This window comes from Melopsittacus undulatus, chromosome Z (genome assembly GCF_012275295.1).
Source record: "Melopsittacus undulatus isolate bMelUnd1 chromosome Z, bMelUnd1.mat.Z, whole genome shotgun sequence".
Classification (NCBI taxonomy): Eukaryota; Metazoa; Chordata; class Aves; order Psittaciformes; family Psittaculidae; genus Melopsittacus; species Melopsittacus undulatus.
The window spans coordinates 22,792,795-22,917,038 of record NC_047557.1 but is presented as its reverse complement, the minus strand read 5'-3'; the positions used below and the strand labels follow the sequence as shown (position 1 = coordinate 22,917,038).

The window sequence follows — 124,244 nt, the reverse complement described above, 5'->3', positions numbered from 1 at the left end:
CAGCCTGGAAGAGAGCTAACCCCTCCCCTTCCGAGCAGCTTCCAGTCACCTCCCCGAGCAGGATGTGCTGTGGTATGGAATACCTCCCTGACTAGCCCAGACCAGGCGCCCTATCTCTCCCTCCTCCCTGGCAGACCATGAGGTACTGCTGAACCCATGACATTATCCACCCCTTATTCCATACCATTCACATCATGCTCAGATCCCACATTTTCAATATACCATCATATAGATATATATATACATCTGCATACACCCAGACAGAGAGAAAGAAATCATTTCTTAATACATGGACCAATCCCTATAATGCTATTGAGTCCATTTGTTCCTTGATGTTAGGTTTGTAATAGTCTTTTGTAGCAGGAGAGTCTGTGTGCAGTGCTGGATTGTTGCCTGCTGATGTTGATCATTCCTTTACTGCAGAACTCATCTGGTTCTATCAAAGGTCATTCTCTGTTGGAACGATGGTTAGAGGGAAGTCAGGGCCAGTCGCTGGTGACCTGAAGACATCTAGCTGATGGACTATAAAAATATTACACAGCAAGCAACAACGTATAATTAAGTTCATTGGCTCTTTTCCCCTAAAATCAAATCCCCTTCAGGTATACATCGGACTTCCCCATCTTCCTGCATTACCCAACAAGTATATCTGGGTCCTTGAGCAAAAGCAATCCCACAAGTGGGTTTGCCTTGGCCTGAAACAGGAGTAACCCAGACTGTCTTCCCTAGCAAATTCCTCATGTGTACTACAGGAACCTTGTCCCCCTCTACAATATGTAAAAGTTCTGACTGGGCTGGGCCAGCCCTGTTAGCAGATCCTCTGGTGTTGACCAACCAGGTGGCTTTTGGTAAATGTGTATCCCAATGCTTGAAAGTTCCCCCACCCATTGCTCTCAGTGTAGTTTTTAACAGCCCATTGTACCGTTCAATTTTCCCAGAGGCTGGTGCATGGTAGGGGATGTGATATACCCACTCAATGCCATGTTCTTTGGCCCAAGTGCCTATAAGGTTGTTCCATAAATGAGTCCCATTGTCTGACTCAATTCTCTCTGGGGTGCCATGTCGTCACAAATCTGTTTCTCAAGGCCCAGGATAGTGTTCCTGGCAGTGGTGTGGGGCACAGCATATGTTTCCAGCCATCCTGTGGTTGTTTCCAGCACAGTAAGCACATAGCGCTTGCCTTGGCGGGTTGGGAGGAGTGTGATATAGTCAATTTGCCAGGCCTCCCCATATTTATACTTCAGCCATCGTCCTCCATACCAAAGAGGTTTTAACCGTTTAGCTTGTTTAATTGCAGCACATGTCTCACACTCATGAATAACCTGGGCGATAGTGTCCACTGTTAAGTCCACCCCTCGATCACGAGCCCATTTGTACGTTGCGTCTCTGCCCTGATGGCCTGAAGTGTCATGGGCCCACCGGGCCAAAAATAATTTGCCTTTATGTTGCCAATCTAAGTCCATCTGAGCTACTTCAATCTTAGCAGCTTTATCCACTTGTTGGTTATTGTGGTGTTCCTCAGTGGCCTGACTCTTAGGTATGTGGGCATCTACATGGCGTACTCTCACCACCAGCTTCTGCACCTGGGCAGTGATATCTTGCCATAATGCAGTGGCCCACATGGGTTTACCTCTGTGTTGCCAGTTGCTCTGCTTCCATTGCTGCAACCACCCCCACAGGGCATTTGCCACCATCCATGAGTCAGTATAGAGTACTGGCCACCTTTCTCGCTCAGCAATGTCCAGCGCCAGCTGGATGGCTTTCACCTTGGCAAACTGACTCGATTCACCCTCTCCTTCAGCAGTTTCAGCAACTTGTCACTGAGGACTCCATACAGCTGCCTTCCATCTCTGATGCTTTCCCACAATACGGCAGGACCCATCAGTGAACAAGGCATACTGCTTTTCACTTTCTGACAATTTATTATATGGTGGTGCCTCTTTGGCACACATCACATCCTCCTCTGGTGACATTCCAAAATCTTTGCCCTCTGGCCAGTCCATGATGACTTCTAGAATGCCTGGACGACTGGGATTTCCTATCCGAGCTCCTTGTGTAATTAGTGCAGCCCATTTACTCCAAGTAGCATCAGTTGTATGATGTGTAGAGGAGACCCTGCCTTTGAACATCCAGCCCAGCACTGGCAAGCGGGGTGCCAAAAGGAGCTGTGCATCAGTGCCAATCACCTCCGAAGGAGCTCGAACCCCTTCATAAGCTGCCAATATCTCTTTCTCCGTTGGGGTATAGCTGGCCTCCGAGCCTTTGTGTCCCCGACTCCAAAAACCAAGGGGTCGACCTCGAGTCTCCCCTGGAGTTTTCTGCCAGAGGCTCCAGGTAGGACCATTCTCCCCAGCTGCAGTGTACAGTACATTTTCACATCTGGACCGGTCCGGACTGGTCCAAAGGCCACTGCCTGAACTATCTCGCGTTTAATTTGCTCGAAGGCTTGTTGTTGCTCAGGACCCCATTTGAAATCATTCTTTTTCCGGGTCACATGATAGAGAGGGCTTACGACTGAACTGTAATTTGGAATGTGCATTCTCCAGAACCCCACAGCACCTAAGAAAGCTTGTGTTTCTTTCTTATCAGTTGGTGGAGACATTGCTGTTATCTTATTGATTACTTCTGTAGGGATATGTCTACGTCCATCTTGCCATTTTATTCCCAAAAATTGAATTTCCCGTGCAGGTCCCTTGACTTTATTCCGTTTTATGGCAAAACCAGCTTTCAGCAGGATTTGGATTATTTCCCTCCCTTTCTCAAAGACTTCTTCTGCTGTATCACCCCACACAATAATGTCATTGATGTATTGCAAGTGTTCTGGAGATTGCCCCTGTTCCAGTGCAGTCTGGATCAGTCCGTGGCAGATGGTGGGGCTGTGTTTCCACCCCTGGGGCAGTCGGTTCCAAGTGAACTGGACACCCTTCCAAGTAAAAGCGAACTGTGGCCTGCACTCTGCTGACAAAGGAATTGAGAAAAATGCATTGGCAATATCAATATCAATCGTGGCATACCACTTGGCTGCCTTTGACTCTAATTCATACTGCAGCTCTAACATGTCCGGCACGGCAGCACTCAATGGTGGTGTGACTTCATTCAGGCCACGATAGTCTACTGTTAGTCTCCACTTTCCGTTAGACTTTCGCACTGGCCATATGGGGCTATTAAAGGGTGAGCGGGTCCTGCTGATCACTCCCTGCCTCTCCAGTCTACGGATCAGATTATGGATGGGAATCAGGGAGTCTCGATTGGTGCGATATTGCCGCTGGTGCACTGCTGTGGTCGCAATTGGCACTTGTTGTTCTTCGACTTTCAGCAACCCCACAACAGAAGGATCCTCTGAGAGACCAGGCAAGGTGGACAGCTGCTCAATTTCCTCAGTCTCCAAAGCAGCAATACCAAAAGCCCACTGGTACCCTTTTGGGTCTTTGAAGAACCCTCTCCTGAGGTAGTCCATGCCGAGGATGCGTGGAGCCTCTGGACCAGTCACAATGGGGTGCTTCTGCCATTTCTTCTCTGTCAGGCTAATTTCTGCCTCCAGTACAGTCAGCTCTTGGGACCCTCCTGTCACTCCAGAAATACAGATGGGTTCCACCCCTTGACAGTTCGATGGCATCAGGGTACACTGTGCACCGGTATCAACTAGAGCCTTATACTTCTGTGGGACTGATGTGCCAGGCCATTTGATCCACACAGTCCAGTAAATACGATTGTCCCCTACCTCCACCTGGCTGGAGGCAGGGCCCCTCTAATAGTCATCATCATCACAATCTTGGACACCTAAGTTGTGTTGAAAGGGATTATTCTTCTTTATCACAGGAGCTGGAGTAAAATCAGCTCTTCCGCTCCATCTGGGAACCTGTTCACCAGAGACTGAAGCTGCAGCTCTCATGGGATGATCAGTCTTGGCCCTTGCTCCTCTCTTCAATTCACCCACATGTTCCTCCAAGGCTGAAGTAGGTTTTCCATCCCACTTCGTCATGTCTTCTCCATGATCCCGCAGGCAAAACCATAGGGTGGCCCGTGGTGTGCATCTTATATATTTTATCTCTCGAACAATAGGACGCCTTTTGTTAATAGCTGAAACGAGTGTTGGCACACATGAGGAGCTGGATAAATCAGACAGATCATCCCTCAACTGTTTGAGATCATGAGACAGTTTTTCCACAGCTGAGATGATGGAAGGGGTAAGATTGTCTTCGAATTCTCGGAGTTTATGAACCATTTCATCCACTGTTAGTGGTGCTATGTCATTCCAGGTTACCGTTGCCAATGGATGGGCATATGACGGTGCGTTACATGTAAGTTTTCGCCACATGGGTCGTGTGCATTCAACTTCATCTGGGTCTATGCGTACATTCCCATTATTTGGCTTGGTGTGATAGATCATCTCTATGATAGCTGATTCCCTCAGGGACTGGATGCCTTTGTCTATAGTAGTCCACTTGGCCGAACGACTCATAACATCATCCTTGTATGGGAACCTTTCTTTCACAGCTGCCAAAAGCCGCCTCCAAAGACTGAGGGACGTTTTCTCTCTTGCAATTGCTTTGTCAATTCCCCCTTCTCTAGCAAGTGATCCCAGCTGCTTGGCTTCTGTACCTGCTAGTTCGTGACCATCGGCCCCATTATCCCAACATCGGAGCAACCAGGTGATGATGTGCTCCCCTGATTGACGGGTGAAATCTTTTCGCATATTCCGCAGCTCAGTTGAGGTCCGAGATTGAGAAGTCACCTCTTCTTCTTCGTCGTGTGATGATGACCCCTGATCAGATACTAGACCAGGTAGTGGATGCATAGTTTCTTCATCCTGCCTCTTCCTTCTTGCCTCCTTTCTGGTTTTTCTCTTGTGTACAGGAGCAACCGATATTGGTACGAATTGGTCCTCTAGTTCAGCTGCAGTGATTATCACTGTAGTTTGAGTAGCAACTGTACTTGTTGCTGGGGTAGCTGCACTGTCTGTCGCAGTCGAGGGTTGAATAGCCGCTGTACTCGTTACTGGGGTAGCTGCACTGTCTGTCACAGCTGAAGTTTGGGTAGCAACTGTACTTGTTACTGGGGATGGTGTAGCTGCTGTACTTGGAGTTGGAACAGCTGCGCTGACTTCTGTGTTGCTCTCAGATCCAGGGACATTTTTTTCCTTTTGAAGGTGTTGGCTAGTGTCGATCAAGGCCCTATAGGCATAGGCCAAGCCCCAGCACGTTGCCATAATTTGTCCATCTCTGGTATGGCCAGGACGACAACACACCTCATTTAGGTGTTTTACTAATTCTTCCAGATTTTGCACTTGTTTGGGAGTAAAATTCCAAAGTACTGGAGGGGCCCACTGACCTAGATGCTTGCCCATACTATCCCACACACCCTGCCACTCATGACTGTCCAGCCTCTGGGAAGATCTCCTGGTCCTCCTATTTCGTCATTTAACCCCAATACAGGACCAGACCTGACTCCGCTTAACTCTTGAAATCAGATGAAATAACTGTGGGCAAAACACACTCTGTATGCGTGCTACTATGGTGACCCCCATCACAATCACCATACAAGTCTCAACAGTATTAAAAGGCCATTCAAAAACTTCAAAACCCTCAAATGATGTTGTAGACCATCTGGAGAGAACACTGGGAGGATAGCAGAATGTCTCCTTCACAGGTTGACCACCCGAGGAGAAAAAAGATGTGAAATTGCTAAGCACTTCTATTATATACGTCCCAAAATATAAAGTTGGTGACCATACCGGGAGCATAAACCAGATCAGTTTCATGATCAATGCTTCTGTTGTATTACAAGTCATTAACATAAAGAAAAACGAGATAAGAAACTTAGCCCAAATCCCATGATTGATAAACACGAACACAGCTGATATATACATGGAAAGTAATTGGTAAAATCCTGAAACCGTGAGATCAAGAGAAAAAACTGTGAGAGCCAATAAATCAGCATTGTGACAAATTACTATAAATCCTGACAGATTTGTTGTTATCTCGTGGGTTCATGCCCCACGTTGGGTGCCAAAAACTGTTGTGGTTTAAAACCCCACCTCAGTCTCCCGCAGTACCACACACTCCTTTGTTCCTCCCCCCCCCCCACCTTCCCACTCCCGGAGGGATGGGGAGGAGAACCGGAGGAATACAACTCCCACGGATTGAGATAAAACCAATCCAGCAATTAAGGTATAACACAAATCACTGCTGCTACCACTAATAAATCAATGTTAGAGGAAATAAACAAAGAGAGAGAATACGATACCACCTGCCACCACGAGGCCAGCCTGGAAAAGAGCTAACCCCTCCCCTCCTGGCCAGCTTCCAGTCCCCTCCCCGAGCAGGACGTGCTGTGGTATGGAATACCTCCCCGACTAGCCCAGACCAGGCGCCCTATCTCTCCCTCCTCCCTGGCAGAGCATGAGCTACTGCTGAACCCATGACAGACCCCACCTGCAGTCCTGCATCCAGCACAAGGAGGGACGTGAACCTGCTTGAGCAAGTCCAGAGGAGGCCATGCAAGTGCTCAGGGAGCTGGAGCACCTCTTTGATGAAGACGGGCTGAGAGCTGGGCTTGCTCAGCTTGGAGAAGAGTCCAGGGAGATTTTAGAGAAGCTTCCAGTGCCTAGAGGATGCCTACAATAAATCTGGAGAGGGATCTTTTACAAGGGCACGCAGGGACAGGACCATGGGGAATGGTTTTAACTGGAAATGGGCAGATTTAGATTAGATCTTAGGCAGAAGTTCTTCCCTGTGAGGGTGCTGAGGCACCGGCAGAGGTTGCCCAGAGAAGCTGTGGCTGCTCCACCCCTAGCAGTGTTCAAGGCCAGGTTGGACAGGACTTGGAGCAATCTGGTCTGGTGGAAGGAGTCCCTGTCCATTGGGTTGAAACTGGATGAGCTTTAATTTCCCTTCCATCCCAAACTGTTCTGTGATTTATTACCACAGCTTGAAAATGCTGCCAAATATCAGCTATATGCAAGTAACAAAAATTGAGTAAAGGAAGATTTTGAGAAAGATTAAGGTTTTTTTATTGTGTTTTTGTTCTATTTATTATTTTTGGTATTGTTTTTTAAATTCTTTTGAGATACATGGTTCTTTTGGTTTTGGCTAGGTATTTTTTTGTTTCTTAGTCGCTAAGAAACCCTTGGTATAGGGCTACATTTTGGATTTGTGCTGGAAACAGTGTGGATAATGCAGGGACGTTTTCGTTATTGCTGAGCAGGTTACACAGAGCCAAGGCCTTTTCTGCTTCTGACACCACCCCACCAGCAAGTAGGCTGTGATGCAGAGGGGACACAGCCAGGACAGCTGGCCCCAACTGACCCAAGGGATATCCCACATAGTGTGGAATTGTGCTCAGCATATAAAACTGGGGCAGAAGATGTGGGAAGACGTTCAGAGTGATGGTGTTCATCTTCCCAAATAACCAACATATATTGGAGTCTTACTTTTCTGTGGATGACTGAACACCTGCCTGCCCATGGGAAGTGGTGAATGAATTCCTTGTTTTGCTTTGCTTGTGTGTGAGTGGCTTCTGCCTTACCTATTCAACTGTCTTTATTTCAGCCCATGAGTTCTCTCCCTTTTACCCTTCTAATCCTCTTCCGCCATTCTACCAGGGGAAGGCAGCGAGTGAGCAGGTGGGTGGGACTTAAGTTGCTGGCTGGGGTTAAACCCATGTCATAAGGAAAACTTACTGAAATGGTGTCCGTGATCATGATGAAATATGGCTTCAATTACACAGATTGTGAGAAATCATATAATCACATAGAACTGGCCAAGATAAATTCAGACACTATAGCCAATAGTCAACTTCTAGCCAAATTTTCTATACTTCAGCCAAGAATTCATCAGTGCTGCAGGACCACAGCTAGCATATTGCATTGAACTGACAAGCGCCAATTGACATGGGGCCCAATGCTCCAGGGTTATCAGGGCTGTTACCTGTTGTGGTTAGAGTCAGTTTTCTGTGCGGAGGAAGAACGAACCCAAGTGATACTGATATGCCAGAAACACATACGCAAGGAAAAAAGACTAAAAAGTTTGTGTTACTATTTTGTCAGGTGGTTTCCAGGAATACTGGATGTAATCCTGCATTCACCTCTCCTGGGAAATCCTGTGCCTGGATCTTCACTTTCTTTACCACACAACCCTTACGCATCTCGTCAGAGTGCTCTCATTTTAACATTGCTCCTTGACATGGTCACCCCTCTCTGCTATCGAAACTACTCAGTTTGCAGCAGATGAAGACCACTCGTCTCTTTAGGAGAGAAGCCACTGGCTGCCCTGGCTGATTTCACTGCAAGACTGGGTTATTCACAGGATATTTTGCTTAACCCAGTCTTGCAATGACCTGGAGCAGACAAACTGCTGGCCACTGAGATGCTCAGAGCCAGAGACACAAGTAACTGTCTCTGTATATTCATAAAGTACTGAGGCATACAGAAACTAAAGAAGAATAAAATAGTGTTATGGAGAATTTCTGAGAGCTTGAATAAGTCAATTACACACAGCTTTAAAGAGCATTAGTTTATTATCTATTCTCCATGTGTTAGCTCAGAAACAGTCTAATGATGTACAAAAATTTGGAATGTTGAATAAATGCTAATCAATAAAAACATTTTGTAGCTGTTGATAAGGGAGTATTTCTAAGCAAAACCCAAATAATCATAAAGGTTTGATTCTGTGTGTTGCTTATTGCTATGTTTGTGTTCATAGAATGCTTTCAAGTATATACACACTTTTTAAGTCCAGTCCAAAACAGAAACTAAAAAATATTTACATAATAAATATGTGGGAGACTTCATCTTTTCATTGTATCAGTTGAACTGATTCTTTAATGAACTATATTAAGAATAGAAACAATGAATAGTTTGCCTCAACTCACTGCCATGCTGAGTAACTTAGCCTGCTGATAGATTTTATTCTATTCAAAATGTAGTTTAAGATGTATTCAAAGTGAAAAGTGATGATATTGTCTCTCCTCCTGATGAATCCTGGTGGACTAGTTCAGGAGATGCCTTTCTCCCACTCTCGCAAAATCACCTAGTTTGACATGTGTTCACACACAGACACTCAAGGAACAAACACATTTCAATCCACTGAAAACTCCAACATTTACTGAGTAAAATCATCATAATCCATGTTTTATTAGATGCTTAATTTGCTAATTTACTGAAGACAAGCTTTGGCCAAGTATTTCCACAAGAAGTACTAAACTTCCTGCTATAAATCTCTACTTCTATAGTTCTACCACAGCCAAACAATTTTTGGTAGAATTTTCCTGTGATACATAAATTTGAAAATTAAGTGACACAAGAACATTTAAAACTTCTGTTACCATTAAAGCAAAATACAATACAGTATAATTCCTCAGTGATATATTTAAATGTACTGCAAAATGTATACAAAGTCAGTCCAAGATCAGTAAAGAATCAGTTCTGCTTTTTGGACTTTTCCCTTCTCAAAGATACAGGTTATGAAGAAGACCAAGGTAATTTAGGACTTGTCTGTATGCATTCCCTTTAAAAGGTAGTGTGTGATAAAAATAACATGATTAAAAGTAATGAACATGTGATGGGAATATTTTGCATTTTCAATAAAAAAATAGAAACTAAACAACAAGAAAACACATCTTAGAAGGGGAACACTGAGGCCTGCCATTATATAGCTATGTTTCTCATTCTTTTCTTTGAAGGTTAATAGCACACAGAAAATAAGTGAATTTTATCAAAATACAGCACATTTCTGCTAATATATCAAAAAAATCATTTTTCTATGTAAATATTACTGAAAATCAACTAAAAAGAATTAAAATATACAAAGAGTTGTTAAAGGGTTTCAATTAAAATTATTAGAACTATACACAGTACAATAAGCAATAGTTAACATCCTTGAAAGAAGTGCAATAATATTGAGTTCACTTGTTTATAAAGTACTGCCTGTTTATTACCACTAGCTATGTAAAATCCCCCTCTCTTCCAGCTCATTGTAGAGGCTGGTGTTTTTGCTAGCTGTATTAAAAGCATTTACTTTTGTACACATGGGCTGAAAAAAAAATCAATTTATACTTGTCTCAAACTACCAACTTATAGGTAAGCAAAAATGAACTGCAATAACTGAATATTGCTCCAATGGCAGGCTAATCATTAGCCATGATTAAAAACAGTTATTGGTCTTCTATGGCACTTTTCCCTGGTCCATAACAACCGCGTATTAATTATCACTGCACATTATGCAGTTTTTATTCAATTAAAAAGGAGAAAGAGAAAAATAAAGTTAATGTTTCTGGTAAACAAAATTAACAAAAGCATAATTGAATATTTTATACAATAATAAGGAACAAAGGCAGCCTGTGGTAAATCACTATTAGATTAATATAGTTAGAAACCCTTTAATGACTCTGAAGTGTCTAGTTCACATTTAATGTTACCTGTATGAACAGCCCTTTAAGAAACATCATTACGAACTGGTTGGTTGTAAGTACACCCTCCCCCTCTGCTCTCCATCTCACCACAGCAATTCTCCATCACTGTTCAAAAGTTTCACAAACTTGCTTTGGTTACCTAGCTCCATGCGTATGGTTTCCTTTTTGATTAACAAGGCAATGCAAAGGCCAAACAAAACTGAGATGTCTTTTGTAACCTTTCTACACCATTTACTTTGTGTGTTTTTAAATATATACTACAGGCAACAACCTTAAAAACTGGCCATTTCAGTTTCATTTTTAAAATCGGTAAGTTTAAAATGGAGTACTTTTTACCAAGATAAAAATGTCACCATTTGCACAAAATTGGGATTTCCACAGCAGAGAAAAACTGCTGGGCTCATTTCCACAGTACAGTTGAAAAAATTACGTATGCAAGAAAACCCAACTAAACATGAATTACATGGCAAATGAATATTCAATGACTACATTAAGAACAAATCCTGTAAAATATCACAAGTTTGTAGTTACAGTCTTCCTAGAAAACACCTTAAGCTTTTATTGCATTTTCTATTGGTAGACGTACACTCCAGAGCTAAACACTTTGTCTTCTTTCCTGATGCCAGATTTAGATAGCAGATAGATAGTTGTTTCACCTGACCTTTATCCTGTCCAACCAGCACCACCTTCCATCTACCCATTCATCCATACAATGTGCACATAGCAAAGCCAACATTTTATATCCCCATTTCATATCTAAATAAGTGGTTTCAGCATAACACATTAATATCTAGTAAATAAAAATAAAGGCAATAAACAGCTACAGGACAGACAGCCCTGCCATCCATCCATTGGCTACAACTGAGGCTTTGCAAAGCCTTGCACAAAGTTTAGTAATGTGTATGAATTATCCAAAAATAAACCTACCATCTGTACAAAAAAACAACACAGGTTTGTTCTTGGAGGTGTGATCCTTAGATTGCTGTAATGCTTAAAAACAAGTTTAATCACCATATGCATTTCCAAAATGATTTCCTGTATGTTCCATACAGTGGTATGCCCTCCCTTAACCACAAGTTCGTATCTCCTGTACAAATTTTGATCGTAATTATCGTAATTCTTTTTGAGCTCCTTTCATGTATAAAAATAGGCAAAATACTCAGTTTCTCATAAGTCCTTCAATGTATCCTGCTGGCTTTTCCCCTACATCCACAGTACTTATACAGAAACTTCTCGCACAATGATGAGTTCCACTGCATTCTGAAAAGTCTTTAGCAAAGATACTGCTTGTCCATGATCAATATTGATGAAGCTGTATCCATTAGCCTAAAAAGAAATAGAATCATAGAATAGTTAGGGTTGGAAAGGACCTTAAGATCATCTAGTTCCAATCCCCCTGCCATGGGCAGTGACAGTCTCTTATGCCATGTTAGTGAAACATGTCATGTTTTATGTTTTTATTTAAGGTTTTAAATAACCAAATTCTACAGTAATGCAGACAACAAAACACTGCATCTTTGCAGATTATGTCATCGATGTGTCTTGAACATGTACCTGTATGGTACAAGAAATTAAACTACCGTGTTAGCTCTTGAGGAATTTTGCCTAATAAGTATTTCAAATAACCAAAAGAGAAAACACAGAAATCTAAGTCATCAGTCTTAATACAGCCACACACACACACAAAAAAAAGCAAATTATACATCCTAGTTTAAATATCAGAATAGTAGAAATGGCATTAGTGATAAATTAAAACTGTTGAAGCCTTTAACAAAAACTAGTAATTGCATTGAGAGCCATTTTAGGGTGTGAGACGTCCTGAGGTCACCCCAAGCTTGAATATACCTATGACTCTAAACAACATTGTCATTCCTGGGACAAGTTTGGATTGGCAAACAAAGACACACCTAGGTGGACTACAAAAGAGAGGGAAAACATGGCTATAGTTCAACTTCTCAGGTTGTACTACTGAAAACTCATGTTCAGTCTGGGTGATAAAATCTTGCAGAACAACAGATTTGTACCGTTTAAACTTACTGCTTCCAGCTGTGCATCCAACCTTTCACCCTGAGCTACTGCCCCTCATATGGTGACAGAGGGAACTGGTCGCATGTTCTGCACCTTAACTGTGTGATTTTGGAGCTCCGGCTCCTTATCCCATCACTGAACACTTGCTGTTGTTCAGCTACCAGTTGAACCATTTGTTGTAAACGCAGTGTTTTTGATATCTGTCTAGGGTTGTTGACAAAGATTTTTACACACAGACTGTTCAGACACCAAAAGTGGCAATAACCCTTCCAAATCATCACTGGTACAGAATGTCCTAACATGCTGGTGTTCAAACACATTATTCGGAACACTGCGTATGAATGACCACGAGTTAAATAACTGAATGATAGTAAAGCCTAATGAAATGCCCACATTCCATCTTGAAAAGCAGCATTAGGCCTGTTTTCTGTCTTTAAAAGGATGAAAAATGTTCAGAGTTTGAAAAAAATGATCCAATTGATTAATGATTCAGCCTGTATCACCTATCCTAATGTTAGATGGAATAAAATTAAGAGCATCATCCCCGAATGTAAGAATGCTTCTGGAAAAGATAACGGTAATCTATCTGAAAATTGAACATTCTCCTCTTAGAAAAGGTGCAAACCACAGCTCAATTCGTATATTACATAGGCTAGTTGATTAAATTACTACAGTACCTGAATTATTTTATCTCCAGGCTGCAATAACTTTGATGCTGGTCCTTCTGGTTGTACTCTGGTTACAAATATACCCTTGAAAAACAGAGGTAGAAAATATTTTTGACAACTTATTTCATGAATAGTAGGATAGCATGAAACAGATGCAATTAAAAACATTTTTTTCCATTTTCCATCCTAAAAGAATAAAATACTATTCTACAGGTCTACCAGATTTTGACAGCCTTTCTTTTCTGATGTTAAATCCAGGAGAATTGCCTTTAAAGGAGTACAGAAGAGCAAATTCTGATCTGCCTTTGTTTAATTTAGCAGATGTATACATCAAGATTATCAACCACCAGATATATGGATGTAGGCTAAATCATGTTCTGTTTTAAGAGGCTTCCTAATTGTAAATTCCATAATCCAGTATGCCAAATCTGTTGACTGATATCTGGAACTGTGTAAAGACCACTCAGCTAAAATAAACCTCTGTATTGACATGTGACCATTTTAGTCACCTACCACTTTTATTTTCCATATCATTTGTCCCCAGTTTTCTACCATCCTGTCCTGGATTTTAGTGGTTTGGGGAATACGTAACTTCTCGCCCCCCCTTTTTTTTTGCTAAACATTAGAAAGATTATTATTAATCAGAATGATTTTGAGATGCATTAGTATAAAATACTCACATCATCTTCAGGTCTGAATGGATTCCCTCTTCCACCAACTCCTCCTGATATGCTAAATCCAAGTTCTGGGTCCTTGTCAATTCTCACTCGAATCTAAGTAGTTACAAACGAAGTTAGATGCTAACTTGCTGAAAATCTGCATTCAAAACTACTGTAACAAAATTATTACTAAGGAATTCAGGAGAACAAAAGTTTTTTTAAAAAAACTTAGAAAAAAGCCTTTATGACAGTTCAAGAAAATCTTATATATCATAATACTAATTCAGAACAAGACTCCAATACAACTGCATCAGGTATCATTGTACATAAGCTTTACTCCAGTACCACTATTATTATAATCATAGTTCATGTAGGCTTTAAATTCAGAGATATTTTTGATATTATGTAAATAAATTTAATGCCCCCAGCAAATATACATTCTTATGAAAGAATGTTCCTTTTATTTCATTGCTACCTCTAGCTGAACTTTACAAATCAAGCCTCGCTCCTTCTTTCACTCTAAGTTCTATGTAGCCAATATTATCTCTCCTTTCTGTTGCCAGAATGGTTGACTAGAAAACATTCTACACAAGTAGTGCACATTCTCATTCTAGAAAAGAATAAAAACATACTTTTCAGTATTTTCCTCAAAACCCCAAAACAATACAATGTTCTTCTGTCCAAGAACAGAAAGTAGGTTGACCACAATGAAAGAGATGCTATATTGTAAAAGAATTTATTACCCACATCTGCTTATGATACATAAAACTGATAATTATCAGGCATGCATCAGATGCTCACAGTTTTCTTATCCTGGCTTTGGCCTATAGAGGAACATTTCTACATATGCAGGGTTTTGAACCTTTCTGGGTAGCAATGAAGAGATGCAAAGTACTCTAAATTGTACTGCTACTTTGAATTTTCTCAGTTCCTAGATAAACAATGAGTTGGTGATCAATAAACGTAGTTGAGAAATTAATTTCTAGCTCAGTAAAAAGATTCAACTTTAAGATTCTGGTATATTCTGTTAAAAAATCTGTTGCATTTCTCTCAAAACATCTACAGAAAAAGTAAAAAGAGCTCAAAACTAGAAGGAGTGTACGATTTCAGCGGTGTAACTGCACTGACATAAAATTCTGTCTTCTGGTGAAGATAAATTTCTGTACGATATCTGTCACCATCTACAGAGAAATGGTAATAAACAAAATCAATCTAACAATTCACTGCCATTGACACGGAGATGCTATACCATCAAGTTAGATTTTATTTTATTACCTCTTGCTTTGCCAACTCATGGCTTTGTCTGGGAGAACACTGGGACTGAGAATAGGGAGGTTGGTGGGCAACTTTCAACATCAGATAATCAATTAACTGCTCTCTAGATGGATGTCTTGCTACTGATGATTGAGGAGGGAGATGATGGACTTGGCTGTAGTTTGCCTGAGATCTCTGAGGCTGGCACATTTGTCCATTTGTCAAAGGTACCTGAATAAAACATGAATACTCAATGTCACACATTTTATAAGTAGCAATCCTCATTTCCTCCTTTATTACTTAAATACTTCTCATACTACTGTTCTAAATCATGTACTATTATACTAAATTTTCTTTATAGTCATCAGCTCTGGCCTCCTGATAACAAATCTGAAAATCAAAAGCTTAGAGTGCTAATCTAACTAGAACAGACTAGAGAGCCTCTGCTTTTTAGCACTTGTTTCATTGTGCTTACCCAGCCATTATTTTCTAGCAGTGCAACTGACAGTATTGACACTTGATTGATATCATTATAGTTTGCACTTTTACAGCATTAAACTCAGATTTTGTAACAGTTCCCTGAAGATCATACAGAAAATAAAAATCCCACACAGAAATTATATGCTTTCCAAACTTTTTTTGGTGATCACTTCACAAGAAACCCTTTTGAGCAAATTCACATACAAGTTCAAGATCTTAGCATCAAAAATTTAATGATATTTGTAATAAACATTACTCTTTTGTTAATACATCTGTCACTGATTTGATAGGTATAATAATGACAAACAGCAGTAAGGTACACAACTGTTAAGACGCAGTGCATTCAAAACACATCACTAGGAATGATGCCAGATGTTTCTTATTGAAGCCTCAGTTACTGTTCAGTTCTGCAGCTCTGTGCTGAGATGGACAGCCTTTTTCCTCCTTGCCCATATGCCTTGTGCTCTTACCCAGCCTAAGCAGTTACTTGTGTCTGTATGACTCCCACATTCCAAAAATGCTACAGGCTTGAGTTACAGGTATTTTGTGACTGCCACCATTATCCCATTAATTATAACATACAAGGATATTAAAATGTTCTCCCTCCTCTCAATAAATATTATAAAACCTGAAGTGTACAAATGTCAACCCTTAACCATGTTATGTGAATGGACATGTCAGAATCTTTACATGATTTTCTACTGCCTTTTCTGAAAATGTAAAGCGTGACAGGAAAACTATTTTGTTGCACTGTACACAGAGATTACATAGGCAACACCTATGCAAATTCCCCATATCCAGTGCCTGCAGAAATGCAACTGAAATTACTGAAGTTATAAAAGGGGAATCAATTGCTGCATTGTAATAATTTACAAGCATTCATTTAGTTTCATGGTAATAAGTTCTGCCTCCACAGATGGTCCTCAGAGATCAATACAGAATGTCTCCTAAAAACTAGTTTATCATCATAATTTCATCACGACAGATTTCAGTTTTGTTCTTTAAAAGGTTTAATTGGTTTCAGATTGCTATCCTGAAATGATCTGCCACATTCGGACTTTTACTTGCAATTATGTCTTTGGCTGCACATTTCTTCTTTCGAAGATCCTGCTGAAGGAAAATGAGAACTGTCTCCCTTTGCATAGTTAACTATTTTGTCTTCCAAAAAGAGGATGCTATTTCATTTATGCCACCTTTTACATGGGTATCACATTCTAAAGTTGCTCCAGTTCTAACCATCCCAGCATGTTTCTACTATCAACAAAAAAATATATTCTTACAAATAATAATAAATATATCCCATCCATGGTGTCATGTAGATTGTTACCTGCACAGCTATTTTCTTCATGCTGTCCGGAGGAACATCTTTGAGACTAAGTGTAGCAGATGAGTAATTCTGCTGTCCTGAAATGAATACCTCATCCTGGCATTGGTCTCCTGGAGTAGAAGCCTGGGGATGCTTTAAGCAGAATGAAATAGTAAAGGTGGTTGTCTTTATATAATCAAAACAAATAAACAAAAAATCTCATAAGAAGCCCAGAATAAAACATTTTAAGGCCTTTATCATTATTTTTCTTAAGTAGTACACTGCTTATGTAGAAAATCTTATTAGCCAAGACACCACACACATAAAATATTGATGGATATTTACAAAAACTAGCAACTGTAGAGGTGCCTTTGATCACCAATAAACTGATAAGAAAAAATCAACAAATGCTAAGAAGTGCCTCTTCAGGAATTAATATCCTTAAAAGAAGTCTTCTGTTGACTTTATGCTATTCACTATGGATACTATAACATCACTAAGGATGCTTGGCGTTAGAGTAATTCCCTCTTATTTTCTTATAAACTAAAATATTAATTTTCTTGAATGCCTACAGTATCTTACAGTACAGTTTATATCATCAGAATTTGTTTTGGGGAGGAAAAAGCATAACAGGATTTTGTTCAAGCCTTTATCAATCTAGGTTAAATTCAGAATTATAGTCTCTTGTTCACATGTGTACTATGAAACCAGACAGTTTCACGTATGTTTATCCATCTATGAAAGCCAATTAGAAAACTCAACTTCATGACACTAAATTGTGTCTTGCAATAAGTTTAATGAATATGAAATAAAGGCAAAGTATCTGATTTAATGCCTATAAAAAAATCCAGCACATAACTTATATTTCCTTTATTCAAAGCACTGTCCATATGTAAAATGATAACTTAGTTATCAATTTAAGGACACCTCTCATAGTTTATTCTTTCCCCATTTATATATTGCAATAGCCTCCTGAAGGTACTCACTCGAACAATGTGCACACCAGAACATCTTCCGTCTGCAACACTCAAGGCAACACTACCCTGGCTGCCATGCAGATCCCTAGAGCTGCCATAGTGAAAGCTGCTAACTGCAGCATAATTGGAATTAAAGGACCTAGACAGCATGCTCTGAATAAAGAGGGGACAGATTTAACACAGTGATTAGTGCAGCATGCATAAACCACAAGACATGTTATACATAGACTAATACAAACATATTCCATTGTCATGCAAGATAAAAACCATGCAAGAACAGTACCACTGTGATGTACAAAAGATAACTCAGTGACCCCTATTTACCTTTATTTACTGTAAGTCAGCATGCAACCATCAGTTAACATGCAGAATTACATGTAAATAAAGTCATTCAAATGTTCAGGTGTCTGGAACAACAATAGATATGCACAGCTTATCAAAATTTCTAGGTTGTTAAATTTGCAACATGTTGTAGGAAGAGAAGCTGGCAGTCAAGATAAACAACTGTGGAAAACCATTTAATTACCAGTTATTACCGTGTCTCATTTTTTCTGGTACAGTACAAATAAGAATTTACACAGAGACAGAGATTTGACTGACTGGGTTTTCTTGTTATTGCAATGCTGTCAATGTCTGCAATGCATCCAGTAACACTTCATTCAAGACTGCGAATGAGCCTCATTTAAAGAAAAAGAGGCTCGAAGGAAACCTTGGAGTCCACCCCTGTGCCACTGTAGGCAATCAAACAGGTAACAAGAACTCAAGAACAGAAGTGATAGTGGTTTCTTCATTACCTTGCAAACCTGACCTCTGCAATATTGGCAAGGGTAATAGAAAGAAAGCAGTACACATTACCATCTTTCTACCATGGACTTTTGTAGTTGTAAGAATAAAACAAAATAAAGAGACAGCACAAAAGAAGAAAAGGAAAATCCTGCATGTGCCACCTGACAAATGAAGCAAAGAATCAAAACATACCAAATTCAAAGGGTTTTTTTTCTAAGTTTTTGATTTTTCTTAGTTAAAAAAGGAAGTTCAAAATACATATAATTTGACTGAGATACTGCAACAACTCTTATATTTTGGTGTTTGTTGACTACATGTATTAATCTAATTTTGAAAATAGTCACTATTCCTCAGGCAGACATTTGCTCTTTCATACTAGATTTATATTGTGAAACTAAAACCAGTTTAATAATCAAAGTCATATGCCTCTGCATATTCATATTCCCCCGATACTCTTGTAGCACAGTAATTGGAAACTCCCTTGGAAAAGAACAGTATTTACTGACAATAACAACCTTTTCCAAGGCTCTTGGATAACCTCTCAATGGCATAGTGAGCTTACTGGCATAGTGAGCTTTCTTACTCCATACTCCAGTCCTACTATCTACCCTGTTCGCTCATCAATGGATTTTTTTAAAGCTTCCAGACAAGTTTCCAGAGGCTTTCCCCTTCTTGGTAAAGCACTTAGCATTCAAGTATTACTTTACTAATCATTCAGTCTAAGCTTAACTGCTCCTCTGTGTTTCAGGCCAAACACCCAGATGAACTGCCAAAGCCTTAGCTCCGTAGCCCCTCAAAGTGTGGTCTTACAATTCTTATCAAACAGTCTCTAATAATTAGCCAGGTGATCTTCTTCCCCCATTCGTATCGTCAACTCCCTGACACTTCCTTACAGGAAGGCTCCTCCTCTCAAAAGCTCCTATATCTCTGCATCTACTCTAAGTAGCATAAAGAGAAATAAAAATAGAAGGAATGTATGATGAGACTAGAAAGCTATCTTCTCAAAGTGTCTGTAGCAAACTACCTTACTATAAAGATCCTCAGATCCAGTAGATTCATTATTCTCTTAGAAGGACCCAAACAGATGGTCAATAAATGGTAACAGCCTAAATCCAGATTGGTATTTACAATCCAAGGTAGATATGCAATAGGAGGTACAACTTTCCTAAAATTTCTAGAGGCGTGAACTTGTCCATCAGGAATCAAAATTTCAGTTACCTCAGTTTAGTGAGCTTCAAGGTGATTACATAGCCTGAGAGTTGTTTTATTCGAGGCATAATGAAAGCATAATGGCATAAAAAGTTATAATTCAAGTATTTGAGGCTCAAGAAAACTCATTTCAATTACTCTAAAATGATCCACACTGACTGATACACATGCCATATTTCACTACATTTTTGTGAAAGCTAAGTTTTCTAGAAATTGGTTTTTCAAACACAAAGAGTGAAATAAAAGCTACAATACATCAAAAAAAAGTCTATGTACAAAGCCACATTAGCATGGAAATCAGGATTTGTAGTCAAAATCAGCCTCTAATGGAATCAGTTTAGGTGCAGGCAGCTGGTAGCATAGTTTTGGGGCTGGTTTACATTCTTTTTGAATGCTAAGAGTGAGAACATATTTTCCATTTTGCATCTTATACGAGAATTAACAATTTCAGATTTCAAAAGGGTGTTTTTTTGTGAATTGAAGTACCTTAATGCATTTATTTAGGTGCAAGAAAAAAAATCAATTGCCATCTAAAGGTGGATGTAAGTTGTCTTTTTAGACTGTATTAGATCTTCATAAATTCCTTCACCTTCTATCTTCACCTTGACTTTTTTTAAGATTCTTTAGAAAAAAATTGTTCAAACTATTCTGGAACACTTGAAATGCCTAAATTAATACTTTAAGCCTTTTAGAATAAAAGCATCCAAGCTAAAAAAACAAACAAACAAACAAAACAAAAAAAAAATCAAAACCAAAAAACCCACCAAAAAAACCCACCAAAAAACGCACCAAAAACCCACCAGATTTTGTTTGAAATACGATAGAATTCTAGCAAGATACCAGTTTATCCTGAAGAACTTAAATGAAACTATTCTTCAATCACAAGAGGAGAAAAAAGGGCATGAATTTAGGTCTCTGACCCTGCAAAAAATGTATCTTCAGTAAGTGACAGCATTCCTATTGCAGAGTTACAGATGGTAAATCACATATAATTTAAATTCTACTACCATAAAACATTTGCAGAATTAGAACATTTATTGTTTGCATTTCAAATGCACAAGAATTTTATTCTTTTTAAAGTGTGATGTATTGACTTCTGAACTCCACAAAACACCATTATAACACATTGATGATTCAGCAGTCATTTCAAAATGGAGCAAAAGAATAAAACTAAAATAAAATTTTTAAACTAATGGCTACTGAATGAATATCACTGTAAAAATATTCTTCAGAATATGATCTTATTAACACCTAAGCACTCAATTTTATGTGTGCAGACTCACTGAAGTTACTTTCTTTGACATGTAGAAGCAAGCTTAGCTTGGAGAAAATCTGAGGCCGTATCAATTAAAGTATCTTCATGTTAGGTATGTAGTGTAAAAAATGAATTAACTAAAAACTTTCGCACTTTGATTAAAACGGCAATTCTATATCAATACTGAAACACTTGGGACATTTTTCTTTTAATAAGGCACTGTACGCTAACAACTCAGAATAAAACCACCTACTCTGATTTCTGAATTGGAAAGGAGGAATCAAACTTTATGAGTTCTCTGAAAGCTCTTTCATGTCAGATAAACAGTAGTTAAAGCAAATAAACAGAAGATGGAGGAATTCCAGATGAAATTAGAATTGAAAGCAAACACGCACCTGATGAACTCCCAAGAGATCCACAACAAAAAAAAGAAAATATACTTATGTAAGGAAAGGACAAATTCAGACCCAGTAACTGTTCCTGCCTACTCAGCACACAGAAATAAAACAGATATTTGCAGATAACTGTTGCAGATGGTTATTTTTGCAATTTATGAATGAGAAATTCCTCTACCACACTTAAATGTGTGTGACATTGGTGTTCCTACATAGGCAGTATTTTAGTTTAAATTCCTAAATGAAAACTTTCAACAAAACCACTTTAAAAGATTATTGCAACATGTCTGGCAGTAAATTGACAAGTCACACTCAAAAAGAAAAAAAAAATATACTGAGAAATATTACTATTCTTCAAAACTCACCAGCACTAAATTTATGAGGTTGGTGGTAGGGCAGAATTGGCTGCATCCTCTCCAACTGCTCACATGTATAACCACTAGAGAGCAGCCTGACATCTAAATATGCTCTTTATCCCATAATAAAATACGATGTGCATCAGGTAATCATATTGTTTTCCCTGAATATATGCAAAATTCCTATTTACAAATGGTGTCATCAACTGTCTTCGCCTTCCCTCAACCAGGTGGACAATTTCAGCTGGTTGGTGTGTTTGTGCCCCGTTATAGCTTGTCGAAGGGATTACAAATGCTGGCAATCCATTGTTACTAATTTTTGCTGGATTTCAAACTACCCTGTACCTCTCTTAATGTAAGTTAAACTCCTGAAAGCTTTTTTTCCCCCAATACTTATATCAGATAAAAATTCCAAGAACTAGCTTCTCCAACAAGCCAGCAATTTATTTAAGTAGGTTCATACCCCCTCTCCAATTATGAAATTTTATAAAAAACCGAATAAACGAGTACTTCAGGAGCTTAGCAAAAAAGAAAACAAACCCCCAAATAAACCCACAACAAAACCAACCCCACAAAACCCACTATACCTTCTTTCCTAATAAGCACAAGATAGAAATAACAGACATGATTAAGTTCAGTAAGAGAGTCAGAAAAGTTCCAGCAAAGGTAATAGTATTAACTCATATTGTTGTGTATGACCATAAGCAAGAAGGTACGTATTAAATATTCATCAAAAGGCTTAATTTTGTATACCTGTTTTTTATCAGTGTTGTGTCTTGTGCTTTAAAAAAAGAAATACCATTTTAAATCCATGAAAGCTTTGTCAAAGCAATTTCCAGTAAATGTTTCTTAAATGAGGTCTGTAATTGAACTTAAATGCTTGTTCCTTAAATGAGTTCTGTAATTACTGAAAAGTTTTTCAGACTTCAAAACATTTCAGAAGTCTGTTTTACAGATAAAGGCCCCCTGTACAGCTAATTTTTAATTACAAACAGAAACAGTGAAACCATTATTTTAAAAGAACAAAGAAATATCCAGTAAATTCCTAGATTTTCCACATTATCATATTTGCCAGCTGCCATATAGAATGATATCTGCATTTTTCACAGTTTGGATTTTTAAGTCAGTCATTTCCCAGATATTATATACCCTTTCACTTTTAAACCCAGAAATAAGTCTCAGATTACTAAGTAAAAGCTACTTTAAAATGCTTCAAAGACAGAACAAAAGAAACACACCCCTACAAAAGAGACTAACATCTGTTAAATCTTAGATGCACAGCTAAGATCTCAATAGCAGCTATTCCGTATCACTCTAGTAAGAAACCAAAATTAAGGTTTACATATAAAGCATGATAGAAAGTATGGATAAATATACTGGAATCAAGTCAGGCAATTTCATTTCAGTAAAGGTGACTATGCTTCTATAGTACCTGAATGGTCATCATTAATGTATTAAACATTGTTCCGAACATATCAAATGTAGATGATACAAGAACTAGCTACAGACAAACTGCATTAGCAGTGCACTGAGGTTTCATGTCCCTCTGCATTCAGGGATCGATGGGATTTTTGCCTGTCATTTTATGTAAAGTTTGATATCTGCATCCAGGAGAATGGAAGGTCAGAGAATGCACCTTTTGTGAGGGCTGGAAGATGATGAACTTTGTGACACCCTTGTGGGACAAAGGGCCCACACACAACAGCACAATGCTGTGAAAGCCTTAAAATTTATGTTGTACTGACTCAGGATCAGGAGAACAGGTGCAGCTCCTTTAAAAAACAAACAAAATCCATACCTTTCTTTCACCAGAAGTCACACAACTTAAACCAAAAGCAAATCTATCCCTCCAAATACTTGGATTTCCAAAGAAAAATTATAGTTTAAAGTAATTTTTCCAACCATCTCCAATTAAATTTCTTTAGTTGAAAAGAAAATCCATCTAGCTGGCATAATCAAAATGTATTTTGGTTGCTTTACTCACTTCCCCTCCAAGGAAACTGGATCAGGCTAATGACATACTACCCATTATTTAATGATGTTATTTTAAACAACTTTAGCTGGACAGCATAGATTTCACTCTTCCAGACTCTACTCCAATTCTTATATATATGATTGTTCAGCTTTATATATCAGCTTAAATTCTTGATAGCATTTACAGTACATAAATAATCCTGTTCATCATCTCTAGTTATATCAATACCTCCTGTGATATCCTGAAATGAACAAGATTTTTATGTGTTCTCATCTCACAGCAATAAATATTCATTCAACAATCTGTCAGATACCCAGCTTCAAAAGACAACTGGCTTGGAGGCAAATACATGTTAATTATGGCTTTTGAATTCTTCAGCAATTGAAGCTGTAAACCTGTACTTCCAAATAAAATTTACCGATTTTTTTCTCTGTTCTTAAAGAGAAGAAGTAGGGGAGGAAAGACAGAACAGAAAGATCAAGAAGTGTAAGGGAATACTCTAGTATAATATAAATATAATGCTAAAGTAAAAATTACCTGACCTAGAAGACCTGGCCTTGCAATCCAGGAGGTCAATGTGACATTATTTAATGTATACTAAAGTAATTGGGCTAAGCTGGCAAGTATGAAGTAAAAGCAGTAGGGATTTTTTTCCTTCAGGGGAAAAGTTCATTTACAGTCTACTGTTTGTTTAGTTTCATCACAAACACCTTTATCCTTTTCAAGGTAGTGGCAGATGTACCTTTGCACTGGTAATTAAAAGCAGTTCAAAACAAAGTATTTTATTTATTCCATACACAGGTAGCAGACAAGTAGAAAAGTTTTAAAACTGTTCTTACCTTTTCTAGCTTTTTAGCCTCAATATGTCGCAGCACCTGTTCCCTCCAGTCATGAGGGACTTTGCTTTTCCCTGGAGGGTCTAATAAAGAGTGCTCTGAGTTAACCCTTGGGTTTGATCTCTTTGATGGGCTAGTCCGTGAATAATTGAAGTCACTAACTGACATAGTTCTTTCTGGTATTTCATTCACTGATGGCCTAGCACTCTGCGGTCGGGGCACATTTGGACCATCAATGCTGTATGTCCTAGCAGAAAGAGGTCTCTGTTGCCCAGACATTAATGGTGGAGCTCTTCCCATTGAATGCAAATCTCTGTATGTTAAATAGTCCCCTTCAGGAACCTGTGGCCTCCTTGAAGGTACAATATCCCCAACATTTATAGAAGCTGTTGAAGACACACTGCTTTGCCTTTGAAGAGTGTGTCTGGTTGCTCCTGGGAGCAGTCTGTCATTTGGTGGAATAGCCCACATATCTATGTGTCTCCCAGCCATCCGTTGATGAGTATTATACACAGTGCTGGCTCGGACATTGTTATGATTTGAGAAATTCATATTGGCAGAATGCTTAACATAGCTAGGAGTTTCTGTACTGTCAGACCTAAGGGGACGTGAAGGAGGTAAGCTGCCTTGTTCTACTTGGGTGTTTTGTTTCTGGGGCCACAAGGTGTCTTTTGCTGTTGCACTGCTACTGTACTGAATATTATACTGGGGAGCACAGAACATCTGTGTACCACTTGCCGCTGATCCTCTCACTACATTAGCACCTTCAGGATTGTGATTTGAGTCGAACTTGAACACAGTTTTTGTAGAAGATACTAAATCAGATGATGATGATGACCCAGGAAAAACCTGCAAAGGCTGATCATAGAGAAGTGTAGCAGATTTACTTCGGACTATGTTTTTTCCATCTGCACTATCAGGTGCTGATTTTACCACTGAGTTTGGCTGTTGAGATACATCCTCATTGACAATATTGTATATTTTCATACCACCAGTGTCCATACTAGTGATGCTATGAGATTTCATCACAGGACCACTTCTCTGTGGGGACAAATCTTCAGTGCTCCTTGCAACAGACAGCTCAGCAGAATCGCCATCAACTGTAGTGCTTCTTGTTAGTTTGTCTTTACTGGGAGACTGTACTGCTTCCTCAGGATGTCCATTTACTTTATTCATAGGATACTTATTTTCATTTTCCAAGCGCTCACTTTCTTCTTTTGTGTTGTTATTCAAAAAGCCCTTTACTGAAACAACTTCCTGTGTTTGCAACTTCTCTACAGGAACTGGCACTGCCTCTTCACTAGCCAGTTTATTGATATTCATGTTTATTTGGTCTAATTTGTGAGACTCCTCCGTAGGAGTGCTCAAATCAACACCTTTTCCTATCAGACCTAATCTTTCTTCAATGCTTAATTCATATTCAGACAAATTTGTAACCTTCTCTTGCACATTTATTTTTTCTTCTACTGTAATCCTCAATTCACCTGCATTTTGTAGAAGATTATTCAAATTTTCATCTTCTCGCCTGGAAGAAAGGATGACTTTTAAAAGAAACCCCCAAAAAACCCAACATATTTAAGAACTGTTTTTGAAAAAATAATCAATAGCATGCAACACAGCCTTAATGTGCACACAAAAGAGCACAAAGACCAATATACAACCTGATTTAAGATATGCTATCTTACCATTACAGAAATACAATATACAGAAGGCTCACTTTGTAAATGCTTTTGACATCTAATTTCACAAGTTTGTTTAAAGTAACAGGAATTATTAAAGACAGTTTGAAACTGTCAAAAACTAGAGAGTAAAAATATATTTTTTTAATCAAATACTTACAAGTTCCAAGACAATTTTAGAGATATAGCTTCTTTTTACTGATTTTTTTTTAAAGGGCACCTTCTAAATAAAATTTCATGAAGACTACCAACCTGTAAGTCCATTCCTTGGTTTTGAAAAGCATTTTATAATTACATTAGTAAGTAAATTGATCTTCAAATTTACGCAAATAAAAACTAGTTTTTTAAATGGTGTAAAAAAAAAATTGCAGGGATAATGAATTATAAGTATGAAATTATTATACCTTATTAGTAAAAGAGCTAGGAACTATGCCTTGTACACTAAAATTAGCCTCTGATTTTTACTGCCTTTTGTCCTTTTTTCTTAAAAACAAACCAAAAACAAAACCACAAAAAATCCCAAATCAAAAATAAAAACCTCCAGAACAAAAACAAAACAAAAAAAAACTCCACATCAAAATAAAAAACAGCAATCCCAAGAACTATTATTTAACCATATTTTAAAACATTAAAATTTTAATTATTTAATGAATGATAAATAAATTTATTTAAAAAATTAACAACTGCCATCCAGAGGGACCTTGACACACTTGTGAGGTGGGCTGATGCCAACCTCATGAAGTTGAACCATGACAAGTGCAAGATCTTACACCTGGGTCAGAGCAATCCCAGGCACAGCTACAGGTTGGGCAGAGAAGAGATTCAGAGCAGCCCTAGAGAGAAGGACTTGGGGGTGTTGGTTGCTGAGAAAATAAATATGAGCCGGCTGCAGTGTGCGCTCACAGCCCAGAAAGCCAACCATATCCTGGGCTGCATCAAAAGGAGTGAGACCAGCAGGTCGAAGGTGATCCTGCCCCTCTACTCTGCTCTCATGAGACCTCACTTGGAGTATTGTGTGCAGTTCTGGGGTCCTCAACATAAAAAGGACATGGAACTGTTGGAACAAGTCCAGAGGAGGGCCATAAGGATGATCAGGGGACCGGAGCACCTTTCATATGAAGACAGGCTGAGAAAGTTGGGGCTGTTCAGCCTGGAGAAGAAAAGGCTGCTTGGAGACCTCATAGCAGCCTTCCAGTATCTGAAGGGGGTCTATAAGGATGCTGGTGAGGGACTCTTCATTAGGGACTGCAGTGACAGGACAAGAGGTAACGGGTTAAAACTTGAACAGGGGATGTTTAGATTAGATACAAGGAAGAAGCTATTTACTGTTAGGGTGGTGAGGCATTGGAATGGGCTGCCCAGGGAAGCTGAGTAGGTTCCATCCCTGGCAGAGTTCAAGGCCAGGTTGGACAGAGCCTTGGGTGACATGGTTTAGTGTGAGGTGTCCCTGCCCATGGAGGGGCGTTGGAACTATATGATCCTTTCCAACCCTAACTATTCTATGATCCTATGAAATAGCATGAAAGATTAAGTAACATTTTTCTATTATATTTGCTCAGTGGTATACAGTGTCTTACAAACCTGATCTTGGATAAAACAGCAGCATGTGTTTCTTTGTCTGGAGAACAGAGAGAAATATCTTGGCTACTATCAGTATTTAAGGAAACAGAATCAGACATTCGAGAAGGAGAAGAACAGTTGCTGTTATTCTGATTGCTATTGTGGGTAGCTTCATCTGATAAGGAGTCAGCATCTTTTGAATCATCTGAAAAAAAAATTGCCAATTTAGGTACAGACACATACATCTTTTTAATAGCCATTTAATTTGTGCATATTACAGAATCTAGAAACTCTCACTCTTCATTAATTCTCACTAAATTTAGGAAACTAAAATGTAAGCTAACTCCTTTGAAAACATCATTTAAGCTTACAAAAGACTGTTGGCAATAGTTCTTAGTTCTTAAATATTGGCTCAATGTAAACAGCCCTCATCTGTTAATTAAATTTAACTTGTTGCTTTATTCCAAGTTTCCTTGGCATAACCTAGTGCTACATTATGTAATATTTCCCCCAAATAATTTTAAAATCATATTTTTGTTTTTGCAATGATTCTGATATTTTGTATTACATGAGTCTATTAGCCACTATGAAATGGACTGCTTAATTTGCAGGATTTTGAAAATATGGAGATTTACTACTTATGACAAATCATTGTTAAATAGCAGTTTATTAGACCAAGAACTCTGAAAAGACCTAGATCACTGGATAAGTTCTGTGTAACTTCATAAATTGAAAAAAAAAGGAAACAAAAGCTTTGTTCTGCAGAGCTGGAATTCAATGCATCCTAACTGAGCTTTGCAGATCACTTAGAATAACATTTTCAGATTTACGCCTGTGCACATTGATCCTCATCCAATGTATGCACACACAATGTATACTACAGTCATATAAAAATAATTTCTCTGTGGGACTTCAACTCATCCATTATTTTCATGCAGGTGTACAAATACATTTAAATTTTTACTTTAAGACAATTACAAGTGCCAAAATCATGATTTTGTGAAACAAATGTCTATCTCCAGAGACAAGAAAGAGTTCTGACTTCCTACTGCAGTCAGGCATAAAAACCCAAAGACAGCATTGATAAACACCAATCTTTTCATCTCCATGTTATCCTTAGCAGACTGTTCCTGCTACCTTTGTGTGGTTCTCTTTCATCCCCACTAAGTCTTACCTAATGGCCAGAAAAGTCTTTTGTCCTGGGAAGTACTGAACTAGGATATCACATGAAGCAAAATAGTTTGTTCTCCAACTTTAAATTGTGTTTTATCTGACTTCGAGGTAATTCCTTACTGTTAAGGAAATGGTTACCCAGACTGGAATTAGCTTTCAGAGAATACAGAACTTAGGTAATGAAAATAATGTTCTGAAATTCCCTGTTAGACAGAAAATAGAGTGAAGTGACTCTGGAGTTGCCACAGCAGAAGTTTCTTAAAACTTGGGAAGAGAGCACAGCTTCTCTGAGAAAGTTAAATAACCAATATTGCTGCCTAAAGCACCAATAATCCACAATATCTGAAGGAGGGGTAAATTTGGAACATTTCCAAGGTAAATATCACTTTCTGACGTCCTTAAGCATATAAAGACCATGTTCAAGCTAACAATTCCTAAAACATACCATCTCCTTTCCCCCTTTGTTTTTAAACCGTTGATGAGAATCAAGAAAATTAGGATATCAACACAACTTGCTCCATGACACGTTCATGTATAAGATACTGATTTTTTCTGCTTTCATTACTTAACTAGAGAATTTATCATCTTTCTTCTAAAACATGCAAATCAAATCTGATTTTACATTATTATTTGAAAAAGCTAGCCATTTTGAGTCAAGTAATTATCAGAACCACACGACACTTTAATTCCTTTTTTTGGTATCTAACCTTTTTTATTATTGCCAAGAGTTACTACTTTTGGTTGGTTTATGGAGGTTTCTATCAGTGGTGGTCGCATTTCTGCCATTTTCATCTCTTCATCAGAGGATAGTTCTTCTGACTCCTGCTAAAGGAAAAATAGTTTTATTCTGTGCATTTTAAATAACTGCTTAAAGGTTAAGTGAATGCTACCCAAACTATCACTCACTGAACAATGAAGTGGAAAAAATAAACAAGCAACATAACATGGGCATAACGTAAAAACTGGGTAGTGCATTTATAGTGCCAGTCAACTGAATTTAGTCTTATTTGCCACTGAATTATCTTTAAGAAGTGGCACATGTGGACTTGCATTGCTGCTGATGAAATCAGTGAGAATGACACTCAAATTGGTAAGTTCAGCTGCAAAAAACTATTTGGAGCCAGCAGATGCAGCCTCTGTTCCACCACTAAAGATAACATCCAGCTGAGTTCAAGTCAGAAAGCTATCAAGGAACCAGCTGGGTATTCTTTTCAGAAAAGAGCTCAAACTGAAACAGCTATAGAGTAGCATTACCAAGACACTGTTAGGAATGGAGAGGTATGCTGTGGGAAAAAACTGAATGAGCTTGTCTTGCCAAGAGTAAGTGTAGCTTGGGTTTATATTTTGAAATTTACACTGGGGTGAATTCCAAAAGAAAAAGAAGTTATTAAACTTCAAGAACAATGGCAGAGGAATAAAGCAATGCTGAATACACTTAAGCTAGAAATCACTAGTTTCTAACCATAAAATGGAGCTCAGGGCACTGATGAAACTTACTTAACAAAGCTATTACAAGAGCAGCCATATAACTAATGCAGTATCCTACTGCTGGTCCTGTATTCTTACCATCTTTTTCAAAAAAACAATCTTTTCTAGTGATATTTTGAAGGAAAAACACCCTTCCTTCTCTAAACTAGAAATTTCTTTCTAGCAAACATGCTTCCCATTATAAATGTTTTAAAATCCATATTGCAGATTGCAAAAGTGGTCTGTTTTCAGAACATTTAATGTGTGGAACCTAATGCAGCACCATCCTTCCCATGATATAAATATGTGGCCAGTTCTTTGAACTGCAGGAAGGAAAAACCTAGCTAAGATGTAGCAAACAAGCTATGATAGTCTTCATTAAAAATTAAATGAAAAAATCCACCTATTTTTCTCTGCAATTGGAACAGACAACCTCTTCATTGGCTCTACCACATCCTTTTCTATGTGACATACAACAAGTGTAATCAGTGTTGAAATGAAAAACTTAACACACATGGAAAGTTTAAACATGTGGATTCAAAAGCAACAGAGTTACCAGGTGGTCATTACACAGACATAAGGAATTCAGTATCCCTGATGGACTATACACACGGCTGCCTCACCAGCCAGCTACAAAAAATTGTTGTCACTAATGTTAGAGAATTAATACGATTTTCTGAAATTATGCTTCAAAACTGAAGAAAAAAGTCAAAACCAGTATTTTCAGAATGTATGTAGAATTAGAAACATGCTACTGTGGAAATACTCAGCAACAACTGCTTGTCACTAAGTCTCTTCAGCACAAGTGTGACATATGCTTGTTCTACTGCTTACACAACACAGGCAGAAATAAACTGCTTGCAAAACTGAAAAAAACCTTCTACAGGTTGTGACTGGCAACTGATTAAGTAACAAGTTCCAAGATCTGTCATAACTGAGACACTCTAAATAAACGGATACATGGTGTTTGTGAGACAGATGCAGAAATCTTAATTTTAAAGACTAAATAATTCTTCATCAGAGGTAAATAGGTTAATTTATCAATATTGATACATATTGACATATATCATTATGTCATGAACATATTCATGACTGTTGACTAATAAACACAGAGGAATATATATTTTTAAACCCACCTTTCACTTTTAATTTGAAATGAATGTGCATATTCACTTGGTTTTGATTGCTCCCATTAATCAGATATTTTTTCATTCCAGTGACAAAATAAGTTATTTTAGAAGAACTGATAATCAAGCAAACCCTGGAAAATTGTGTAAAATCTTAGTATGAGTCTTTTCACAGTTCAATACTTGGGTAAAATTTTAAATGAGTTTGCTTTATTCTTCTTTAAATCCAGGTGTCTTTCAATATGAACTTTTTATTAGCTCTTTCAACTTCTAATTAATATACTTAATAAAATATAATCTGAAGTGAGAAAAATATTGCACTGCAATCCACCTGTATCTACAGCACTTACAGAGGGCAATTTTCTGCTATTGTCAACATAAATTTTCATCTTCCAGAGTATTCAGTACAACACCAGCACAATTCTTTGACTGCTATAATGTTATCACAATGCCATACCTCAAGCGTGTCTTCATGGTTGACAATTGTTTTTGTGTTCTGCGAGGTTTTAACAAGTGCAGTCATCTGTGAATTTGCAGTGCTGTGCTCAGCTTCTGGTTCAGTAAGCTTCTGCACAGAGCTTGCTGCTGAATATTGCTTTCTCTCATCTGCTTTGTTCTTTATTGAAGCAATTTCTGAAGTCTACAGGATTAAGAATATTAGCAGAAAAAACATCCTGAAAGCTTTTCAATAACATGTTAGAGTTAACAGTATATATTTTTGGAATATGGAATGGCAAATCATGAGCTTTGAATCTACAAAGCATGAAATGCACCAGGTATGAAATGATGAGGAATCTCTGCAGATCACTGAGGTGCAGTCCCTACCCTCTGTAAATCAGTTTGACTTTCTTCCTTTGTTAGGGTCAATATGTATCATTAAACTTCTTGTCATATAAAAAGACCAAGAATAGGTACAATGATAACACCAATGACAGAACCAAACAATAGTCCTATCACCTATCGTGCTACATCAACCTGTTAGAAACTTCTGACTCCTGTGCCAACTTGCTATGATTGCCTTCCCAACTTAAAATGCAAAACCTCCAGTTATAAAGGCAGCAGTTAAGATCCTCATAGATTATCCTGAATTTCACTGTGAAGTCTGATAGAGAACCTGAGAATGACAAAGATGTCATCCTCCAGAAAGTGAAGAAGCCAGCTCCTTAACACATCCATAGTTTGATTTGCCTGAAAATCAATTATCTTTCCTTGCTCTTATGGTCAGGAAAATTGCTACTGCAAACCAGACATTTATCACAGACATTGTTAGTGAAGAGGCAAGTTCTGTTCTTTAATCTGACATTTTTTCTTGCTAAGTGTTAGTAAGGAGGGAGAGAGACGTAACAAGAATCAATGACACTCTAGATCTTTGAAGTTCTTTGCAAAGACAGAGAAGAATATTATCCCTAACCTTTACCCCCACATCCTTTACAGAAACTGTCTGGCCTTCTCGTTTTGACTCCTTGGCAGTATCCTCAGAAGATTCTTCATCCTTTAGCCTATGCACAATTGTCTGGACTGTTTTCACCATGTTCTTCAGTTCATCAGGATATGGAGTTGGATATCTCTTCAGGTTGCCTTCCTGTACAGAAAAAATTAATAATGTTTTACATTTAATCAAATGTCATAATTAAAACATCAGCTTTAAAACAGAAAATGAATTTGGACAAAACACTGAGCAGTCTAGGATCTCCACTTTGCTGTTTGAGTCTACCTGCACTGATGCAGACTTAAGTTTATTACACTTAGCAAGGCTAAAAATCACTATTTTTTTCCCCTCAAAAAAAAGTGTCAATTGATTTCAAGCAGGAATAATTATTTAAATTATTGTCATTTATTTAAACCAGGTAGTCTCCTCGTTATGCCCTATCTTGCCTTAGATCACCTGAGAGTATTTCCCTTGTGCTCCACTTTAAATGATCTGACCAAAAAAACCCAACAATCCAAACCAAAAAAACTCAAACCAAACCCATGGTGTTTCACCCTGATAGATACTCTGAACAATTGATTTCTTCAGCAGAGCAAATTCCACACCCAAAGTAAGTGATGGGATTTGTGGGTGGGAATAGTAAGAGGGAGGGAAGCACCAACTATTCAAAAATAAATTCAATACTAACCCGAGGTGGAGCCTCTCTCTCATCTTTGTCTTCATCACACTCAAATGCCACCTGAGCACGCTGTTTCCGCTGTTCCTCCCACAGAGACGGATTGAAACTTTCATTATCAGATATGAACATAACTAAAAGAAAAAAAGACTCTCATAAGAATAGGATACATAATGCAAAATAAAAATCTTCTTTCTCTTTTTCTTGAATAGTATTGGTGTGCTTTTGTATGCATTCCTCAAAGATAAGAGACTAGCAGCATCACTAATTGAAGATTAGCTGCATGGCCACTGCTTTATGAACTTCGCTGTATTTTCATAAGAGTAAAATCCCTCCCGTGAAGTAAAAAAGCATACACACAACTGTTCACTAGTATCAACACTCACACCTGAAAATTTTGGGCAGAACTCTCCTGCAAAGTATTTTTATTCCTATATATGTATAAACATGAAAATATTTATTTGCATATATAACAATGTAAATTATATAGATGTATACAGCCTGGCTTCCGTGATGTGGTCTAATTAAGCACAAAAGAATGTTCATGTGATTTCATTTGATTTAAAAATTAAGAATGACTTAGTAAAAAATTTTGCATTATTACTGATCGTTAAAAAATTCTAAGGCATCTAAAACTTCCGTAAACATGATTTTGCAGAAGTTATACAAATGAGAGAAAACGTATAAAGCACTTCTTGCTTAATTTTACAAGAGATAAAAATTCTTTTGCATAACCACTGTCTCTTATTCTAGCATGCCTCCATGATTTGTGTTACACCAGCTAGGTTCTATTTTAGCATGCCAAACAGTCTAGCACATCTGCCACCACCACCACCCCAGTAGATGTATAACCTTCCCTAGTAATGCCAAGACTGTTAATATTAACTTCTATTCATGAAATAAAAAAAAATACATAATTACAGGGCTCATCAAATGCACTGGAATATTTGTTACTCTGTGTTTATTGAGTAAACTTAAAATTTTAACACATCTGAAAGTACTGAACTTGATCCTGAAATTAAAATCTGAATTTAAAAAATGCTGTCTACTGAACTTTAAAATTTCTGCTTGGAATGACCATCACAGAGGCAGTAATCTGTCAAAGTAAGATGAATAAGTAGACCATCCCTTGCCTATAGAAAGAAATCCTGGCACTTGGATAAAAAAAAGTCCAGATGGAGAGAATGCTTTCAGGAACAACTGCGAGCTTCACTGAATCTCAAAATGATTTTATAATTCTCACATTCTATCACAGGTATTGCAGATGCATTACCTGTGTTTTACTGCATAAGGCAGTAAAAGTGATGTGCCATTTACTGCTTTTACTAAGATTTTTCATTACGCTTTTCTCAGTGTACTAGACACTTGTGCCATAGAGTAGCAAATGTTGCCACTAGTCAGTTTTTAATTATTTCCATGGATGTGTGCCTCCCCCCATCCAGTTCTGTCGAAGCAGCACAAGCTTTTTCCTTTTGCCTGTGAAGTGAAAGTGAAGAAATAAAGAGATTTGTCTTCCTCAGGAAATTTGGAGAGGGACTTTTTACAACAGCAGGTAGTGGCAGGACCATGGGAATAGTTTAAAGCTGAAACTGGATAAATTTAGATTAGGTATTAGGAAAAAATTCTTCACTGTGAGGGTGCTGAGGTACTGGCACAGGTTGCCCAGAGAAGCTGTGGCTGCCCCATCCCTGGCACTGCTCACGGCAAGGTTGAGTGGGGCTTTGGGCAACCTATTGTAGCGGAAGATGTTCCTGCCCATGGCAGTTTACTTCAAAATTGTATTTAAGTGCTATCTAGTAAAAATCATATTATCTAGACAGTCTTCCCATTATTATTTTCAAAAGTGAGCATTCTGACAGGGTACTTGAGAGATTCTTACCATCCTCGGTCCTTGGTTGCTGGGGGAACATGTAATTAGTAAGCACCGTTTTCTGTGTGTCAGGGTCAGCTTCCTTTTGAAGAGGGATAAGTGGTTTAGACTAGGAAGAAAATGAAAGAAGAATATCTTAGGAGAATATAACAGAAAAGTAAATATGATTTACATATCACAGAGCATGCCTCCCCTATTACTTTGAAGACCTTGTATTAAACCATTTCTCCTCTGAGTAATTTTCACAATATGAAGTTATTAACATGTCTGTCTTTGATGACTGGCTTTGAGAAGTGAAACTCCATAACAGCTTTAAGACAAAAGCAATCATTGGATTTTTAAAATTAAACCAGTTTCTTGCTAGGACATATTACTATCCTGAAGCAGGTAGATCTCGAATAGAAAGACATATTTAGCCATTTAAAGCTGCAATCATACAAACAGAAAAATTTTTACTCAGTTTTTCATATTAACACAAGGGCAGGGGATTCTTGAAATTACTGTATTAGTAGAAGTACCTTCCACTCTAAGGCTGGTGGATTTCTGGCAGCCCTGCACACCTTAATACTGTTCCAGAAATCAACATACAGAGAACTTCAATAGACAGCAAAAATACAAGGCATAATACAAGTGCATGAATTACTGTTTAACAGTTTACAACTGAGTCACAGAGTTCAAAGGTGTGGCAAGACACCTAGCTCAACAAAAGGCATGATGAGCTTCCCCAGTGATGTAACTGTGGAAGAAATAGCATGCTACACATCCAAGTACTAGCTTATCAAGCACAAACTCACCTATGTAAACAAGCCTTAGAAAAACAAAACTGAAAAAACCCTGGTATCTCTACATTTTATCTTCTAATGTAACGGAACTTTGCTGGAAGTATGTAAGTCTCCAAAGACAGGTAGGATGAGTGGTTTTTATTTTAGGAGAATGGACTTAGTAATGTCAAGGAATTATTGATGCAAAGACACAATATCAGGTCTCATTATTTAACAGATGGCTCTGTACTTGTCAATTCCACTAGTAATAAAGTCAACAATCATCCATTTTTAACTTTAAAATAGTTACCTGATTGTCTGATAGCCACATAGCAGTGAGTTGCTGCAGTTTAGTAAAGGTAAATGGCAAATTCTTCAGTCTATAAATTACAACAAGAATTTACATAAGTACATCTATCAATACTGTTAAGACCGCTAAAAATCAATCCTGAATGAGAATGTAGAAATGTTCAAAAAGTACATTTACAGATGCAGCTAAATTAATAACTATTGACAGTTGAAAAGCAACAGAATTTAATTTATCTTCAAAGCTATATCTGGAATTAATAATTCAATGTAATCGCATGTCTATTAAGAAAGAAGTGCTACATCCAAAAACTGATTTTTTTTTCCTCAAGATGTATGTGTGGGAAAGTAAACTGGATAATGGGAGCTATGCCATTAATGTATAAATCAAGCTATAGATGAAATACGTAGAAGCTGGATTGGCAGAACAGCAGGGAGAGCTCAGTTAGACTTTTCCAATCTATTTCAGTTCTACACACTGGTGAATCAAAAGAAAGAAATGTTTTGTCCATTTTTAATGACCAGCTGTAATAATACACATCTGTCTCTTCACAGAACCATAGAATGGTTTGGGTTGGAAGGGACCTTAAAGATTACCCAGGTCCAATCTCCCTGTCACGGACAGAGATATCTTCTATTAAACCAGGTTGCCTAAACCCCATTAAACCTGGCCTTGAACACTGCCAAGAATGGGACAGCCACAGTTTCTCTGGGCAACCTGTGCCAGTGTCTCATCACCCTCATAGTGAAGAATTTCTTCCTAATATCTCATCTAAATCTACCCTCTTTCAACTTAAAGCCACACCCCCTTGGTCTATCACTAGATGAGCTCTCCAGCTTTCCTGTATCCCCCCATCTTTAAGTACTGGAAGCTGCTCTAAGGTCTCCCTGGAGCCTTCTTTTCTCCAGGCTGAACAACCAACCCCAGCTCTCTCAGCCTGTCTCCACAGGAGAGGTGTTCCAGCCCTCTGATCACTTCAACAGGTCAAAATCTTGTGTTGTGGGCATAAGAGCTGGATGCAGGTGTGGTCTCCTGAGGGCAGAGTAGAGGGGCCTGACTGCCTCCCTTAGCCTGCTGGTCAAGCTTCTTTTGATGCAGACCAGGACATCATTAGTTTTCTGGGCTGCAGGCACATATTATTTGCTAATCTTGAGCTTCTCAGCAACCAGCAAACGCAGCTCCTTCTTCACAGAGCTGCTCTCTATCCAGTCTCTGTCCAGACTGCAGTTACCCCGACCCAGGTACAGGACCGTGCATTTTGCTCTGTTGAACTTCATGAGGTTTGCATGGGCCCGCCTCTTGAACCTGTCAAGATCCCTCTGGATCCAACACATTCTCCCTTCCTCACCACGCTCAAGTATTTTACACTATGCTCTGGTACAGTTTTGAGTCCTACATGTGCAGTACAGGAAGCTATTACTTTTTGAGCAAGAATCAAAGATTTCATGAAAATAACCAAACTAATTCCCCACAAAAATAATGTATGTATTGAACCTGTGTCATTAAAGACATTAAAGACAGCATAATAAAATGGAACTGTACAATCTAGAACACAATATTAAATACATGCATTTCAGTCAGCTTTTAAACTGTGCATGAGATTAGGAAAGACTGCATAATACATTCACAAAAATATCTCTACATCATTACTGCATTACACAATTTCTACTTGAATAAACGCATTCACAAACCTATTGTCACTTAGATTGATGACTTTTAATTTCTGCATATCACCCATTTCTTCAGGGAGGAATTCAAGCTTATTAGAATGCAGAAACAAAACTGTTACATGCTTCCAGTTTCCAATCTGAAAAAAAACACCCAAAGAATTAATTCCTCTTCACAACTACAAATTTGCAAATTTTTACTGTTTTAAAACTATTAATATTAAAGCTATCTGTACATGTAAAGTAGAATTAGATTTATTCTTACATATTAAAACCTTGTCTTAGTTTCAGTACACTAGCAATAAATGTCTAACTCGCTTGAAAAGATTCAGAATTTAATTATTTGAAAATCTGTGTATTAGTATACATTCTCCTTTAAAAACCTACACAATCTACTCAAGAATTATTAACTTACCTAAAAGTTGTACAGACTGTGTAGTTAAAAAGACATCAAAAAAATCTTTCAGTTTTGTAATTAAATATGTACCTCTGATGGTAGCTGTGTTAAAAAGTTATGATCTGCAGCAAATGTCCTTATATTACAGAGTTGCCCAACAGATGAAGGCAGTGTTTCAATTTCATTGAAACTACAGTCCAGCTCTTCTACTGATATCAACCTAAAAAAAAATTTAAAAAAAATTTACTCCTCTACATATGCTGAAAAGAAATACAGTACAAATACCCTTTATTCATACAACAGTTAATTCTGAGCCAATTATTTTTGCTATGACTCGTGATTTTTAAACTGAACTGCAAAACACCAAATAACACATTTAAAAAAATCTGCTGATAAATAGGTGAAAAAATCTCCCTGTAATATAAAAAAGAAACGTATATCTTCAGATTGACTTCTTACAAGCATTTTGATAGTGGTTCAATTATTTGAAATATTTACCAGAGCTGTGTTACTACCAAAAACAAAATGTAGGCAGCTGACTGCCTTTTAAAATATTTTGTTTTCTTTCACATTCAAGTTTTCTTTACTATATCGGTAGCCGCATTAAGTGAGGAACGTGTCTTTTGATAGTAAATAATACATAAAGAACATACATGCTGCAAACTACAACTAAGATATGAAAGTACTTGCTTTCAGTTTTACTGACATTCACATGTAGAAGAAATTAAATGAAGTAGGTATAAAAACATTCAGAAGAGGAGCCACTGTTACAGAAAAGAATGGAGAAAGGCAATTCATCCCTTTATTAAGGTGAAATACCTACCCTCCTATGGAGTCTGGCAAATACATTAACTGGTTTTCATCAATTTTAAGTGTTGTTACCTTCTTCAGGGAACCTGTAATAAAATGAACAAGTGAATCAGAAGGACATTGGAGTTCATTAGTTTTATTTCAACTGGGGGGGGAGAACTACCTACCAACAAACAAAAACAAACGTAATAAAAACCAAAACAGACAACAACAAAAAAAACCCACAACAACCTATGGGCAAGCAATGACATCTTCCATAGTCCTTGGCATGCCTACGGTGCTATATACCTAAGGAAATAATCAGACGAGTTGCAGAACTTGTTTGCCAGCCTACCATGTGTCAGCCATGCAGGGGGAAATATATTTCATATTTTTTTACGGTCAACGGTTTCTCATCCATTTACAAAGTATCTATATAAAGTCAAGAACGCTCCAAAGCAAATTTTATTATTCAGCTATGCACTACAGATTTATCCAAAACTGGCACTTTTAATCAACTGAAACAGATCTAAAACACCATTTATCTATTCTCAAGTGTTCTGTGTCTAAAGTATAAGTTTTTAAAAACATAAAATAACTGAAAATACAAACCAATAGACTCTGGCAGTTGCTGAAGTGAATTACTGGATAACAGTAGGTCTTGCAGGCTTTCACAGCCTGAAATACCTTCTTCAACTACTTCAATGTTGTTTTTAGAAACATCCAAGTAGGTCAGTTGTTTCAAAGTGCCTATGAACTAAAACCAAGAGAAAATAATGTATTCTAGAAAGTGCAAGTTCAAAACAAAACATCCAGCAGATCTGACAACAGCAGAACTCTCAGGTGTAATGCCAGAGAAAAAGAGAGAGCCTACTTATAATGCTGAAAAAAAAATCAATTTAATGCAACATATCTGAGCTTTATAATGAAATATTTTATGCAGATACAGTTGATGTTTTTCCACGCACACACACAAACACACCAACATAATTCTGCAAGTCTCTGAAGTCCGGCTACTGCAAATTCAGTGGTTTGATCAGCTACTGTGAATCAAGTAACTGAAGCAGTAGAACAGACCAGAAATAGATAAGGCTATCACTAGGCTCCAGTAAAGTCTTTTAATGCTTATTTTCCCCTTTTGTGTAAAACTGCATCCTACTTAACCTCAAAACCAACAACAATGAATCCCTAATTGTAATAAACTGAAGAAACTAGCTAAAATATAAGCTTGTTATTACCTTTCCCTATGAACCAAGAATAAGTTTGAAGATGCAGTCACTTTCAGAAATAGTTTCACTGCACAGTAAAAATTTTTAATATATTGACTCAACTCTTCAAGGAAGAATTAGCTGAAGTGAGAAAAAACAGCAGAGGACTACTGATCAGGCAAGAAAAGCTTCATGTCAGAAGACTGCTAGGGTTTTTAAGTCTGAAAACAGACCAGTTGCTTCCCAAAGTTAAAACACTCATTTACTAGCTCACTGCAACCTAAGCACAGGTTCACAAGTACTGCAATAACATGTCAGCCTAAACTCCATTTAACTCTGAGAGATGTCAGGAATGCACAGTCAAAAGAACATTTTGTCAGGAGCTGGCTATGCTCCCTGTATACAGACAGATGGCACCTGAATAGGCACTCCATGCTTTACAGCTGTGACCAGCAAAATTTCACAGAACATACTTATCCTGTAAATTCATTCTTGCTGTCTCATACAAAACAATCCCTTTTTGGAAGGACCCTAAACTTGACTGAGGATTTGATCTATGCTTTTACCCCTGAATTACACCATAATTTTTACATGAGAATTATGTAACTTTCACGGAAAGAAAAGCTGTGTATGCAGCTCTCATGATCAGTGACAATTTCTAAGTGAACTAGTTAAGCATTTAAGGGGCATTTAGCCTTTTGGCTTTAAGTAGAATTAAAACTGCATTGCACGTTTAACATATATAATCACTGATAAAGAGAAAACCAGTGTAAATTAAGATACTAAAAATAAAAACTTACCCCTGGAATAAGTGTTAGTCTATTACCATCCAACCAAAATTCCTTTAACCCACTCAGTTGTTCAAGTACTTCAGGCTGTAAAGGGAAGTAAATTTTAAGTAAGTTTGTTAAAAAAAAAAAGAAATTAAAGGCAAAATCAACTTCATTGATTAATCTATTGCAACTTTAAGTAATACCTTATTATATCTGCTAAACACACTTTTTTCACTGGCTCAAAGAAAACCCTGATAATTCACTTACTGAAATGTAAATATATATTAGATATACAAAAATCTCTTAAAATCTTGACCACAGCACTAAATTATCTTTATAGAAAGGGATGGTTTTTTGGTTTGGCTTTGGGTTTGTTTTTTTGTGTTTTGTTTTTGTGGGTTTTTTTGTTTTGTTTTCACAGATAATATTATTTTCCGATGTGAAAAGACAATAAGTAAATGTTATGTGTAGAATTTCCTCCTTTGTGAACAAGCTCTAAACCCCCTTACATTTCATCAACTCAGAAGACCTGTTTTTCAAAAAACACAATTTTGTTATTTTGAGGAAAAGGAAAATGACTTTTAGTTTTCTAGCAACAAAGGATGCATCTGCATGACACAAGCAAACCAGCCCCTTCATAGAGTGAAGTTTAGATTGTGGTTCCATTACAGTTTAATGTTAGAAATATCTTATGTATCAGGGGTCTTCCTTTCTGTCCTTTACATAAGAAAGGCATCACATAGGCCAACCTCCAATCCTCTGGGACCTGCCCACTATACCAGGGCTGCTGGTAGATGCTGCAGAGTGGCTTAGGAAGCTCCTCTGCCAGCTCCTTGAGCACTCTTGGGTGCAACCCATCTGGCCCCATAGACTTGTATACATCTAAGTGGAACAGGAGTTTGCTAATAATTTCTTCCTGAATAATGGGAACTTTAATCAGCTCCCCATCTCTGCCATCCAACTTGGGGAACTGAGTACCCTGCGGATGGCTGATGTGACTATTAAAGACAGAGGCAAAGGCAGCATTAAGTACTTCAGCCTTTTCCTCATCCTCAGTCACTAGGTTTCCCACAGTATGCAGCAGAGGGTGGAGGTTCTCCTTTGGCCCTCCTTTTATTGATAATACATAAATTTAAACTTATTATTATCTTCTATGGCAGTGGCCAGATTTAGACCCATCTGTGCCTATGCTTTTCTAAATTTCTCTCTACATAACCTAATAACATCCTTGTACTTTTCACAGAGTGACAGTCTCTTCTTCCACAGGTAATAAGTTCTCTCTTTTTCTTCTGTGTTCAAGCAATATCTCTCTGTTCAGCCAGGCTAGTCTTCTTCCCCACCAGTTTGATTTTCAGCACGTATATTTACATAAAAATAAGTTAAAGAGATTTATACAAGACACAAAACTCTGCTGCAAACACAAAACTCACCACTTCTGTGAATTCATTACTTCCTAAGTCCAGTCTCTCCAGCTGAGTCAGTCTGGACATCGTTCTGCACAGGAAGGGGATTGATAAGGAATTAGATTTAAGGAAATACTGGTTACATCCAATCTTCCTGTATTCACATATTCATGTTATTTTAATTAGTATTAAGAGGTGATGCTGTTCTGTAACTGGACTGGTATCAAAATAAGGCCAAACTTTCACAGTGTTCAACCGAGCAAAGACTAATGACCATGCTGACTGTTGACTGTCACACAGAGCACACTACATGTCATCTACAGATTATTTTACAAACAGTAAAGACCACTAATGCAATATTTATGATATAGAGTAACTCAGTGAAGTTACTCTTTTTTTGAGTCCTTCAGCTTTTCACCTAGTCTCTGTTAAGTCTTCTCAGCAGTCAAAAGCAGGTTAACTACATGTTTTCCTCCCAAAGACCACTGCCTAATCATCAGCTGAAACAGAAAAGGCCACTGTTGAATCCCAGTAAGCTACACCAACTGCAGGCTGCTGAGGCTCGATATGTTCTATTTTCCCTTTAATGGTTTGGTAAAGATGCACCGTGTCTGTGTATGTCAGACAAATAGACTCTAAGGTCCAACTTTTTTTTTTTTCCATTTTCCTTCCTCCTGTACAAAACTAAGCTCTGAAGTCAAACTTTACAGCTAACACAAGATTCACAGAATCTAAGCAATAATACTTCAATCCACACTAATGCCAAATTCCACAGATACACAAATTCCTGTCCAATACAACACAAGATCTAGGTGTCCCCCTCCCTTCTCATTCTGCTAGTGCTATTTACTTAATAGCTCTAAGCCAATCCAAAGTTGCCATTCTTGCCATTGTAATCTTCATTGTTGTACTAAAAATTAAATAAACTTAAAATAGAATTACAGTTTTTTTATTAAGGCTCCTGGTCTTACCATTAGGAACCAGAGAATATATCTGCAAATCTCTCTGAAGTATCTGCAAAATTAATGTTCTCCAAACCTGTCAGTATAATAAAGCAACTTAATTGCTTGGGGCTGTTTTTTTCATTGCCAAAATGTCTGTAATCTAGCAAACACATCCACTCAACTGTAAAATATACATAAATGTGTTTACAAGACCAGGACCCCAGTTATTTTCCTTGCTTTCCCCACTGCCTGCCTGATCTATAGAACCATAGAATCATAGAACAGTTAGGGTTGGAAAAAAACATCTAGTTAAAACCATCTAGTTCCAACCCCCTGCCATGGGCAGGGACACCTCACACTGAACTATGTCACGCAAGGCTCTGTCCAACCTGGCCTTGAACTCTGCCAGGGATGAAGCATTCACAACCTCCCTGCGCAACCCATTCCAGTGCCTCACCACCCTCACAGTTAAGAATTTCTTCCTTATATCTAATCTAAACTTCCCCTGTTTAGGTTTCAAGCCATTACCCCTTGTCCTGTCACTACTGTCCCTAATGAAGAGTCCCTCACCAGCATCCCTGTAGGCCCCCTTCAGATACTGGAAGGCTGCTATGAGGTCTCCACGCAGCCTTCTCTTCTCCAGGCTGAACAGCCCCAACTTTCTCAGTCTGTCTTCATATGGGAGGTGCTCCAGTCCCCTGATCATCCTCGTAGCCCTCCTCTGGACTTGTTCCAACAGTTCCATGTCCTTTTTATGTTGAGGACACCAGAACTGCACACAGTACTCCAGGTGAGGTCTCACAAGAGCAGAGTAGAGGGGTAGGATCACTTCCTTTGACCCGCTGGTCATGCTCCTTTTGATGCAGCCCAGGATACAGTTGGCTTTCTGGGCTGTAAGCACACACTGCAGCCGGCTCGTGTTCATTTTCTCATCGACCAACACCCCCAAGTCCTTCTCTGCAGGGTTGCTCTGAATTTTTTCTTTGCCCAACCTGTAGCTGGGCATTTGTATAGCACTTACAGCTATGCTATAACCAATATTTCTTTGGCTTTTCTGTATTGTTTATAGAGCAACTACGCCTTCAGACAAAACACAAACGAAGCATCAATAATGTTAAGGTAACAGCAAAATTCCATGCTAAAGGAAGAGGAATACAGGACTGGAAACAAAAATTTACTGTATCACTGTGTTATACCTATTTCTATCTTTGCCACAGTGCTGAGTAATCCCTTCCCTAAACTGAAAAATCTCTTTCATAATTCAAATTATTAAACTCATTGTCAAATCACTCCAACACTAATGGATCAAGTAGTCTAAACTATGCCTCAGATTCTGATGTTGTAAATTGTCAGCTTCACTAAGGGTAACACTACACCTTTCTTCAAGCAGCATACAATTGAAAAGGCGTGTGTGATAGCAAGATTGTGCCCTGAATCATCGTTATTACACTCTCAAATAACTTGCCTCTTTCTAAAAAGGTTGCTCTTTTTATTGACAACTAGGCTATAGACATAAGCTTAAAAAAAAAGGGGGGGGGGGGAGGGGCAAAAAACCAACAAAATAAAAACCACCTACAACCTTTTATATTTCTATTGGACAATTTCCCCCCCCCCCAACTTACCTATCAGAAAAATACCCCTAAAATAGTCTCTGTAGGTTTTTTTTTGCTTTCTTTTTAATAGAAATATTTTAATTGAGCTAGTTTGCATTATAATACTGCCAGTTTTGCAATCTCTGGCTGTGGATAAGCCTCAAGCAAAATTCTGCATTTGGCACAAAGCAAGGTTGATTTAGTGTGTTGGCATTAATTACCCATTCTGTTTAACAGTCTTTCAAGTCCTTCACACTTCAGTGTTAAAAATTATGTGCATGTTTAATTCAGCAACAGAGTTAGCTGATTTTGTAGAAATTTATCCAACACGTTTTTCATTACAAATATGGAAGAATTTGCTGTTAAGTATGAAAATATTAAAAAGGTGAAAGTAACAGGGAAACAAGAAAATATAGTTGTATTCAACAGCAAAAATATTAGCATATACTGCTGTACCTTATTAGCTTAAAAATAACCCCCACTCTGTGGATTTTCTACACTATTTAAAGCTGTATAGCATGTTCCTTTTAAAACACATACTCAGTTTGGAAAAATGTGTAAGTAAAAATTTCATGTCATCTTCTGTTCTAACATAATAGTTAAGACCAAGCCATTGACCAATAGCTAGGATCAATACTTGTTGAACAGGTCAACTGCTGCGTGCTTGTATTACCTCAAAAGGCACCTCTTTTGTGGTGCACCCTATGGACACCACAATGAATTTTTTCCCCCCAGTGTACAACATACATAAACAATATGTGTTTCCAGTGTTTCACTGTAGCAAAATGCATATTAATGTGGTTAAATTAAAAAAAAAAGAAAAAAAAAAGAGTAGTCTCAATAGCTTTAATCCCCCTTAATTGAACCACAAGAGTATTAGAAGAGAATAATAAAGGTGGCAGCTCAGCATGTACTGTAGACCATTACAGAGGTGCTGCAGAGGACATCTTTATGACAGCTGACAATTAGTTTTCCAGTTAGGATAAAACTCTGAAAACACTGACATCAACAAAATATTCACAGCAATTTCAACAGAAGTTGCGTTTAGTTTAGATGGATTACAGCATTTGTTTAAATGTCTCTTATCACTACAAGAAACCTCTGTAAACTACACTTTTTAAAATAGCGTATATTATTCATGCTATTAATGTTAATTATGCCAATTAAGGCCAGATCTGTATTAGCTATAAGTTTTAATTATAGCTACTCTTCCTCATTTGGGAGTAACCTAATTTACAGAGCTACCACCCCGAATTACATGTTCTCTATTTCTTTTTCTACTGCAAATTAGTGATAGCCAGAAAGCAAAAAGGAAGATAGAAAGTATTTCTATAACAGGAATTAGTAGAATGTTTCATACTTGCAAGATTTAAATTCATACTTTCTGATGCTATACATTTCATTCCACATACGAGTTCTAGGTACAGAAAAAGGGAATACCAATAGGACATACCCCTTTGTCATGTCTTAAGCATGTACTTAGCTACAGTCACTAAGAAAACTGTTGCACCCGAAGGGCTAGCAATTCACATTTCAACCTACATGCAAGCCTCTGCTAGCATATGAGTTGGACCGAGTGAATATTCAATTGTTAGCTTCTCTTCTTCTCCATCAAATCATCTTATATTCCCTGAAAGCAATACCTCTTTATACCAGTTTCTGTTGCCAGAAGAGGAACCCTTTTATAGAACACCACAACGTGTTCAGGACTCTATAGCTAGTTATTCACATCCCATCTATGGGATCTGTTTCTCTTTTCAACGGCCTTTTATACCTCTGTTCACCCACTCAGACCTCCAGCATCCAAGTCAGAAAATTCTGAGCAGTGCTCTAGCTCATAGAAACAGTAGAAGCTGCAACATCATCAGCCTGTTTGATGAAATGAGTGAGAACTGCAAGGCAGGGTTTAGAAAGATGCTAGATTTTAAGAGAGAGGTACAATTGAATTTACTTTTAAAACAAATGCTGTAAGAATTCTGAGAACTATTTTACTATTACAGAAAACATGTCTGAGGAATATGCTGCCATTATGTTAAACAAGCCTGTTTGTTACCCAGAGCACTAGCCCTTCCAGGTAACTCTCAGTTACATCCTGGGCATGATGTGCTGTGGTATGGAACACCTCTTTGGCTAGCCTGGGTCAGGTGTCCTGTCTCTCCTTCCTCCTGGCCTCCCCTCCTCCCTTGCAGAGCATGAGGCTCAGAAAGTCCTTGGCCAGAGTAAACATTCAAGCAGTAACTAAAAGCATCGGTGCTATCAGCACCATTCCCAGGTCGAAAGTCAAAACACAGCACTGCACCAGCTACCAAGGAGAAAAAATGACTGCTACTGCTGAACCCAGGACAATTCTGAACAAGCATCTCAACCACCAAACTTTATTTAGAAATAATGATCTTATTCACCAATGCCTAAGTCTCAGAACCATCAGAACCATACCCAGACAGACATCTGGGTAGCCATACAATACTGTATGCAAGAAGCATCATGACATGTCAGGGACCATCCTGAGGTGCTGACTTGAAGGCTCAAAAGGTGGAAGAGACATCCATAAAGCTGGACAGAGACAGAAAAAAATCTGAATAGGCAGATCTCTGAATAGACAGATCAATCAGCCTGAAATGAGATACAATTTCAGGAGTATGAAGGTTAAGTTCCTTGTGAGTACTTAGTCCACTGAATTCATAGAATCATACAATAGTTAGGGTTGGAAAGGACCTTAAGATCATCTAGTTCCAGCCCCCCTGCCATGGGCAGGGACACCTCACATTAAACCATGTCACCCAAGGCACTGCCCAACCTGGCCTTGAATACTGCCAGAGCTGGAGCATTCACAACTTCCTTGAGAAACCCATTCCAGTACCTCACCACCCTTACAGTAAAGAACTTCTTCCTTACATCCAGTCTAAACTTCCCCTGTTTAAGTTTTCATCTGTTACCCCTTGTCCTGTCACTACTGTCCCCAATGAAGAGTCCCTCCCCAGCATCTGGAAGGCTTAGCTACACATTTTAGCTGTGATATACTTTTCAATATGCTCTACAGTATTAGTGTAACTACAAAAAAAAACCTCTGAAGAAGTTTAAATAAATGTCACCTATACTTACTTTGGCAATATTTTTAATTGGTTTTCTCTAAGTTCCAATATCTGGAGTTTAGTTAATCTGTAACAGAAAAGCACAACAAATTATCACAATATACTGTATTTTCTGATAAAAGCAATCTATGAACTTATTTATATTGCTGAGTTTAAAAAAAAAATCTACAATTTTGAAGTATTTTTTCTGTAAGAACACAAATAAGTTTTGTGCAAAAATCTGCATGTTATATTAAATACATTTATTCTCTGGGGTTTGGTTTTGGTAAGCAGCGAGCAAATTAGATCTTGTCTCTTTTTCAACACCAGTTTGAACACATTTGTTCTCCTTCATCCCAAAGATTTAAAAACATTTCATGGGATTCACTATGGCAATGTTATCATCATTATACAGAAGTACACAGGAAGCAGAAGAAGAAAGGTAGTATCAGGCCAAGTTAAGATGCTGTATTTGTAATACTGGCAATGTACCAAACTATTTTGTATAAGAAGCCTCATCAGAGGAATAACACAGTCTTCCACCTAATAAAAGCAACATTAAAATTCATCTTTATCGGATTCCTCTCATATTCTTTTCCGCATCATCTTCTTAATCCATTCTGGTATTTCTATTAGAAGGCAGTTTGACCTTTCTTTCAGTAAATTCACAGTTGTAAGTTAAATAACCTCTAAATCCCAAACTCAACTGCTTGGCCAAGATAAGTTCAAAACAATCTTAACATTCAAAGCAATTCCCAGTGGAATTTTTTTGCATCAGGACAGCAGTGACAAGACTATCTCTTTGTTAAACGAAATGCAGAATCTGAGTTTAGTTTAAATACAGACACGATTATAAAGGCAAGTGTTCTACATGTGACCAATTGACAGCCCTCATACAACACAAAATAGAGCATTAATCTTCTGAATCAAAAAGGAGCTTAGCAAACAGACCAGTCTTTCCTGAAGGTGCTTAAATAAGTACGTTTTAAGGACAAAAGCCTTAATTTTGATTAAGTAGTAAGAACTATACTTAGAAGTAAAAAATGGAAGCTGAAAACAGTATTTTTTTTTCCTCCAGACATTTGTTCATTTTTGGATGAATTTGAAAGCAGCAATCTGCCGTGCCTAAGAATATAACAGTCACCTTGAAACAGAGCAGAGGTCAGCATAGCCCAGCATTGCAAGCAGTACTTGCCATCTGGTAGCAACTGCTGGAGGGGAACCCTCCTCCCCCCAGTTTCACAAAGGAAAACCAACACACTAACAGGCCTGAAAGAATACCATAATAAAAATCCACTTCATAGTAATATCATTGCTGTCAGTCTAGGACATAACTGGAAACTATTTCCAAACCTTCTTATCCTACCTGCATTCTAAAGTACCGATCACTGACAAAACAGAACTAGTTTGTTTAAGCACTCTCAGATGAATGTTCTTTTGCTCTTGGAATTCTGACCCCCAAAATAACCAAACGCTGCATTAGGCTTCAGTTGGTGTTTTGTTTTGATGACAGGTGAAATAGCTGTGCAGTTTGTAGCTTTTCTTCATAACGTGTACGCAGTCAAATGGCTCAGATGCATGCAGCAGAAGCAATCCTCCACTCATATGCTAAATTACATATATATATGCATACTCATACTTTGTTCACGTTAGACAGAACTCACTGTACACTTCTAACAAGCCAATTATGTGAACTTTAAGACTGCCTTTGCTGATAGAAAGGTTCATAGCTGTGTGACCTTGTTTCATGTTCCACTCTTTCTTCAGCTAACCCTAAGAAATTGAAGATATAGTAATGAATTCCCTACCTGTAGAGCTACTAGGGAAACATTTTTAATCTCTCCTGTCTGTGATATACAGGCTGTGTCTAAACTAGTAATTTTCTTCCAGTAATTCATGAGAAATATTGTACTGAAGCAGTTGTCACTTCTTTCATTATGACTGTAAGGGTTAATTCAATTTAATGAAACAATACACATCAATTACTCAGCCTAGCTGGTTCAAATTGCTGGTGTAAACATCCATGCTAAGTAGCTGAACTGCTTTAATGGAACGGAAAAACTGAGGCTTAATTTGAAAAGAAATACAGAGGGAGAACTAGTTCACCTACACTAAAGAAAAAAGAGAAGTCATAGTGGAAGAATATATATATCCTGTGCCATTCTATTACAACAATTTGTCATACTCATACCGAAATATTTCATTTTTCAACTTGAAAAAACTCATTACCACAGAAATATTTACACATCACCTAAACACAAAGCTGTAACAGAGTATTATTCAGCTTTAAGTATACCTGCTGTAACAGTCTCCAAATTATTACTGCAGTATGGTTATTTAACATAACCAACTTAGCCTGCTTTGAAAATATAGCTCAACCTTTAAATAAAATAACATCTCTACATAAATGTCTTGCCAGGATACGATCAATATTCTTGCTAAGATCAGATTTTTTATTTATACAGTCTGTAAAATATGTGAAAGAAATATATAGCAGGTGTACTTGGAAACTTGCTGTTCAACAGTAGTCATGCCTTGAAAAGTACAAAATATTTCAGAGATGTTCTTTATTTTTTACTTCATTTGCAGTTTTGATAACGCAGAACTTTTTATTTTTTTATTGTAAATAAAGGCAAGAGGACTGACGCATGTATCCTATAGCAGGTTTTACTTGCAAAGGTTTCAGCAAAATTGCATACATCTAAGTCAAATCCCCAATTCAATTATTACTGTACATTTATGTAAAAAATTATCCCAGAGTAAATGTATCAGAACATATCTGCTACTGCAAATACCTCTGGGAAATTATTAAGAAAGAAGATTAAAAGGAAATTCATTGCAACACCATAGTAAAAAGGCTCTGGAAGCAACACCCCATTACAGACAACACTCTCAAGAGTTTTTAGAATGGTACTGAAGATAAACTCCTTGCTTATCTTAAACAGCCAACAGTAAATAATGTTTCACTTCCAAAGCCCTGTCTCAAAATTAGCATGCAGTGAGCTTCAAGTTTAGAATACTCTGCTTATATATTTGTATAGTTAAATACACATGACACATTTAGATACAACAGATTTGATTTTCTTAGGTAAGCATAAGCAATTCTCATTCCTGTGTACCGCTGGCATAAAGGCTAACTCTGGGGTCTGTGCCAATATTAATGCATTCAAATTAGATTTTGAGAGTGCAAAAAAAAAATCCCACTTTATCAGAATTCCAAAGGAACTGGCACATTTAATCAAAAGTCTGATGATTTTTAATAAGTTTAACAAACTGGACTGGTACAACACAACTGAGGAAGAGCAAGTATGCAGTGCTCATAAAGAAGGGGAAGAAAGACTGGATAATCTTGACCTCAATAGTATGCAAAGCTTTAGAACAAATTTCGAAGGCCAGAATAAAGCATGGAGGCAAATATAATAAAATGCTGCATGGATAATCTAAAAGCAGTTTGCATTACACAAAGCTTTTCCAAAGCACCAGCCTGAAAACTCGTGACAGAGACCCATTCTGGTACTATTATATTCAATGTATTTTAGCAGCAGTCCTAAAGGATAGGAAAAACACTTAAGTTAGCTGATGCCACACAAGACAGTCACAGACAATACAACTAATTATTAGAACACTGGGGGGGGGGGGGGGGGGGGGAGGGAACCAAAACAGTACAACTTTAAGGACTGAAAAAAAATAGAAAAGGGACAAGATGCCCTAGCATCAAGTCATGTATTCATGATTTCCTTGCAGACTCATCAGCAATTTCTAACTGAGCTGTCCAAAGCATTAGTTGATCATGTGAGAAATGATACTAGGCAGCTACAAAAAGGGCTAGCAGAGCACTGCAGCATAACCACAGATATTTCCAAGAGAAACAAGAAGATAATCATGACACTGTACAAGCCATGAAGAGATCTCAGTTTGAACTCTAAATATAGCTATGTCATCATCCTCTGTTAAAAAGAAGATGATGAATTCAAACTGAAACTCATTCCAAAATGTATTAATAAAACCAGTGACAAAGGAAAACTTAACATAATGGAGAGAAACAATTTTGTTTAGTCAAATAAAAGCGGGATACGAGAACACTGTAAAACAGCAGGTGAGAGAATGGGCGACAACACCCATGAGATATGACAGCAATTAAACTGTGGAACAAATTAATATAAACAGTCAGAGAGAAACTGGTCTGGGAAACCAGCTTCTAACCTGAACTGCTGGCAGAGAAACCCTGACATGTGGGGCATAAAAACCTTTCTAGCTTTAATATGACACTGGCTGAGTTTTTAAGATGCATTTTGCCAGTAAGAGCAGGCAACAGTACTCAGTTGATCATGTGTTCCCATGTAATGAAAAGTAATTGCTGTAAGGCTGAAGTGGAAGAAAAGCTGAAGGCTTGTCCTTTATGGAAATAACCAATAATCCTCTATATATCCCAAAAGCTTCTACCAAAGCTTTTTGGTTTGTTTTTTAAAAATGTATTCCCACATTCTGAAGTACAAGTTAAAAGACCATTTGCACTAGCAAGTGTTTATGCCTACATGTAAAGTTGTGGGGTAGCAGAGCAGTTTAATAACTTACAGAAGTACTCAGTGTCAAAGGGGTGAAATTACATTTTACCAATTCATTGTTTTCTAATTTATTTGATCTAGATAGTATCTTGCTATAGAATAGTATTTATTCTGTGTTACACCACTATTAGCAGGTAAACTATGAATACTTTGAATTCATTCAAAAACAGCTGATGAGAAAAGTTTTCATTTCAGTTTCAAGCTAGGATGCTACAAGTCACTATTTCTGTTTCAAAAAAAAAGCCTGAATTCTTCATAGTTAGTGAGAGAAGCACTACTCTGGAGAACTGGCATTCAAGTTGCCTTCAGTAGCTGCTTTATTCTTAAGCTGTTAGTAATTAATGACCTCACCATTTCCCTAACCAGGGACTAAGAAAAAACTCTAATGAGGCATCTTAAAATTATGTTAAATATTTACTACTAATAAGACCGTGTCAACCTGAACTCTTCAATTGCATATGTAGTACCTGTTTTTTACTAAGCAAATCTTGTCATTTGGTTAGACTAAAAGAACAGAAAAATGTATATACAATCATTAAAATGCCAACAAGTAGAAACTATGCATCTCCCAGATATTTCTTCTTCAACCTTAATGAAGGCTTTTGAAATGCAAACTTTGTGTACTAGAAACAAGCACAGTAATTAAACCTCCTGCATTATAAGCAGCTTTTTTATTAGCTGAACATGTACCAAACTTGGTGCTTTTAATAGTTCATCAGGGAAAGACCAGGAACAGGGCAGAAAAGGCCAGCAATTCCATCACAAGTGACTAATAAACTAATGGTCACTAATGGACTGGACCTGTGTTCATCCTTCATTGTACATCTCCTGATCTGTCAAATTTCTGCAGCACTATACTTGGGGGCATTTCTAGTTTCTTGTAAACTGCGTTGACCCAGCTATATGGAGAAGATGTGGACCTGTGGGAGAGAGTCCAGAGAGCCACAAAAATTATAGGAGGAATGGAACATCTTTTCTATGTGGAAAGGCTAAGAGAGTTGGGGTTGTTCAGCGTGGAGAAGAGAAGGCTTGAGGGAGACCCTATTGTGGCCTTTCTGTACTTATAAGGGGCCTATAAGAAAGACGGGAAGAGACTTTTTAGCAGGGTCTGTTGCAATAGGATGACAGGTGATAGTTTTAAACTAAAAGAGGGGAGATTCAGGCTGGACATGAGAAAGAAATTTTTACAATGAGGGTGGTAAATTAGTGTCACAGGTTGCCCAGAGAGGTGGTGGATGCACCATCCCTGGAGACATTCAAGGCCATACTGGATGTGGTTCTGGACAACCTGACTTAGTTGAAGACATCCCTGCTCATTGCAGGAGCGTTAGACTACATAACCTTTGAAAGTCCCTTCCAACCCAAATTATTCCATTATTCTATGAACTATAACCATACAGATTAAGGTAACTGCTTTCATGCAGCCATGTCTGGTTATCTAATAGGTGTTTTTCCTGAAGAATTAATTTGGGAAAAGAGAGTATAAAAGAAAAGAGAGTGAGGGGAAAAAGCAGAAGCGGCTAATTCAGTATGATAAGAACTGGATGAATTATGCATATCTAGCAGTCTTCCTTTTAACAATATTACCCTTCCACTTCAGCTCCCAAGATTTATTCCATTTTAAAGATGTAGGGGTTTGGTATTTGCCTTGTATTTAAGCTATTACCGGCAATAGTTTGGCTTAGTTATCACACCATAAACATGCTAAGTCTTTCAGGGAGATTCCTGACAACAAGACACCTGAGAATTACAGATGTGTGTAAAGAATCCAGGCAGATAGGAGGGGACAAGTGGAATCACAGATGTCATTATTTGCTTCACTACAATTACTAAATGATAAACAAACCATACTTCAGAATACTAGTCTCCCGTACATACCAGACTTGTGCTGTAAAAGAAGGAAGTGTGTAAATGAGTTTTATTTCTTGCTTCTTCATAAGCTTTCTGACTGACCTTTAAAAGCCCAAATAAAAAATGTTAATAAATTTTTTTTCTGTAACTAAAAAAATGGATTGATAATGTATACTTCTTCCCCTCCTCCAGTTTACTCTTTGCCTGAGAAGCAACAGAAACTGCTCTGTGTAAATTTAAAACTAAATATAGATACTAAGTTTTAAATTCAACTTACCTGCCAAAATTGGCTGGCAAAAACTCAAGAAAAGCATCATTCAGGTACAGCTGCGTTAGGTTTAGCAGTTGGGAAAATCCATCTGGAAGTCTATATAGAAATAACGCAGTGGGTTTGTTTCAATTATGTTTAGGGCATTAAATAATATTTTCTCAAACAATAATACAGTATTAAGTCCTACATGCTGATAACATCAAAAGTAAGGTAATACCAGAATTTCTACAAAATTTAACTAGACAATACTTGCTCTCTGTCAGGTTAGTCTCAAAATTCTTTATAAGTATTAAGTATCTACAAGTAATAAATTCTACAAACAACAAATGCAGCCTTCCTATTTGTGGTCTCCTGACACCTAATGCGGAGGAAGCACTCACTAGAGACAGTAACATAATTAATACCTACACAATGTATTTTTTTCCCTAGAAGAGTTACACTGCACAAATCTACCCATATAAGCTAAGTTTGAAACACAGAGGTACAGGCTTTAGAGGAAAATTATTGCTATTAAGAAAGAAAACTCTTCATATTTCTCTATGTTCATGGAAAATTGATAGACTTAAAAAAGCTGAGAAAAAAACATGGTATAAGGCAGGATTGCCCACATAGCCTATTAATTTGGGCAAAATACTTCAATGACATAGCTATACTGTATCACAGTGCAATGAGCTTAACGAACCTAATTACACTGTGACTCTTGCTTGTATCCAAGGTGGGTGCATGTCTGGGGCAAGTTTGATGCTCAGCAGTGTTTGCACAAAATACAAAACATCAAAAAACTACCAACTTACTTTGAAATTGGATTTACGCTGGCCTCAACAACTGTCAAAACTTTACAGTTCTTTATATTTTCTGGAAACTCCTGTATGCCTGCAAACCACAGAAAGAAGTAGAGAAACAGTCTTAAATTATTAGACTCCATCACAGGGATAAAAAATATGTACATAAAAACACTAACCATAGAAACCTTGTTTTACCAAACAGTGAACTGGTTCTTTAGTATTTCACTTCAGACACACTTGTCATTAAAGAAGTACTCTTATGCAATATCAATTATTTCACTATTCTATTCCTAAAGCATTTCATAGTGCAGCTTAGCAGACAATGTATCAAGCAATATTATAGAGACAGTGCGCTAATAATTTCCACTACTCGTTACCAAATATTAAAGTCTTTGTACTTTGCAACGTACCTAAGATTGGGCCCTCAGTACTAATATTATTTAAGAGAGGAAGGAGGGAGAGAGGCGGTTGAGGGGTAAAGGCATTAATTTAGATGGTAAAACAAAGTTTCCAACAGGATCTGTTTGTCAAATGCACAGCTTTTATGATATCCACATGAAATGGTAAGGCTTCAAAACTTGAAGTATGTTTACAGTATTCACAGTTCTGAAGAGATATCCCAAAATGTGATATATGCTTGCTGTTAGCTTGAGATTATTTGTAGAAAAGGACAAAGATGCTGCAGACACACTTATGTTTGAAAACTAAAACAATAAGTAACCACCTCTTTTTACAAGTTTATCTCCAGAAACGCTAAAGTTAATTTGCAGTCCATGTATCTGCCAAAGTTGCGTTTGTCAGAACTGACCAAACAGGCCTTGAAAACAGGAAAGAGGTATCCCCCATGTCAGTTGAGTATCAGTATTGAATCACTCTACTGCCCAAGACTTTCACCTCAATCTTTATTATACCATAAGAATAACTAAAACCATGGTTATCACACCTGAAGTTGCTTTTGCAGTGTGTCACTACATTGTTCTTACACTATGGGACAGGTGTGTTTATTTTAAATAAACTTGTCCTAAGTACAGTAACAATTCATACAGCAGTATTTCCATTTGGATTAAGAATACGCTATTTTTTCCAAGAAAAAACTGCTATCCCAGTAAAATACAGTTTAAAAAAAAACTTGCGTTTGCCTTTCAAAGAGTGCATTTAACTGTGTCCACTTTTAGGGTGCTTCATCAAGTGTGTGGAGAGGGCAGCCTGAACTCGGGGAATGAGACTACTAAGAAAGAACTGTACTCTGTGGATGTTTGCTTTTATGCTAGTGACAGCGAGACATTTCGTGCTGCTCCAAGTGATATTAACTTTCTTACAGTTCAGCTGCAGAAAGAAAGATAATAGCAGTGTGTCTTCTCATTCAGAATAGCAGGTGGGACTTGGTTTTATCTCTCCACGTATATGTTCTGAGAATGCCGAAGCAGAGAAAATGTGGCAAAACATCAACTGCTAAATAGCAGTTTTACTTACATAAGAAATGACACAATTTCTGATACTAGTCTTGAGGCTGCTTCTTTCTATGTTTGTGCAGTAACAAGACTGACCTGGTACATTAGGACTTAAGATTCAACAATACCACCTGACAAGTAGTCATAAAACACATACTTTCAAACTAAGTCAATTGGTGATGTGGAGTAGCAAAGTCACCATGCTAACTTTTCCATAAATTCCATGCATGTAGAAACATCATTTCTGTCAAAGCATATTTTAAGGACTTAGGTGACAGGAACTTTTTTGCCATACTAAATGGTTGAAACTACTGGTTTTGACTCATATCAAGTACTGTACTGAGAAGTGAAAAGCAAGAAAAGCACAGTAAGCCACACAGTCAATCCTGGTGTTTAAATACTTCTAAGTATCAGGGAGCCTTTTGGGAAATAGCTTGTTGAACTTGAGAACAATAAAATAAAGAAGGGGGGGGCAGCAGGAATTGAATCATCAACTGTAACATAGGTGAAGATTTCTGACATTACTGGTTTACTCCCACTCTTGTTCATGTAAGTGCATATGTATTAATAAATATAGTTGCCCATCCCTGGCCATGTTCAAGGCCAGGTTGGATCAGGCTTGGTGCAACTTAGTCTAGTGGAAGATGTCCCTGCCTATGGCAGGGGGGCTGGAAATAGATGATCTTTGAGGTGCCTCCCAACCCAAACCATTCTATGATTCTATGATGTATACAGCTTCAGCCATGTGAGGTTTACTGGCGCTGTAAGTGGAGTTGAAGCATAAAATGACAATAGGGAATCCTGATTTAACTCACTACATCATAATACTTTGATGCAATGAAGCTTAATTTCTGGAAAGCAGCAGTGATATCTTCAAGTCCAAGGACAGGTTTAAAGAAAGATTAGAAAACCACTACAGAAAGACTAGAAATGTACATTACCAATTGCTGTCATATAATCTTTGCATACACCATCTTTACAAACCTCACTCAGTACTTCAGTATGGATAAATGTCAGCCGTCATTCGAAAGAGCAGTAAATTGGGAATGACAGCACAAAATAAGCCTAATGTTTGTAGCACACACTGAGAAGACAGGAAAAAAACCCAACAAAATGGGACTGCTGCTCTCTATCACATGATAGGAAGCTGCATTTGTTGCCTGACTATACGACAACCCCAGACATTCACTTTCTTGCAGTCATTTTCTTCCTGCATGCTGAAAACATGCAGTTACTATTGGATTAGTATTCTTTCAGTTTTCCCACTAAGAAATCAAATTTTAAAAGCAAGTATGAAGAAAGGGTATGCAAGAAGGCTGAGAGACACTGAAAAAAGATCTGAGAGGACAAATGGCTGTAAAGACCACTTTATAAGAGAACTTGTTCCTTGTTTCTCTGCTTTCCACCTATCCTTAGTGTCCTGAATCTTCTTGCCCATTAAGGAAGCTCAGCATATCTCAAGGGTCTCTGATCAGATGCACACGGAGGGTTGGGGTGGCTATCAAATTGATTAATTCGCACAGTGTTAGAAAAGGAGGGCAGAAAGATGTGGTCCAAAGGAGCACTGAAAATTGAGATACATAATACTTCCTAAATCTCTTTTTTTTCTTTATATCTGATACTCAATGAGTATAGAACACAATGCAATAGATTACTTAGGAATTATCTAGTCTGTTGCAGCCTTATCCACTTTATTTGAAAAGCCTCATATGGACGATTCTTCATCCTGCTGTTGTTTCTTATTCTACATGATAACAGCCATCATCCCCAACTGACTTCAGTGCTGTAACTTATTTACAGATCACGTTTATGATCTTCCAAAAAAAACCCACAACCAAACAACAAAACAACCAAACCATCCCACTTGTGAACTATGACCATTTACAGAGCACAGGAGAAAACTGGTAATCTTTAATTATAACTACCAAAGTCAAACTGAATTGATAGCAGAGTTCTTTCCGTAGTACAGCTTCCCACCGAAGTGTGCTTTACATAACAGCTTTTAGTATTTACTTACCTGTTCCTTCCTCCCTGTTTTTGCAAATTTCAAACATTTTTAAATTCACTGGCTGGTCCCTACCAAAACCAACAATGGAAAAAAAAAAAAAAAAGAAAGAGGGGCAAGGGGGGGGGGGGGAAGAGAGAAATGGGACTGTAATACTGTTAAGAGAAATTTAGCAGTAAGGCAAGGAAGAAGAACCTAAAATTCTTGTTGGACTAAGTCAAAAGCAGAAGGCATTCATCATTCAGAATGCTACTTGGCAAAAACTCACCAGCTAATGAGCCTAACCAAGAAAGTGGTGTCTAATCATGACCCCAGACCAGCTGTGGACGTGCCCAAATGGCACAAGGAAAAGGTCACATATAAAAGGTCATATAGGGATTTCTGGTCCATGGCCACAGAACTGAAGGTAATCAACCTCAGTTCTGGATCACATAACATGGCTGAAATATGGAATTTCTCCTGATCTTTAACTCCCTGGAGAGCAATGACTGTTTTGGCACAGCTCATCAGAGCAAATGTGCACAAATGCCTCTCTGTTTAGACTGGACTAAGGTAATTTTAAGTATAATTGAGAACCCACTCACCATCTGGAGTTTCACTCATCTCCTCCCCTGCATAGCACCTTTTCCTATTACCTGGGTCAGCATAACTTGCAGACCAGGATGACATTTTCTCTCCATCAGATAATATTTTTTTAATGCAGAAATACTGGCAATTCTGGATTTACAGAACACTGTGCAAGCTACATCAACTTTTGGCAGAATTCTTCATTGCAAGGGACCTCCAGAGCTGACACCCCTATATGCTATTGTTTCAGCCCTACTGCATATGAGGGTTTGCTCTGCTGTTCATAACCAAGTTCCACCTCTTCTTACATATAATCACAAAATGTTTTCAACAGGCTTGCAAAGGAAAAAAAATAACAGGGAAAATAAATCTTTTTTTTTTTAAAAAAGGGTATGGTTTAATTCCTAAAAAGCACAGAGAAAAAAAATCATTAACAAATATAAGACCTAGGGAAGCCATATGGGTGAGTTTACAGCTAATTCTCTCAGTTTGTGGGAAATGTGACAAAAGAAACAAGTTCTCACCAGACACATCAAAAAGCCTTTTTGCTGCAAACCAAATGAAACTACAGCCCACTGTGTAACAGTCCCACTCTGCACCATTACAAATACAGAGGACACAGAGGCAAACATGTAGGCTTGGTTTATATGAGCCTGAAAGTGACCTCAATCACATATACCCTTCCCTCAGCTGATCTATTTATTCTGATCTCAACTTCTGGGCAAGCAGCTATTAGGACCTGCCAAAAAGCAGCTTAACCGTAGAAAGACCAGTTTTGTTTGTTCTTCCACTTGGGCCTCTACTACAACTGTCCTTCCAACCAATACTATTGCCAACATGGCAATCAAAATATTTTCAGAATTCAAAAATATAGGCCACAACAGTCCAAACGTTTATGTAAAGTGTTTTCACAATCCAAATTTTTAAACGGAAAGCTTAAAGTATCAGTTGCAGTTTGTATTCTGATATGTTTATATCATTTGCTTCAATCTGGGATTTATGCATACCTTGTGAATTAAGAGCAGCCCTTTTCATTATTTGAAGTAACCAGTGTTTTAGAACCCAGTCAATATAGGTCAGCACACTGCTGACCCATCCATCTTTCCTTTTGACCATTCATTCCTCTTTCCAAAATTCTTAGAGGGTCCCTTGCTGTAGCTGATTTCAGATCAACCAAGAGCTCAGGTTTCCATGAGGTGCCTGTCTAGGCTGTAGGGCAGCAGTAACACCTTCCTGCTCAGAGCTGGAGTTGCAAGGTTGACTTCCATGTGCACAACGTGGTACTCAGTACTCTACTTGCTGCCAAGCAGCTTAGGAGTCTCTGACTTACGTAGTGAAAGCCTAGCCTAGAAAAAAAAAAATCATTTCAAAAGAAAGGAGCAACTGCCACAAATAAAACTCCGTTCTGCAAATAGATACCCAAAGCTTTTTGAAACCTGTTGTTCCTCTTGAACCTGTTATTCCCCTTGAACTCTCAGTGCCAGAATTGTAAAATTCCTTGCAACTTGGTTTTCCTTGTATATCAGCATTACAGAAGCCTGGCTTTCTGACTGTCTCTTACTAAAGGCAAAAATATATAAGCTTAGATACCTATGGTAGAAACCTACCTTTCTCAAGAAGTAAAACTGAAAAGAATAAATGTCATCAATTTAACCTATCACCATTAAACTTGTTACCAACTTAATAAAACACTGATTTGAAAATTCATTATAACTTTTCATTCTCTACTCTCTCCCCTTTGTTTATGCACAAAAGTTCCCTTCCTAGAAAAACTTCTTTTTTCAAAATTCAGAAAACAGTCTCCACTGGGTTTCTTGATTTTTTTCCTTGAAGTGATTTTGCTTGACAAGTACCTACTTACAGCTTAGTAAGAAGATTCACCTCTCCATCTCCACTTTATAAAGTCCTTTTCTCCAATTCTATATGCTCTAAAAAGTTTTGAGCTTCCCTTTCCCGTTTGTCTTTGTCTTTCCTTTAATGAGGGACACATGCAGGATTGTAAGCTATGATGAGTACGGGGGGGGGGAGGCGGGCTCCTTTCTTAAGTTTACAAAATGAAAAATGGAGGACTGCTTGGAAGGGTTTTGGAAAGCAAACCAGATAACATTTGTAGAGTCTATGGAATGATTAACGCAAAGATGTCAGTCAAGCTACAAATCTAACCAGAACAAGTTAAACAGTGTTTTCATAAAATAAAAAAAAAACAACACCCCCCCCCCCCCAAAAAAAAAAAGCAAAACCAGACAAAAAACCCAAACACACAAACACCACCCAAAAAAACCCCCAAACAATGCAAAAAAAGCCACACAACCCCAGGCAACACTTCCATAGGGACATTTTTAAGCTTTCTAGAGTTTCAAAGAAAAATGTAATCTTTTATGAAAACTGTAATAATGTAATGAGATTTACAATAAAATACCATATTGACAGTATATTTGATGCTTATTTTGTTAACAAGGTGAGTACTTAATGACATACATCTACGTACAGTAAAATATTTATTCACAATCAAGACAAAAAGCTCTTTTGCATAAATGTCCACATGTGGAAAAAGCAGTAGTACTAACATGCAAACTGCTTTTTTATAGCTTTGACCCCATTACATGTCTGCAGCAAGTTTAGTATTTCTAAATTTCTTGGTTTAAACAAATTCTGAAAGTCAAAATTTTAAGTTTTTAATCTGGAAGCTAAAAATATCTTTCAAATTCTGTGAGGTTCAAGCTGTAACAAATCGTATTTTATACTGTATGTTAGCCTTCTAATCTGTTTAAATGGATAATGCCTCCTCATCACTTTGACCAAAAACAATAACTTGCACTGCTAAATAATCAGAGCTGATATAGAGAGAGAAAACAAGATGACAGTTTAGTGGGGGGGGGGGGGGGGGGGGGAGGTGGGAGTGGGGGGTTTGGTTTATGTTCCTTTTAAACACATGTACTGGCACAGCTAGGATACTTTTGGAAGCCCACAAGAGTCCTCGAAGCATTCATCCTCAAACCATTTTTAAGACCTTCCACTTTTTAGAACAAGGTGTAACTAAGCCTGCTCTAATTACATTCCTTACACAATGTAGAGGGAGAAGAAGTGTGAGGAGCAAGACAGGTTCCTAAATGTTTTTTCCCTGGAAACAAACAAACAAAAAAGGATATCCATTAATGATGCTTCTTGAAGACATGCCCGACACACTAATTTACATAAACAGGGCAGGGTAAAATTGCAAAATGTGGAACACTAGGGAGGTTGTGGGCAGCGGTTCTGTTCATAATGCTGTCTTGGAGAATTTCCAAGGTTCAGGTGGTTTTAAGCTATTGCTAATTCACGGCTGGAATACGTAACTGGGCTGGACTATGTGTAAGCCTGCAGAGTAACCTGAAACTGAAGTGTAACATAATCATATAATGACGCTTTGCTTCTCTCCTCGGCCTCACATCTGCTACCACACTAGGCTGCAAATTCAGTATTGCCTGTCCAGTCACTTTTGGTTGATACATAATGACTGTCACTCAAAGCACATCCCTTCACAAAATTAAATGTACATTCTGCTTTATATGCAAATCCACATCTAAACCTCACATAATTACTCCTATAATGCCTTTTCTGTTGTATAAAAATTTGAGTCCATGAAGATATTTGTAATGAACTTATTTCAGAAATGAACACTCAAATTCCACATTCAAGCACTTAACTGCACTGAAATTCCATTCTGTTTGCATCCTCTCTTGTACACAGAGACCACTGCATTAAACAGAGACAGATCCTATTCAGTATTTTTATAAGACAGACAATATATTTAAGAAAAAATACTATGAATACTCGAATAGAGAACTTAAAATAGAATAGCAGCCTATAGTTAGGACAGATTTATGATGAGACATTATAGTAAAGCTACAGATGCAAGAGTCAGTCTTCTTTTTTTTTTTTCTTCACTATCATGGATGATATAAACCCCTGCTCCCATCTGTTCCTCCTACCCCTCCATCCCTCTCCAGTATAAGCAGAGAAATAGCACATTTACTGCAAGTTATTTTTGTATTCAGGATCTTCCTCTGTTACTTCTCCCTGCAGAAAATAAAACTTGAATCTGTCTCCCTCTATTAACTATGAATAACTCTCAATTTCTTGAAAAAACACATTCCTAAAGTGCACCAGATGGGCAACATAAGACCAGATACTCTCCTAAATTCGTGTTCTCCAGTTCCCCAACTTCTGGCACAGAGCATACTACAGCTACTTTGCCAAATCAGCAGATGATTTTAAAACACTGAAGAAAACATATTTGTTCTAAATCTGCATCTGTTAACAAAATTATTTAAATTACTTAAAGTAATTTTATAGGCAGATATGCCTGGAGGTGGGGGGTGTGGAGTGGGGGGTGAAGGGAGGATTTTCTTAGGTTTAGTTTGTGTATGTTTCCATGAACACTCCCCGCAATACAGACTGACAAACTGACATGTTTAAATTCTCTGCAACATCACAGTAAAAGAGAGCCACTCCTTAATATCTAAGAGACTACTGAAGATACCCTGATTTCCAAAACACCAAGTTTCTTTTGATCCTGCTAGTTATTTTCTAATCTTGTTATTTAATCCTTGAAAGGCCTGAATAATAGAGAACTTAAAAATTCAATCACTCAGCATTTTCTAAAATACAGGATGTAATTTCTGGCATGGGAATGCAATTTATTTATTTATTGTACCATATGTTCAAGTATCATTTAATCTTTGTGACTAGGATAGAATCAAGCTTCAGCTAAAAGCTTTAATGCTGAAACACACCTAAAAAGAAGCTATGGAATACCTCTGATATTGAGGGTCTATAATAGCGCTGGGAATCAGGCTGAAGTGCAGTGAAAGGACAGCTGATATTCTCACTACCAAAAAAACCCAACCAAAAAAAAAACAACAAAAAAAAAAACAAAAACCAAAACCCAGAATTTATTGCCCACTGCCAAGACTAAAGGCAGAGTTAAACTAACTCCATTTCATGCTTGCTGCACATACAGCAGCAGTTCAATATTTTAGGCTACATCTATGCCATGACCTCTTCAGCAGCCATGAATAATATATTCCAAACCACATGCTCGTACAAAGACTTCTGTGTGCTCCAGAAGACACAGCCATTAGAGACTTGTACTCCATAACCCACCACATGCCTTGAAACGTACAGCACTTCACGCAAAGACTAGATACATTGACAGAGGAGTCAAATGGAGACTACAAATTAAAACTCCCACTCTGCCTGGCTCAAGAAGTCCAGAATAACAGACCTTCTAGAATAAGGTGCTGGACACTGGGTACACACAGGGAAAAACACATGTCTCCTGGCTTTCTGTATTATATCTTCCCTAGGCTTCTGGTTTGGTCATTGTTGGAGACAGGACACTAAACTAGAACAATCCTTGCTCTGTTTCAATATATTAAATATTCTTAAGTATCCATATTTGCACATCTGCCATGTCTCTCTTATGCAATTTTATATATTGCATACATGAAATTAAGACATTTATACCTGAAATAAAAAAGGCAAGACCTATTATCATAAAGATTGCTGTCCGGGACTAATAACTTTTATATAACAAATCTGCTATCTTGAAGAATTTCTGCAATTTTGATCTTGCATTTAAATATCAAATATTATACACACACATATAAATGTATGTAGCTACATTAGAAAGCCATATGCTTCTCTGTGCAAGAGGTCCCTCTGTGAGCCAGATTCCACAATTCACCAGGTAACTTGCACATGCTTTAAACCTGAAGCTTCATTTTTCATTTTTGTACCAGCTCTTTTGAAAATGAAATACTTCTCTTTGGTCAGTACATTTGATTATGCCTATGCCACAAGCAGCCTAACTATCTTAAGTGAAAATCTTATCACATTTCATGTATACTTGTATTTGAAAACTGAAGTCTAAGCAACTACCCTTCTAAAATACAACATTCAAAACTAAATGCATATTTATCTAAAGCATCTGCACTCCACAATTTAGCTCCATCCCCATGAGAAGAAAACACAGTGTATCAATACTACAAGAAAACCACAGAACTATCACAGCTAAAGGAATCTAAAACATACTCAGTTATTTCAGAATTTGGCATATCTGATCATCATGCACCAAGACTGATGATTAATCTCCAGTATTTTACTTATTTATTTAATAAAAGAGAAAGCAATTGCTGTGTTTCCAACAAAGCCCACTGCTTCCACACTGTATTCCTTCAATATCTAACAAAGACAATGGAAGAATCAGATATTTTTATCAGTTTTGCTAGGCTTGGAAAACTAGTAAACCCCCTCCTATTTGGCTCTATTAGAGGCATACATCAGAACAGCCATGGACAGTGGGAAACAGAGCAATAAATTCTTACCAATAGAAGAGAACAGACTTGCAGTTGTCAAGAGAAAAATGTTCTGTGATTGCAACAGTAGATAGGGAAACAGAAAGAGAAAGGCACTTCATCTAACAAACTGAAGTCTCAAATAATACCAAATTAATTACAGAATAAAAAGCAGTTTTCTTAGGTCACTCAACAGGGACGAACAGGGACTCTCTGATGTGGGGTTTTTGAGTTTTACAGCGCTTTCAGCAATAGTGGGAGACAAGATACCCCAAGTAAGCAAGCATGTGAACTCGGTACTATTTTTGATGTACAATCAAGGAGAATGCCAACACTGCAACAACTGGAATTCTTTCTTAACAAAGCAGGGCTCACTTAACTTTCTGGAGTCATAACTAGCTAGCTGTCCAAATAAAGCAATGAATTTAATATAATAAATTTTTGGCATATTTATGTAATTCTTATTTTCAAATATAATCTCAAGGGGAGATCCTCTTACTTCACTTTGAATTAGGAAGACAAGGCTATTATATCCTCATCAATTAGCATGATTGAACTTTTTCTTTTCTCTCAAATAAGCCACACAACTCAGCCTGATGACAACATAAGTTATTCCAGTTTCCTCGGTTTCAATCTGCCAGCTTGCCAAAGAAGTATCATTAATAAAACCCCACGTATACAATACTTGGCTGACAATGTTTCATAAATTATAAAAGGGTGACTCACATAGAGTGATAGATTTTTAACAAGTCAGACAAATGAACCAGTCACTGTCCATAGACACTTCACCCCATGCAGCAGAGGTTACTATCCCCAGAGCAAGACAGCAAAGCAGCCAAGTACTTATTGGCTGCTCATTCCAGACAGCTCATTAAAATAAACTGAAAACATTTTCATGTGAAACAAAGTATAAAAACAGAACCCAGAAAAGATTTACAAATTCTTGTGCAAACTACCTTCAACAGAGTGAAAAATTAGGAAAGCCATTAAATATACAAATATGAACATACGCATAGTGAGAGAATACAAAATACTTTATCAATTTTCAGTAATGAATCTCAAAGTACAAACCAATTTGAGAGATACAATTAAAAATCACAACCAGACCACAAAAGAGAATCTTTTCTATTAAGAAGTTATTTACAGTAGTCATTCAAAATTTACTAGTTGTACTGCTTCTAAAAATTACATTTTCAGTAGTGCCTTTGTACAGTCAGTGGTGATTTGCCTTTTAGTTACCCCAACTTAAAAAGTGAAACGACTTACCATTCTTGCTGACATCCAGTTCCCTGAGATTAATGAGATTTGCAATGGATGCTGGCAATGTGGTTAGGTCATTGTCTGGCAAACTCAGCTTGTACAGAGACTGACAGTTAAAAAGTTGCTATTGAAACAAAGAAAAAAAGTGAATGTGACTTTCTCGTAGTTTCCTCTATATAGCTTTTGTTTTTAATCCCTTTCAACTTCTGACCTCTCAGCTTGAAGGCCGGATTATTTAGAGGTTTTGACTACAAAAACTTTATTTTTAACTGTTTTTATTAAAAATTGATGAAGTTTACAATGCCTTGGAAAGAAAAAAAATGGCAGTCACAACAAGCCAGCAGCTATGCTTCACTCTTCCTACAAATTCCTTTGAGTATCACAGAAACTATGACCTGTAGTTACCTAGAGTCCTGCAAACATTGCAAAATGTTTTCCATAACAGGCATGCCATGTCATACCCCAGAGGTATTTACAGTTTGCTCAAAAAAAAACAACACAAAAAAAGGACATTTTTTAAAACATCAAATAGCTCTGGAACAGAGGACTTGATTCAAATCCTGTTCCTACTCTTCCCTGGAAGTTAAATTTCATTCTGTTTTATCTTACAAGATCTAAAAAGATCCCCTTCCATGCTTCCCACATCAAGTACACAAAAATCAAATTAGGATGAAAACTAGTGAAAGTTTGATCTAAGAATACAGAAAACTGTATAATGCAGATACAGAGATTAGAATTTGTATCAAAAATATCTCTTACTATATCAAAGTACCTTGAGATTTTTATTCAGAAGCTTTACAAACTGACAAAATAGAGTAAACAATATTAGTGTAATGGAAGGAAAAGCTTTTTTTCCATATCCAAAATATGTAGGAAACTTACAGATAGTACAAAATAAATATCTCCAAAAAAATGGTTGAAAAGATTCATCTGAACAATTTATGCTGAATATTCCTTTCCTGACAATTTTGGGTAATGCATGAGTACCTGGACTTAGTGTTCTTTTCTTTTGGAATTCTGAGAAAAGATTAAGTGTTCTATGATTGAAAAAATTTATCCCAATCAACATCATAACAATGGGCTTACTTCAAGCAAAATTTCCTGAGTATCTCTCAATTACAAGGCCATTATGTCAACCACAGACTGTCTAACAAGCCTCATTCACGTAACATTTGCATATCCCACCTCAGAACAAAAGCAGACATAAATTAGCAATTGCACAGTTCAAGGAATGAGCTTTAACTTGCCTGCTAAGGTTTCCAATTCCTCAGAAATGTGCCTCTGTTAGAACTAGTTGATATCATTAAGGCTTTGAAGAGTTACAAGTTAGTTAAGGTATTATATTAGGAGAACTTTGATGAGGTCATGTGTTTTGGAGCCAGTCCTGTATTTCAGTACTTCAAGCAAGAATATATGCTTAAAACTTATCCCTGAAAACAACAAGCTGGACTCTTGGAATCATTAGAAATTTTCCCAATCAGACAGGTGGAGCAAACACAGCACAGAGAATTGCACGATCCCTAAAGGAATATGGGGGGAGGGGAGTTTTATATGGTGTTGATTCTGTAGTTGTTCCTTTTTTTTGTTGCTGTTCTTTTAAAATTTTTATATACTCAGTGATCAAGTAGATCATCATTACTGTTAATAAGTGCCAGAAGTTGTATAATTAAAGACTGCTTTATTGCAGAATTCCAGTTTCTTCCAAACAGCAAAGTGAAAGGGAAAACTAAAACAGTCTGAGCTTTTCAGCTCAAATACACACTGTGGCACTTGGGACAAACAGGGTGCTTTTTCAGAAGTGCTTTAGCACACAAGAGGAATGCATTTCAAATGTCTGGTCGCTTTTGAAACTGAAACTACACACCAGTGCTTCATGTAAAGCTAATACCTTCTCTATCACTGTCTTTCTCTCCATCAGTTTTTTCATGCTGCCCCTCCTGGTCAGTCAACTGAATTAAGGACTATACTGTAAAAACAGATTTTTTAAGTATTCTGGAGAGGAAGCAATTAAAAAAAACAAAAACCAACAACTACAAAAAAAAAACAACAACACACAAACAAACAAATAAAACAAAAACAAACGAGAAAAACCCAAACCAAACCCACACACTGACAGACCATTTCAGTAATCAGGCTGACAAGACAGCCCCAAACTAGTTGTGCTGTGGCATACAAAGGGCAGCAGATTGCACAACAGGGATAAGAACACACCACCAGGGGCAAAGAGGAAAGGGAAAGAGTGGGAATGTCTTAACCAGGCTTCAGAAAGCTGGAGACAGCCTAATAAGTACCACACCCTTGTCTGAGATGACTTAATTAGAAGTCTTTTCAGAGTTAAAAGACTGAATAAAAGCTTGGGTTAGAAAAAAGGCATACCCAGCTTGAAACTCTGGCTCCAAATCAACTAGGATAATTTCAAACGTTGTAGGCCTTCCCTTACTGATCTTCCATGGACAGTTTTGAGATCACAGTTTATGTCAAATGATTAAATAAAGCACTTCTATTATGTATTCATTACTCCCTAATCTCTGCATGTTTCCTTTAGAGAATTTGAATTTATATGTGGGTTTTTTTCTTTTAGTAGTAAAAAATTACAAAAATTATTTAAAAGCTGGAAACAAAATGCTAGCTTCTCAAAAAATAAGCCTATACAGATGGACTTGCTATAATGCATGAACACATTAACATGAAGCAAGCTAAACTACTACTACAGGTGAGGGACTATTCATTAGGGACTGTAGTGATAGGACAAGGGGTAATGGGTTCAAACTTAAACAGCAGAGGTTTAGACTGGATATAAGGAAGAAATTCTTTACTGTTAGGGTGGTGAGGCACTGGAATGGGTTGCCCAGGGAAGCTGTGAATGCTCCATCCCTTGCAGTGTTCGAGGCCAGGCTGGATGAAGCCTTGGGTGATATGGTTTAGTGTGAGGTGTCCCTGCCCATGGCAGGGGGGTTGGAACTAGATGATCTTAAGGTCCTTTCCAACCCTAAGTATTCTATGATTCTAAGTCTCTGCAAAGCAAAAACGGAACAAAACATGTTTAAACTGACTTTCTAATCACGCGGATAATTTAAACAGATTAGACCAAGGCAAGCAGTAGACTGCCCACCTCTCAGCTTACTCATGTAACAAAATTCAATTTCATACAGAAACTGACTAATGAAATCGAATGCCAATTAACAAAAAAGGAAGGCAAAGCAGGCAAACAGCTTTAGTTTAAAATGTCAATGCATCCATTTGATAACTACAACATATCTTTTTTCCTCTTAAGATTATGTAATGGATTTTTTTAGAGAATTACGAGCTTGAAAGATATTTGCTTAGTTCTTAATGATTTAATGCAAGAGGAAGTCAGGTTTGGGTTTTTTTTTCCCCAAAGAAAGGTATTTTATTCTGGTTTTCTAAGCACTCAATTTTAGTCTTCTCAAATAAAGAATAAGAAACAGGAATTAAAATCTGAAATCCTCTGAAAAATCCTCAAAGGCTGATACAAAGTCTTACAATGTAAGTTACTAAAACCTAAAATTAATAACTCTAAGAAATATCTGCTCTGGAAAAGACTAGACTAAAACAGTGGAAGTTCTAAACTGTAACGGATTGGCAGAATGCCTAGTTTTAGCTTTATGTTATTAGCTCTATTCAGCGTACAAATACAGGTTTTCTGGTGGCTTCTCAGGAGCATTTTAGATTGGATTTTCAAGAGCACTTAGGTGGTTTAAGTCAGCTTTACTGGTATCCAGGGCTTCTGACAACTGTCAAGTTACTACCCTGATATTACTTTATTTCCTTATTAGTTTAATTTCTCTTTAAAAAAAAAAAATCTAAACCAGCGTGACCTGAAGTAGTTATAGCAAATTTTCCAAAAATCTAACACAGCACTGTATGGTTGTCCCATCTGACAGTGAAGATTTGCAGACAATTCTGACAAAACAATTTAAAATATTAAGTCTGTCATCTTAGTAATAAGCTTTTAATTCCACCAAGACAGGACCTCCTAACAGAAATTAAGTCTATTGCAATGATCACTCTGTACTTCTCAAAAGTCTCCTTGGCAAAGATTTTCATTCTTTTCTCTAGTATACTAGACAATGCAATTTGTCTTCAGGTTTTAGAACAAACAATAAATATTGATTTCTATAATAAAGCTATAACCAAAGTGGCATTCCAGCTCCCCTAGTTTTTTAACTTAAGGTCTTCAGAAATTCTCTTAAGTCATGTATTGAAGAAGAAAGCAGGACTTCAAGTGAACACATACTTCAGATTTTAGTTGTCTTTTGTGGACAGGGATCTGAACACAACATTATTGATCTTACTACTTTGCATTTTCACATGTTATCAGAGATTCAAAAGAATGCTGCAATTTTTTGAATACAGTTAGTCAGTTTGAGCACACTGCCACAGAAATAAAATAGCCAGCTGCTTCTGGTATGTACATCTCTTCAACTAGGTCAGTTGCTTAAGCAGTGTCACCCCAATTCATGCAGCAAACTAGTCAAGCTGGAACACATAAACATTCTTTCTACTAGGGCTGCTTTTTCTGGGATCAACGTTTACTTAAAAATATTTGGCAAACTGCAGCCTAAAAGCTAAAGATGGAAGCTAGACAGTATCAGCTTCTACAACACTAATGAAGTAACAAAGTCAACAAAAGTAACTAAAAGGAAAACCACCCAACCTACCTTTGGAAGCTCTTCAATCTGATTAGCATCTAAATAGAGTTCTTCCAAAGTCTTTTCAAAAGTAAAAATCTCCTTAGGCACCTGTTCCAGGCTGCAGTGAGAATAATCAAGTGTAGTAACTGTTTCCTCCTCTCCACGCAGGCAGCGGCATGGCACAAGCCGCACAAACAAATTCCGCTTTGTTGTCATTTTCAGGCACTGTAAAACAGAAATCGGTCTGGTTAAAAACCAAGACAACTTCAGAAATACTCACTTGGGCAGCTGTTCAAACTTCTACTGGCTGCTGAATACTTAAAAAGGAAAGAAGTGTATACATATATGCATACATATGTGCATATGTGCATACATGAAAGTGTGGAGAGAGTGTTTATTTTCTTTTAGACATAACCGATCTGTAGTAGCATTAAATAGCGTTAAAGCACATACAGACACCAAAAGACAGTCAAAATTTAGCCTGTAACTTTGTCACCTGCTAAGACAGCCCTACATTACAGAGAATTTTGAAGCAGCAGTTCTGAAATGTCAATGTTTACAACCCTGTTTAGCCCTACTTTCACAAAGGTTACTGGGATTATACTTTTGCTTAAATCAGATAAAATATACCCTTTACAGAGTATTTAAATGTAGCTGTAGGAAAGCTAATTGGTTTTTTTTTCTGATTAAATCCATGTACCTTAATTTCAAATCCCTCATTTAAAGACAGCATATAACAAAAAGAACCAGTGCAGTTTCTACCAACTGTTCAATCTACAGTTTAAAATGAAAGATTACAAAGTGCACAGGTAGAGAACTATTTTTTTTTTTTTTGCAATTCTATTCAGCTTGGAAAACTTCAACACATTATACAAGCACACTGGAGCTAAAGAAATTTCACCTTGCTATGGAGGTGTATCCTTCTTCATTTCCATTCATTGCTACAACTGTCCCCTCTACTCTCCATGGTTTTTACAATATTCCTACTCAGCAGGAAATGGCAAACTTAAATGGTGCTAACTGCCTGATTACTGAGAGCATACACCGGGCATGTTCTGCCTCCTTCCTCCTCAGCAAGAACGCAAGTTTAGGTCTTTCCTCTAATTAGAAAGGAATTTTCACAAAATTCAGAAAAAAAATGTTCTTCAAAATGTCACCTCAAGCTTTGCTGAAATCACATGACAGACTCAACAATTTTTCAGGAAGGACTAACATGTGCAGACAGACAACATGATCATGTAGCTTTACTTCCTCAGGAAACTGGTCTAAAAATACATACTTTTCCAAAACAGCACTGAATATTTATTTTCTCAATCAAACAGCCAACACTGCAAATTAAAATACACTTTAAAAAAAATAAAAATCTTCTTTTTGGAATTGCAGAAATTATATTTCAGTTTCTGGATTGGTGACAGGAAACTTTCTTCTCCAACTGCCAAAAAAGTCAGACACATTTAGCAGACTGCACTTAAGCTTTCAGACAGTATGCTAGTAATACACAGAGAAAACAAAGTACCACGGCTGCTACACTATATGAAGTCACAGACTGCATGACCCCTCCTCTTCCTGAGACAAGATCATGCACTTGGATTATCCTCTATGAGCAGGTAGCTTGCAAAGTACTTCACAGGACATTTAATTTATACAACAGGTCAACGTACTGCCATACTTCAGTGTTTTCACTAAACAGAAGTGCCACTTATCATTCACACAGGCTGGGTGCAGTCAGATTCTATACCCATCCACTAAAAAGACAGAAGAAACTTTTCATTAGGATAGTGGGATGTCAAGACTTCCTTTTTAACAATGCTCAGATGTTGCTAAGATTTTGTTACAATGTTGATTATCCACTTAACACCACTTCCTGTAAAACTCCAGCCATGTTATTTAAATAAAAAGTGATCTAAAAATAAAGATATTTAACGGTGCTGCAGTGCAGACTTTAGGGAATACAAATTCTATGCTGGGGTTTCCCAAGGAATGGAAAAGTGAGCAAAAGACAGTGTAACCTCCTTCTGCTTCTTCCACAGGAACAGGTTCCAAGCATTATATCATCCAGCCACCCACAGCCAGATGCCAAAGATGCTACAGAAGCTGACGTGCTCCCTGGGTTAGAGCTACCCACGCCTTCTCCATGCCTCAGAGGCCACATGTGAAGACACAGGAGGAATTCCACAGCAAACATTTACAAATAAAAAGCCTTTAACAAAAAGTATTGTCTCATTTGGAATTACTTCAGAGCTCAGAGGAGGTCTTTCTGACCACTCCAGAAAGAAGCACACAGCAGTCTCTTTCTCTTCAAACAGGAGTGTAAACAGAAGAACATACAGCTTGGAAACAACCGGGATTGGAAAAGCACATGTACATGTGAGTTGATTACCAGAAGACTGGCAGTGGAAGAGACACCCATATCTTACTAGCTGCAGTCACCAGTAAATTCACTTCACCCAGTCATTTCAGCTTATGAGAATTATGTTTTGGTTTCCAGAATATAAAAAGTTCACTACATGGTTCATATAAATGATGAAATAAGATACTGTTTTTCATTCAAATCCCTCAAAAGCAGCACACATTACAGCGTTTGTCCCCTTTTTCAGTAGCTGTTCTCTTGGCACCAAGTCTTACTTACTCAAGTCTCAAAAGTTTCTAAAAGCAACAAAAAAACTTGCCTAACAATGCAAAACACTCCTACCTAATTTTCCTAACCTATCCTTTTTTTTGTAAAAAAGATCTAGAGCTTGGGATGAAGGGGAGGAGAGTGTGTGCATCCACAGCTCTACAAAACACAAATCAGTAAACAAATGCCTGTGCAACATCAGTGTTGGGTCATATCTTCAGTCAGTTATGTCAGTTAAAGTACCTAAACTCACAAGCCAAAACAGTAAAATTCACATTTAAGTATCAAATGAACAACTTTCTCCCCAAATCATTGATTTTACCAACTTGAGTGTACATTTAATTATAACATTTCAAAGATCAGAATTAATCAAGAGATCTGCATGTAAGTATGAAACTAGGCAATGTGAATTAGTTCAATTTGTCTTATATATGTTCAAATTCTACACATATATGAACAGCTGTTCAGTGCTGGTGTTCTGCAATAGAGATGGCTCCTAATACTAGCAAATGGGTGTGGTGGGATAGTTGGAGGAAGTATTTCACACCACCACTCTTCTACAATGTAAATTTAGAGAGAGAGAGAGAGACAGTCAGAAACACACAACCCTCACTCCCTTTCTGTCCACCTATCTTGCCATCAGTTGCCCTAGCAGAAAAACTATAATGGAGGAAAGGATGTACTACAGAGAGAGTCCACTGTTACAGCTGCCAAAGACGGGAACTTGTGATGTCACACAGAACGTGTACTTCTATTGCTCAAAATAAGAACTTCTCCACGGATAGCTTGGGTAAATACACAGAAGGTAGAAAGAAACACAAAGTATAGTATTATTTTCCTTCCCAAAAATCAGGGGGGTCTGGCAAGCAGACTTCATGTTTCATAGTAACATTAAATCATAGAATAGTCTGGGCTGGAAAAGACCTTAAGATCACCTAGTTCCAACCCTCCCGCCATTCTCCTGCTCAATACCCTGTCCAGCCTGGCCTTGAACACTGGAGGGATGGGGCAGCCACAGCTTCTCTGGGCAACCTGTTTCAGTGCCTCACCACCCTCACAGTAAAGAATTTCTTCCTAATATCTATTCTAAATCTCTCCTCTTTCAGTTTAAAACCGTTATCCCTTGTCCTGCACTATGGGCTGCAGGGGAATCTCTGCTCTGGTGCCTGGAGCATGTCCTCCCCTCCTTCACTGGTCTTGATGTTTGTAGAGTTGATGCTCTCACATATTCTTACTCTTCTCTCCTGCATGCTGCTCTGCAGCAGGGTTTTATGCTTTCTTAAATACTTCACCACAGAGGCACTACCAGTATCACTGACTGACTCAGATTTGGCCAGAGCACACCTATCTTGGAGTCAGCTGGAACTGGCTCCATGGGCAGCTTCCAGCATCTTCTCACAGAAGCCACTCCTGAAGCCCCCTCACTACCAAAACCTTGCCACCTGCATCAAATACAATCTATAAAAATGAAACATTTTTACTGAATACAATCAAGTTACTGGAAGCAGAAAATCAACGTATCAGTTTGAAAGACCATACTAGTGAAAGAAAGCAAGATTGATAGCAAGGTTGGATACACACTAAATATTTAATCCCAAAAAGAAATCACTCTTTCATAGAACTCTGATTATTCCCTGCACACCCCTGTCGTCAAAGATCTGCCAGAAACGTATGGGACATTTTTATCCACCCATGTGTCTACCTACATCTTGCTAAGCACTTAATACAAACCAACCAACCCAAACCTACAAGAAACTCTACACACCAGAAAACAAAACATACAGCTCCCAAAATCACATATTTGAAAACTCTGAACTCAGGCTTGTTATAGTACAATTTAGGTTCACACTAATTTTGTTGCTATTATTTGTTAATTTGGTCTAAAAGCATAGGTTTCACTGTACCATTAGTGCTTTAGATTTTCTGTCTGACGCTAACAGGACTTGATTGCTCATGCTCCAAGCTGGTGAAAGCACTTTTTCCCCCCCCCCCAAGCCTTTCAAAAGGGTGTTTACCAGTTATATCAGCAGCAGAGCTGAAAACGAAACCACCTATCAGATGTTTATAGAGGAAGGCACGAATAACTAGGCACAAAAATATCTGGTCAAGTTCACTTTAGATCACTCCACTATCTACAAGTTCAGAATTAGGGAGCTGAGGATTTGTAAAAGCAGGAAAGGGAAAGATTGTGTTGCACTGTATGTATCATAATATGCAACCTGACAAATACAAGAAGGCTAATTTGGCCATCTGACAGAAGACCTAACATATTCCTGCCGAAAAAAACCAAACCCTTATTTATTAAGAATCATATTCAATCTACTAAAAAAAAAGTCACCAAAGGAACTATTACTTTCTGTACATTGAAAACTCAGTAGGAAATGAATCTTCTTATACTGGACATAAAAACATGAACCAGCCTACATAGAGATATTAAACATCACAGAAGATATCATGAAACAGGCTATTTAGCTTGTTGATGAAAGATGCTATATTGTGAAAATACAGATGTTGAGATGTTGAAGACTCCTTTGGTCACAGTGATAAGGTATTTTCACCTCCTCACCTTTTGTCATCCAATCTATTTCTTGCTGTCTCTTCTAGGAAATAAAGTATTTTGCAAAGCTGGATTGGTTATGCTATTCATTTCACTGAATCAGACCGGCAAACACTCAGGTCAGTACAAACTAATGAACCACAGTGCTGCACTTTGGGAGAGAACAAGCAGTAAGAAATAAGTGAGATTTTGGAACCATTGCACCATTTTTATGTCAAGCTATAGCCTCAGACTCCCAGCTTCTGATATAAAAACAATGCTCAACTGCATCCATTGCTGCATGCCTTCTACACACACAGGAACACCAAAAAAAACACACTGTACTTGCTCACATACAGCATTCAGAGCAAAAGAAATAAAAGGCACTACTCATGAAACAACAATGGTGAATGGTAACAGGAGGAACACCATGTTAGTAAATACAGTAAATAATAACCAATTGTTAAGTGCAAACATATGAAAGACACTTGCTACAGTTTCTGAGAAAATAAAGGGATCACAGATAGCAGAAATCAGTTTCGCTTTTAGTTATTTAACAGCTGCTAAGATAGAAGCAAAACCAGCAAAATTCTACTTCTAGCTTGTTGAAATACAGAACTCAAAGCTGGTAATAAAACTCAAAGCTTCTATTGGAGTAACTCCAAAAAAGACAAGTGCCAGGTGTAAATTCTAAAGACATTTGCTTAAATGACGTGTTTCTTATATTTATATATTAAATCCTAACCAGATTTCAATTTACTATTTCCATTTTGTTTTGTTTTAAATCATTCAGACATCCTTTATACAATTAACATCTGAAGTTCTTTATCAAACTATTTTATAAGATCTCTTCATTTAGTTGTAATGAAATCAGTAACATTTTCTTGGCTCAACAACAGTGTTCTCACATGTTACAGAAATGTCCTCAACAAAAAAAAAAAAAAAAAAAAAGATTAGGAAATTATAGATTAAGTTTATTGTTAAAAACAATGTTCACATATCCAAACAACTGTAATTTTGGCATCTTTATGTATATCTATATTAACTTTTCGTACTAACAATATAGCTACCCAGTAACACACACATACACGCTCTGTCACTACCCAACTGTAGCCAAGTTAGTTATAACTCAGTTCCCACACATTTCCATTTGCTCTTTTTCAGAGGCAGCCCCTGAAACTAACTTCCATCTGGACAGCCAATCTATCCAAATAAGTGCTACTACAATATTTCATCTGAAGAATAGTCTCTAATTGTATATCATTAACAATGCTGCCGAGATGAGCATTAGATCTGAGCTTCATTTCTGATTTTCGACTTGATTGCATATTCTTTGGGTATGTATTTGTAGTGTTACTAACAAAACATTACGAGGAATAAATTTTTAAAGCCACTGTGCTTGAGTCTCTGTCATTTCCCCTCCCCTCCCACCCTAAAAAAATCCCCAAAACACTTAATAAAAAATCACAGATAATTACTATGACAAACTGCTTTTTTGTTTGCAGGAAACTGCAGGAGTCCCTCAAACCTTCACAGAATGTTCAAAAAACTGAGCTTTTTTTAAAAAGCCATGACATTGATATTTCAGTATTTGAACAATGATATTTTCAAATGGCTAAAGGATACTTCTACATCATAAAATATCTTTGGGTTTCGTGTTTGAATTTTTTACGCTATTCCATAGCCAGAAACATGAAATATTTACCCCAATAGAATACTAAAGTGAAAGCCATCCTGCAGCCAGCTGTACCAAGCTATTTTAGAACTGCTTTGCTTTCAGAATCCACTAATTTCTACTTTAAATTACTCGATTTTCTTTCATAGTTGCCGTGAAAAAGATCCATGGAAACAAACAGGACAAGTTCCTGACTTCCTATACAAAGGAAACAATGACAATTAAATACACAGAGCAACCAGACTAAGAGATGGTAAGCTTCTGAAAGAGGTATAAAACCATATTAAACCGCTTATGTTTCGACTTTAGTCCTTTGAGGGATTATGTCTGAATCTACTGTTTGAGTAAATGCTCTGCATCATACACTGTCAACATCTATTCAAGCAGAAGGAAGAGATACTGTCTTAATTCCTCCAGTTATAACAATATAGTCAAAAGAGATGAACCAGCATAGAGGATATGAAGGGAAGAGGCATTGCTAGTCATTTGCCATAGGAAGCAACAAACCTTACAGAGCAGTAAGCACAGCTGAGGCAGTAAAATGACAGCACAGTTTCTTAGCTCAGCAGAGAATGCCAAAGCACACAAAGGCAGGAAAAAGCAAGCATGTGCAAATGCTTCTATAATCTTCAGTATGAGCTGTTTGTAGCAATGCCAAATAAAATAGGCAGAAGATTTTGTATCTTTTAAACTGGTATTTTTTGTGTGTCTCAAAATTACAGTCACTAAAATGTCAATATTTATTAGCATTTCCCCAATCTGAGCAGCACTATTAATAAAATCAAAGCAGATGGAAGCTGCTATCATAAGTTGTTGGGTTTAGGATTCTTTTGAGAATGGTGGGGGATAACAATGGCTCCTCCACAGAAATTCACAGAGACGATCTGAAGACAAGATATTCTATTGGGCATTCTTTTTATTCATGAGAAATATTTGCCTCTAGAAATCCTTACAATATCAGGGAAAAGCCATCTGCACTGGCATCATTTAATAAAGAAAAAAAAGCTGATTCTGAACATGTGTTGCTTTTCCATAGACCTTTAATGAGAAAACTGAACTTTATTTGGCTTTTTAATACTTTTCATGTTATGTATGCTCTCTAGCTAAAGATAAGACATGCATAAGAGAAATTATGACACAATGTTCACCTACACTTTAGATCAACAAATGAGTAAGGACAGTAAGAGGCAAAAGAAGCAGTCAAAACATTTTTATTCAAGGTTTTAAAAAATATACTTATCATTATATGTACATGGACATTGAGCTTTAAAACAGAACTGTTTTTCTGCAACACAACTTCCCATATATTTCCCTTTTACATATGCACACAACTACATTCATTTGTAGTTGGCACTTGTATGCACACGAGTATCATTCACTTAGCTCTTCAGAATGTATTTTTAGTTAAAAAACCTAGTAACATGAGAGATGATGCAGAATAAAATTTAAGTGCCTTGAGGGTAATTATTACAATATATAAATGCAGAAGAGGATTTCTATTTTAATACATTGTGCAGTTGGCCCAGAGGAAAAAAAAATAATGTACTTACCACTGTGTTACTTTTCTCTCCCTGCTGCTTCTTCCCTGAGCTTTCAAAGCCAACATTCTGTTTAAGACAAAGATACAAAAATTTTAGTCAACCCTATCCCTACTAGATAAGAACAAATTGATGTTTTATTGTATTGGATATTTATCTTGCTTTCAGGTATTTATTTTTTATGGTTTGGCTGGTTTTAAAATTTAAAAAAGAAAAAAAGAAAAACTACATGTGCGAGAACTTGAAAGACACTTTCAAGACAGTAGAAATTGCAAATATACTTTTGGAGGAGATTATTTTGTGTAATGTAGTACAAAACATTGCCTTTTATGCTACTTTAGTTCTTATTTTATAGCATTCTGTCTACAAAATTGTTTCATTTCTACTCCATTTTTAATTGCTGTATTAAATTATTAAATCTCTTATATTAGGCAACTCATACATAATTCTGAAGAAAAAATAAATCAAATTAACAGAATGTGCAAAGAGCAGACTTCTATATCGACTCAGTGAATATTTTAGAAAGTTGCAATACATTTAAAAGGGCATATCAGATCACTGACACTATGTTCACTGAAGTAAAGCAATTATAAACAAGCAAAAGAATTCAACACATTTGACTGAACATGTTCAAAATTAGTGGCTGGACCTAGAGGAAGTATAAATTCTGCCTTCAACAAAGACAAAAGTAGAACATATCTTCAGAGAGATTAAATGCCACTATGGTCAGAGAGACCACCTAACATGAGCATGAAGTCATGTAGAACAGGTAAGAAGCTGAATCTGCCAGATTTGTAGTAACTAGAAAAAAGAAGAAATTAAACTGTAGGAAGCACAGGTAGTAGCTTCATTCAATGGATTTACCTATAAATGGAACTGTACTTAATTTTTTTCCTATTAAAAGCAGAATCAGGCCATCATGTAACCATAAATGCACCCCCAAAAAAATTCCATAGCAGGTGTAAAATCAGAATTGTTTAAAGGTGACAGAAAGTTCCTTGGTCTGGGGTAAGAAACAAGCAGTAGTACAATCACAGAACAATTAACTCCATCCAAATTCAGGACTGCCACAGCAGAACTGTGCCATAACAAATTTTGACATTACACATCATATTCCTAACTCAGGAGTTGCTGCTGACAGCTTCTGCATTTATTCCAAATGGATTCCAATGCACTATACTACATGAATCTATTTGTTTATTGTCAACAGAAGAACAATCAGAACATGCAAATAGCAAGGAGAAAAAATTACAATACAGGTAAAAGTAATAGTAAAGCTTCAAGTCTTTCAAGTTTTCTCCTGACAAAAAAAAAAAATAAAAAAAAACAAACCTCTGTAAATCTAGCTAGCCTCAGAAATACAGAATAGCAGCACTCAAGACATTTAAAAAGATCAAGAAAGATCGAAAGGCTCAAACCAGGTTCTGAAACCTGGGGTCTCAGGAGAGTCTGTCAAACTGGCTGCATGCTGCTTCTTTCCTTTCCCACAGAGCTTTGCTCCTAATAAGAAATTATTTAATCTTTACAAAAGGTATTCAGAGGCACTGTTCACAAAGAGAAGAAATGCAGGCTTGCAATAGCTCAGCTTGCATAAGCAGAATTAATCCAGAGAGCACGATAGTGCAGGGCTGGATCTGACAGTGGACAGGCAGGTGATTGTGCCTCTGAAAGAAAAAGGTATAAGGTCAAGACTCTGAAGGCAGAGCATTCAGACTAGAAAAAATATCTAAGAAATAGTTAGCCCCATAATAATAATAAAACCAATAAGCAAAAAGGGATTACTCTTGCATCGTTTCCTGACACCTGTTAGGCTGCCTCTGTTGAAATGCCCAGAAGAATAAAATACATTGGTAGCGAACCATTACCAAATCATGAACTGTCTGCAGACTTTCAAACCTAGCACAAGGAACTCATCTGGTCCCAACCATCCAGAAGAGATAATATACCAGATTAAAAACCACCATAAATTGGATGTGTGTGCACAAAGGGAGGAATGCACACCTGGATATTTTGGGTCATTCTGCTTTGGAAATTAAGCAGCCTTACACTGAATAAAAGACAACAGTTACAAAATCAGACAAGAATAAGGAACACTCTGCAACCAATGTTACCTTAATGCCACTTGAAACTGTGACACTGAGTCAGATAATGTTAAATTTGTATCAGAAGAGAACAGCTCAGGGTGTACTCTAACTACATGTGTTAGTACTGCTCTGGTGAGACTTCACCTGGAGTATTGTGTTCACTTCTGGTGTCCTCAACACAAAACGGACATGGAACTGTTGAAATAAGTCCAGAGGAGGACCACGAAGATGATGGGGGACTGGAGCACCTCCCATATAAAGACAAGCTGAGAAAGTTGGGGCTGTTCAGCCTGGAGAAGAGAAGGCTGCTTGGAGACCTCATAGCAGCCTTCCAGTATCTGAAGGGGGCCTATAAGGATGCTGGGGAAGAACTCTTCATTAGGGACTGTAGTTGCAGGACAAGGGGTAACGGGTAAAAACTTAAACAGGGAAGTTTAGATTGGATATAAGGAAGAAATTATTTACTGTAAGGGAGGTGAGGCACTGGAATTGGTTGCCCAAGGAAGTTGTGCATGCTCCACCCCTGGCAGAGTTCAAGGCCAGGCTGGACAGAGCCTTGGGTGATATGGTTTAGTGTGAGGTGTCCCTGCCCATGGCAGGGGGATTGGAACTTGATCTTAAGGTCCTTTCCAACTGGACTTGTTCTAACAGTTCCATGTCCTTCTTATGTTGAGAACACCAGAACTGCACACAGTACTCCAAGTGAGGTCTGACGAGAGCAGAGTAGAGGGGCAGGATCACCTCCTTCAATCTGCTGGTCACGCTCCTTTTCATGCAGCCCAGGATACAGTTGGCTTTCTAGGCTGCGAGCACACACTGAAGCCAGCTCATGCTCATTTTCTCATCAACCAACACTCCCAAGTCCTTCTCCTCAGGGCTGCTCTGAATCTTTTCTCTGCATAGCCTGTAGCTGTGCCTGGGATTGCTCTGACCCAGGTGTAGGACCTTGCACTTGTCATGGTTAAACTTCATGAGGCTGACATCGGCCCATCTCACAAAAGCGAGTCACGGTCCCTTTGGATGGCATTCCTTCCCTCCAGCGTATCAACCGAATCACATAACTTGGTGTCATTGGCAGACTTGCTGAGAGCACACTCAATCTCACTGTCCATGTCAGCAACAAAGATGTTGAACAAGACCAGTCCCAACACCGATCCCTGAGGGACACCACTCATTATTGATGTCTAGTTGGACATTGAGCCATTGACCACAACTTTCTGCATGCGGCCAAAGGGAGACAGCAAGTGGTGTTCCTCAGTATTGGGATTGGTGCTGTTTTAACATCTTTATCAGTCACATGGACAGTGGGATTGATGCACCTGCAGCACATCTGCCAATGACACCAAGCTGTATGGTTCGATTGACACACTGGAAGGAAGAGATGGCATCCAGAGGGACCTTGTCAGGTCTGAATCTCCTCACAGGCTCGAGAAGTGGGCCTATGAGAAGAAGCACAGCTACAAGCTGGGCACAGAATAGCTTGAGAGCAGCCCTGGGGAGAAGGACTTGGGGGTGTTGATTGATAAGAAGCTCAAAATGATCCAGCAATGTGCACTCAGAGCCCAGGAAGCCAACCGTGTGCTGGGCTGCATCAAAAGGAGTGTGTCCAGCAGGTCAAAGGAGGTGATTCTCTCCTCTGCTTCACTCTCATGAGACCCCACCTGTAGTACCACATCCAGCCTCCCACACAAGGAGGATATAAAGCTGCAGGAGGAAGTACAGATGATGCTATGAAGATCCACAGGGGGCTGGAGAACTCCTCCTGTGAAGACCTGCTGAGAGACATGGGGTTGTTCAGCCTGCACAAGGCTTTGGGGAGACATTCGAGCTGCCTTCCAGTACCTAAAGGGGGCTACAAGAAATCAGGAAAGGGACTTCATACAAGCACATGTAGGGATAGGACCAAAAGCAATGGGTTTAAGCTGACTGACAGGAGATTTAGATTAGATATTAGGGAAAAATTCCTCCTTATGAGGGCAGTGAGACATTGGAACCTGTTGTCCAGAGAAGCTACGGCTGCCCCATCCCTGGCAGTGTTTAAGGCCAGGTTGAATGGGACTTTGAGAAACTTGGTCTAGTGGAAGGTGTCCCAATGGCAGGGGGGATGGAACTAGATGATTTTTAAGGTCCCTTCCAACCCAAACCACTCTATGATGAACCTGTGATTTTAAATGAGGCCTACAACTGACTCAATAAACTACTCTCTTACTATAATTTTCACACAAATATATTTTACCTTATATCCTTGTCATTCTTTCAATTGCCGATTGGAAGACTTTCAACAGATATTGAAATACTAGTAGCAAACTTTCACAAGAGAGATCAGGAAATAGGGTTATACTTTAGTACACTGAATGACAGTGAATAACCCACAAGACATTTTCACCTACTTCAGGCTACTCTACCAAAAAAAAAAAAAAAAAGAAAACAAAGGCAGTGAAATCACAACATTTGATCTCTTAATTTCTTCATTTAAGGAAGGGTTGGAAATAAATATCTTAAAAATTGCTTACTTCAGAGATATTTCAGGCAGCCTTTGGCCTGTGGCAACCATCCTCCATTTTTATATATTGAACACAGTGTAAACAGTGAGTTATTTCTTTAAATAATTCCAGAAGAGTATTTCAGGAGCCAGATTACCTATGCCTGCCTTTAAACATACACTCACATTGAGTCAGAAAGCATGTTTAGCTAAAAAGACTTAAGATTATCCATACCAGAGACACATATGATGCAGAAACAGTTCCCACCCTGAAGTACTAAAATCTACCCTGTAAACGAGCAACAATATAGGGGCAATAAGATTAGTTGTATTTCTCCCTTTTAGAACAGGGACCAGGAAGATGAGGGGTTCTGAAGCAGACCAAGGAAGTGCAACTGCATGGACAATCAGTATCACTGTCCGGAGTGAAGCCAGTTTTGCCTGAATGAGGATATGCAGAATATTTTTATTAAGCATTGGGGAGCATATAGAGATGCACATAATTATTTAAAACACAACAATAATAAAGACATTTTACTGTCAGTGACTGGCAAGATTCTTATTCAAACACAGTCTACCACACAGGTGAGAAACTCATGACTTACAGTGTGCTAGATTTGAAAAGAGTAACATACGACAGGCTGAGAAAGTTGGGGCTGTTCAGCCTGGAGAAGAGAAGGCTGCATGGAGACCTCATAGCAGACTTCCAGTATCTGAAGGGGCCTACAGGGATGCTGAGGAGGGACTATTCATTAGGGACTGTAGTGATAAGACAAGGGGTAACGGGTTGAAACTTAAACAGCAGAGGTTTAGACTGGATCTAAGGAAGAAATTCTTACTGTTAGGGTGGTGAGGTACTGGAATGGGTTGCCCAAGGAGGTTGTGAATGCTCCATCCCTGGCAGTGTTCAAGGCCAGGTTGGATGAAGCCTTGGGTGATATGATATAGTGTGAGGTGTTCCTGCCCATGGCAGGGGGGTTGGAACTAGATGATCTTAAGGTCCTTTCCAATCCTAACTATTCTATGATTCTATGATCTTGACTGAGGAAATAAAAGATCAACAAAGATAAACACAGCTGGCAAAATATTTATCTCTAGGTAGCATACCTTTTGAAATCAAACAGACATTTCACACAAAGTAGGAAGGTCTGCAGATCACAAGCAGTTTAGGTAATCTTGATCTCCCGCAGTGGGGAACATGGAGGGACAAGAGCAGAGGACCAGGAAGACACAAATGATTCAGAGACCATTCTCAAGAGAGTATCCTGTTTTACCTGGAAGCAGATGCTCTACACCATGCCTCCCTGTTGCTCATTACTTCAGTGTCTGAACAAAAGCCAGACATTTAGAGCGAAGAAACAATCTCTGCTGCATGGCTTGTCTCACTTACAAGAACCTGACAAGCTCTGGGAGCCGCACTGGTCTTGGGTGGGCAAGTCTAAGATGTAAACTATGACACACTACCTTAAGTGCATAAGACTGACCTACTTGAGGATTTGTTACCTCTCATTACCAGTGCTGTCGCAGCTCCTGGCAACCAGAATTCTACAAAGCAGGAACAGGACAGTTTCTGACACATTTTCAGTGAGCTTTCAGCATGCCCCAAAATAACCTGTATTTGGTGTACTACAGGGGACATGTAGTTTTGCAAGTGTTTTGCCAAGGGATATGGGTACACTTAAAAAAAAATAAATGGAAAAGGCACTTTTATAAACCCCTGACTGGCTAACTTGCTATATGAATCATATTTTAATATTGAGATTTTCATTGTTTTGCCAGAATAACTGCAGTTCTATTGAAGATATTTCTAATTATCTTGAAGCTGAAATAAATGCCCAGAGGCTAGCAAAATTAAATTTTGTTCATTACTTACAGTACCATAACAGAACTTTTGGACAAGACTGTTACAGAAACACACTCATACCTGCACAGATGCAGATGAATCAGATATCCTGAATTTTGTTGTTGATTGCTGTCCCTTGGGGAAGCTGGTCAAAGAAGAGTCTCTCCAAGGTGTAACTGAAGATTGCAAATTTGGCTTCAGGTTTTTAAATAAACTATTTCAAAATTATTTCTCTCACTTGTGTGGGTACAGCTGCAAAAACTCTCACCCTATATGTGTTCCAAGTGCAAAGTACAGTTTTGCAACAAAATAAATGTAGCTAAATTTAGAAAAAAATGTCTGGGATTAAAAAAAATCCCCCTTTACAGTAGAGCAGCTAGTGCAGAAAAGACCAGTGGGGCCAAGTTTGATCTCACCAGTCAAAAACTGCCTTAATGCATATGTGTCAGATAGGGGATGTTTCTCAATTCTTCTAACTGCAAGGGGTCACAAAACATTAAGATGGCTGTTTCTCAAAACATAAGCCTTAGCATGTAAGTGCTGAAAAGTTTTTCTACAACAGGAATTAAATATAATATTGTCATTAAGCAGAAACTATTACAACACCATCAGAAGGCCTAGCTCTTCCAGATTAGTAACCATATTGAGATTTTTCATTACCTTTACACCCAATATTCCTCCTAAAAGTAGCAAGACATAGCACCACTGTCCAGTGTTTGTCCCAGGTAATTAGAATTGCAGAGTGATGGATGTTGGAAGGGACCTCACCAGGTCATGTGGTCCAACTTACCAGCAACAGAGCCAGCTTCAACATTAGATCAAAGTCAAAAGCTACAAGTTGAGATTTAGTGCTTTTCATGAACCAGGGAGATACATGTGTCCAAGTTTCCACTCTAGAAAAATTTTCTACAATGTAATTGCTGTTTGAGATACTGTTTTTCCAAATTTTACTAAAGCAGCTGAATAATCACACATCGATTCAATCATTCATGAATTCATGGTATACAATGCTTCATCTTACAGTAATTCCAGTATCCTTTCCTGCCATGAAAATAAAAGTACCAGGAAGATCCCTTTTTAGAATCAAGATGGCTTATATCAATGGATGGAAATGAAATTAGAGAAATCACTATTTAATTGGAAATTATTTCTATTATTTCTATTTTACAGGAGGTAATAAATACATTCACCCAAGTAGATCCAGTGTTCACAGACTTGCAAATTATTGATTTCCATAAAACAAGGTTGCTTTGCAGAACAGCAAAGGTTAGGAGGATTAAATTGTTACTACACTGTTGCTAGTAATTCTACAAGCAAAACCATGCACAGCAGAAAACTACCTACAGGCTTCGATCAAGCAGACACAGCTTCCTGGACCACTTACCTTGACCTCACACACCACATTTAGGGACCCACCAGCATGTCTCAGAACAGTAACAGTCTGTATCCCATGCACTGTCACAATTCTTTACCAAGCTACTTTTCTCTAAATGACCTTTGTGCTAACTTACTGAGTGGAAGTGAGTAGCTGTGCAAGCTACACAAGGAGGTCTAGTTAGCCCTGAGGAAGTTGTTGTTAGTGATAACATAAGGGACTTGACTCAATCTAGGAATTAAAAACAAAAATAAAAAAAAAAAAAACAACCCACACCACAAAAAACCCAAGCTTCAGCCATTTCGAAGATTTCCACTCCTATTACAGAATTGACAACTTTAGAGAAGACTGGGCATACCTTCATCACAATTAACACCACAAACAATGTGACATGAGCACTCAGAATAAAAAGGGAGGCTGCAAATCCATTAGAAAACTATTTAGATCTGGTGCCCTCACCCTTTGCTTCTATGGAACACCCTTCCTTTTCACCCTTTTCCCCTGCTCTGTTCTTAAAAGAGTTCCCAATCAGCACACAGATCCTAGACAGTGACAGCTCTGAATGGTCAGAGCTTTTTCAGGCTTATTATTGTTAGCCACAACAAACCTGCTCAGACCTCAGCTTGCTTTCTTCCACAGTGGCACAAAAGAGACTGTTGATGGGAAAGAGGAATGTGGAAAAATTGGGAAACAAATTACTGAGATAATAAGATTACTTAAGTGAGAGAATACACCAGTTTAACCAGTAGTCAGATTTGTAATTAAAAAAATAAAACCCAGTCACAAACACATTCAACTACACCAGAGTGTATAGCATCATTTCTAGAAAGGCCACATTTGAACTAAGTTAAATATGTCATTAACTTGTATGATGACCCTTATCTCTTTTTCTGTACTGCCTACACGTAAACCCTTTTTCCTTCTCCATTTCATCACACCCACATTCTTTATTTGATATTTAAATACTTCAGGGAGGGACATATCTCATTTTATTTGCACTGTACTTAAGAAATATGCCACTATATCTTACAGGGACCATGGGTGTGTATAAAATGCTGGTGTCACCCAACACCCACACTTCTATGAGCAAGAAGTGATTGGCTAAATATTCCATTAAGTAGATGCTGACTCACACAGATAACCTGTTAACTGTTTAGTATGAGGAAGACAGTAGTGATATAGATACTGAAGTGAGTAGGGCTACCAAGCATGAGAGAACACAAAGATGTTTGGCACAATATCTAATTGTATACTTGTGAAACTTAATCAAACAAGTCCCAGGATGAGTCACCCACCTGAATGGCTTCAAGACTGTCAGAGTGTGCACTCCAGTCCTAATATACAAATTACCTGAGTTTCAAGTCCTCTTGAACAACATTTAAGTATAGCTTTTCAACACCCCAGATGAACAAGCTATTACTTATACCCCATTAATAACAACAATAGAGGTGGTATATTTCTCTCCATTTAAAGCTTAAGTAGACAGAGACACCCTCGATATACCTCCTGTATCAGGCACTTTTTTGTCGGTTATGTCACAGTTTATGCATAAAACCAGATCATAGAGCTTTTCCAGATTATTAAAGTGCAAAAGGCTGTAGGTATATGCTGCAGCAGAAACATAGACATAGACAGAATTCAGACTGCAAACCTAACAGAGTCTGTGAATGTCTGTGGCACTCTAAATGCATTAATTTGTCTTGCACCTGTAGCTTTTTATTGCTACTGGCTACTCCAGGGCATTCTGGAACACAGTTTGAGATGCTAACCAGCTGAGAGTTTATCAAAGTATCACAGAATGGTTAGGATTGGAAGGGACCTTAAAGAACACCTTGTTTCAACCTCACTGCTATGGGCAGGGACACTAGACCAGGTTGCTCAAAGCCTCATCCAACCTAGTCTTAAAACTGCCAGGGATGGGGCAGCCACAACTTCTCTGGGCAACCTGCTCCAGTGTCTCATCACCCTTGTTAGGAATTTCTTCCTAATATCTAATCTAACCTCACCCTCTTCCAATTTAGAACCCTTCCCCCTTACCCTATCCCTATATGCCCTTGTAAAAAGTCCCCTTCCAGACTTCTTGCGAGATCACTTTAGGTATTGGAAGACTGCTATAAGGTCTCCCCAGAGCCTATTTGAATTTATCAAATTATGCATAAAATACTAATTGTTAGAACAAATAACCATTTAGTAGTTGTTTGAAATAGTTTGAAATAGAAAATAACCAGCGGGAGGTAGATGCATCTTTTACATTTTCAATTTTTCAGAAATGCAATTTTATAGCATATTGGAGACTTCAAGTTATTTTTTTTTCCACAAAATAGTAGAAACTAACAGCAAACAGTTGCTAAAATTGTATACAGATCTTACTCGACCAGCCAAGTCATTGTTAGGGTATGCAAATTCCTGAGTTCCCTTTCCTTCCAGGGCAGAGTTGAGCAGCGCAAGTTGAGCAACACTTAAATCTATAATCAGATGCCATTTTTCCCCACACACATGTACAGGCATTAGTTTCCAGCTAACAATTGCTATTATGAGCCTTTTACTTCCTTCTGCATTTATTTTGTTCCTCACTGCTTTACAAAGTTGAATTAGGAAGCATCACTGACCAGTTTAATTTCAGATACAATGAGCAATCTGAGAAGTTGCTTGCAAAACTGCTAAACATTCACAGCTACAAATGACATTAACCTCAGCTGTGCTCTCATATACAAAGTGATATGAAAATACTAAGGTGTTGTTGCTTGTTTTGAGTGGATTTAGAGCAAAAGCTGTCAGATACTTTTTATAGCTTCAGCTGCCAATTACTGTGTACATCAATTCACTGTCATAACAGTGTATCATTAACCCACCCCATATGCACATTGTGAAGATCAATTCTTCAGTGTCAACGTTTTCTTTAAACAATAACAAGGGAGAACATCAGGATGAATAATACACTTCTACATTCAAAACAGAAATTAGATAGGGGAACTAGCACTGATTTGAAGTAGGGACACACTCCCAAGGCAAGCATCCAGTATTAAAAGTTTTTAGTTTAACTCTGCACAACTGAACAGGTGTCTTACTGGAAGCTTCCTGCTTGAATCAACATTAAATTCATAACCAATCACAACAGCTACTATAACTAAACATATACAACATCAAACCAAAATGTATTTTTACCCTATTACACTTCACACAGGCATGTACCATCTGCCACTGAGGTGTGATCCACTTCTCCATGACATTATCATATTACACTTGAAAAAAATTATGCTGCTGCTTAATCTCATGGCTTGAACCGATTTCTAAACATTAAACCTTGGCTTGCTTTCAGACCTCCTCACTACCAGCCTGAGAATCAAACAGGAAGGAGCCACTAAACTGTCACTTTTCACCATGTATTTTAAAGCTACCCAAACCCCTGCTGCAAGCCAGTTCACATTCTGCAGATACTGGTCCAGATGTGGTTTGTTTCACGGATGGAATGGAACTATAAAATCCCCCTGGACATTCACTATGTAACAGGATAACAAACCTCTTCTAACACACAGAAACAACCCAGGATCAAACCACCACACGGCAAAAGCCACCTGAACTAAAAAAAAGGCAAACAGTCCATAAAGGTAATAAAGGTTTCTATCACTGAAGTCACAGAGCTGCACAGTAATTAATCCCCAGCTCACAAGAAAACTTGTGAGAAAACACATTAATATGCTGAATGCACCTGATTTGAAAATAGTCCTATCTTTTCCTGCCTAACAAAAAGTCCTCTGCAGACATAATTTGAAATAACCAATGTAGAGATACCTTTTGAGTCTGGAAAAGCAAAGAACACAATTGTTATTTAAAACCCTGGGTAGAAGATGGTAGTGTCTTCTGGATATAAATTTACTGTGTTCCCTCTGATAAGTTATAATGAGGGTTGTATTGCTTCAATTCTGAATGGCTTTTATTATACTTAATCTAAACTAACACAGTATAAATGAAACAACTGCTTGTGTGTAGTCTGCAAATCACCTGTAAGTTTCTCTGCATTCACAATTTCTCCTTCTTTGAAGGGGTGTTTTGGAGAAATATACTGCCTGGAAGAATGCGCCCTTCACATGTTAATACAAGTGCTACTAAATTGCATGCTCCAAATGTGTTTCAAAAATTGTATTTATGCATCTCCCAAAATCTTTTTACTGCAGTTTCCCAGTCTAGTCCAGTTCACAGGATCTTACAGTAGTACGTGAAATGCATTATTAGCTCCGATAGCTAAACAATGCAGGTTTGGGGTTTTTTTGGTTTTTAGATATAGCTCCCTATGAGTTTGGGTGTGAGCCCTAACAAACTGACATCTGTTTCATCTAATAAATTCTTGTCTCCAACAAACCGATACAAGATCTGGACAAAACAAGCCTGTATTTAAATTTTTCATAGTAATAAAGCAAATTGCCTGTTTGCCTGAAGATTATGGAATTCTAAATTCTTAGAAAAAAACAGATATTCATTAAACAGTATTAGATATCTATGAAATATTCTGTCTAGACATAAAAAATTGGAAAAAATAAAAATCTTATTTTTAACATTTCAGTCATCTTTGTTAACAGCTGAAAAAGCATTAGATTTTTTTTCTCTAATATGGAAAAATCTCAGTAATGAAGATCAGTAGTGAGATTAATAGACTAATTCCATTTTAAATAGCAACTTTCATTTTAAATTCCATATAGAAATCAGAACTGAAACAGGCTGCTAATGTCAAACATAAAATCATTCAACACAGTTTTAATGCATGCACTCTGTGAAACACATGTAGTCCAGTCTTCCTATAAAACTATATAAATCTAGAAAAAATGCATTTTAAGTAAACAGTTATGCGGTGTTCACAGCAGTAAGAGGCTGGGCTGAAAATTAATGCGAACAGCATGATCTATAAACACAGAGACCAGAATGAGTGCTAGCAGTAAGGTAACAGTAGTTCTATTAGCACTCCTGTTAAAAAGAAATATTCCTAACAGCTTAAATGAGACCTGGCAGGCCAGTATCTAAACTCAAAATAGCAGACACTGAGACAGAGCTTAACCAATTTATCTAACACCCACTACTTTAAAACTAATGAGTCTTAAATCTTGCTAGATGTAAAAATGCCTGGGTAATTGCTCTTTACAGTAACACTTCTCTCTCTAATCTGTTACTGTTTGCTTTAAATGCACACCTAAAGAAAACTACAACTGACATGCCTCAAAAGGAGGTAAATTTAAAACAGAAGCCTTTACCCTCAGTCAAAATTTTCTCTCTTAAAGAGGTAAGGGAATAATAAGAAAAATAAGAAAAAACAAAAAAGGAGGAACAGAAAAAATGATTGGTTTGCTAAAGTCTCCTATCAGCCCAAGGTTTCTTAGAGACCTGGTACATCTCTACAGGTGATCATTCCAATTACAAAATCTTCCATAAAGATGAGAGCCCCTAAAGGCTGATCTCTTTTGTTTCCTCATCTATTCCATCAATTTCTTGTCCTGCTGGTTAGTATACACCTCACCATTCTTCTGCTTCTTCCTCTTTTCCAATATTCCAATTCTTCTTGCCAGCCCCAAATTGCTTCCTCTGCCTTTTTAACACTACGGTGTCCCTGACCCTCTTCCACCTCATAGGAAAGCTCCTGATGACGAGCACTTCTGGGGACTGCATACGTGAATTCAGTGTGTATGAAACCATAACTTGATTTCAAATACCAGCAACAACTGTTCTTATCACCTGCTTTGATGACTTTTGTGGAAATCACTAGCATCATAGAATAGTTAGGGTTGGACAGGACCTTACAATCATCTAGTTCCAACCCACCTGCCATGGTCAGTGACACTTCACACTAAACCATGTGTGTCCAGTCTGACCTTGAACAATGCCAGGGATGGAGCATTTACCACTGCTTTGGGCAACCTGTTCCAGTGCCTCAACACCCTCACAGTAAAGAACTTTTTTATATTGGTGTCATCAGCAAACTTCCTGTGGGTGCACTCAATCCCACTGTCTATGTCACCAACAAAGATGCTGAACTGGATCAGTCCCTACACTAACCCCTGAGGGACACCACTCGTTACCGATCTCCAGTTGGACATCGAGAAAACGTGAATCCTTTAACCTAAAACCAGATGAAACCAAATTAATTACATGATAGTAATCCATAATTTCCTGAGTGACCAAGAAGCAGAGTGAGCCACTTCTGCTTAATTCTCTTGCCACTTCTATGGTCTCATAAGACCCCACCTGCAGTCCTGCATTCAGCTCTGGGCCCCCCACACAAGAAGGGTGTGGAGCAGCTGTTGGAACAAGTCCAGAGAAGGGCCACAAAGACCATCAGAGGGCTGGAGCACCTCTCCTAGGAACACTGGCTGAGAGAGCTAGGCTTGTTCGGCCTCCTCCAGGCTTTGGGGAGACCTTAGAGCAGCCTTTCAACATAGGGACACTGCTCGCTACTATGACATTACCCTGTTTTAGAGTTCTTGTTTCCTAAGCATCTAGAAAGACATCCTTTAACTGATTTCCCTTTAAAACTGAAGTAGAAAAGGGATTTTTATACAGATGATTTGGCTGAATAGTTTCCAAGTGCTCTTTTTAAAAAGGAACAAATAAAATGCTGCTGATTAAACTTTATATTTATTACATACAATCAAAATCAATTCATAGTCATTTATACTTTATCAAACACAAAGAGGTTTTAAATACGCAATTGGTTATTTGGCACCTTTCACTGTCAGGTGCAACTCCAAATCCTTCTACACTGTCTTCTAAGAATATTGCATCCATCATCTTTTTAATGAATATTTTAGTACTAGCAGTACAAAACCACCTGCACACAAAAACTAGGTTTCCTGTGCTTATGGACTTAGTCATCCTGCACATGACTGCAAGCTGATGGTCCAGAGCAAGCTATTTATGCTGTAGCTTACCAGAAAGAATACCAATTAACAAGTTTGGGGTTTTTTTCAGTTTTCAAAAATAGCTTTAAATATTTACCTAACTTCATCAGAACAGCACTGTTCCCTCACTTTGCTTTTCCTAAATTACAGGCAGCTATTTTAACCATTGTACTCACCGTTCTTCCTACCAAGGAACAGATACTAAGCAGACCATCCATAAAGCCTTTTTTTTTCCCCTCCAAACTGAACAGCTAACAATTCCTTCTTTACAAAGACCCTTAGAATTACTTCTCAGTCTTTGATGAGCAATAGTTCCAATAACTTGGTTTTATATCAGAATAAGGTTTTTTTTTCTTTCTGCATGTGTTTTATTAGCTATTCCATTTGCCTCTCCTCTGAAACTGATACTCACTTTGAATTACTCTCTTCAAAGAAAAACATGTCATCTCTTTTTGCCCTAAAATCAAGCTACTGATGATCTTTCAGGTGCCTTCCAACCCAAACCATTCTATGATTGACTTTGACACGCTTGTGAGGTGGGCTGATGCTAACCTCATGAAGTTTAACCATGCCAAGTGCAAGGTCCTACACCTGGGTCAGAGCAATCCCAGGCACAGCTACAGGTTGGGAGAAGAAGGGATTCAGAGCAGCCCTGGAGAGAAGGACTTGTGGCTGTTGGTTGATGAGAAAATAAACATGAGCCATCTTCAGTGTGCGCTTACAGCCCAGAAAGCCAACTGCATTCTGGGCTGCACCAAAAGGAGTGTGACCAGGAGATCAAAGGAGGTGATCCTGCCCCTCTACTCTGCTCTTGTGAGACCTCACCTGGAGTATTGTGTTCAGTTCTGGTGTCCTCAACATAAAAAGGACATGGAACTGTTAGAACAAGTCCAGAGGAGGGCCACGAGGATGATCAGGGGACTGGAGCACCTCCCATTAGAAAAAAGGCTGAGAAAGTTGGGACTGTTCAGCCTGGAGAAGAGAAGGCTGCGTGGAGACCTCATAGCAGCCTTCTAGTATTTGAAGGGGGTCTACAGGGATGCTGGGGAGGGACTATTCATTAGGGACTGCAGTGACAGGACAAAGGGTAACGGGTTAAAACTTAAGCAGCAGAGGTTTAGATTGGATATAAGGAAGAAATTCTTTACTGTTAGGGTGGTGAGGTACTGGAATGGGTTGCCTAGGGAGGTTGTGAATGCTCCATCCCTGGCAGTGTTCAAGGATGAAGCCTTGGGTGATATGGTTTAGTGTGAGATGTCCCTGCCCATGGCAGCGGGGTTGGAACTAGATGATCTTAAGGTCCTTTCCAACCCTAACTATTCTATTCTAGGATTCTGTGAATCTATGAAATACACAGCACTCTTCCTATAGTACCCCTTCCCTACAAATTTAAAACAACTCATTCTTTCTGCTTTTGTGTACAAGGCTTCTTTGGCCTGAACTTATTGCAGACTGGCTATCTGCAAATTAGCCCACTCCATTTTCTGCTCTTAGTGACATCCAGTATTTCTCATACTGACGTAGAGTTCTGTAATACATCAGGCCGCAAAGCTCTCAGCACCATTGTTGTATGATCTTCCAGACACAGTAACAGTACTGGAAATATAAACTTGTACAATTAAACTTGTAATATTTTTACAATTGAAATTCATATAAAAGAAAGCATTTAGACAGAAAAGTACTACAGCACATGCATTACAGCTCCCAACAGCTGCTTAAGACATCATTGGAAATAAAACATTTTAATAGGCATTTCTTTCTTATCATTTATTAACCGGAAAATATACTTTCTTATTATAGCAGATACAGTGACACCATTAAGAAAAAATTGAGGTGAGGGGAAGAGGGGAAAACAAAAAAAAAAAGAAAAGGAGGAAACAGTCAATAAGGTCTGTGACTGACTAAGAACCCATGTCTGAAGGGTTCTGAAGTGAAGGAATAAGCACAGACATTCTTGAACCAGCAAACTGCACTGGCCAAGACCTTCCAATACAACTTTCAAAGCAAGTTTGCTTGTATACACTAGTAAGTACTCTATCTTCACTGAAGAATGTATCTGGAAAAGGAGATGAAAGCAGAAGAGGAAGCCAGAATGCATATGCTATTTAAATAAGATATAAATATTCTGTGCATACCTTTCTTCTGAAATCACCATCCATGTTTATGGCACCATATAAAAAAATTTTTATTTGCTAGCTGCTGAGTTGACAAATGTGATTCAAGAACTGCTTATGCAATCCAAGAGGGAGTTTCCAAATACCTGGCCTTTGCATAGAAGTAAACAAATCGGCCTAGATGCAGTCAGGATGAACACTGTTTTCCCCAGAATATCCAGTTTTGGCAATATGACCAGGAAGCTTATCATGCAAGCTCACTCTCTGATAACCTAATCTTCTTTTAGACTGATTCTGTTGGCAGTGCACACATTTTAAGTTATAAACTAACTACCGTCCTTCATAAGTCTTTAAACTAAAATACCATTCAACAAAGCAGTCTAACAAATTTCAATAATGAAATGCCCATAGGCATGAGAGTCATTCTCACCTATCGAAATAGCTTGTCCATACCTCTTCTGCACTACAGTGAACACCAGCCTAACAGAATGAGGAGTTGCCAAAGTGTATTGCCAAGATAAAATATATGTTGTGCTGACCAGATTAACCTGTGAAGGTTAATCCACCTTAGATACATTTGAGCAGGCACTGCATGTCAGAACTTGTTAACAGAACTAGTAAGAGGGAGATTTGGGCCAGCATTTATTGCTACAAGGAGAAATGAATCAGCCAAGAGGGCTCACAGAGTAAATATGCAAACCAAAGCTTATATAAGAGTCTGGAATATGTCCAAAACCCATTGAAATAAAGGAAGCACAAGAATACTGAAGGGAGGAGATACAGAGAGTCCTCTTTAGCAGATACTGGTTTTTTTATTCAGATGGAAGTCTTGATGGCAAGACAATGAAACAGGACTTTCCTTAACTGACTCTAATTACAGACAGCTTCAAAGCAGCATCCTTTGAGCATGGTCAGAAGATCAAACATGCTTCATTGCAAAAGGATCTACAAACACCCCGTACAAGTGAGGATTTCAGAGACTTGTCAAATTCACCTATTAGAGTATGGATTACAGAAAAACAAAGAAACAAACAAAAAAAAAGAAAAACAAAAAAACCTGGAAAATTATTAATTTTAGTATTTTACATTTGGCCTTTAAATTTCCATCATATATTTCAGCTATACACAAGTAAGAACTCATTTATGGTCTGTATCTTCACCATGTGTTTCAGTAACTGTAAATACACATCAATACACTACCTTCATGGTTGATCTATGCATTCAGCAGTGTGCTCATTGCCAATTTAGCAGCTTGACAAATTATAGCACCTTTTCCAGAAACTTTGTGAAGGTGAAAATACACTCAACTGGCATTAAGAAGCCTCTATCCAAGAGGATCACAAAGCTCAAGAACACTTACTAGGTCTCTTGTGATACCTACAGTAAATACTTCATCATAACATGATTTACAACTCAACTATTCAAGCTGCAGGCACAAACCTATCACAAAGCCAGCATTTGCTTCCTCATCTTGTTCTTCTTAGCTAGTAGAGATTTTCTTCACCCAATAAAGACTCATTATTCAAGTCTGATAATGAACCAACAGTTAGGACTGAAGAAAGGACTAGACATAAGAGCAAACTACTGCAAAACGACAAAAACCCCTTTAGATTAACCACTCCCTTTGAATTCTCTTAGTAAGACTTAATATGCATTTCAATGTGAAAACAAGCAGACCAAAAATGAAACTACAATTATAAAACAAGATTCTAATCCAACATAAAATTATTCTCAACATTCAAACATGTTTATCAGCCTATTCTCTTCTACATAATAGGGAATGTTATTGAACAATATAAACAGCATAACAAAGAAAAGAACCTTTTCTAAATCCAAGCTGTGCACTGTTGCCTGAACTCCCTACTTTGTTATTGTTAGCTTGGCAGTAAATAAGGCAGTAATAGCTTATTAAGTCTCAGCCTATCCACACAATAAAATTGTGACAATTTCTTCACAGTATCACTCACTAGTCAGAGAACTGTGCAAGAAATCTCAAAAGTTTGAAAGAAAATGGTTCAATTCTCTCTAGCCAAGGATCTACAGAAACTATAATTCTGAATCCCTCACAGAGAATATCAAATAATTTTAATGATTAGGATTTTCCCCTACCTCGAAAAAAAAATAAAATCTGCTTCTCAAATATCTTGCCTTTCCTCTTTACTTACCTTTTTTATTAAAACCCACTCTTTCCCCACAAACCCATTTTCAAGCATAAATTCCAACACTTGTACTCGCTTTTCATAATGTTTCCTAATTTAAATCTCATAAGACACCTGCATTTCCAAGCACATAATTTCTACAATACTATTATGCATTTAGAAAAGTATTTTTGCTATTATTTCCATCTCAAAAGTCAAACATCTTCTGCGGACACTTACAAATATTTGTGTGTGTACGCTACCTACATGCTTGAAGCAAGAGACAGAGAGCCAAGTGAAAAATGCATTTGCTCAACAGTTCTAATTAGGACTAAGGCAGTATACTAAGATGAGGCTTATCCTACTGGAGATCCTACTCCAGTATATCAAGATCAAAACATACTGTGATTTACTTAAGATTTTTGTGGTGCTGCAATTAAGCACACCAAGAAAAGAGTCACATCATTCTTGTTATATTGTCTCTATAATTCTTATTGAGGAGTTATGGGCATCTGCTGTTGAATTATGGGATTAAAAATGAACTTAAACAAAAAAAAGACTCTTGAAACACCCCAAAAACAATGACACAAAAGAATCAAAACAGAACATGCTTGCAACTTAAAGGAAAAGAAACAAAACAAAACAAAATGAAAGCCAACCTCCCCAGAAATGCAAAAACAACAAAACCCACCAAATATTAACCTTTGTCTAGATAGGATTATATATGTTACATATAAGTAACTACTTAAATAGCATTAAAGTTAGCTTATCCAGGGCATAAGTATTTATTTGAAATTGGTTCTATTTTTTGCATAGAAATTATTAAAATGAATATGAATTAACCTGAAATGAATGAAATTAATTAACCTGAATATATTATGATACAATGGGTTACTGCCTTGTATATATTATGCAGCATTTAAAGTAAACAAGTTATGCAGAAAATTACAGCAGAAGCAATGAAAGACAGGTTGCCTATATCTAAGTGGTCACACAGAGCCATATCAACACGACAAAAATGCAGACAGAGACCATGTCAGTCTAGCAAATACCCCCACTGCTTCTTGAGAGAAAGCGACCACAACTCACAGTTTTTACACATCTTCTCTACAACCTACTGGAATACAAATTCAGCAGTTAAAATAGAAGTCTGTCATTCTTACATGTGAGGGTGAGAGAAGATATTATTAAACCACTGTAGGGTAACTAAAACCGTAAGTGCACCTAAACATTTCTTTTCCCTGATCTTCAATACATCTGGTCACCTACCCGAACTGTTCCACCACTGCAAATTCACACCATAGGAGTCTGGATCAGTTTCTCAACTTGGACCACAGATTCACCATCATGCAGAAGAGAGTTTATTAAACCATCCAGATGGATCTGCGAAAAAGAATTCAGAAGTGTTTTCAAGATGACAGGTATAAGGGGCCTTGCAAAAAACATAAGATAGTTTCAAATACACATATTACAGAATCACAGAATCCCAAAGGTTGGAAGGGACCTCGAAAGATCATCTAGTCCAACCTCCCTGCAAGAGCTGGGTAACCTAGAATACATCACACAGGAACTTGTCCAGGAGGGCCTTGAATATCTCCAATGTAGGAGACTCCACAACCCCCCTGCATTAACTGCATATTAACTTTGTTTTACACTAGAATTAAACACAGAAGACACAGAAATAGTACAATGTCACTTACCACCATTCTACAACCACCATTCTACAATTACTCATTTTTGCCCTCTGCCAAATCTCAAAGTAAGGCAGACAAAGCAGTGTGCCAAAACACAAAAAAGGTAGAACCAATTATCATCTTCTCCTACAGCAGTCAGACCAAACATACGCATTACTAGCAAGCTTGAGTTCAAAACAACTCCCTTTCTGTTACTTGCATGAATGGAGTTTTAATGGAATTACCAGGTTAACAAAATGTAACCAAACCCAACAAGAAATTGTGTGTGGGACCTCAATTGGAAGACTTGCTCTTAAAGTACTGTTATCCTAGTGAGCCTCAAGCCCATTCTCTGAAAGAGAATCTATACCACTCACACTGTCACCAATACTCCCACAGACCTCATGGGGAAATACAACTCCTTATAACAGATGAGGCTTTAAAGAAGCTGCAATTATTTTAATTGGACCTGCCAGTTGCCTTTGATTTAGCTTAACACTAGGTTTTATTTAAAGTCTGCAGCCACAGCTATTGGCAAGAGTTGCTTACAACTAGCTGGATCTATTTCTGAGAAGCTTACTCTGCCTTATGTGCTTTTGTGGAGTACCACCATATATGCTCTATATGTTGAGGATAGAAGGTTTTATTACATGGTCATGGCTAGCAGGTGATAATAATGCAGTAAGTCTAAGATGTACACAGAAGACACCCATCTTGTGCCTCATCTTGACAGCATTTGTTGAAGCCAGTTCAAATAACATGCCCAAATCACAGGAGAGGAATGTAAATTGCAGACAAATGGTTTTATCATCTGCTTTTAAAACAATAAATACATCCCACCAAAAAAAAAAATCTAATACATTAAGGTTTTTAACTGGTAACTACAATCTTTCCTGAAAGAGATTCTCAGGAGATCAGATACTGATTAGCATACTCTTTTCATAAAGCATTCAATACACAGTTGCAAAACTGATTTTTATGATTCCTAACATTCCTTTATATGACAAAAGACAAAGAGCAGCAACAGAACTGTCATTAAAATAACCGTTTCTGCCACTTCCAGAACACTCTGTGAGATTTAACAAGTTCTAAAGCCTCCAACTGTTTAGCAGATCTCAGCTACCTTTTCCAAAACACTGATGGTATCAGGCCGATGGTGCCACCACCAGCACAGTGAAACCTCTGAAATGCCAGGGTTGATGATTGCACTATACTTTCCTGGCTTGCTTGGGAATAAAAAATTTGGATTGCTGTTCCCTTACAGTGGGGGCTCTGGAACTTTCCTCTTGAAATTTTCCTACTGCTTTCCCAACTACAGCCAAAATTTTTGCATAACTGAAAATACTAATATAATTATCATATTAAATCAAGTTTATATCTGGCCAGCAGCTCTCTTCAAACACATCCCATTTAGGAACTGCTGCTCAATGATGTGAAGACTGAAATAGCTTTCTTAGCTCTTATGAAGAGCTGATTGACTTCCCTCACCATTCTCTTGCTGTTTTCCACAGGTTAACTTTCAGTTCAGTTTAAAATAGCATCCTTATAGATAGACAGTGGACTGTTAAACATGCTGACTCCTCCAGATGATGTGTTCAAGTTTGTGACTGCCTCTGTCAAGCCTTGAATTCCACAGCAGCCTCCATTATCAGTTCAGTCACCAACACTTCCCCTGTACCCCAGGTAGCACGAAAAATAATGCAGTAACTGTAGGGCTATCTAAACAGTGGACAATTGCAAAGATCATTACACAAAAGGTTACTATCTAAGGACTGGAAGACTGCAACACTTCTTTACCCAGTGTTCTTTCTCCCTGATGACTAATAAGATGTTGTTACAGAAGTTCAGAAGATAGGCATCAATTTAACTCCTGGCAACTGCAGTATATTTCTCATGACCACTAAGCACCTTCTTGTTCCTAAGTCAAGAACTCAAGGTTTTTTCTCTTTTTTTCTTTAATTAAAAAAAATACTACCCTGGCATACATGCTACAAGTGCTTAGTGTTAAGTTAGACCCTGAAAGTTACGGGTTTGAGAGAAACTGGAAAATAATCATTTTAAATGTGTTTATAAGAGCTTTCACTCTGGCACTTCTTCCCCTGATGCAAGTTTTCCCCACCACATGATAATTTAGAAATTAAGAAGAACTAAGGCTGTGGTCTACTTCTAGCTCTTTCATTATCACATACTCCTAATTTTTAATTAAAACATGTGCTGCCTAATTAACACCAAGAATCCATTACAACTCAAACCCCTGATGGGCACATCACTATATAAAAAAGCACTTGAGTTAAAAACTCATTTCCAGAAGTTATGAGCAACCAGGACTTTTCAGAATGAGATAGATTTATTCTGTTGAATGCACAAAATCATCCCTTGCAGACAACATCTGACAGAGGACAAGTATTATTTGGGCTGTAAAGATCATTACAAGAACAACGCCACTACTACACTTGTGAAAATCATGCTGCATTTCAAAAAAGCTGCAAATTTAAAAACAGAAGAAATTTTTATCATTTTACTCCATTTCTCATGTTACTGATGTTCCTTTTTTTGCAATAGCTCTACAGCATGAAAGATCAGGGTCTGCTTAACTATATGAAATTTCATTTAACTATTGCAAAAAAAAGAAGGCGGTGTTAGTAGTGCTATCAATTACTTCAGCCTTTGAAACAACATACCATAGAGCTCATGCCTATCACTACTAATATTACATTACAATCCAAGGCCATCTGCTGCTTTGACTAGATTTACTGGAGGAGGATGCTAGATGGAACATTTTAGGGAGCACTATTCTCATTTCATTACATATTTCACAAAAAGCCAAGAAACATCCTCACACCACCATCTTAGCAATATAGGTCCTCTTACTGATAGCAATGAGCAACGGAAATGACCAGTTAAAGAAGCAAAATTCATTAGAAATATTCTATTAAGTGAGCTTTAATAGGGTCAAAAAGGCTATTTGAGATATTTGTAAGTCAGTTGTGTGTATAATATCTGTGTGTAAGATCTACTTACCTAGCATTTACCTTCTCAAGGAACAGAAAAAAAAGATACTACATGATTATACCCTTTCCATTTCCTTCATCTACCACAGCAAAGTAAAAAAGGTTATTTAGATTCCTTTCATGTACAGTTTAGCTGAAAACATAATTCCAAACAAGGCAAGATGAATTTATAAATTTGTGAACACAATTACTATGAGTGCACATACAAAACTGATAATTTAGCAGCTAAAATAATGCAATTAGATATAACAATAAACAAATGTTCTCTGAAATTACTTTCTAAAAGCAACTACTTTGTATATCTGATTTTTTTCCATTAAATGGGACAAACAGGATACATATAATTACAAATAACACACACACATTATTTTTCCTATATTGAAAGATGTTGTCTTGACATGTATTTATTACACTTCTAAAAAGTCAGGAAGAAGTGCTTAAACATACTCGACTACTATCCTCCAAAGTGTTCATAGGGAATTTGGTTATATAGACAGTCAGACTGATGGAAGCTAGGTGACTGACAGCATCGGGCATTAATTTGCAGGTACTTTGTGAGATTAAGCATTTGCTGTTGAATAGCTGGACTTGTTTTTACAGAACATAAACACCTAAATTTTACACTGGATTCTAAATTCTTCTTCAGATTAACAACTCGATGAGAGGGGAGGAAAGGAGCCCTCTTCATTATTGTATGTTAATCTCACTAATCATAGCTTCACTACTCACTATAGTTTCAGCATGCAAGACTCATGGTTCATATCCAAGTAATAATAACGATACCAAAAAATTCATGACATTAGCCGAGAGAGTAATTCTTATTTTGATCTTCAAATAAAAGGATTTTAAAACATCCATTTTCCCCTCTTATTTCAGGATGCTGATATATACATATATATAATGTAAACACATATACCTAAAAAGCGGTGTGTAGCTTGTATTCTAGTCACACACCAGAAAAATATGAAAATACCTACAGTTACAAGGACCCTTTGTTGCTCAGCATTTGAAGACATGACAGATGCAAAAAAACTAGACTCCAGTCCCTCAAAAGTCTCTCTTACTCTTTCCAAAAAGAGGCAATATTACAGCATTTAAAACAAAAAAAGGAAAAAAAAACCTGAAACCAAAACACAAAAAACCATACCAAAATATAACAAAAATCCCAACCAAAACCACAATAAAGTAGGAAAAAAAATCTGAAGAAACGTAACTTTAAAAACAGAAAATGTAAATGCAAATCATAGTTTTTCAATCACATACACCCTCTGAGAGGAAGGGATGAATTCAAATATGAAGTTATGCTAAAAAGGGATACATATGCCCTTAGGTTCAGAATAGATTGCAATTTACCACACTCTAGATTCTTACTACAGATAGACTCTCACAAATGAAGTACACATGAAGGAAACATGAAAAAATGTACCATTGTTTCATGCCTATTTGCAAGGCCAACAGACACTTGATTTTTTAATTCCTAACAAGACTGAACGCATTTTTAAAGAAAAAATTCGTAGTATATTTTTAATCTGGGGAATGGGATAAGGAAAAAAAAAGAAAATACCACCACAACTTGGACCATATTTAATCTTACAAAACCAAATCTTGGTTTCACAAGATGAAATTTCAGTCCCAGAGAACTTACTATCATTACACTAGTTCCTGCCAAATATGAAGATCATCACCATTCAGAAACTACTTTAAGAATCTGATACCTCCAAATCCTGCTTAGCTTAATCTTTGTACTTCATAATTTGGAAGAAAAACTAACACATAAATTATCTTCTCAAATAACATTCAAAATAATTTGGGACGTAATATATTCTGCTGAGCTTTATTTCCATCCTTGCATCTTTGCAAAAGAAATTATCTTCCAGCAATCACTATTATCTCTGATGTGCTACATGAAGTACTTAACAATCAACCAGAAGATACACAGTTCTTCTGCGGAGTAAAGAGCAGGGCATACAAATAGACAACAGCTGGAATAAGAAATAGCTTACCTGCTTAAGGATGCTTTCAAATCTATTTGACACATTACTATTCCAGTAAGAAGGCAAGGTCCAAAAAAGCTCTCTTGCAGAAGTAGTTCTTGCTAATTACTTCTAACTCTAATTGTTAGTGTCTGAAGAAGAAAAAAGTCCATAGAACTCAACTTAAATGTTTTTCATGTAATGGCTCTAAGAAATTCACTACAAGGAACAATAATTTAAACTCTTGTATCAGGAAATTACCTCTGTTTTGGGACAATAGGAACTGGGATACTTCTCCCCCCTTCTATTAGATAGGGGACAAAAACTCACTAGTGCTTTTCTACATTGTTCCAGCCTCGGCTCTTCAGAGAAGCGGAGATTAGCAGAGAATCAGAGTCTTAAACATTAGTGCCAACACAGAAAAAATGTGTTTCTGTTTACCTCAACTACCCATCAATCCATCTCCTCCTCTTTGTATGGGCTGAGACATCCTAGGAGAGGAGAAAGATCAGATGCTCTGTCTCCTGTACTTCACGAGTGCAGGACAGCCAAGTGAGACTATTATATGTAGCCGACACTACAGGGGACAGCAACTTCACAACCAGGTGGCAAATTTCCAAGATTTTAGAACAATGAAACTAAATGCCTCCTGTTCTTGTATCTGCTTCCCCCATATTAGATTGCACTTTTAATCCCTCCATAAATTAAGGTGGTTCTATATTGCCCATCTGAAATGAAAAAGTAAAATTTAGTAATGACTTCACACAGTATCAGTGACAGACATTTCTGAGTCCATCATTCTACCAATGATAATACATAACATACAAACTTGTTTACAAATCATACTGACTTCCCATCACCTGTCAGTTTTCTATTCACACTAGCCTTGGGATCTAATTTGAAAGTAGAACCTCCCACATTCAAATACTGTTGATCTACACATTTCAATCAAGCGATCCCTCCAGAGTATGAAAAACATAAAGCTACCAGAAACCCCTAGGAGGTAAAGAAGCTAGGTATAGAAGTCAGGTACAGAAGTCTCAAGAGCAAGTGCTCTGCACGGTTGCCTTCAGGAGAAAAGGACTTGATTACTTCTTCTCCTTTTCCAATTTCAGTTCTTAGCACACTAGTTATTTCTCTCCCCTGCAGCAATTAAAAACCATTTTGACAGACAGGCATTAAATTTCCAGCCTACTCTTCAAAGTCTAGAGGTCAACCTGCATATGGCAAAAAAACAGAAAGGTAGGAGGTTGTACCCTTTAAATTTGCCAGGAGAGAGACATAACTGGGTTAGTATCCCAGTTTTTAACTGCCTTTCTGACTATTTAAGGCAGAATAATTCACGATCTAATCAATCATGATGAAGAGCAACATTTACATTTACTGTGACCAAGTGAAAGACCATTCAAAACCAGCAACTGTGACTTAAGAGGCAAGTCAGTTCTCACTGTGCTTAATTCAAACTAGAGACTAAAGAAAGAGTAAGCCCTGCTTTTCCCTCAAACCACCCTTTTACTAAATCTAGGGTTCACATGACCACACCATTAGTATCCAATAGTAACTGACCTGCAAGATATCACGAAGAATATTTCTCTAATTAGATCAGCTTGCTCATCAACTCACTAAACTTCAGTTGCAAGTCTTCACACATGACGAAAAGGATCCAGACACAGCAAGGAAAAGGAAACAGTATTGCCTATGTCAGAGGAGATGCAGCAGAATGTAAAACTACACAGTCACGGGCTTTCTTTACTCCTTTAAAGTAAAGGTGATAACTTCATTATTACTGACACATATTTTAATGCTCACAACAGCACATGCTGGTAGCAAAATTCATTCCTGTAGGTCACATTTAATAATTTACACTGCCTTGGATTCATAGTTTTGGTGAGTTTTTTTCTGAGAAGAGTGAACCAGTGAAGACAAGAAGTTCAGGGAGTAGGGACTGGGGAATAATCCAGAAAGGAAAAATAAATCATACTAAATATTTCCAGGAAATCAAGAAGCAGTTAGGATAGTCAGGTCACCAAATAGTTATGGTCCAGGCAGTGACTATGTCAGCACTTCATGTTCCACACTCCAAGTTAAGAAGTGAAATAACTATTTACAAGATGTGGTCTTCATAAGTGCAAGGCACCCTTGCTCAGCAAATGCTGTGTCTGTTTTTGCAACAAAAAAGTCAATTATTTCCCCACAAAGCAATGCTTTACATTATAAAAGGCTTGAGGGAATGAGACTAAAGTATACAAAACAGACCATCTCCTCAACATGGTAAGTTAAAATTTATTTACACTTTCTTTTAACCAAAAAAACCCCTCTTAAATTCCAAAGTGACCAAGACAAGAAGCTACCTTGTCAAGAGGTGCTGATGACAAAGCAAGTAATGAAAGAAAGAAATGGAAATCTTTTTTTTTAATTAAAAAAAAAAAGAAATTATTCTATGATGCTGTCTTCTGGTCTGCTCCCAGGTCAATATTATTGACATCTCGGAAGCCTAAGGAGAATGAATACATTCAGGAAGAAACCACACGAGACAATTAAATAAAGCATAACAGCCAATATGCTTTTAAAAGTCACAACAATTTTATGTCATGGTTAATTAAATCACACAAAGTAGAATTAAGTTGCAAAGTACCTAAGGAAGAAAAAAAAACAAGACAACTCTTAACAAAAGAATTACTGGGTGAATCCATGCACTTGGTTCTACAGTGCTATGAACAGCACAGAAGTATGTTAGCAGGAAATTTGGAGTAAACTCCAAAGAAGGAAAAAAAAAAAACAAAAAACAGTAGACTCCATAGACTTGCTTGTCTATTAAAGCCAGAATGGCAAGAGGTTTGATGAGAGTTTAAGTTGGTTAAACAGTTTAAAAGGACAATGCACTGTAACTGAAATTTGCCACCACTTCTCGGTTCTGAACAGTGAAAAACAGCCTTATGAAGATTAGGTTTTGTGGAACTGCAGTAGCATTTAGATAGTCCAACCACATCATCAAGTCTAACCACAACAAAGATGTTTCCAAGTCCATTTGAAAATTAATTCCACTTACCAGTGATGATGAGGACTGAACTGTGAATAAGTTTTTAACTTGGTATTTCACACTAAGAATGCCAGCAAATCAGACTCTAGAGATATAACAAGTACCTCTATGGTGGCAAGGCAAGGGGAACACCCACAGATACTTGCTATGGTGCACTGGAAGTACATTTCAGAAACACAGAAGGAAAACAGACCTGATAGAAAATTTCTCTGCACTACTATTTCTGGTTCTTCCTACAGTTCAACAGCTAAGAACAGTGCTATGGCCACTGATATCTGGGAAGGGGGTAGAAACACTGGAATGAATTGTGCTTGAGCAGGTCAGGTCTCTCATCAGCTAGCAGGACCATTGCCCTTCATGAAACAGAATTTAGTGACTAGAATGTAGATGAATATCACACTTCAAAGAAGAACAAAGGCTGAAAAGAAAGAAAGCTCTTGTATACCTGAACATGTTTTCCATAGATTTTCTTTTAATTATCCCAGAGAAGGCCAAGACAAAATAAGACACAGCACACTCAGGGAAGACAGATGGACTGCCAGAACAAACAGAAAAGCACAAAAGAACCCAGCTGATGTGAAGCTAGACACAAACAAGCAACTCCAGAACTTGCTTTGGACGGTATGCCTCACCTCTCAGTACATGAGCACATTCTTAGCTGGTGGTATAATTATCATTGGAGAGCTAAAAATTTCAGGGAGCAGGAAAGGTAGACTTTAGAACAGGAAAAAAAACACTAGCATCTCCTCTTTCAATCCAGGAGACAGGAATGTAATCAAGCACTTAATATCACCCAAAAAAAAAAAAAAAAGAAGGCATAGAAATGATGATAATTATGCTCTCTGCTGCAAAAAGAAAACACTTGCCTTCACTCTGTCTTTTTTCAGGGACCCATCACTTCTTGCACAAGACAGAACAACAAGAAGGAGCTTACGTAAGATAATTCACTGAAGTTAATTTTTAGCTGTAGGTCTAATCATAGAGATGGAAGAGAAAAAACAAACAAGACAAAAAATAACATTCAGAAAGGACAACAAAATTGCTTTAAATATACTTCACTCTTCTGGGCTTAAGAGCTATAAAATCAAGGCTTTCAGATTATCTTTGATAATAAAAATCTATGTAAAATATTAGTTAAAAACTGATCAAATGGAATTACATCTTCTAGAGAGACATGTATTTTTCTGTCAATTAAATTTTTAACATCTTTGCCTTCCAGGTAGGAGGAATCAAAGTGACTAGCACCTCCCTTGCAAACAAGGAATAATATGCAACAAAATGCACTCTGCCCTGGGCTTGTTTCTTAATAAAATAACAAAATCCTGCAATATTTGGAGTACTAGTTGTAAAGGTTCCCACTTCCTGTCTTGAGAACTTGCCAGAATTAGAGCTTGGGCAGAAGAAAGATCCTTCACTGCTGATTTTTATTTTCATCAACCCTGGTTTGCTATCAAGCAATGACATACAACTCTCGTAAGAATGTGAGCAAACACATAAGCTACCAGCCTTTACTAAAAAAAAATAATAAATAAATAAAAAGGAGAGGAAAATTAAAAAAAAAAACACCCCACACCAAAAACAAGAAACCAAGCTCCAAAACCACACCGAATACCTGTATCCTGTGCACAGGCCTAGATATCCAAAAAGAAAAACACAATACTCTTTTCCTATACAGCACACCTATTGATAACCTCCTTGTTCCACGTTTCATCTATGGCATATGTTAATCAGAAGGGAAATAGGGTATGGAGAAACAAACAGTAGTGAAAAAGCTGAATGTGTAAGTCAGCAATTCATATTTAATAATATCCTCAATATAAGAGGTTCTTTTTAACCCCTTACTTCATGAAAGAAACCAGATTTGGAAAAAAAAAATAAACCCAACCAAAAAACTGAAAGCCAAACCAAAAACATAACAATCATAACGATCACATTCTGTTTCACATGATATTTTTATTCATTTGACATATGTTGCTTCCTGAACGGATTCAATGCATTTTGGCATTCCAGAACAAAACTGCTCTAATCATGTTTGGCACTTCATGTACAATGCAGCCAGGAAGCCACTCCTTAGACTATGCAGCCATCTGCAGCAGATACCAAAGGTTTTTAAACAAGCAAGCTGCACTGCTGTAAATACGCAGTATTTAATATACAAGAAAAGTTCTCATCTATTAACTAGACTATCCATCTAATTGCCTGAAGATAAATTCAGGCAATCTGCAACACATAGGAGATCAGCACAAATGAAAACAGATGGGGCAGGAGGGATGAAACTATTTCTTATCAGAAGATTCCTGTTTAATTATTTTGTTTTCTAAATCATATGGTGCATATATTAAAACAGCCCCTGATTACCTGCTTTACATACACTACCCCCAGAAAGTAACTGCCAGAATTCCTAGGTAAATCTAGGATGGAACAAACGAAAGAAGTCAGAAGAACATAGCAGGCCCAAAACAATATGAGACTTTGAGATACAAAGCAAGCAGAGGTTGGATGCATGGGAGGAAAAACCACACATAAAACCCTCTAGCTAATAAAATAGATAAACTGCCCAGAAAGACTGCTGCATCAAATCTAGACAGGTTTCACAATTCAGTCTGTGGTAACAGGAACACAAATGGAAATACATTCACAGATCAAAGCTCAATAAACACCAAGTACATGTGGATATGTGCATTCCTTCCCATTCGGGGATTGTTAGATTTTGAAAAAAAAAAAAAATAAATAAAACAAAACAAAAACCAACAAAAAAAAAAACCTGTATTCTGTATTTTCAAGATTCTAAGCATCTTCTACCTCTAATTTATACAACAATTATGACACATAAGCTCAACGTTATTCTCAGCAGTTTTAAGAGCTACTATCCTGGGCAAATAAAGGAACCCCTGGCCTGTACTTCTGCCCACTATTTTCTTCCATATTCATTTTACAACTGACAGGTAGATCCTGATTTATTCCAGTCAGTTGCTCACATCTGTGATTTGCTCTTCTCTGCATTATCTGTGGCTCTAACTACAAGACTTTTCACACCTCCCATGTGGCCAGCACTGTTATTCTTGCCTTCTGTTTACTCAGCTTTACTCTCACAATGTGCATTTGATTTTTGCCAACTTACAATCTCTTTCCACTCCCACCACAGTAATGAAACTTTGAAGCTGATAGTTTTTGAACAAATTTTTTTGTCTTTAGTTACTCTTGTGTTCCTCAAAGCCAACAGATGATGATTAAAGAAGAAGAGCTCTTATGTTATTTTTATTTTACTACATCAGACATTTTGGAGATCAGACAAGCAACTGTTAAAACAAAATTAACAGAAAGCTACTCTTGAATGGCTTCCAAAGTATATTTGCCTCTTTAGATAGGGAAGAATGATGCCTTACTGCTTACAATACAAATTTCATGAATTATTGGAATCTAGGCAATTATATTGAAAGTGCTGTTATACTTATTGTGTAAGATAATAATTCACTATGTAAAGCCAAAAACAATTTTTCACCTGACAGGAGGTTTAAGTAGAACTAAGATTCTTCCTTCCCATCACAGTGCAAATTATAGCCTCAAAACTGAATTCAAAGTTGATTTAATAATAACTCAGCTTAAAGCATTACTTCTGACATCCTGTGCTTTCTAGCATGAGAAAAAAAAGAGTTATAATGTTACTTTGACACTACTGAAACAAAAAGTGGAACAGTACCATGCTGATTTGCTATTAACCTGTCATCCTCCTTTTCTCAGAATAGGAAAACCAAGCAAAATAGCACGAAGTAGGAATTTCAGAAAATTTCATGACTTTGATTTAAAGTAATTTGAATTGTCCAGTACATACTTCCCTTCAGGCTCCTCAAAGATTAAAAACAAGTTAATAAAAGTTTGGGTAAAATGGATAACATTCTGATTTTGAGTAAAGATTATTACCCTGTAGATTATTTCATACTCTGAAGCTGAAACTTAAAGCTTTGTCAAGACTTAACACAAATGGAATGATGGATGATCTGTGGATCTAAAATGAGCAAATATATATATTTTAATTCAAATGAAATAGGCAGAGACTTGCACCATCTGGGACAGACAAAGAACAGCAAGCACCAGAAGGAAAAACTTAACTGGTTCTTGATCAGCTGGTTTATGCATAGAAGTAAGAAACAGAACAAGAAACACGTATTGACTTGTTTCTCTCCCATTCCATAACATTTTTTTTTTAACCTGATCCATTGACAGGGCATAATCCTTCCCTTGGGACACCACAGGCTGCTGCTGCAAAACCAGTTCAGTAACACTAATGTTCTGAAAAACTACAGGACATTTGAAATCTTGACCTCTCCCATAGATTTCCCACAATGAAATCCCATAGAAATGTTTTCCTGCTCCACTGCCTTTCTCTAGTAAGAGCAACATTGCAAAAAGCACAGAGGAATGCTGTGATTCACAACACTTCTGCTTTGCTTTAGTAAAGCAAGACAAAGTAAAGTGCTCCTTGAAAATCAGAAGAGCTCATTCAGATAAATACAAGCAGAAAAGTAAATTATTCTCATCTAAGTCTATTAAAATCTATTTTAAGTCTACCCTGCTTTTCTAGTACTTGTATTGCTTATATTTTCATTTATTTAGATGAAATCTCTGGTACTGGACCCAAAGCATTAACATCTAGATTAAGAATACTGCACTGGAAGAATAAGATTTTCTAATAGTCACAGAAAGCTCCCTCCCTCACAAAACAGTGTTCAGATTAAAAAAAAAAAAAAAAAAATCCTAAAAGACACAAGTAAGATGCCCTGTAGTTACACAACAGTATAGTAAAATAGTAAAGTTCTGCTAGTTTATCCCTCCCCCATATTATTTCTGATCATATGCATCAGAATCAGAGCCAGATGGCTTGCCAAATTCAGAGTTCCACTTGATTTTCCCTTCCTTCACACTCCCAGAAAAGGTGGAAACACACAGGTTTAATCTTTTTCTTTTCTTCCTACTTAAGAGTTCATTTCTTCACTTGTTACCTTGTTTTTAATAGTTTCCCAACACCTACATGTGAACCAACAAAAGTGACCTTTAAGTAAGATTCTAGGTTTGTTCCAAATACTATTTTCTAGAATTCTACACTTATTTCCTTCTGCCTGTTATTCCTCACAGATGATCTATTAAAGAATTCAATAATTACTCACTCTGTATAAATTTAGTAAAGCACAAACTAAAGTAAATGGCATAAAGACTGGATAGCTATGAATTAGAAAAATGTGAGCTTCTTAACTTTCTCCCTCAGTGATGAACTTAATTGCCAACCCCCAAAAATATGAAGTATCTCAGAAATTAGATGACTTGCAGCTCCAAGGTTAACATCACAGATGATTACATGACCAGAAGTAACCAAAATGAGTATGTTCTAAAAGCACCTAATTACCAAGCTAACAATCAAAGTCATTACAAGCTGATTTGCCACAGCAAACAAACATACCAACAGCAGGGTATCAATGCGTATCAACAGCTGTCTGCACATTCAACTCCTCCTTCAGATACACCTACCTTGTAGGCCAAAGTGGAAACTAAGTAAATTCAACACCTTCATGTTACACTCTGTAGCATGAGCATGGAAAGAGTATATATATAGTGTGTTTTAAGTCAGGAAAGATTTAGACTGCTATGCTGCCACACTTAAAAGTTTACTTTTATTGAAAACACAGGCCTCAACCTTGTAAATACTTTTGCAGCCAAGTTTTTTTATTTCGGAGGTTGGTTTGTTTGTTTGTTTTCTGTTTTTGTTTTAACCACAAGCATGCATGAGCATATACAATTTATTAAATATAACATTTCTACAGAGGAAAAAACCTATAATTTGTATTAGTATCATTATTCATTACAAGTTCTCAAATATCCAGTTTCAAACATAAACCTCCATCCTATCCTCAGGGTTACATGTAAGTAAATGTCATGGTTTAAACCCAAGTCCGCACAGCTCGTTCACTCACTCCCACCACCTCGCTCCCCCAACTCCTGGAGAGTTAGGAAGGAGAATCCAAAGAATGCAACCCCCACGGGTTGAGATAAGAACAGTTTAATTGCTAAGGTATAACACAAATCACTACTGCTGCTACTACTACAAATAATAATGATAAAGCAAACAACAAGTGAAGAGAATACAACACCTCACCAGCCACCAACCCATAACTCACCCCACCCTGCCCAACCGAGCACCGACCGATACCTCCTTCTTCCCCCCAGAGCTCCAGCCCTTCTGGGTCTCCCCCGGTTACCTCCTGGGTATGACATGCTATGGTATGGAATACCTCTTTGGCTAGCCTGGGTCAGGTGTCCTGTCTCTCCTTCCTCCAGGCCCCCCCTCCTCCCTGGCAGAGCATGAGCTCAGAAAAGGCATTGGACAAACCAAACATTTGAGCAGTAACTCAAAACATACTTGCTATCAGCAACCGTTCCCAGCCCGAAAGTCAAAACAGAGCACTGCACCAGCTACCAAGGAGAAAAAATGACTGCTACTGCTCAAACCAGGACAGTAAATATAGAAGATACGCAGTAATTTAATCAAACTAGTGAGAATGTGCTGATCTTCTAAACTGTCATTTCTCCCTACAGGTAGAATAATGCCAGGACAACTACAGACAACGGGGGGGGGGGGGGGGGGGGGGGGGGAGAACATTGCTCAAAGAGTTTATTAGCAGCCAAGAGTTTTTTTAGCAGAAGTCTTCCAGACAAGCCTGGAAACACTTTCCATCATTCAAACACTTTAAATGGCATCCACAGTCATTTTGGATGACTGAACCTGTAACTGACATTCACAGGCATCTGGCATTGCATTTCAGACATTTGTTCAGATGTACTGATGTAGCTCACAGCGTCTCTGCTTTGCCTTAGGAGATTTGGAAGTTTTGGAAGATATGTACTGAAAAACTCCAAGAACAACAAGGGTAAGGAAGAAGAAGAAATAATGTCTGCAACTAGACTAAACTTAGACTCCACATTATGGGACAGAGGACTAAGTTAAAATATGTCACTTTTCTTCCAGAACTCTCTGTGAAGACAGAGCCTCCAGTGCAGCTGCCACAGGAACTTCTTTGGCCAACTAGAGTTGAAAATTGATGAGCAGGTTGCAAACTCAAGGCACAGTACTTCAGACACTAAGACCATCTTTCTTCAGCTACTTCTAACATATTAACAGAACTTCAAATATTTTTAATTTAGCTATTAAGACTGGAGCTTTCCCCATCAAGGAGAATAAGGCCCTGGCCACTTCACAGGGAGATAAAATTTAACTCTTAATGAGGAATGAGCTACGTTTCAAGTATTTGTAACTTTTACTAACGCTTCAAACCACTTCAGAGCTTCTTCTATTCCTAAAGCTATCCTCAGACAACTGACAAAAGAAGTAGTCACTGAACACAGGAAGACAACTATACCCTTACCTTTACTTCAGAAGTGCAATTTTAAATCTAAGAGAAACATAATGCAAAACTCCCAAAACAAGTATTTCCTTCCTACCTGCTTATTCTTAGAAAGGAAATTCTACTTGAACAGCTGCAGTCTCTCCCACTGGAAGTATGTGATAGCGCAGACAGTCAGAACATTCACTACTTGGACTATGTCTATGTACCTCTGTTAATTCCATCTCAGCCAACTTCATGACAGGGCCTACAAGACATGAAGCACAGCACTGTATATACTGAACTAAATAAACTTGGAAAATTCAGAGTGCTTAGAAAACTTTTTTTCTTGGAAAAGAAGCTTGTGCACTCACTGAAGTCAAAACTGATCACCCTGAAGATAACTGATCTACAGTTTCTTCCAGTTATTATTCTCATAACGTATACCTAAATAAGAGAATCTTAAAAAATGTTTGATTTCAGCAGTTCGTTTTACTTTGCATATATAATATAGCTTTATGCTTGCAGAATTAAATTATACAAAAGAGTGAAACAAAAGTTGGAGAAACCATAGATCTACTTAAAAAAGATGTGAGAGTGTATAATACTAGGTATCTAACAATTGGGGAGCTATAAAAAAATCATGCCTTTTGGAATCACTTTCCTTCTTTGTCATAGCTTTGGTCTTAAGGGTACAACAGTTGTCCTTGCTACTGTAAGTAATCTTTAGTTTTTAGCCTGTGCCTAATCATTGGATGGAACAGTGGAAGGCACAAAGCATTCCCCTGCCCCGCCCCCCCCACTTCCCCCAGTCAAAGTTGTGTACACCACTTGTTACCTAATGTTTTCTTGGCAATGCCAGAAAAGAGGATAAAAAAGTATGGCCATCCCAGTCATTGTCTAATTAAGCAGATAAAGAGGGAGGAGAGTACATACTATCTTATCTAACTAGATAATGCCTTCAAACACAAGAAGCTCCCAAGGCTCAGTTACCTTCTGACGTTATTACAACTTCCAGAATAGCCAAAGCAGCCAAGACAGCTCACATTGTGCTCAGACTCTGATTAATCATCACTTCTTGTTCCTACGTAAAATGATCACTTAGTATCAAGTACCTACAAATCAGTTCCAGATACAGAAAGAACTAATCTACTTTTCAACATAAACTACCCTAGGGGAGTCACAACACTGAAGTTCTCCAATATAAGTACAAGTCAGTTTGGTTTCATTTAGACCAAATGAAGAGGTTTTAGTTTTATTTCCCAATTATGCAAAGTCACAATGTCTTTTTAAAGGTGGAAGGTGCAAGCTGGTGTTGGCACATCATGCTTCTGTATTAACTTCAGAGGAAGTATGGGTGAGATTAAAAAGAGTAATAAGCCAAACACTCATATGGAAATTTAAACACTAGAAAAAGTCCTTTAAAGAAATTCACTAAGTAATGAAGGGAAGCAGTAGAAAAAGCAGATTTATCCCAAGATGTCTATATAATAAAAATATCACAAATTCTAGCATAGCAATATTCATGCTTCATTTTTGTTAGCAAAAGATGAGATTTATAAATCTCTCCTAAAACAGCATCCTTACTTTCAATTCATAACATTTAAAACATGTTACTCACAATATATGAACACTCTATTCTTAATTAGAAGTAAAAGCTGTATTTCAGTGAATACAGGCAAAAAAAACATCACACTTATCTTGTCATAAGAGCAGTCAAGTTCCTCTACATATTACCTGTCCCTATATAAACTTAAAGTCAATAGTATTGCTTAACAATGAATTATTACTAAAGTACACTAGGCAGTGTTATCTATGGCTACTAATTTTTACTGATACTTACTCAGTGGCAAACAAGTGTGCCACCTGTGCTGATACAGTGGGCTTTTCATACCACCTTCACATTTGGAAACTGCAGTGGTTCCCCAAGAGGCGAAGAAAACTAGAAGGACTGCAGGAAATCCACATTTGAAGCTTTCATCAAAAAAAGTACTTGTTGTCCAGAACTTGATCAGTCTGTTATGCCATGCTGACAACTTACAATACTAACAAAAAGATACACCTTATGCATTCAAAACATTAAGAAAAACTCTCAGTTAAACTTTCAAAGTTGTAAAAGACATAATCTATACCTCACAGGCGTGTACTGGACTTCACAGATGCTCCAAACACTAAGCTAGTATGTTAACAGGTTGCCACAAACAGTGCATGTTCTAAATTGGGGTTGGGGTGAGGGTAGTATTGTATCTACAGCCTATTTACAACACAAACTGATTAACTTTTTACCTTCAGTGTTTCCACTCTGACATGAGAAGTGTTGTCTGACACTGTTTTACTGACTCCAAAGCCGACAAGGTAAAACAGTGGTGTTTCTGAATCTTCCTGTTCCAAATAAACCACTTTTAACCTCCTGTATCAACTGCCACCACCACCATTTGCATGCTCACATAGGAATAGAGTCTACTATTTTCAGATAAGTATGAAAATGCCCGTAAGAGCAGCTTTTCCGTCAACTCGACTAATTACCCATTCAGAAAAGGTTAGATTTGTAATTCCTCTACGTGGAGTAAATGGCAGACCCTCCCCTAGCAGATCATGTTATTCCATAGGGAGAATCTGCTGAAAATATGACATATCAACCATTTGATCTTTACATAACATTTTCCCTAGAAGATTTTCCTTTTTGCTTGGGAGCAGGAAGGATAAAAACAAAACAAGAAAACAAAGCAGACAGCCAGTGATTCATTACACCCCAACAGGAAATCTGAGTTGATGAATTTGCTCCCGTCGCCTTCTATTTCTAGAACCTACTGCTAACATGCTACATGTTACATTCCACATCAGTAGAAATGTAGCACGTTAGCAGTAGGTTCTAGAAATACTTACTTTAATGTTCCAAGCATGGCTCTTTTTGCCTGGTACTACAGGCTCTGAACAAATTCTACTGAGGACAAAACATAATACTGTTTTCTTACACCACCAGCTTACTAATACACTATGCAACTTTCAATCAATAACACTTTCTCCATGGAGCCCCTTCATCAATTCTGCATGAATGTGATGTGCAAATGAATACCTTATAGAGCACTGCATTTATACCAACCATTATCTGGTAGGCATCTTATTCATAAGACAAATCTATTCATATTTTTACTAATATGATAATCATCTTAATGATAATCATATTTCATGGCATGCCATATGCTGTAACTTCCAGCTATTTGATTGCAAGCATAGCTACTTAAAATTACCAATGTTTACTTGAGCTTAAGTTAATTCATGAGCAAGGCACAGCCAGGTCTAAAGAATGTTTCCTCAAGCCACCAACATGTACCTATGAAAGTGCTGTTTCAAGCAACATAGTCTACCATATATATAGTTAAGTCATTTAATTCGTGATGAATATTATATTATCGTCATTTTATTCAATACAAATATCAATGTCAGACTGATTTTCAGTTGAGATGGTTGATCTCAAGAAAGAATACACTCCTTCATAACTCCTAAACTATGTTAATGACATGAATGGCATTCTATGATATAATCATTAGCTGTAAGCAGTACTGAATTACACTTTCATAATTAAAAGGGGCTTTATCCATAGCTACCATGGTGACAAAACACTAGCGTAAAAAGTTGTGGCTCCACTACAAGGACCTATTCTTCCATATGGCATTGAAAAATATCAAGACCATCGTGAGAAACACAAAAGGTCTGAAAAGAAACAAAATTGCATCCATTACAAACACAGTGGTTTACAACTAAATTTGTCATGCATTGCTACAATTCCCCATCCCCCACATCACACCACCCCACCCTCCCAAGAATCTGGAGTCATTACTGGGACTAAAACACTGCTTTGGAAAGTGATCGTTCTTTGTAAAAGGATTACTCTGTTTAGCCTTCATTGCTTTTCTGCCAAGTACAAGCCATATAAGGAAACTGAAGTTCACTGCCATTTATTTTGTTCAGCCCTTTCTGATGCCTAAGAATAACTCTTACTGCTGCCTGGAAAGGTAAGCCTATAAATTGCAAGCCAATCATTTACTTGTTATCAGCCACAGAAGCCACTTTAGGTCAGTTAAATGTTAACATTTTTCCTCACAGTAGATCAAACAGATGGAGTTGGGTTAGTAACTTTTTCCTCAAGTACTGCATCACTTGATGCTGTTACAGAACTACACATGTAGGAGTGCTAGAAATTTTGCACAGAAATTACTTTGCCCAGGCATCACAAATACCAACATATCTCAGACACTTGAGAGACTGAAGCACACAAATCTTATCTGACCAACACACTGCTTCTGAGTCTGACAAACAGGAACAAAAAAAAAATCAGCACAGACCTATGGCTACCAGATCATTTTGAACATTCACCGTATGATAAATACTCTGCCTTCACAGAAGAACTAACCAGTAATTGCCGCTTTGAGGCACACAGAATGAGTCTGTGGTGAACAACACTTCTTCCACTCCATGCAACTAGTTAGCATAGCTTAACCAGCACCAGCCGTACAAAACCTTACACCCAAACTTCACACTTGGTTTTCCAGCTCAAACAGGATGCCTTTCAAAAGTTATAAAGGGCAAAGTGGTCATCAAAAGCAAACAAGGCTACGTTAATTCAGAGGTTCAACTGAACGTAATTCTAAGAAATCAGACCACTAGCTAGTACATACTTTTTTTCTCTAATGGAGGTTCTTAAGACACACTTCGCAAGGATCAAAATTCAATACCGACCTCTCCTGTACAAGACGAAAAATATGCAGTGCAACCCGTCATACTGAGGACAGAGAGGGGGCGGAGGGGAGGAAGAGAGGTGGCGGCAGCAGACAAGGGGCAAAACTGCGACAGCGTTTACAGAAGATTACGAGGGCACATTTTTATAAATAAATTTAACACGTATCTTGAAGAAGACCGGCTAGACGCTAACCGGTATTCCAGAAAACAAGGCAAACACAGGGAGGGCCAAACCTCAAGATCTTTCCATTAAGTAAAAGATATCACCTTCTTTAGGGCTTCCTTATTTCCCGATAAGTTAATTATACTCCCGGGGTTAGCAATCTTTTTGGAAGGGAAGGAGGTGAAGCGGCAGAGTCAGGGAGCGGAGCAGTTTCAGTTCAATACATTCCCCGACCGAACAAAGAAACTTCTGTGTCTGAGGAGCTTAAAAACTTTCAGTCTCCCCAGACTCTCTCCTCAGCCTCCATGAAACCAGCGACTACATTCATACAAACAGCACTTAGGCGAGAGAGAGGAAAACACAAAACACAACTAACTACGCGAGGCGGAAAACAACGCAAAAAAAAGGCCAAAAACAGGATATCAAAATGAAGCGTGAACTCCTTCCTTCTTCCCCACCCCCTTCAGCAGAGGAAGGATTTTTCTGTTGTTACTGCTGCTGCTGCTCCCCAAGCTTTCTCCAGTTAATTTACCTTGTCTGTCGAGAGTCTAAATCAGATCCAGCAGGCAGGAGTTTCTTCCGACACCAAGGAAATGTGTTAAATCCAATCGAGTTTTCTTCTGGCTAGGAGGAAAAGGACAGCGAACAGAGAAGGGGAGACGGGGGGGGGGAAGGAGAAAAAGAGATGAAACAGTTTACGTTGAGGACAGGGCGTTCGTCGACCCGAGCGGCCGACGCGCCTATGTCGGGAGAGTAGGAACGGACCCCGGCTCCTCCCGGACCCCGCTGGCCACGGGATCTGGCCCGCGGGCGGCGCGATCCGCGCGTGCCCCGCCCGGCTCCGCGACCGCCCGGCGAAAAACGACGCCCGGCAGTGGGACCGCAGCGCCCCACACATACAGCCGGCCCCGCCAGCACGGCCCGGCCCGCAGCCCCTCGCCCGCCCGCCGCTGGCCTGCCTGCCCGCCCGCCTTCCTGCCGCCCAGGCGCGCTGGGAGCTGCCACCCCACCTCCAGCTCCTCACCCAGGGACGCGGTGCCCGAGCGCGGCCTATGCCCCACACCTCCTACACCCCTCAGACCCCGCCGCCGCCAAGGGCAGGAGGGGAGCGGGAAGGCCGCCTCCTCACCTGCCCGCCTGCCGCCACCGCCTTCTGTCCCCGCCTCGTTTCGCACACTTCCCCTTCGGTTCAGCCTCCCGCCCCCCTCCCCGGCCTCGGCAGCGGGGGGCCCGGGGGGGCGGCGGAGTTGTGGGGAAGCGGAATGCCCGGTAGCAGGAACACGACAGGGAGCGGGGTGGTGTGAGCGAGGAAGGAGTGGGGGACCGCCGCGCCCCTGCGGCTGCCGGCGCCGAGCACTGCCGCCCAGGCCGGTGGAGGCACTGCAGCGGCGGGAGCGGGCAGGCGCGGCGGGAGCGCCCCCACTGGCCGTGATGGGAGGAGGGAGAGAAGGGGCGGGCTGGCAACGCCACCACCGAGTCCCACGAACCTCCCCTCCTCCCCCGCACACCGGTGTGGGGCTGAGTGCGGGAGGCCTCGGTGAGGCCAATCCCGGGCCAGGGGCGTCGTGAGGGACGGGCCGCCGCAGCCAATGGGGCTCTGCGGGGGGCGGGAGCGGGCTGTGGAGGAATGGGGCGCGGTGGGGGCTGGCAACCTTGGAGCCGCGCGGGGTCTGGCCGGGGCCGGGGCCGCGGCGGGGGGCGGGGTCTAACGGGGAAGACGTGTCGCGGGGCAGCGGAACGAGCACTCTCTCTGCCTCCGCCCGTTGTGCGGCCCGCGCTGGGGTCGGGTGTGGGGCCTGATCGCTGAGGTCCGAGTGTCTGGTTGGGCCCTTTCTGGCCCGGCAATAGGTCGGGGCTGAGACCCCCGCGGTGGCATGCGGATAACGCTGGCTTTCCCCCGCCGCACTGGGCGCGTCAGTTGCCCGTGGAAATGCAATCCCCAGTGATAAATGTGTCCCTGGGCATAAGCATCTCGGGTTCCTGGTTTAGTAATGGCAAATGCTCTACGCAAGCCACTGATCTATCACATGTGGGGAGCCCGCCATCTTGGGTTGGTGGCTGTCCCGCAGCTGCCACTGCATTGTGCCTTATACTCCCTCAGTTATCAGGAGCTGAGGGAGCAAACACATCTGGTGGAAAACTTACAGCCTTCACTCAGACATGATGTTTGGATATGTTACATTAAACTAAATGCCACATATATAGAACCATAGAATGATTTGGGTTGGAAGGAACCTTAAAGCTCATCCAGTTCTAGCCCACCTGCCATGGGCAGGGAGACCTTCCACTACACCAGCTTGCTCGATGCCCTGTCCAACCTGGCCTTGAGCACTGCCAGGGATGGGGCAGCCACAGCTTCACTGGGCATTCTGTGCCAGGGCCTCACCACCCTCACAGTGAAGAACTGCTTCCTAATGTTTGATCTAAACCTATCTTCTTTCAGTTTAACGCCATTCCCCCTTGTCCTGTCCCTACATGCTCTTGTAAAATGTCTCTCTCCTAGGCCACCTTTAGGCACTGGAAGCTGCTTTATGGTCTCCCCTGAGCCTTCTCCAGGCTGAACAAACCCACCTCTCTCAGCCTGTCTGCACAGGAGAGGTGCTCCAGCCCTCTGAACATCTTTGTGGCCTCCTCTGGACTCACTTCAACAGATCCATGTCCTTATGCTAGGAGCCCCAGGGCTGTGTTTCACACAAACCTCCAAATATGTTTGTATTTTCAAGTGTGCAACACCCTCAATACAATGTGAT

At 38.2% G+C, this 124,244-nt stretch overlaps 1 protein-coding gene across 1 annotated transcript; it reads right to left on the bottom strand.

The window, feature by feature from the left end:
• Positions 1 to 8,498: 8,498 nt before the first annotated feature.
• Positions 8,499 to 122,817, bottom strand: ERBIN (erbb2 interacting protein). Its single transcript, XM_031051494.2, has 29 exons — positions 122,624 to 122,817; positions 122,027 to 122,118; positions 100,791 to 100,904; positions 80,614 to 80,670; positions 72,263 to 72,460; positions 67,587 to 67,704; positions 55,969 to 56,047; positions 55,181 to 55,270; positions 48,519 to 48,575; positions 42,908 to 42,971; positions 41,505 to 41,579; positions 40,109 to 40,253; positions 39,531 to 39,603; positions 38,798 to 38,927; positions 38,335 to 38,450; positions 36,647 to 36,716; positions 35,585 to 35,684; positions 33,718 to 33,839; positions 33,012 to 33,182; positions 32,058 to 32,240; positions 29,714 to 29,831; positions 27,855 to 28,038; positions 24,598 to 26,119; positions 17,792 to 17,935; positions 16,827 to 16,958; positions 15,041 to 15,250; positions 13,787 to 13,879; positions 13,116 to 13,190; positions 8,499 to 11,736 (listed from the first exon to the last, which is right to left on the bottom strand). The coding sequence occupies exons 5-29, from the start codon at positions 72,449 to 72,451 to the stop codon at positions 11,629 to 11,631; spliced, it is 4,368 nt and encodes a 1,455-aa protein (XP_030907354.1). The 5' UTR covers positions 72,452 to 72,460; positions 80,614 to 80,670; positions 100,791 to 100,904; positions 122,027 to 122,118; positions 122,624 to 122,817; the 3' UTR covers positions 8,499 to 11,628.
• Between the last annotated feature and the right edge of the window lie 1,427 nt (positions 122,818 to 124,244).

Coding starts and splice junctions, on each gene's coding strand:
- ERBIN (XM_031051494.2), bottom strand. CDS start 72,451: ATGACAACAAAGCGGAATTTGTTTGTGCGGCTTGTGCCATGCCGCTGC. Junction 56,048..67,586: donor ACTGGATGTCAGCAAGAATG/GTAAGTCGTTTC, acceptor TGTGGTTTGCAG/GCATACAGGAGTTTCCAGAA. Junction 28,039..29,713: donor TCTTGGCAATAATAAAAAAG/GTTAGATACCAA, acceptor TTTTTTTTTCAG/ATGATTCAAAAGATGCTGAC.